At 57.0% G+C, this 141,888-nt stretch overlaps 1 protein-coding gene across 2 annotated transcripts; it reads right to left on the bottom strand.

The window, feature by feature from the left end:
* Positions 1-10,571: 10,571 nt before the first annotated feature.
* PDZRN3 (PDZ domain containing ring finger 3) lies at positions 10,572-111,439 on the bottom strand. 2 transcript variants are annotated; one of them, XM_080673198.1, is made up of 10 exons: positions 110,630-111,439; positions 101,838-101,924; positions 94,701-94,808; positions 21,883-22,130; positions 21,395-21,482; positions 17,615-17,713; positions 16,216-16,278; positions 14,952-15,053; positions 13,671-13,787; positions 10,572-12,868 (listed from the first exon to the last, which is right to left on the bottom strand). In XM_080673198.1, the coding sequence occupies exons 1-10, from the start codon at positions 111,350-111,352 to the stop codon at positions 11,417-11,419; spliced, it is 3,087 nt and encodes a 1,028-aa protein (XP_080529324.1). In that variant the 5' UTR covers positions 111,353-111,439; the 3' UTR covers positions 10,572-11,416. The 2 variants fall into 2 exon arrangements, with proteins under 2 accessions (XP_080529324.1, XP_080529325.1); XM_080673199.1 differs by lacking the exon at positions 94,701-94,808.
* Between the last annotated feature and the right edge of the window lie 30,449 nt (positions 111,440-141,888).

The raw sequence follows: 141,888 nt of genomic DNA on the forward strand, positions 1-141,888 counted from the left end.
CTTTACTCTCGCCTTAAATTCTATGGCGTCTTAAAAACTATCCGGAGGACCGAGCAATGACATAGGGTCCCCCTGCACCAGTGGTCGGCAAACTCATTAGTCAACAGAGCCGCGGTTTGCCGACCACTGCCCTGCGCTAGGAAGCGAATGAACATATTGGCACCAGTCAGCGTAGCGTCAGTGCACCAGGTTAGGGAGACAGGGTAACGGTAGATTCCAGGTGAAAACTGTTGGTGCCCAATAAAGGCCCACATGAGCCCTGGGCCCCTGTGGGGCAGAGGTCGCCTGGTCGTGAGCAGAGCACGGCTGAGGGATGGAGTGGCCGGCTCAGGGCCGAGAGCCACCCACTGACCCTCGCACTCAGAGCTCGGTTCAATTTCAGCAAAACAGTGCGGCCTCACCTTCCCGTGAAACGGCTCCTTTTAATTCCCTTGGTCTGACGGTGTGATGTGAACGCGGTTTGTAAAGTTGTGTTGACTTTACAGTGCGTTGTAAGCAGACGTGAACGTTCACACCCGGAGCGGGGCTTGCCATCCTGGCCCACGCGTGAGGCTGTCCCGGCCTCGTGGGGGCTGAGCAGCAGATCTGGTCTCTGCCCAGCAGATCCCAATAGCAGCTCCCCAAGAGTTGGAAGTTCACGGCCAGTATCAGACATGACCCTCCTGTCTACTGGGGAGCCCACGATGGGCATGAATGGAAAGGGAACGCCCCGACGTCATGCCCCCGAGGACAGGGTCACACCATAACCGCGATGCCAGGGGCTCCGTCCACGCGGCTCCTGCAGGCCCTACGGTGTCTCTGCCCCTGTGTCTGGGGTTAGCGGCTGCCGCCTTGAACACCGTGGCCGGGTGCCTCTCTGTCCTCCTATTCCCATGGCGTCCCCCTCCCTGGTCCCTGGAATAGGACAGCAGCACATGAGCTCCCCCAGCGCCTGCAGCCGCCACCCCTGTGACTGAGAGGGGCCATGTGGCCTGGGGCTGGGCCGCTGCTGGGACAGGACAGCATGGGCCACCTCCTCTGTCACACACCGCCTGTGAGGTCCAGGTGTGCTCGTGGTGGGCAGGGATGGGAGGAGTCTCCTTATCCCTCCAAGCTCAGCTCTGTGGGAGGGACAGCCTAGCGCGGGTGGAGAAGCACTGTTCCCGTGGGACATGTTCTCTGCTCGCTGAGGCCAGCGAGGAGCCGTGACCTGGATGCGACAGGGATCAGGACGCTGTCGGGCCACCGAGCCCCTCACTTCATCAGGACCCACTGTCCCCCAGGAGGGCCTCAGCCGCAGGCCGATTGGCCTCCCAGGGCTCCCCTCCATCAGCACAGACAAGGGCAGTCCTTCTGATCTCTGATTCCATCGAGAAGCCCTGCCCCATCGGTGAAATGGTGGAGAATTCTGACGCTCCCAGGTTGTCCCTGTAACACAGGGACCCGGAGTCAGAATCTAAATATGGGTTCCCATAGAAAGCTGACCGCAGCTTCTCTGCAGAGTCAGCAGCTCCAATGGCTCCAGGCGGGGGTGAGAGTCCCAATACTTAACAGCTGGTCCCGCCGGGCACCAGTGGGTTCCGAGGAGGCCCCGGCCGCACAGACCAGGCAGGCGAGGGCGGGGGGGCAGCTCGTGCTTCCTGGTGGGGTCAGAGCTGTCCACTGCAGACCATGGGGCCTGGGGACATGAGCCCAGGAGAGGGGATGCAGTGGAGAAACAGTTAGACCAGTGGTCGGCAAACCACGGCTCGCGAGCCACATGTGGCTCTTTGGCCCCTTGAGTGTTCTAACACCGCTTTTTCAAAATAGACTCGCCCAGGCCGAAAACCGACTTCTGCGCATGGGCCTCGAAGTTTCAATCGCACTGTACATGCGCACCCGCACGTGGTATTTTGTGGAAGAGCCACACTCAAGGGGCCAAAGAGCCGCATGTGGCTCGCGAGCCGCGGTTTGCCGACCACTGAGTTAGACGATGAACAATGCTGATGGATACGAGAGAAAGCTGCTCTGATGAATATAGTAAAATGGCTCCAGAAAACACACAGGGGCAGTATGCTAAGAAACTATAAAAACAAGACCTAAGACCGAAAGGGGAAAAGCCATCGTGAAGAGAGATGGTTACACCCTTTGTTACCAACAACGCCTTCCTTCTTGGAAATCCATAAAAAAGCCAGATGACCTCGTAGGAAAATGCTAGGTCCATAAGGACACGAAAGATGTTTAAATGGAATAACGTGTCACCACTAATGATCCAAGAAAGACAAATTGATCCAACACATGTCAGTGATCCGCCTACAGGTGTCCTCAAACTACGGCCTGAGGGCCACATGCGGCCTGCCGAGGACATGTATCCGGCCCGCCGGGTGCCGCTGCCTGTCCTGCTTAGCAGCCGACTCGTCCTGGGCCCGCAGTGCGCATAGGAATTTGTTCATAGTTTTTTTTTAAAACTATAGTCCGGCCCTCCAATGGTCTGAGGGACAGTGACCTGGCCCCCTGTTTAAAAAGTTGAGGACCCCTGGCCCTAGCAGGTGTGAAAGGCCGGGCTGGAAGGAAGTGAGTGTGGGCCATGTGTGGGAAAGACAGAACAGTTAACCTGATTAACCTCATTGGTTCAAATAGATCGATTAGTTTTACCCATTTTTAAACATGGATAACCTGCAAGCCTCGTGCACGGGCATTGACGGCCGACTTGCTGATGGCGCCCACATGTGAAACCACTTGCATGTGTCCCGTTGGAGACTGAATTGCGGCCCGCAGAGGCCTATGCTGAAGCTCTGCCTCCACTGTCTCCGTGTCTGGAGGTGGGGCAGGAGGTGATCAAGGTTAAGTGAGGTCACACGGAGGGCCCTCAGCCCCCTTGGACGGTGTCCTGGCTGGAAGAGGAAGAGACTCGAGGGTTCTGCCTGCCCACGGGCACCAAGGGAAGGCCGGGTGAGAACGCAGGGAGAAGGCTGCCAGCTGTCCGCAGCCAGGAAGAGGGCTCACCGCCCCCAGGTCTGCCGGCACCTGCATCTCAGACTTCCGGCCTCCAGAACGGGGAGCAGTAACTGTGTTTTCAGCACCCCTTGCCCCCCCCCCATGCTGTTGTGTTATGGCAGCAGAAGCAGCCTAAGGCATCTATCAGCCAATATTTGGTTTCATAAATGACAACAGATGCATGAAACTGGAGAGCTAGGGAGACTTGAAGAAAAAACGGGGGAAGATCCACGCGTGGTGATGTGGAAAGATGTCCCAAATTTATTGTGAGATAAAAAATAAACAAACCGAGTGGTCAGTGCTCATACAGCGAGATCTGAAGAGATCACGGTGACCGTGAGGGGAAGGTGGATCATTGGAAGAAAGAGTTACGTACTAGGCCCTAGCACAGTGGTCGACAAACTCATTCGTCAACAGTACAACGATTGAAATTTCCTTTGAGAGCCACATTTTTTAAACTTAAACTTCTTCTAATGCCACTTCTTCAAAATAGACTCGCCCAGGCCGTGGTATTTTGTGGAAGAGCCACACTCAAGGGGCTAAAGAGCCGCATGTGGCTCGCGAGCCGCAGTTTGCCGACCACGGCCCTAGTAACGAGGGGAAGTTTCTTTTTCCTTTTTTTTTCTAAAAGTTGTGCATGTATCTAATTTTTATGTTTTAAGAAAAAGCAGGGCTTTCAGATTTGTAAACATACAAATTGAAGACCCAAGAAAAACAAATCCATGCTTACTGGGACTTCCCCAGTCTTCAGAGGTAATTAGCACCCCGACTTTGCCTGCACATCAGGACTTTTATAGCCTGGGTTTCATCTGAGTAAGGAACCTACGGGACAGAGACCTGCTCTTTCCCCTCCCCGTATTTCACTGTAAACATCCTCAGACACACACGAAAGCGAATCTCTGAATGCCCGCTATGTTGCGTGCACGATTAACATCTTGCTGTTCTTGCTTTATCACAGGTGTACCCACTGCTCTCCTCATCTACTGATTTATTTTTATATATTTCAATGTAAATTGCTGGCATGAGTCTACTTCCCCCCTAAGTATTTCCATTCGCATCACATGCAAACTGCTTTTGAATATACACAGAATGAAAAAACTTTCACAACTAGAAGAGACCACACACTTCATGTTAGACAAGGAAAGGTGGTGGGGGGCGGGCCTTAGAAAGAACTGGGGTTTGGGGGAACTTCAAAAGGGCTAATTAGATTTTGTTTGCCGCCTCGGTCCAGACTTCACGGAGAAAGAACGGGGAAGCACCCGCACCTCAGAACCAAACATCAATATGTTTGTCATTAATCAAAACTGCAGTTTAAAAAAAATAAAATCAAAGTGAAAGCAGTACCTGGAGCGTTCGCGGCTGTGAGCGTTTTCCAGGCGTCCTGAGATGGGCGCCGCAGACGGGGCGGTGCTGGCCTGGGGCTCCACGCCTCTGCCTTCTGGGAAGGGAACCCAGCCACGCATCCTTTCAAGTCTCCAGGTACAGCCGTGGCTGTTTTCCTGCAAATATTTGCTTGTGGGTTTCCTTGAACGGTCTCGTGTTTTTCTCAAGCGCGGTTTTAACTACAGACACGTCTCCCCGAGCAAGGCTTTCATGTCGCTTCCAGTGTAGCAACGTGTCCACCGGCCTGAGAGGGCTGGTTCTTCCTCTCCAAGGACGTCCAAGGTCGTCCTGATAGGGTTAGGAAGCCCTGCCAACCCCTTCCCCCGGGCAGATGGGCCCGCCCGCCAGCTGGTTTATGGGAAAGTGGAGCGTTTTTCTCAGAAACCAGGGAGAACAGGTGCCCCCTCTTGGATGACGGTGCCCAGCGGGCCCTGCCCGGATCGCACGGAACCCGACAAGCCCAGGTTCTTTGCTGTGGAGGCCCCATTCCAGGGTCCCACCGAAATGCAGCTGCGGGGTGCCTGGTCCTCACTCGGGAGCGTGGTGCTGACACAAACCTCCACAGAGCTCGTGTTCCCACGGGAGTGGGTGCTGTCTGTGGTCCTGGGAACATCCCAACTTCTAAAGGTTAAAACTGCCCAAGAATTCTGGAATAAATTACTATGGCGCAGGAGTCCTCAAACTTTTTAAACAGGGGGCCAGGTCACTGTCCCTCAGACCATTGGAGGGCCGGACTATAGTTTAAAAAAAAAACTATGAACAAATTCCTATGCGCACTGCGGGCCCGGGACGTCGGCTGCTAAGCAGGACAGGCAGCGGCACCCGGCGGGCCGGATCAATGTCCTCGGCGGGCCGCATGTGGCCCGCGGGCCGTAGTTTGAGGACCCCTGGTATAGAGTAAAAAACAAACAAACAAAAAATCATTACAACATCTGCCACAAAGATGAGAAGATGGTTAGATTTCGTTATTTTCCCACCTGGCCAGGATGTCCCCGCCCCCACCGGAAGCTACAGGAGGTACCTGGGTGCTGCAGGTGGGGCATAGTTAAGAAAAATGAGCATCAAAGAGGAAAAGCAGCCTGTATGTCTTTTAAAGCACATCTGCTCTAACTCCCACGCTCGTATTTTTTCCTATTTAAGTGAAAACCTAAATCCACTTAGACACCAGAGCTGGCAGGGTCATGGATGGAGTCCCCGCACTGGGCATGGGATAAATCTCTCCATCCCCAGCCTTCCAACCCCTCCTCGCCATTCATCAGTTTAAATGGCGAAGGAGTCAGCTTTCCCGAGTAAGTTCAGAATTACCGCCACGTCAGCCTCTCAGGAGAGGGGCTGTGCAGAACCCAGGAGCCTGCACCCCGGGCACCGCTCACCTGGCATCGCTTGCATCTGGATACCAGTCGGAGGTCATCGGGTCACAGCACCTCAGCTCTCAGGCTGCATTAGCCCTGGAGGACCAGTAAAAGGCCCCGCAGGGGGAGCTGGGTGATTCTCTGCTTAATTCTGTTTCCAGGTGAAACTCCCTCCCAGCCCAATTTTAAAATAAAAGTAGCAGGAATTCTTAATCTAAGACCGTAACAGGCAGGCTTTTTCCAGCAAACAAATAAACAAACAGAAAATATGTATATCCTTCTGAGCAGATTCTCAAAGATTCCTGATCCCCAAGGTTCTGCATCTTTGTTCTGGAGGCTGTGCCCTGGGTGGTCCTGAGGCTGCCCCCCCCCCCCCCAGGGCACCTGCAGCAGCACTTCCTTAAGCCGCACATCCTACCCTGCGGACCCTTCCCCCCGAATATCTGCAGGCAACGCCTTGGCATCGCCCTGGGAGACAGTGTGCGTGCCCAGCTGGCCCACGTCTGAGTCTCGGTCAGGAGCAGCAAGCGCCCAGGTGCTTTCCGTGTCCCAGCTACCGTGAATAACGCAGCAGTGTTGCGAGATGGGCAAACCAAAGGTGGTTTACACACACGATGGCAAAGGGTTCCGTCTTCACAAGGAAGGAGGTCCTGTCATTTGAAACAACATGGATGAACGCTGAGGACGTGATGCTGAGTGAAATAAGCCAGACACAGGAAGGTGAATACAGTATGATGTTGTTCCTATGTGGAATCTGAAAAAAAGTTCAAATCATAGAAGCAGAGAGTAGAATGGAGGCTGCCAGGGGCGGGAGGGTGGGGTGGAGGGCGTTGGTCAGAGGCTCAGTTATGTGATGTGAGTACGTTGCGAGGGTCTGATGTACAGTGTGGTGACTCGAGTTAATCATGCTGAGCTGTTTATTTGAAATTTGCTAAGAGAGTAGATCCTGAGTGTTATTCTCTCTCTCTCTCTCTCTCTCTCTCTCTCTCTCTCTCTCTCTCTCTCACACACACACACACACACACACACAGTGGGACCGATGTGAGGTGAAGGATGTGTTAATTCGATTGTGTGATCATTTCACAATGTATATGGATAGCAAATCATCATGTTGTACACCTTGAATATATACAATTTGTATCGGTCAAGTACACCTCAATACTGCTGGGAAATAAAATTAAAGAGGAAAAAGAAGAAATGTTCAGAAACCACAGCATTTTCTGCAGGTAAACTATTTATAGTCTCTTTAGAAAACTCCTGTGGTGGGAATGGGGGTGAAGAATGAAACGAAAGTCTCCCAAGAAGGGAACAAAGAAACTGTTTGTTTTGAAACGTTTCTCTCCTAAACATCAGTGTCTGGAGTCAAGTTTATATAACACCACAATTGTAATAGTAATTGTAATTTTAAGCGTCATATTCCAAGGGTGGCCGTATTCTCTAACTTTATCCACCCTTATTTGAAAACCATGCCTGACATGTATAAAGATTAAAAGGAAGTCTGATTTCTGTTTATTGATCACTCACTTAATTACTGTTATACAGTAAGTTTAAACCCAGGTCTCCAGAGAAGTGTAACAGTTTGCATTCTCATTTATTAAGAATGTAAACCTAATACCAGCTCATGTCCAACCCGATACCACGACACCTTCATGTTATGCTGTTTTCCCAGCTCTTTTAATTCCAACAACACGTCTCCTGATCGAACCTCCTCATTTGAGCCAGAGGGTTCCCCCCCAAGTTTCCTCTCACGGCTAAAGATCTGTCCACGTGAATTCCTTTTATGTCGTTGTTTTAATCGAACACTAAAAAAGTAACAGTTCGTGGAATACAAGATTTAGTGTGGCACATAAAAACATAAAATGACAATAATAAAAAAATCCCTCACTCACATAAATTAAGCCAAAGCCCTAAAAATTCAGCTTATGAAGATCATATATTCTGCAGTTGATTTTCCATTTTCAGCCCCAAAAATGCAATAAATTACAAAGTATGAGCCTGGGCATGGTGCCGCTCAGACACATTCATTCTCCCCCTGAAACATCTCGGCCGTTTCTTATCGTATTTGTCTTTCCAAATCTTTATTAACTCCACCAAAAGAGCTTATTGAAGGCCTACCTTCGCTGTGACCCCAGGGGCTTGCAGCCAGTAAAAAAAAACAAAACAAATTAGAACTCTGCTATTCACATACATTCGGGGAAAATCAATAGTTTTAATTTTCACATTGAGGCCCACAATTTTCCACTGACGGCCTCAGCAGGTTTTAATGGACACAAACAATTTACTTTTACTGTTTTAATTGTTCTTAGTCAATCGCTTTTTATTGCCCTTTACATCTGACTAAACAAATGAATCGAGCTGGATTCATAAATGATGACTTGGTAACATGGCCGGTCCTGTGTATTTTACTATATTTGAGTCTCAATGGCAGGCGGCGTTAGCAAAGAGCGGGCCCAAGAGGTAGTGCTGGGCATGAAAGCAGAAAACGGAACCAGTCCGGAGGGAAATGGCAGAACAGTGGCTCGGAAGGTGAGGGAGGTGGCAGGGGGGTCCCCTTCTCCTACCTGAATGCCAAGTGCCACCCAGCGGTCCCCTGGGGAGAGGTGAGAGCTTCTGGTTGCTGGGAGCCTGGAGGAGGTGAGGTGAGCTAACTAGGTGCACAGGCTGCTGGGATGTGACCCGCCGTGTCTTGAATCAGGAAGACCCTCTCCAGTGGCAAGCTGGCACCGCCAACGGGCACTTGGGGCACCTCTATGTCTAGCAGATCCGCCTGCGGAAGCCCCTTCTCCCTGAGCTGCCCCCCCAACGTGCCTTCTCTCTGTGAAAAGTCACAGCTTCCTGGTGTCTCACGCGAGTCTGGCTGGATCCCAGGGGGTTTGACTTTTGCAAATTCAATTCCATGCAACGGAAATAAACAAGAGGGAGGATGGACGGGTGGGAAGGGGACTCAGCCCGGATGGCTGTGCCTGTGTCCCCGGGGTGAGCACGTGTCCTCCAGGGACCGAGAGAGACTGGAAATGGGACGCAGCTGCCCCCACAGTGGCTCTGAGCCTGAACGGACTCGCAACCACGCCAGGAGCTCAGGGAAGCAGCACAGGCCACAGCGGAATTAGATTAAGGGAAGGGTCCTGCTGTCGCAGGTGAAAGAAGTGACTTTTCTTCTCTGGAGACCTGGGTTTCAACCTCCCTGAGGCCACAAGAGAAACAGGAGTTGTGGCTGAGTCCCCACTCCAGCCCCCCTCCACCCCATTGTCAACATCGGCAGGAGTGGGATGCTTAAGGCCATTAACCAAAGACAGTGGTTAATCACAGCCAAGGACTGATGGGAGGCGGGGAGGCGAGGCTGCAGGTGATACTCATTAGGAGCGGATTTCTCTCCAATCCTGGGGGCTCATTAATGAGCCACGTTTCTTACATTTCTTGTCTCCTTGAGTTTCCTGCTATTCATAAAATGATGATTTCTGAGGTCTCTTCCAATTTCTTTCAGGAGTTGATTTGCTAAATTAGATTCGGGGAAACCCTCACATTGCATTGCAAATTACACCCACACGTTAGTTACATGACAAAGTGATTTACAAACAGGTCGGTGTGGGAGGATCTGGCATTGGACAGACATGTATGTTGGCTTTCTCTCCCTCCACCCTGTCATGAGCGGCACGGGTGACCCCCTAATCCAGAGGCTCACGGGGAGCGCTGGTGAGCAGTTCCTCTGCTTGACCCTGAAGCTGCGTGCTCAGTGAGGTGGGAACTGTGTTCTTCCCGCCGGGGTGTGCCCCTCCCCCATCTTTAATGAGCGCACGAGGGGAGCAAAGCTATTTCCCTAAAGACATCGACCCGCTCTGTGCCCATCAGCGCTTTATAGTTCATCCGAGGGGTGTCTGTTCCCTGGGAGACAGGGCATGCGCTGGGAGGCTGGGAGGGCGCTGCTGCTGGAGGCTCACCTGGAGACGCGGAAACCAGGGCCGGCACTCCACCTGCGGGAGCTTCTCTCCGGAGGGCTGAGCAGAATGGATTCTCTCTGCCGGGCCGGTTCTGAAAGAAGTGATGGGCAGACGGCTTCATTGTGAGCGTGAGTATTCCAGTGTCTTGTCTTCATCAAGTGGTTCTATTGCAAGTGTGACTACGAGGCTCACTGGCCCCAAAGGAGAGGAGTTTGGGTTGGACTAGGTTCTGTGAGAGGAATCTATGCCCGAGATGCATGGCATCATGGCAAAGGATGCCCGTGGTGAACATTAGGGTCCTGAAAGATAGCGGTGCTGACGCCCACCCACTTCGGTGACCCTGGCCCTTCTATGGACGTGTTGTGTGATTTTCAGACGCACCTTAGAAATGGGAGGGTGGGTCTCCTCACCGCCGACGTTAATGACCACCGCCAGGCAGGGTTGGTGGCAGTCCACCAGAGATTTCATCGTGAGCATGACCCTGACCCAGCCGTGGGCAAACTATGGCCCGCGGGCTGGATCCGGCTGTTGTATCCGGTTCTCTTGCTCTCCCCTCCGCTCCTTTGAATTTATATTAGTTCACACCAACACTCCATCCATGCTTTTGTTCCGGCCCAGTTTAAGAACCCATTGAGGCCCTCGAGTCAAAAAGTTTGCCCACCCCTAAACGTGCATAGTTATTCCTCTTTGTAGGAGATGGGGTCATGTGGAGGCTTTCTGCATGAGACTGCTGGCAAGCAGGGTGACACGGTGAGTTTGATTCCTTACTTTCCGCCGACAGACCTTGGTTTTATATCGGCCTTTAGGTTCCAGGCAGAAGGAAGGGTTTAATGATCCGAGAAGCAGCAGGTAAAACAATGAAGGAAAAAAAAAAATCAACACGGCAAAGGGCTTTTATTTTAGAGGCACCACTTCAAAAAATGAGAAATCACTTCAAAACATATCAAATAGAAAATAATTTATTTTAACTTCATTTTCCTTAATGTTTGTGAGTAATCATGACTTTGTGAACTTGCCTGTAAAAAGAGTCTGTCCCTTCCAATCTACACAGAAAGCGGTCTGCGAGGAGAGCACTTAAAAAGTCCACACACCATCTCCATCCGCAACGCCCCGGTGCTCGCACCTTCTCCCCACCGGCTGCGCTATTTGCCAACGTGCTCAACACTTCCGTAAAGCTGCACCCTACTTAGCTTTCTGCTTAAACCTTGACGCTCGCTTGGGAACTTTAACCAGAAACATGTTTACAGTTGAAACATACATTTAAACCCGGCTGGTTCGGTTATGTGCATTCAATCATTAACCGGTTGGGTGGTTTTGAGCTGAAGCCCTGACCTAAATAATATATTAATGGTCACTCATAGGAAACACATTCAGGAAAGTAACATTATAAAATAGGGTTCCATTAAAAATACATAATGGTAGTTGTATTCTCGGCAGGAAAAAAAAAAGCATGTGTAACTTTTTCCGTATGAATATAGTTTAAACACATTATCCTGTGAAAGTATGCTTAAAAAGACCTTTCTGAAATTTAAGCACTTTATGTAGACGCTGCTGGAAACCCATAGCAAGTAAAAAAGTACCCTTGCTATTGGAGCAAGGCCCTGTTTATCAATACTGCCTCCCAAGACAGTTCTGGGTGGCTTCTCTCCACTTTAAAATAGAGGCCTGCCCCGGAAGTGCAGAGGTGGGCTATAAACATGACCTTGTTATCTTACATACAGAGACTTGCCACATTGAACGAGGCAGGGTTTTCTACCCCAACGGTAGCGCTGTCTATATACATGACGCCTAGACAGTAGTCACTGAGAGGAAGGAATTGTACACTCTAGTGCCATCTGGGGACTTGGTGCCATGGGTCAGGAGCTCCTGGATCGTCATCCAGTTATCCAGAATCTTCTTGTTCCTCTTCTTCATCATCTTCTTGTGGCTCAGCTCAAGGATGCTCACCTCCCTCCTGTCCTCGTCGGCGGGCTGCTCCCGGGGGCCGTCCAGCCGGCTCTGCAGCAGGAGCGCGCGCCGCCGCCTCTGCTCCCTGGCGCGCGCCACGTGCTGCTTGCGCTCCTCGCGGCTCCAGTAGCGGCCCAGCTTCATGTCGCTGGCTGCGTCGTCGTCCGTGGTGACCCCACTGCGCTCCTCGCGGATCCGCAGCGCGCGCTCCCGCAGCAGGCGGTCACGCACTGGCCTTTTGGTGATGTAGCGAGAGCCATCGCTGCGCACCTTCACCTTCCACTCTGTGCGGGGCTCGGGCGGGCCGGCGGGGCCCAGGTCCTTGCACACCCCCAGCAGGCTCACTTGGCTGTGCGCGTACTCCACGGCCGACTTCTGCTGCACCAGCTGCATGTAGCTGCGGTAGCGCCGCGCGTGCGCCGGGATGTGGGCCAGCTTGTGGGGCGCGTGCATGGGGGGTGCGGGGCTGGGGCCATCCCCTGGGCTGCGCTCAGGGCTCTGCTGGGCTCCGCGCAGGTCTGCCTCCTCCGTGATGCAGAGTGGACTCTCAGGGGATGGCCCGCAGGCCCCTGTGGTCGCCTCGGCCCCTCTCCTTAGGGAGCTGTCGGGGGACATGTCCAGGGCGAGTGGGGTGCTCCGGCAGCTCTCCCCGGTGTTGTAGGCGCTTGAACTGTCCTTGTCCGACTTCTCGGGGAGCTCGGTGATGTCGGAGAGCTCATGACGGCGTCCATCCGCCTCCGTGTCGCAGCCGCGGAAGCCACCGGGGTGCAGCGTCCAGGCCTCACGCAGCTGCCGAGCCCGGTGCGCGCGCACGACGCTCAGACATTCGAGCTCGATGCTGCGCAGCTCGGCGTTGAGCAGCTCCAGCTCCCTGTCCACGCTCTCGGGGGCGCCCCTACCCGCGCCCCGCCCCGGGCACCTGAGCTCCAGCAGCTCCGCGTCCAGCAGCCCCAGCTCCCCGTCTGTGCTCTCGGGGGCGCCGCGCCCCGGGCACTTGAGCTCCAGCAGCTGGCGGAAGCTCTCACACTCCGCATCATCCGCGCAGTCGGCCCAGAGCAAGGACTCTCCGCTGAAGGGCAGGTCGCCGCTGCCCAGCGTGTCCTGGCTGCCCGTGCGTGTCCTCTGCCCGGCCAGCGGGGCCGACCCGGGCGCCTCGTCGCCGTTGTTCTCCTGCTCCGAGCTCTCGTCGTTGCGTGTGCTCTCATCCGTGCGGCCCACGCCACTGTCCTTCTCGTGCTGGGTGGACAGGATGGTGGCGGTGTCCGTGGTCCCCCCGTCTTCCTCATGCTTCTTCTGCACAAAACAAGAACCACCGGTCACGGCGAGGGGCCTGGGGGCAGCTACCTGTGACCTTTTCCTGCAGGACAAGGCTCTGCAGTGGGGCGGGCCTCCACCACTCCGCACCGGTGAGGACTAGGACGGGGCCTGGGCATTAGCCAGACCTACCTGGGCGACCACTGATGCCGCCGGAAAAGTGAGGTGACAGTCGCCTGGCCTGGATGAATGACCCAGAGCACAGGGCCACCTCTAGCTCCCGGTCAGCGGGGTGTGGAGGACAGTGGTGGTGGCATAGACGGGACAGGGGCAGCTCAGCTTAAACAGGGAAGGGCTTCACTTTTGGAAACGCGGCCATGTCTCTGCTCTACATCAATGCCGCCCCCACAGGTGTTTTCTCCGCAAACGTGGAAAGTCAGCGGTCCCTTCCCAGTTCTCTGAGTGCAGGGCAGCGCTTCCCTCGGGGCCAGAAGGGCAAGCACGGCTTTTCTGCTGCCTTCCAGGTGGGGTCTCCCATGGTCCTTAGTTAGCTTCTAAGGGAGACAGGGAGCGGTGTCCTGCAGCTGGGCTGCCCACAAGCCTGGCGAGGGCTGGGCTAGGTTGGGGGTGGCCTGGCGAGGGCTGGGCGTGGCCGGGTGAGGGCTGGGCGTGGCCTGGCAAGGGCTGTGCTACTGTGCTAGGTTGGGCGTGGCCTGGCGAGGGCTGGGCGTGGCCGGGTGAGAGCTGGGCGTGGCCGGGCGAGGGTTGGGCGTGGCCTGGCGAGGGCTGGGCGTGGCCGGGCGAGGGCTGGGAGTGGCCTAGCGAGGGCAGCGTGCCTTACCTGCTGCAGTGCGCTGGCTGTGAACTGCATGGCCTGGTGGTGCTGCTCCTCCAGCATGTCCATGTGCAGGTCGTCCAGAAAGTCGTTCCGGTCGTCGTCCATCCAGCCCTCGTCCAGCTGGGGAAAAGCAGCAGCCAACACACGCCTCAGAGGAGAGTCCTCTTGCTCTCATTTAATTCATTCATATTTTTAAAGAAAAGACATTTCCTTGGGGAAAAACATTTCCAGGGCAGTCTGCCTGTTGTTTGCTATATTCCAGGAAACGCCCTGCCTCACCCCATGTCTGAGGGGGGGGGGAGCGGTCTCCAGTGTCTGCTGTTTCATTTTGCAGGATGGAACCCTTTCTCTCACATCAGCTATTTTCAGGCCTTGGTGCAGGGCCGGGTACAGCAAGCCCTGCATCCTGCCTGCCGGCCCCACACAAGCAGCAGGGCCCCCCTCTTCCTTGTCCAGGAAAGAGCAGACTCTTCAGGGGCCCTTGATCAGCAGCCCAGGTGCCAAATCTGGCCTTTTATATTTGTTTTAATAAAAAGTTTGTTGACCCATGTTCCTCTCTCTCTCTCTCTCTCTCTTACAAGTAGGCAGCCAAAGGAAGGCCAAGGAATTGAAGCTTCACCTTCTCCGCTGACACCCTGAAGCCAGAGTTTATTCCAATTTGCTCCTTTCCTGAAGAGGCCACAGTAAGCCCCTTGGACAAGGAATCACCTTGGTGTCTTTCATTAAAAAATACAATAAAAATTGTTCTATGTTTAAGGTAGACATCATGATTTCATAAACGTAGTGAGATCATTACAGTGGTCAAGCTAATTAGCGGCCCCTCACAGTCACTGTGTTGTGTGAGAAGGGCACCTGCCATCTACCCTCTCGGCAGAGTCCCAGGCGTCAGGGCAATATCGTAAATCCAGGCACACGCTGTGCTCCCCCTGCAGTTGTGATGAGACACAGCTCCAAGCGGGGACCTCGGCCAGGTCTTGACCTCTAACATCTTGCAGGCCGTGACCCTGGTGTCTTCCACTCCACGTTTTCCTCTTCTCCCTCTTTCCAATCCCTGCGTTAAGGCGCCTGCTGGGCCCGCAGGGTAACTGCCAGCGTGGCTGCCAGCACCCTCCTTCAACGGTGGACACGTCACTGTGATTCTGAGTCTCACAGTAAGATTACCTTTCCAGGGCACAGGGTCTTCACATTCGGGCCCAATTCCGGGGCCGTGTTCTGCAGGGACAGGGACTCCGGTTTTTGGTTTAGAAATACAGGCCCAGCCTTGCGCTCAGGAAGCGGACTCACCTGGAGCTCGGGCCTTGCGATGAGCAAGGAGAAGTTCTTGTTTTCTTCACTGGTTAGAAGGGCCACGGCCTCTTCGCGGTTCCGTACCTCTAGCCCGTTAATCTGGAAAAAAAGAGAAAGAAAAAAGAGGGTGGACAAACGCAGAAGTAGATCACGCAGAACCACGCTGCACTACTCCATCTGTTACCCACTTGGGGCTAGGACATGGAAGGTCCTCGGAGCTCGGAGAGAATGCTCATTCTCAGGGGGCCCTGCCTGGACGGATGCAGCGGCTGGCCCAGGACGGAGCCCCGGTGTCCAAGGCCAGGGCACCGTGGAGGCCATGTGAACGGAGCGCGTGGAGAGGAACACGTGAGCAACTGACCAGACGTGAGACTCGGGCAGGAGTACAAGGGGAAGTATGAAGGGTTATTACAGGTGTTTTAGGGTAACACGGGAGAAGCAGCAGTGGCAGGTCTGATGGGAACGTTATGGAAGCTGAGGGCAGAGAAGGAAATGGGGTTATAAAGGGGGTCTGGGTCCCAGCCTCAGGCAGGGCAGACGGTCATGGGGAGGGGCTCTCTCACCATCACCCCTGGGAACCCTCCCGCAGGAGTTCGGCTTCTGGTCCTGAGAATCTGGGGCTCTGCTGGTCTGGCGGTTTCAGCCCCAGGGTGGGCGATTCCTCCAGGGGACCTGGCTGGTCCCACTGAGCTGGCTGGTCCCACCAACTCCTTACGCCTGTGCCCAACAGGCCCGCGGAGGGCTGACTCCACGGCTGGAGTGATGGATCTCGGTTACCAGGGAGAAATGGGGTGGCTGAGACCATGGAGGCCATGCCGAGTGGTAGACGCTGCTGGAAACCCACAGCAACCACAGGAAGGCTGCGCTGACCTGAAGGTTTGGGGGCACTCCACCAGATGGGGGTCCCTGAGGAGCCGAGGTTTGGGTTGAGGTCTGAGGAATGTCGAATAAGCAGTGGAAAATGACAAAACTCACTCACGGTGAGGAATGTCACGGCAGATATAAACACAGTAGCTCAGAGCACCAGGTGAGCTAGCTCCTGCTGGCGTGCGGGGCGCCGCCCCCTCGATGGGGTGCCCTGTCCCCACTGTCTCTGTCCTCACCACTCGCGTGCATCTCCTGTCGAAGGCTGGGCTTCACCCACTAAGCTAGCTCGTCTGGCCTCCCTACACCCCTGGTTTGTGGCCCTCGCTCTTTAACCCTGAGCTGTTACCACAACCAGTTTGATCTTCGCGGACAGGCAGGGGCGAGACCGACCTACCTGGATGATGCGGTCGCCTTCTCGGATGCGCCCGTCCTGGGCCGCGATGCTGTTGGGGTCGATCTGGAAAAAACAGTGACCGTGTCAGCACCAGGCGGATAGTTCAATGGGCAGAGACACAACGGCCTCGCCCAAAGGCAGGCGCTAACACGGCCAGGCTCGTGCCTAAACAGGACCCACGTGACGCAAGGGAGCAAACATGGGTCGATCCACGTCTCCAAGCACTTTCCAGGGCGTGTCCTCCGGTCCCTGCCTGGCAACCCTGTCCCACAGCCCTGTGTCCTGGCCCTGCCGGCCTCGGGGACGTGAGGCCCAGCGGACTCTTGCTGCATAGAAATGAAACTCGCTACGGTGACTAGCAACCGCGCCTCGATTACTTTACCAAATGTTTCTAATAAACTTTGGAAAATAACTTTAAAACCAAAGTGGTTTGGCTCAGTGGATAGAGCGTCGGCCTGTGGACCGAAGGGTCGCGGGTTCAATTCCAGTCAAGGGCACATGCCCGGGTTGTGGGTTCCATCCCTGGTGGGAGGCGTGCAGTAGGCAGCCAATCAATGATTCTCTCTCATCATTGATGTTTCTATCTCTCCCTCTCCCTCTCCCCTCCTCTCTGAAATCAATAAAAATATATTAAAAACAAAACTAAGAAAAACTCCACAAAAAACCAAAGTATACTAGTACTTGAGACACTGACTGGGAAAGAGACCCTGACGGCAGTGCCGACGGACCCCCTGGAGCTGGTGGATGGAGAACATTCATTCAGAGGGAAGGTTACTGAGCCGGACCGACACACCCATGTTCATGCCATTAAGACAGGCTCCGTTTCCAACAGGACCGTTCCCACCGGCCCATCCGATGAACACGAGACTGGAAATGAGAGGCGGCCGCCCCCTCGGGGTTGAGCACACACAACCATGTTATGGCCGGTCTGTAGGCTTCCCCGGGGCCATGTCGCCATCTGTGCTGACATTGGAACATAACCCCAGGGAAGATGAGACTCCATGGAGTGTGATGAAGGGGACAGAGAAATGTGTCTGTGTCTTTCGAAGGGATTCTCAGTGAGGCAGAGTTAGGGTTGGTTACCACATAAAAGAAAGAAAAACCCTGCCCTGACCGGTTTGGCTCAGTGGATAGAGCATCAGCCTGTGGACTCAAGAGTCCCAGGTCCCAGGTTCGATTCCAGTCAGGGGCATGTACCTTGGTTGCGGGCACATCCCCAGTGGGGGGTGTACAGGAGGCAGCTGATCGATGTTTCTCTCTCATCGATGTTTCTAACTCTCTCTCCCTCTCCCTTCCTCTCTGTAAAAAAATCAATAAAATATATTTAAAAAAAAAAGACAGAAAGAAAACCCCCCTCTCTTGGTCCCCATGTGGTCGCTGTGAAGAGCTGCCCTCCTACCTCACTTATATAGATGCCAAGGTCGTCCTCGTCATCTGTGCGGTAGCACACCGTGAGGCCCAGCTTGTCCTGGCTGTTGGCTCGGTACAGATCCACCTCCTGCAGAGAGAGAGGCCCCGTGAGACCCCCGCACGCGGGGCGGCGGCCGGGGCCTCAGGTGCTTTAAAAATATTTCGTTTAAATGATGAACTGAATTTCTTTGCAGCCGACTATGAGAGGGGTTAACTTACCAAACCCAAAGCGATGATGGACTCAGGATCAATGCACAGGGCATTTCTGACCTTTCAGTCAATAGAAAGTCATTTTGGAAATAGTTATTCTATTGATTCCCCCCAAAAGAAAAATTACCCATATTTCACTCAACATCCAGACGTCGGGGGCAGGGTTTTAAAAAGCACTCCTTCCACGTCTGCCACAAACAAGAGTATTTCCATGCCCCTAACCGTCCGGCCGTTTCTCGATGAACGTTTCAATGCGTTTGGTGAGATGACGCCAGGTCGCGTTGCCTGACTATGCACGGTAACAGAACTTGCGAACAGATCCAAGAAAGGGGGGTGATGTGATTGCAGCTACGACTGCTCCCCACGGCAGCTGTCATAGTCAGAGTCCAGAAATTACTTTCAGCCGCTAGTACTGCAAATTAAATAAGACGAGAGCCCCACGGTGAGACACTCGAGCACAGGGGACGCTGCCGTGTCTGCCAGTTAGTCCTGCCGCCGAGCGAAGTCAGCTCTGGTGACTGTTGGGGCCCGGGAGGAAGTGCTGGGGCCCTGAGCGAGATGACCAGGCGGCCTCGCTGCCCTCTCCTGGGTGCAGCCGCACCAGGACGATTCTGCAGCCGCAGCTGCCGCCGCCCATGGAAGGACTGCTGGGGTGCTCCTGGCGGCAGGTCCCTGGGTCTGGATTTAGTGTTATCTGCTCAACAACCCGGCGAGGAGGGACTCTGCGTCGGGGTCTCTGAGCTACTGTCTTTGGGGACAACTTCTTCCCTCCAGTCTCTTGGTGGAGGGGGGTGAGGAGGGTCTGTCTTTGGGGTGAAGCTCAAAGTGGTTGTGTAGCAGCTACATCCTAACCCTCCCTGGAAAAGGCAGGGTGCCCACCGCCACGGACGCCGTGAGGCAGAACAGCAGGGACTGAGGTCCTGGCCCAGGGGGGCCGATGCTCGGTGTGCCAGGACCAGGGGCGGGCTGGGCTGCGTGTGGCGGGCGGTAAGGCTGGACCAGCGAGGGCCCCGCGCCCAGCGTGAGAACTCACGTTTTCTTTGGGCGTCGTGGGAAACCGTGACAAGTTCTATGAGCACCGCCACGCCCTGACTATTCCCAGCGCCCCCGCCTTTCCGCTGCCCGGTGGAGTGTAATGTGGGGAACAGCCGGGGCTGTGACGACCTCCGATCCCAGCTCTGCCTCTTTCTAGCGGCTTCCTCGGAGCGCATCACGGCGTCCCAGCCCGTGTCCTCACTGCGGTGCTGGCCAGGGGAATGAAGGCGGCTATCGGGCAGTTTCTAACCAGACGCGGTATCTGGGGGCTCGGGGGAAATGACAATTTATCGGGAGTTTTGTACATTCTCAACATTTCCTCCTGGTAGCTGAGCACACCGCCACAGGCACGGAGGTGGCCACACATCTGTCCGTGACGCTGGAGATACGCTTTCCAAGACCGTGAATCAAACGGGATGAATAATGCACGGCGTCCTCCGGGTTACCGCCCTCCCCCCACGGGGTCCTGTTGCTTCTCGGTCTAGATGGATCCCTGGATAACAAGGAGCGGCTCCCGCCTGACATTTCAGATGCGACCGAAACGCTAGTCCAATTAAGAGAGAGAAGAGGGCCCTTCCCCCACGGGAGCCACACTTTCCTCCAGGGCCCCAAGGACCGACATGACAGCTGATCTACCTGTAGGAAGACGGGTCACTGAGGCACAACGCTTCCCTCATTGGCCCAGGACGCTGCTGTGCACATTTCTTTAAATTATCTCAACACTTCCTCTCGCCAGTGGGATGTAGAGCTGCCTCTAAAAGGCTGCATTTTGCCCTAACTGGTTTGGCTCTGGCTAGAGCATCGGCCTGCAGACTCAAGGGTCCCAGGTTTGATTCCGGTCAAGGGCATGTACCTTGGTTGCGGGCACGTCCCCAGTGGGGGTTGTGCAGGAGGCAGCTGATCGATATTTCTCTCTCATTGATGTTTCTAACTCTCTCTCCCTCTCCGTTCCTCTCTGTAAAAATCAATAAAATATATTAAAAAAAAAATAATAAAAGACTGCATTTTCCTTCACCTCAATTGACCTTCGATTGACCTTCAATGGACCTTCCATTCGGGATAGGGTGCCACAGCCCTGACGTCTTCACTCAGCAAGTACTTGCTGGTGCCCATGCCAGGCCAGCTCGGCCCAGGCAGGAGGAGTGTGAGCGAGTCAGACCAGAACCCAGCTCTCGTGGGCCTGGATCCTGGGGGAGCCAGACAGCCGGCAGGAGGTGGTGCCGTGGGGTCCGGGAAGGGGGATGTGCTAGAGGGGTCGCCTCCTCGGGGGATGTGCTGTGCAGGCTGTGCAGCAGCTGGGAGGGCTTGGGGCAGGTGGTGGTACCAAGTCCCCATGACACTGGGAGGGCGCGGAGGAGGTGACGGGGTGTGTGTGTGTGTGGGGGGGGGGGGGGCAGGGCTGACCAGGGAAGGATCTGGAGGAGCCCAGGCTGTGCCTGAGAGGCTAAGGCTGGGCATCCTGTGTTCCCCAGGACACCCCAGTCCCTGGTCACCTACTCTAGGGACCGGTGAGGAGCGCACCCCAGGCCGTGGGGGAAGCGGGGCCCCCCTCGCTGCTGTCAGAATCACGTCAGTGGAACACAGGTGACTGGGGCGGAGCCACTGATGCACCAAGTGGGAAATTAAAACAGCAGACGAAGGACAAAGCCCCTTCAGACGCCTGCTTTCTCTCGGAACTGCCGACCGGAATGTCCAGAGCGGGTGCTCGGCCGTGAACACTTACGGGTGAGTTTGGCGGCTCGACCCTGGGGGGTGCGCGAGCATCGCCCTTTCACCCGGACGCGGTTTCCCAAGAGCAGGGACCTGACACTGACGTGAATGGGACCATCCTGCGTGCTTTCCGAGAGAGCACCCGCCCTCCGTGTGCGCCTGCCCCCAGGTCATCCCCACGCGCTCCGCATGGCCCTCCCGTGGGACCTCCGTGGGGCTGGTTCCCGCTGAGACGCCGGGCGTGGAGCCTGGCTTTTCTTCCTCCACGACGGAGCCCGACGCCCAGGCCCCAGAGCAACGTTGACGTGTGTGTTTTTTAATTATTTGAAGTATCCAAAAGGTAAGGTAGCCAGTCCCGTTCCGGGCGCGGGGGTGACATAATTGCCCCGCCAGGCTCCCGCGCACCCTCGGGGCTCCGCCGTGAGCACCTCCCCTCGCTCCTTAGTCGCTGCGCTCACGCTCACCTCACGCACAGGTGACCAGGGAAGGGGCCCGCCACGCCCCACAACAGGGCTGCCCCCGAACTCCCGGGCCGGAGGTTTCTAACACAGATCTCGCAGAAATTCAGCGGGTCCATAACTCTACCCTTACGTGTTATCTGAGGCCAAAGAGGACGGAAGGTACTAGACGCCGTGCAATGCCAACTGGCTCTGTGTTGCAGGTACTGAGAGGACCCCAGGCCACGGGGTCTGCCTCTCAGATGCCTTTGGAGCAGCGGGCCATTGTCCTTCGGGAAGAAATTCGCCGGGAGCCCCGTTCTGTGTGTCTAGAGAACTGACTTGTGTTCTCCGGGCCCCCAAACCAGCGCTCTCACCTCCAGCTCCAGCTCCTCCCTGTCCAGGTCCTGGTGGGCGCCGCCCAGGTAGTCGCTGGGGTCGTAGTACTCGTGGGCCGAGGGGTGCCTGCAAGGAGAGGAGCAGCTATGAGGTGCCCCTGCGGTCACAGACCGCTCCCCCACATCCCCCTCCCTGGCACAGGCCCGCGGGGCAGGCAGCAGGTCCGCCCGTCACCCACACCTCCCGCTGTGTTTCCCAGCTTGGAGGGCGCGCGGGTACGCCTCTGGGGCCCCTCGCGTTGTGTCTATTACGAAGCAGCGCCCGCATCCCCTCCCGCCGCCACTTGCGGTGATTAAATTTTATCCCGAAACAACTTTTACGACATTAGTAGGTAATTTTGCTCTTAGAATATAATTTGAATAACTCTGCTCCAGGGTTATGATAAAAGTAATTAATATGTCACAGGATTCGATTTATCGCCTCCATCAACATGGGAACCCTGGAGGGAGGCACGGGTGCGACTTACTCCTCGGGCAGGAGGTAGGGCCCCAGCGCGGGCGGGCTGGGTGGGGACAGCTTGGAGAGGGCCATGATGTGCTCGAAGGTGATGTCGGTCTGGGTGCCCGCGTCCACCAGCTGCGCCTCCGACGGCACTGGGAAGGCCCTGGCCCGTGGCGTCCGCCGCAGCACCTGCACCACGATCGGCTCCTTGGCCGTCCTGAACGCCTCCACGGCCTGGTCATGCGTCGCCCGGGATAAGTCTTTGCCGTTGACCTGTCGAAATATTTAGGGGTGGGGGGGACACGATGCTCATGAAGCAGAATCCGGAAAGACCGTTTTGACGTGCAAGCGGGCAGCGGGAAGGCAGCGTGGGGATGTCCTGTCCCCCACGCTCTCTCCCCATCTCAGGTCCCCGGGGAAGGCCTGGTGGGAGGGGCGAGTTGGCAGGTCTGCGATGTGGCATCAATACCAAACCCACAGCGGGACGTCCTGGCTTCCCGCTGGAAAGTCTTTAACACCAGCGCGTCATCTCGCCTGGGAGGGGAGCGCGGCCGCAGGCTCGGCGCCGCTGTCAGGGCTAATAAGCGAACTGGAAATTAATCACACTGTCACGCGGTAATGGCGCGCATTTCCCCAGCTCATGCAGGTGGCGTGACTGTCCCTGTCCTGTGAGTGACAGAAAGCTTCCTTTTGAAATGAATCCCTTCTGCTTTTCCTTAAAAGGCCAGCTGGAACTATGAAGGGACTCACAGGCCACAGGTGGGTACAGCGGGTAACTCCAAGGAGCTCGGATGGCCCACGTGCTGGCCGCCGCTTGGGAAACCCAGCAGGAGCGTAGTTGCTGGGTGTTTCCGAGTGTGCGCAGCCCTTGCATCTGCCCTTCTCGTCCCAGTCCTCACCTCTCTCCCCCAAGAGCGTCCAGTAACCACAGGAGGCCACCCGGGTGGTTAGAATGTTGGTGCTACACCCCGGATTCTCTCCAGTGGCACCCTCAGAACACACTCACCCCCGGCTCCGTCCGGAACAACTCACACGAGGGGACACACAGCCGGACGGTTTCTAGAAAATGAAGTCGCTCCCAGCACCGTGGAAGCCCAGCTGCTTACTTTCCCCCCTCGCATCCCCCGCAGCTGAGAAACACGACATCATGTCCCCGTAGTTTGGTTACATCTAGTGACGGCACCGCACCGACACCATCAGGCCCCGATCTACTTCCATATCTTCCCCGAGTGGTTGGTTTGCTTCTTAAAGGCAAGTATAGGATCGTGGTCTAGGGACCGTGCTGCGGAATAGAGACCTCCCCAAGTCCCCACCCCGCTTCTCAAACCTTCCCTGCGGAGAAACTGGCAAATTCATGTCACTCGCACAGCAACTTAATCCTGAGTTTAAACCAGCCGTGGGCAAACTACGGCCCGAGGGCCGGATCTGGCTGTTCTATCCGGTTCTCTCGCTCTCCCCTCCGCTCCTTTACTTTGAATTTATATTAGTTCACACAAACACTCCATCCATGCTTTTGTTCCGGCCCTCCGGTCCAGTTTAAGAACCCATGGTGGCCCTCGAGTCAAAAAGTTTGCCCACCCCTGGTAAACCATCGATGTATACTACCTTCTTCCCGTAGGCATGCTGTTAGCGTCTACTCATAAAATGCCAGGACGAACACCGACCCGTTTCCTGTCTGGCACGCACATCTCCCCGCTCAGTATCTCCGACTGCAAGGCACACACACTAGGTCCCTCCTCCACGGGACAGACAACTTCCGCTTCTCTTGGTCCGAGCAGAACCCGACCACGGATACCGATTCTGCAGCTCGTGCCCCACTTTTTCCTAAGCCCTGCCAGCTCCCTCCGGGCACAAGGACTCCGAGGCCCGGCCGCCTTGTAAACAGCCTTGGGGTGAGGAACGAGGAACAGACGTGGGGTTCGTTCCCTGTAGCGAAGCCCAGATGAATCAGGCCGGCGGGATCATGGATGATTCGGATTCAATCTATTTAAGTAATTTACTTACGTCACTAGGGAGTTACTCGGGCCACACAAAGACTCGGGGCACCGGTGAATAGGAGAATGGCGGAGCCAGCGCCTCCTAAGGCCTCCACCCTGGAGGGTGGGAATATAGGGTTTAACACACAACTGTCTTCTCGGTTCCTCCTTGGAGAAAAGAATAAAAGGACGCAAAGGAATTCTTCCCAGTTTTCTAAACCAATGGACCATCCTGACCCCGTCCCTGCTAGGGCTGAATCCTTTAGCTGAATCCTCAGAATCCCGTTTCTGACCGCTGTGCCTCGGGAACAACGCCAGCAGCCGGATGCCACACACCTGCTCACCTCACCCATTCCGATAAGCCCCTCCACACACAGGTGACCCCCTCCTTCCTCCCGGCTCGGGTGGCTGCACAGAGACCCACCTCTGGGGTTGGGCCACGGCCGGCGCCCTCATGGGGGCTTTGGGCAATGTAACGGCCCTCTCTCTGTCTCACTGTCCTCGTCGACAACATGAATGTAACTGAAGGGTTGGGGGTTTTATGAAGCTTCATGAGAGTATCTGGGTATAACGTCTAAGGGATAAGGATTTACTCAGAAACCAGGGGGCTAATGGGACCCGATACCAGGATATCACATTTTCCCAGGAGACAATAATCTATAAATCAAAGGAGCAAAATGCAGCCTCGTCCGGGGGCCTGAATAGCTTCTGTAACACGGAAAGGCTCACTCCCTGCCCATCTCACGTCTCCGGCCACCGACACCCACATTAATGCCTTCAGTCCTCCAATTTCTAGGGCCTCGTTAGGGGGGCGACAGATAAATTGTCCCGGACTCGCCGCTTGCCGCCCAAGCTCTTGACAAGCGTCGCGGGATCATTACGCTCTCCTAACAGCCGATGAGACGAGGCGGGAGTCACTCACCCAGACGATCCGTTCATTCTTGCAGCCAAATTTGTTTTGAATTACCTTGTGCACATAACACTTATTACACTGTCATCTCAGAATCGCATCCCCGAGAGACTCGGCGAGGTGATGACTCACGCCGCCAGCCAACCGAGAACGACAGCCGCTCCTCCCGGGATGAGCACCGGGTCCTCCATCGCAGGAGGAATGCTCGGCGGGCCGGCGGGTGCAGTATCGCCCCATTGAGCAGACGGCTTTTACAACCGTTTACGCGGCTCTACAACCTAGTCAACGGAATGTTCTGGAACAAGAAGTGCTGACTGCAAAGTTTATCTTTATTATAAATTAAATGCTTAAGTTATGCACCGCAGGCTCTGGTACGTAGGTGCCATTACGGTAGAAATCCAATCAGCCTGTCTCTGGGCACACATCACAGCCGCAAATACGAGGTGACACTAAGGGACTCAAGTGTCCTTTCGCGGAAGGTCTCCCGAGACGAGACGAGCGTGCTGAGTGCGTGGGGCGATTCCTTCCTGGGTCACGTGCCCGCCGCCCCGTGCCCGAGGTGCTCACGACCGGTGTTCCCACATGCTGAGGACTAACGCAGAGCTGGGAGCTTGTCCATTGGGGGGTAAATTTTACTGACAGCCCACCTGTCCACCTGTCCATCACTCACTCACAGAAAGCACCTGCTGTGGTTCCTGGGACGTGTCCCCTCCTGGCGTGCCACTCGGGAGAGTTCCTTGGGCAGAAGTGAGGCCGCAGCGCGTGCGAGGTACTTTAAAGCGGCCCGACAGCAGGCACTGGATACTTGGAAAAGACGGTCTACTCTCTCCAAATTAAAAAATAAGCGTCTTTATATGGGAAGACATTGTTTCTGAGGACCCGCGCCCCGGGGTCACCTCTGTTTCTATCACACGTGCTAATGACCCAGGGTAAGTGCTAATGCAACTGCAAATCCAGCCTATTGTCAATTACGCCCCTGGATGAAACCCAACTTTTATGGGGTTCATTTAATTAAATACAGGGGCAGCGATTTCATTCTGTAAAATATCATACCTATGTTTCCAAGCTAATTAAAACGTAGATTCCACTGGAAGCGAGAGATGACAATAAACCATACACTGAAAAGTGAAACGTTTTAAGCCCGGATCTAGCTTGGGTTACAAAGGTTCTTGGAGTGATAGCACCCCTGTGGTGACATAGGAAGTTACAGGACAGGGCACCACGGGGAGAACTCGGGGTGAGCCTGGAACTCGGGGTGAGCCTGGAGCGCCCCCTGCACAGATAGCTGCACTGGGCAGGCGGGCGAGAGAAGTGCTGACCTAGACCGCACTGCCCCTCCCCCGGCGCGAGATGTACCGCGGGGGCCGGGTGTCCCCTGAGCCCCCGGTTCCTCCTTTGGGGAAAGAGAACCCGGGGGGACAACCAGCACCCCCAGCACTGAGGGTCCCTTGGTGGGAGCCCCCGCTCTGATTTCAAGCCACAGGGAGTCCGTGGGCTCAGCGGCTGGGAATCTGACCGGGGAGAAGGTGAAGGGACCTGCAGCGACCACACGGGGACCTCGCAGACGGAGTGCACGCCCACAGCACCAGGCAGAAACCCCAACCCGAGGCTCTGCTCACCAGCAGGGCCAGGTGGGGGGACCTCTGACCAGGGCCCTTGGGAGGTGCAGACCTGCCTAGTTCAGAGCCTCAAACGAGCCCTGATCCCGGGGGGTCCTGCCCACAGGGAGCCGAGGCCCAGCTCCACCTGTCGCGGGGAGCGCCCCGGTCCCCTCTGAACAGAAAGGCTGCTGATCACTTGAGACCCCAGAATAAGATAGGACACTCTTGTCAGAAGAAACCACGGATCCTTTCTGGGCATCAGTTTCCTCATCTGTAAATTGGGGGAGCAGGTACCGAGAGCAGGCACCCCGAGAGCAGGCACCCCGAGAGCTGGCACCCCGAGAGCAGGCACCCTGAGAGAAGGCACCCTGAGAGCAGGCACCCTGAGATCCGGAGGGGAGAGAGCACCCAAGACGGAAGCTTAGAATCTTATACCCTTGCCCAGGGGTGGGCAAACTTTTTGACTCGAGGGCCACAATGGGTTCTTAAACTGGACCGGAGGGCCGGAACAAAAGCATGGATGGAGTGTTTGTGTGAACTAATATAAATTCAAAGTAAAGGAGCGGAGGGGAGAGCAAGAGAACCGGATAGAACAGCCAGATCTGGCCCGTGGGCCGTAGTTTGCCCACGGCTGGGATAGACAATGATGATGGATGATGACTTTTAACGTAGGACTGTCACCGCGCTGGTTCCCGGGACCTTTCACCCCCTTTGGAGACCCAGGTTAAAACATCTCGACTTCAGTTTCCGGCCCTCCGTTTAGTTACCTGAGAGCATCACATTGGGCAGTGGGTCCTGCAGACAATCCCCCGCCCCCCCCAGTCTCAGTCCAGCAGCCGACAGACAGCCTCTGGCCACCTGGAGACACTTTGTTTCTGTACCTGAGTGCGTGCCAGCACGCTGGGCCACAGGACACCCCGGCGGAAGGCTGGCCAGCGCCCAATTCTGAACTCTCTTGCTGCTGGCTTGTCAGGGAGGCTCAGTAAGGAAGCTAAAGGGACTGCTCTGCTGTGGGCAGGGGCCCGGGAATTGGCGGGTGGACTCCAGTCCCTGTGATGGAGAAGGACCGGCAGCGTTTCCTAAGATGATTTATGAGACGTGGGTAGGATTTGCTAGAAACCAACCAGAAGCCAGTCCTCTGGGAAGGAATTAATGGGCCAAAGACTTGGGGGGTAAATTTTAAAGAGGAAAGTGTTCGGAGGGGAGGGAGCTGACCCTGGTGCTGTTCATGGGCGATGCTTCTGGAGATGGGCCGCTGGGGGGATGGGCACTGGCGGCCGTGTTTCCGCTAACCGTGTGGGTCTGAGACAAGGAACCAGGTCCCCGGCGGCAAAACCATACTTAACAAACAAAGTCAGACTCCGGCCTCACGTCCTATACTAAAAAACAGCTGTGAAAGGCGACATTCCTATCACACTTTTAGAACAAATCAAGGCCGGGAGCGTGAGTCCTCACAGTAGGAGCAGACACTGTGAGAAAAGATGGGTATGTCAGACTCCATTCAGTGACGGGATTCGGGTCCATGGGAGACGTGATGAAGACAAAGCAAACACAAGCCACGGACGGGGAGGGGATGTTTGCCACTCAGATCTGACGGACGACGAGTGTCCAGGCTGGGTCTTTTAAGGTCCTGCACACCAAGAGGAGGAGGTGAAAACCCCAACGGAGAACCGGTGGAGCCTGAGCCTGTTCAAGAAACTCAGAGCCGGCCGACATACCGCTAGGTCACCGTGGTCGGCAAACTGCGGCTCGCGAGCCACATGCAGCTCTTTGGCCTCTAGAGTGTGGCTCTTCCACAAAATACCACGGCCTGGGAGAGTCTATTTTGAAGAAGTGGCGTTAGAAGAAGTTTAAGTTTAAAAAATGTGGCTCTCCAAAGAAATTTCAACCGTTGTACTGCTGATATTTGGCTCTGTTGACCAGTGAGTTTGCCGGCCACTGGAAAACACGCACCTTCGTGAGCAATCGGGGTAAAGCCAGTGTGAGCGACGTGAGCCATCTCTTCGTAGTCACTGCCCTGGAAGAGTGAAGAGCCGAAGATTCCCAGCAGTGGCAGGAGACGCAGCCATAGAACCGTTCTACCAGGGCGATGAGGGAGTCGGCATGAGGAAGGCCGAAGCAGCATGTACTCTAGTGCCCTCCCGTCCTCTCTCCGCCCTCCCGCCTGTCTTTCCTCCATCCACCCCTGTGCACAGACAGGTAACCATCCCTGTGTTTCCTAGAGCAGAGGGTGGTGCCCGGACCAGCCGCACCAGAAATCCTTGTGGAGCACAGGCTCGGGTACGAACAAGCCCTCCAGGGGACTGCGATGTGTGTGCACGTTGGAGAACGGCTGCCCTGGAGGCATTTCTGTGCCTTGAGACAGAACGCAAGTAAAAATGAGATTCCGTCCCTCCACCCCCTTTTGCAATGAAATAGGGGGGAAACGTGAGAATACCCTCAAGGCCCAGGGACTCTGGGAGTGGGGGTGAAGAGAGGCGAGGTGGAGACTCATACACGGGTGAGCGCCTAGGGCATCAAGGGAGGGCTCAGAGCCCAGACACAGCAGCATCTAGGGCACCATGGGAGGGCTCAGTGCTGGGATAGGAGTGCATGGGGCATCATGGGAGGGCTCAGTGCTGGGATAGGAGTGCATGGGGCACCATGGGAGGGCTCGGTGCTGGGATAGGAGTGCATGGGGCACCATGGGAGGGCTCAGTGCTGGGATAGGAGTGCATGGGGCACCATGGGAGAGCTCAGTGCTGGGATAGGAGTGCATGGGGCATCATGGGAGGGCTCAGTGCTGGGATAGGAGTGCATGGGGCACCATGGGAGGGCTCAGTGCTGGGATAGGAGTGCATGGGGCATCATGGGAGGGCTCAGTGCTGGGATAGGAGTGCATGGGGCATCATGGGAGGGCTCAGTGCTGGGATAGAAGTGCATGGGGCACCATGGGAGGGCTCAGTGCTGGGATAGGAGTGCATGGGGCACCATGGGAGGGCTCAGTGCTGGGATAGGAGTGCATGGGGCATCATGGGAGGGCTCAGTGCTGGGATAGGAGTGCATGGGGCATCATGGGAGGGCTCAGTGCTGGGATAGGAGTGCATGGGGCATCATGGGAGGGCTCGGTGCTGGGATAGGAGCGCAGGGGGCACCATGGGAGGGCTCGGTGCTGGGATAGGAGTGCATGGGGCACCATGGGAGGGCTCAGTGCTGGGATAGGGTGCATGGGGCACCATGGGAGGGCTCAGTGCTGGGATAGGGTGCATGGGGCATCATGGGAGGGCTCAGAAGGGCTCCTAAGCTGGCATGGTGGCTCACCAGCCTTCATCTTAAGAGAAAAGCAGAACTCCTTTTGGTCTCCAAAACTTTCTACCTGAAGAAGAGACAGGTAGACAGAGGGCAGCAAGCCTGGCCTAACCCTTCCTCAGCGTAAGAGTGGCCTGTCTCCCATTGTTCACCGAAGAGCAAGCAATAGTGGTGACAGGTAAGCGCCCACATTGAAAACAGCAACTTTCTCAGCCACAGACGGGACTTTCTCAGCCACAGACGGGCGCCAGGCTCATGAATAAGGGCCCCCAGGTTGTCATGGCGGGAGGAGGCGATTTTCCTCTGCCACACCTGCTTGGCCTAACCTAATTCGGGATGTAAAGTGGTTCTAAAACAAAGCTTTCAGAATGGATAGGTTGTTTGCACAAACACACCCCTACTTGCAAGAAAACTAAACCAGGTTTGACACTGCTGTTTGGAGGTCAAGTTTAGGTTCATCCAATTACCCACCATCCCTCTGCCCTTGCGAACCGTGCCACACGCCGCTGCATCTGAGCAGACGCACAGCCGCCCTGCTCTCAAGCAGACACGCATCTAGCATTGCATGGAGCTAATTGAATAGGAAAATAGGATTGTATACAGTCAGGCTTCCAGAATCTTCCTTAAACTTGATTACCATTTCCTTTAGAAAGCTGTGTTTTTTCCGACCCAACTGGCTAACTGATAAAGGGTCACAGATACATACATCTACAGTTTTCTGGCAAGTTACCGTTATTGGGCAAAGTTTTTGTTTCTTTAAAACCAACATTAAGTGGCATGCGAGACACAAATTACTCTTAGCTGATACTCGAGTTACTGTTCATCGGCAGAAGAATGTGAGCTCTCTCAGATCATCTGGTCTTCACACTGGGCGGCCAGCGGGAACCCCTCTCATTGGTCGGGGAACAGACCCAGGTCCTCTCAGGCTGATGGAGGTGCCAGAAAAAATTTTAAAAAATTTTTAATCCGTGTTCCCCATAATCTTGGTGATCTATTCACTGGCTTTGATGGAAATGAAGAATTCTCAAGACACTGGCATCCTAGCACAGAGAGCATCCCAGCCCCATTTATCATTCCTTTGCGCCTCAGTTTCTTCATCTTTGAAATGGGGATAACACCACCTCCCTCTTGGTGCTACTGTGAGGGGAAGCGTGTGTAGGCACCGAACACAGTGCAACACACAGCCTTGTTCTCCAAGAGTCTCTGGGTGGCCTAGAGGAGGTGGAGGGGATGAATGATACTGACCAGTGTGTCCTTCTTTCCCCCACCCAGGCCTCCACCTGAAGACCCTCCTCAAAGCCGCCACAGATCGGCCTTGTCCTTGTTCTGCAAGGGCACGGCGGGAGGGAGGGCTGGAGAGCTGGGCCTGCATCGAGGCACCAAGCCAACGGAGCCACAGCCACCCCCATCCCTGCAAACCCTCCCTCCCTCCCCTCCCCACAGCCAGGTGACCAGCCTTAGCCGGGTTCCAGCCCAGCCCTGGAGCCTCACAGCTCTCCCTGGCCCCCGAACACGAGGTCCGGGCCAGCTAACTTATCCAAGCGGGAGACGCACCCCTCGATGGCCTCAAAGCATCGTCCTTCCTACTTCCTTGTCCTTTTGCGTTAACAGAGCTGAGCCAAGTCACAAGACAGTCTGGAGCTCAAAGCAAGAAGCCGCTGCTCACTTAAAGTTTAAATTTCCAATGGGCACAGACCCTGTCTCAATGTCTCCCAGGACCCCCCAAACCGCCCGCCCCCCCGCAGTTCCCATAAAAGCACAAACAACGGCTATAGCTCCACTGACCTCCCAACCCCCCGGGTAGGCAGGAGGCGAATGCCCCCAAACCCTCCGGGCATTGTTCGCCTGGCGCAGGTCACTGGTATGCCTGCACTCTTTGCAGCGCCCTCTAAGCGCTGGGCGACTTCACGTGCTGTTGTTTTTCTAATGTGATTAAAGGTACAATAAGGTGTGTGCGCAGCGGAGGCACAGCCATTGTTCGGCATCATTAGGCTCACAGCAGCCCCCCAAAGAAGCGGCGGGCAGCTTGCCAGCGGCCCTAATGAAGAGCGTCTCTTTGAATTATCTCGGGATGCGGAAAGGATCAAGCCTGAGCCCCAGAATATTTGATCCTCTTTGTGCTGCGTGAGGAGGGCGTACGGGAGGGAGGCAGACACGCCGGACCTTCTGGAACTGTCATTTATGGAAACCTCTGTTTCTCTGCTCTAATAAGGCTTCGCGTAACAAGAGCGGGGATGCGGTGATTAATTCCTGCAAGTGTTTTGGTGGATTCTATGCTACGGTTCAGGACCCCCAAACAATAGCAGACGGGGACTCTACTTAGCTGGCACAAGGGTAACGGGCCCGGAAAGCAGCTTGAATTTCCCGTAAAGTCAATCTGGACGGCTTCCTACATTGCTGACACACCGTGCACTCCACATGGAAGTCATTTATCAGCCGTTCGCGGCGCGATGCTTGGGCCAGAGCTATTTCCACATCCATTCACCCCGGGGAAAACAAACAAACAGAATCCAGACCCCCTCTCTTTGGGGCTGGGCAGCAGGAGGCCCACAGAACACAGGAATAAGCCGCCAGCTAGCACGGCTTGGCAGGGGGTGTGCTAGGGGGACCCCCTTGGAGGCGGCCAGTGCGACGGCTGGTGACGAATGTTTCTGTGCATCGATGGTTAAAAGGAAAAAGCCGAGTTAGGAAAACTACCTTCTGTGCGTTGTATTCGTCCTACATTCGTGGTTGTAAGTCTGCAACATATTGGGGATGTGTTCCTCTTGCTTCACTCCTGAGTGACCGGCTCACAGGGCACTGGGCTCACTGCTCACTGCACAGGAGAGCTCGGCAAATTTAGGATTTCAGCATCGCCGCCGGGCGGGCGCAGAGGGACGGGGAAGCCTCTCACGTGCCCCAGACTGAAGTCCTGAGATGAAGTGTGTGTCCAAAGCTTGTTTAAGATGCCCGTGTTTGGTCAGATATGGCGGGGGGGGGGGGGCGGGGAGGAGTCAAGCCCCAAATGGTCTGTGTTGGCCGTCTATGTGCCTCGCTGTGGACGCACAAACACCCCTTTATTCCCCTAGGGTGAGAGCATCATTAGGCAGCGGCAGCCAGCTGGGTCTCAGGGTCTTTTTAACGCCACGCGCCCTCTGGTGGCACTTGCAAAAAATGACACCCGGTGGACCGCTAATCAGATTATGTTTTCCACTCAAGAATATATCAATATACTACTGATCGTGATGAATGAAGAAACAAGAACATTTTTCTTCTCACTATCACAACCTTATTCTAACGTTCTCACGTCGAAAAACCTTTTTAACAGGATTATGATTTTTGGAAGGCTGAAGAGAAATTCGCAGGTGTTAGAAGAGTTTATAAGTACCAAGTTAGGTTACCAGTAAGCCGTATGGAAACCTCCCAGCCCAGGATACGACTTGAATGTGTACAAAGAAAACACTCGGAGGGGAATGAAGGGTGATGGAAGGAGACTTGACTTGGGGTGGTGAACGTACAGTACAATATACAGATCATGTTTTCATAGAGCCGTACACCTGACACCTATGTAATTTAATTACCCAATGTCACCCCCAATACATCGAATAAAAAAAACAAAAGATAAGAAGAAAACACTCAACCCGAATGCCAGATAAGGGATCTGGGTTATACTTTAAGTATCCCTGTCACTCTCCGCTGCAATTTCATGTTGTTAGTAATGACCCAGAAGTCACCGGCTGTGAATGACAGCCCCAAGACCAGCCGCCAGCTAGGGAAGTTGCTAACATTCTCCCGGAGGGAGGGGCAGCCGTGGCGGGTGCGGAGCGTGGGTCTGAGCCACAGGTCCCGCGTCCCGCCTGGGGCTCGGAGCACGGGCAGGTGTGAGGCGCTTTGGGGCATGACTCGGTGCCATCTGCTTACTATGCAGATGTCTGTGTGGGAAGCACGGGCCAAATAACCACATCCCGTGATCCCAGCTCGTCCCAGCTCCCGGCGACAGACACCGGAGTACCAGCGCCACGGAAAGTAAGAGACTCAATAGGAAATACGCAGAAAAGTCAGGCTGTCTCGTTCAGAACACAAACGTACACCGGGATCTCCGATTCCTTCCCCAGAAGGTGCCCTCTGCCCGGTGAGCGCCCATCCACCGCCCAGGGGGAAGCCACGGTTACCTGGCAAACTTCGTAGAGCAGCCGGTACTGCTTCTCCGGCTTCCGCAGGCTGCACAGGCTGCATCCCATGTTGAGAGACGCAGCCGCGGCCGGCTCTGACGCCGGCCCCCGGGAGGGAGAGCAGCCCTCCGTGCCCAGGGCCTCAGGCAGCTGCCGCGCTGGACACGGGCCGCGAGCACCCTCCCCGCCCTCCCCTCCCTCGCAGCCTGCACAGACGCGCACTCCACTCCCTCCTCCGACTCTGGCAGCTGCATTGTGCTCCGGCGCCCACGTGTATATATAGGGCTGCTCATGCATATTAATCAGCTCTCATTGACTATTCATAACAGACACCGCCACAGAAGCTGTAATTGCCAACGAGGACCAGTTGAAATTTCTCTAATTAACAAGCAAGCGCTCCAGTGGTGGGGAATAATAAAGGACACTGACAGTTGCGCAAGCCCTTTGCTGGAGCGACAGACAAACAGGACTGCGTTCCCAAGCGAGGTCTCTTAGGAGAAGCCCCAAGGCACCGGTGCTAAGTACAGATTCCTTTTAAATACATCATAAAACGTACTTAATGCTGCAGGTAATGAGGGCGGGTCCACGGGTTTTACGGAATGGACACGTTTGGAATAATGTTCATATCATGCTCAGTGCTTTCCTCAGTGGCAGGAAAGACCCTCCACGTGTGAATGCCGTGTGAAACTGAGACACCCCTGTGCACATGCAGAGTGACCAGGGGGTAAGGACCGAGGGGACCAAGCAGGTGATTCAGGTCCCAGGGCTGAACATCACCTGCTAACCATCCCCACGGCCACGCAGCCCAGCTAACCATCCCCACGGCCACACAGGTGCTGCCTGGTCTCAAAGCCACGGCGCCGAGGGCACTGTGGCGGGCACCAGGCCTGGGGGTCTCAGGGTGCCGGCGCGGCGGCTGGTCTCCGCGGCTGTGTCCGCATGCGGGGCCAGGAAAGCAGGCGGAGGTGGCACGGGTCCCCCACGCTCACGCCTCTGCCCGCTGCGTTCCACGGTTTAAAAAAACACCTTTTGTTTCTTGAGCGCAGAGGTGAGGGTTTATTCTCCACGAGGAGCTGGCGCTGAAGGTGGAGGACACCTCTCCCATAGATGTTCGCCCCACTGCCTGCAGGACACGGATGCCAGGCACCCCGTCCTCGAGCAGCGGCTGGCGTTCGAAACTCTCACGCTGCTTCCACCGCCTTCGCCCCTTCCCTGCACAAGGAGCGAACTGTCTCCCGAGGCCGCCCACGTCCCCGCAGGAGGCGTCGCGGGGCCTGGGGAAGAAAGCCACCTTTCAGTCGGAGGCTGGGCCCCGCGGACGTGACCAAACCGGCCCCAATAAACCGCGTGGGCTGGCGGCCAGCGGACACACCTGGTCCCGATTCTACGGCCCCGACGTTGAGGCGAGGACACTGGGCCGGGTCAGCGGGAGGGGAGGGGGGCCGGGCCAGGTCCGGCTGTCACCTGCGGTCAGCTGGACGGCAGCAGAGGGCGCAGGCTGTGCAAGGGAGGCGGCCAGGCCACGGTCGGGCAGCGGCGCTGACTCTGTTTGCTGGACGCTGCGAAGGGCCCTGTGGGACCAGGAGCAGGTCACCGGCTCTCAGCGTCCCAGGATCCAAGGAGGGGTCATGCTGGCTCCCAGGCTGCACCGTGACCCTGGGCCCCGCAGCTGCTCAGGCCCCGGGAGCCAGGCTGCTCCCCGCCGCCTCAGCCACAGCCCGTCCCCGGAACGTCCGCGCGGCTCCGGGCCCCCAACATCTCCGACCTGTCACCCGAGGACGTGGCTGCTGCCCCGGGGGTGCCCCTGCCCAGCTCCCTCCACGCACCGGCCCGGCCGGTTGGCACAAGAAACACGCTCCCTTCCTTCCTCCTTAACCTCCCCCCGCCAAGGACGTCTCATCGCCGAATCGAAATGGAATTCTCCATCAGGATCTCTGGCTCCAGCCGTCAGCTTCTGCTCAGGCCTGTCCTTGTGCCTTGTCCTCACGCAGGTCCGTCTGCCCTGCCAGGCCCGTCCTGGGCTCACTGAGTCCCCCTGTGGGACCGTCCCCTTCTCCTGACCACGCAGCCCCCACCTCCGCGCAGCGAGCCTCCTGAGAAAGCCTCTGCCGGGCCCCTGTGCGAAGATCGTTCTCCACCCTCGGACGCTCGGCGTCACGCCCCCCCCCCCCCCCCCCCCCGTGCACTTCAGGATGAGTGGTGCCGGTCCCTGCAGAGGGACCCCGCTCCCTGAGGGCGGGGCTGGGCCTGGCCGTCACCTGTCCAGCCCGGGGCGGGGCCAGGAGACACGTGGCCGAGTGGACAGCAGAGGGGGCCCAGGGCCTCACAAACCCGTCCCCGCCTTCTCCACATCCTGTGACCCCAGCTCGTTCCAGCTCCCGGTGGCAGAACACGGGACGGGAGGACTCAGGATGGGGTCACCTGCCCCGCCTCCTGCCAACCTCCTGGAAGCTCACACTGTTCCCTCACATTACTGCCCCCCCCCCGGACCCCCTGCACAGGCGCCTGCGTTGGGGGGACACAGGTGCGCACCGCCTGCGGGGCGAAGGCCAATCCCCCGCAGGCGTCTGACCAGCAGCACTTGGACAGTGAACCCCGGTCTGAACCCCGCTTCCCTCCGGGGAATTACACGGCTCTGCGGACCCACAAAAGGGAACTTTGCAGAGAGCACTATCATGGCAAGACCCCCCCCCCCCAAAATACTTAGAACAGAATTACTCAGGCTTTGGGGGCATCAGAATCCCCCAAAGAAGAGACCATCAGTCCCCCAGCACCCGCTTTGCACGCAGTGGTCCGCGCGTTGGAGGGTGAGCTCCCGGGAGAGCAGTGGGCAGCGTGGCGACAGGAACCGCGAAGGCTCGTCCCCCCCGCGGTGACCTGCGGCTCGGGCTGCGCACAGGCTTTTGGCTTCGGCAGGAAAGGGACGTCAGGGTTTGGTAAACAGTCACCTGCTTTGACGGTTCTCCCCACAGAACGGTGTGGGGTGTCGGAGTAGAGGCTGCCTGGTCCCTGGGAAAGCAGTTCATGCTTCCCTGCTTAGTCAGGAGCCAGTGGAGGGCGGGAAGCACAGACAAAACAACCTCGGGGCACCCCCTGCGGGCACCCCCACACCCGCGGGTCGGGACGGCCCTGCAAACACCGGGGGGCAGGCCCACACCTGCGGCTCCAGGTGGGCACAGGTGCCTTCAGGTTTAAAGCGGTCACCATGACGACCAGCCGCCACGCTATGAAGATCCTGCGTTCTTGCCGTGTGTGTGTGTGTGTGTGTGTGGGGGGGGGGGGGTCAGAGGCTGCTTTCCACGGGCCTTTGAACCTCTAGGTCTTGCGTTCTGTTTGAAGCTTGGTCTTTGAGAAGCAGGGAAGGCCTCGCAGGAGGAGAGCTGAGACACGCCCACTTCCTGGCGGGGCTAACGAGGGAAACTGCAAGTAATGATGTCATCCGACTTGTCCATCGGACACGGGACGCAAGACAGACGGCGGCCAGGGCCTCGGGACCGCGTGCCAAGTCATCTCCTAATTAACCAACGGTCCTTTCAACCGTCAGGCTCGGGAGGACGCCCGGCCGGGCGTCTGATGAAAATTCACATCTGGGCACTGGGCGCTGAGGCTGAGCTCCGGGGCTGTGGTTGAATATCGTCTTTAAAAATCAGAGAAATAACCACCCGCCCCACAGCCCGCGTCTCGGGAGCTCCATGCCAGGGAGGTGCGGGCGGGCGGCCGCCCCGAGGCCCGCGGTCCACACGAGACACGGCCTCCGCGGAGCCCCTGATTCGCATCAGGACGAGGGCTTCTCATGGGGACCAGGGCTTCTCATGGGGACCAGGGCTTCTCATCGGGACGAGGGCTTCTCATCGGGACCAGGGCTTCTCATCGGGACCAGGGCTTCGCATCGGGACGAGGGCTTCTCATCGGGACCAGGGCTTCTCATCGGGACCAGGGCTTCTCATCGGGACCAGGGCTTCTCATCGGGACCAGGGCTTCTCATCGGGACCAGGGCAATCTCATCGGGACGAGGGCTTCTCATCGGGACCAGGGCTTCTCATCGGGACCAGGGCTTCTCATCGGTCCCAGGGCTTCTCATCGGGACCAGGGCAATCTCATCGGGACCAGGGCAATCTCATCGGGACCAGGGCTTCTCATCGGGACCAGGGCTTCTCATCGGGACCAGGGCTTCTCATCGGTCCCAGGGCTTCTCATCGGGACCAGGGCTTCTCATCGGGACCAGGGCCTCTCATCGGGACCAGGGCTTCTCATCGGGACCAGGGCTTCTCATCGGGACGAGGGCTTCTCATCGGGACCAGGGCTTCTCATCGGGACCAGGGCTTCTCATCGGGACCAGGGCAATCTCATCGGGACGAGGGCTTCTCATCGGGACGAGGGCTTCTCATCGGGACCAGGGCTTCTCATCGGGACGAGGGCTTCTCATCGGGACCAGGGCTTCTCATCGGGACGAGGGCTTCTCATCGGGACCAGGGCTTCTCATCGGGACGAGGGCTCGTACAGTGGAAGGCGATTCTTTTCCTTCTTCCTGCCGCAGCCGCCCCGGCCGCACTTCACAGACGAGAACAGCGCCTCAAAAGCAAGTGACTACGTTCCTCCTGACAGCACGCGGGGCTGGACCCCTCGGCGAAGGCTACGTGGGAACCCCAACTTTCATTGCTGGGCACAGGCTGCGGAGACACTCCCCGCCCACCCCTTCCCTGAGGGAAACCGGTCGGTCCAGGTGAAGGAGGCGCCCGCTCTTACTACACTCACTTTGGCTCACTTTGTGGAAAAGGCCGTGGCCAAACAAACCAAAAGCAGCCTGCCTCCTCCCCCCCCCACCCCCCGCCCCCACGGGCACCCAACACCAACGCGGCCGACACCGTGGCTGCTCCTGAAGGGGGGATGTGAGGGAGGGTCCCTCAGAGGCAGGGATGGAAGGACAGACCACGCCGTCTCCTTCACCCCGGTGTGTGTCTTACTAAGACAGCACCTTAAAGGAAGAGGCTGACGCAGCCCAGCTCCCCCTCGAGTCCCAACGGCCTTGGATTCAGGAAACCTTCCACCAGAGACCCCTCGGCCTTGGCTCTCGGGGTGGGGTCCCCCACAAAACTCTCTGCTGGACCCGCCGAGGGCCCCCCAGTCCTTCTCCCAGCACTTCCTCCACATCCTGTGGAGCAAGGGAACCTTCTCAAGCCCTTGCTCAACGTACGCCTAAGCTATTTCGACCAATCCTGGAAACAGGTGACCGTTTAATGACGCCGCGTTTGGGGTCCCAGCTCACACGCCTGCTGAGCAGAAACCGGGGGGACAGGGTCTCTGGCTGAGGGTTCAACAGCAGCTGGGGGGCCTGCCAGGTGTCAGACGCCAGGCACGCAGCTCACGTTGCTCTGGGGGAGCGGGGCGAGGACATGCCACACGCACGGCCTGTGCATTTTAATAAAGGCGTAGCCAGCCCACTCCCGACCCATCACTAGGTACCTTCCACGTGACTGTCGAGATTCCCAGCCCGAGAAGGGACGCACAGCCAAGCTGGCTCGGCTTGAATTCCAGAAGGCGTTTCTGCACTTCTAACAACCGGAAGGGTGAAAACCATCCAGACCAGGGGTCCTCAAACTTTTTTTTTTTTTTCTTTTTTTTTTAAATATATATTTTATTGATTTTTTACAGAGAGGAAGGGAAAGGGATAGAGAGTTAGAAACATCGATGAGAGAGAAACATCGATCAGCTGCCTCCTGCACACTCCCCACTGGGGATGTGCCCGCAACCCAGGTACATGCCCTTGACCGGAATCGAACCTGGGACCCTTCAGTCCGCAGGCCGACGCTCTATCCACTGAGCCAAACCAGTTAGGGCCGGGGTCCTCAAACTTTTTAAACAGGGGGCCAGGTCACTGTCCCTCAGACCGTTGGAGGGCCGGACTATAGTTTAAAAAAAAACAAACAATGAACAAATTCCTGTGCGCACTGCGGGCCCGGGACGCGTCGGCTGCTAAGCAGGACAGGCAGCGGCACCCGGCGGGCCGGATCAATGTCCTCGGCGGGCCGCATGTGGCCCGCGGGCCGTAGTTTGAGGACGCCTGATCCAGACTGTCCTGTGGAAGACAGGGACGCAGCACGTAAAGAGGGAAGCTGGGGGACGCCCCTCAGTTCCTTCAGCCCCTGGGGGAGACTGTCACCGTTAGTGGCCAGATGTGTCCCCTGATGACGTGGAACATTCCTCACACTCTCTGAAAAAGAGCGGACACACTCCAAGTTCACAAGGGTCCACCTGACTCGGGAGCTGAGCCCGGAACCTGCCTGGAACCCACCGTCACGGCCAAGCCCGGCCTGGCTTCCCCACGTCAGGAGGAGGCCAGGCCCACAGCCGGGGAGGCTTGGCGTCCCACGGCACTCTCCACCCTGTGCCGTCCCCGAGCCGCAAACGCTTCGGGCTCCCGGGTCACCGAAACCAGCTCCGACCCACAAGCAGTGAAGTAACCGATGGTGTCTTTCAGGGCAAGCGCAGTAAAAGTATAATTGCTCCCAAATTTTTATGGGTAACGCATGACGGGGACAGTCAATATTTGTGTTGTTGGGAGTGGATACGTGTGTGTGAGAGAGAGAGAGAGAGTGTTGTTGGGAGTGGATATATGTGAGAGAGAGAGAGTGTTGGTGGGAGTGGATACGAGAGAGAGAGAGAGAGAGAGAGAGAGAGAGAGAGAGAGAGAGAGAGAGAGAGAGAGAGAGAGAGAGTTGTTGGGAGTGGATATATGTGAGAGAGAGAGAGTGTTGGTGGGAGTGGATACGTGTGAGAGAGAGAGAGAGAGAGAGAGTGTTGTTGGGAGTGGATATGTGTGTGTGTGAGAGAGAGAGAGTGTTGTTGGGAGTGGATACGTGTGAGAGAGAGAGAGAGAGAGAGAGTGTTGTTGGGAGTGGATATGTGTGTGTGAGAGAGAGAGAGAGTGTTGTTGGGAGTGGATATGTGTGTGTGAGAGAGAGAGAGAGTGTTGTTGGGAGTGGATACGTGTGTGAGAGAGGAAGAGAGAGAGAGTGTTGGTGGGAGTGGATACGTGTGTGAGAGAGGAAGAGAGAGAGAGTGTTGTTGGGAGTGGATATGTGTGTGTGAGAGAGAGAGAGAGTGTTGTTGGGAGTGGATACGTGTGTGAGAGAGGAAGAGAGAGAGAGTGTTGGTGGGAGTGGATACGTGTGTGAGAGAGGAAGAGAGAGAGAGTGTTGTTGGGAGTGGATACGTGTGTGAGAGAGGAAGAGAGAGAGAGTGTTGTTGGGAGTGGATATGTGTGTGAGAGAGAGAGAGTGTTGGTGGGAGTGGATATATGTGAGAGAGAGAGAGTGTTGGTGGGAGTGGATACGTGTGTGAGAGAGAAAGAGAGAGAGAGTGTTGGTGGGAGTGGATACGTGTGTGTGAGAGAGAGAGAGAGAGAGAGAGAGAGAGAGAGAGAGAGAGAGAGAGTGTTGTTGGGAGTGGATACGTGTGTGTGAGAGAGAGAAAGAGAGAGAGAGTGTTGTTGGGAGTGGATACGTGTGTGAGAGAGAAAGAGAGAGAGAGTGTTGGTGGGAGTGGATACGTGTGTGAGAGAGAAAGAGAGAGAGAGTGTTGGTGGAAGTGGATACGTGTGTGAGAGAGAAAGAGAGAGAGAGTGTTGGTGGGAGTGGATACGTGTGTGAGAGAGGAAGAGAGAAAGAGAGAGAGAGAGAGAGAAAGAGAGAGGGGGGAGAGAGAGAGAGAGAGAGAGAGAGAGAGAGAGAGCAGTCTTTGGGATGCAAATACCCAAACCCGTCCATCAGGCCGGTTAACAACGCTGAACCACTGACCACAAACGAATGCGTTGACTTTAAATGTCTGCGGGGAGCATGCGTCGTGGATCAGAGAGCACACTGATTAACCCAGCAGAGACCGGAGCCTGTCACTTCGCTCAGGGTGCGGGCCTGGGCCACACAGGTCAGGAAGGAGAGAAAGTTCGTGGGAGGGGAATACCAAAGCAAAACAGTGTCCGAGGGGGGCCGAGCGGCCGCTCCCCGTCCGGATGCGACCTGTTAGGTGTGTGTCTTCCTTCCCCAAACCACCAGCTTGCTGACGCCGGGTAATCTCGCTGACACATCATCACGTCATGTAGCATGAGGTCATCAGCTCCCCCACTGAGTCCCACAGACCCCCCGCTCCGGTCACACAGGCCCTAACGTAGCACAGATGGAGAGAGAGAGATAAGCCGCTCAGGTTGTCGGCTGGGAAGTCAGTTCTCATGTAAGGAACAGGACTCCTGCTGGCAGGACCCGTGAGCACAGGCAGGGCCAGGCGGCCGGACAACCGGCTCCAACGTGCACGGGCGAGAAATAAGCTGCCGGGTTGTCCAGCTGGTGAGCGGGCAGATGGACGTAGCTGAGGCCCCGGCCGGAGCTCCGTGCCCATGCAGGGAGGGCAAGTGGCCGCATGGCTACAGAGCGAACCCTGATCCTCGCCCACTGTTCCACAAAGGCGGCCTCCAGGTGGTGGAGGGCACAGGACTAGACAAACACGGTCAATAGGGCAGGTGAGCGGGCGAGTCCAGGTGAGCGGGCGAGTGGAGGGTCGCAAGTGGAGGTGAGTGTGTGTGGGCGAGTTTGCACTTGAGCAACAAACACTGTTCTCTGGCACCAACAGGACCACCATCATTTGTTATTCCCCCCAAGAAACCACGAGCTACCTGCCACACGGACTCCCCGTAGGGGAACCCCCTCGGGTGATTCTATTCAACTGTCTCCTCTCATTTCACTGAAGCCATTAGCCTGCGCTGGGCACGCCCGGCTCACAGGGAACCAACGTCCGGGCCAGTCCTTCCAGTCCGCCCCCCACCGGCCCGTGTTGCCCAACACGCCCACGTACGATGGGAATTCCAGGCACCGCACATCCCGTGGGCCCTGCAGGGAACCACGTCGCACGAGGCTGAGTTCTAGCGACTCCAGTGTACCCCCGCCCGACGCGCTAACACGTTCCTAGGACGATGCGCCTGGAACCTTTTAAGCTGTTCATGAGCTGACAGTGCTGCCCACAAGGCCAGCACCCCTGCCCCCCAACTCTCACTGGCTGCACTTCCATCTCTCAACGTCCCATGCACTGTCCTCCTCCTTCCACGGATTTGCTGGACGGCTGTCAGACACGCACCTGCCCCCGTCTCGTCTGTGACATCTGTGCAGCGAGAAATGACCTGGGAAACGGACTATGAACAATGGACACTGAGGCTGAATAAAGGACGGGGTGCTGTGGGGAGGGGACAGCTGGGGGAGGGGGTCCCCATTCCCTGCAGGCTCGGGTGACGCGCCAGGTCCGGCAGCGTCCACAGGAATGGACTCCTTCAGGGACACATACTTCACAGCCCGACCCTATTGTACTTTCTTTCAAATCAGTACAATGACCTCAACACACAGTCGCATTCTTAATGCGTTTGTTACATAGAAGTCCATGTGTAATTTTAAGTATGTTTCATTTATTTTATTTTATTTTTAGAGAGAAAGGGAGAGGGAGAGAGAGATAGAAACATCAATGATGAGAGAGAATCATCCATCGGCTGCCTCCTGCACACCCCACACTGGGGATCAAGCCCCAAACCCTGACTGGGAATCGAACCCTGGACCGCTTGGTTCACGGGTTGATGCTCAACCACGGAGCCACCCTGGCTGGGCTGCATGTAATTTTATAGAATCTACAACGACTTTATGAAGTCGACCATATTGCTATGATATTAAGAACACATACTTTGAAAAACCCTCTGATATGTACCTGAAGAGAGTGCCTAATTCCCGCAAGTGGGCCGAGCGAACCTGGCCCTTCTGCGAACCTCGAACCTGGCCCTTCTGCGAACCTCGAACCTGGCCCTTCTGCGAACCTCGAACCTGGCCCTTCTGCGAACCTCGAACCTGGCCCTTCTGCGAACCTCGAACCTGGCACTTCTGCGAACCTCGCCGGCGACATGGGCCTGCAGGCGAGCCCGCCCGCGGACTCTGCTCCTGAAGCAAACGCGGCCTTTCTCGCTGACCTCATCCCACTTCCTGCACTGAGCGGCGCCTCTCATCCCCGGCCAACACCAACAGGTCCCCCTCGGAGGGTCCGTGCGGCCAACGTCAATAACCGTTATGAAGCCTCCAGCATGTTCTACATCAACAACCCAAGTGGCCTCCACCGTTTGAAGAATAAATCCCAAATGCGTTCATGGCAGCGGGCAGGCGAGGCCTGGGGGAGGCACGGGTACAGATCCCCATTCAATCATCGGACCCCTGGGAGCGGCTCTGGCGCAGGGCTCCCTCCTCGGAAACCAGCTCGAACACAAGCCAAGAGGCAGCGCCTGGGGCAGGGCAGCGGGCCGGCTTCGCACCTCAGGCCGGTACGTCTCAGGAGAGTGTCATGCCCGCGGCGGAAACCACCACCACACGGACACACACCAGGGGCCTCGGCAAATCCACAGGAGCCGGAGAATCGGAGGGAGCTGCTCGGAGCAGGAGGAGCGAGCCAGAGACCCTCTTGGTTCTGTTGCACCCCCACCCTGCGGCCCATTAACAATGACCCCCGACCCTCACCTGAGCAGGGCGACGCATCCCAGCATCTCCGTGTCTCCGAACAGAGGTCCCCTGGGAGGAGGGCATGGAAGGGGCCACGTGACACCCCCCGGCGTCGCTGATACGGAGCTCTGAGAAGGTCTGCGTGGACCCGACTCCAGATGCACCTGTTGGGTTTGCTTTGCCAGGTCGCTATTGGAATTAATCTGCATAACCGAGAGGGCTGTCATTAAGCTGGGCGGGGTGGTATCTACCTATAAATGCCGAGGACCAAGCGGCCAAGAATAACACTGCCCAGGACCGGGGTGGAGCTCTGCAGTCACTGCGGGCAGAGGCGGCTGGAGCGTGGCACCATCTCACAGACAACCACACAGGTGGGCACATGCACGAATAAACACACGAACACGTAACACCCGTGGCTGTTCACTAGAATCGCACCTCTGATCCCGGGGTGTCAGCCGCTTCTGGTCCCTTCATCGTTAGCGTTAGTAAGTGTGGTTATTATTACTTTTTCGTGTGGATGTTTAGTTCTGAGTGAGGGACGTATGTCTTGAACGTCTACCCTCCCGGTGCCCTGGCTGATTTCTGCTAGAGGTCCATCCACGTGGGCGCCTCCCGTTCCAAACTGTTCAGGAAACCCACATCTCATCTCCTGCCGAGCCGAACCCCGTCATCGGGATTCCCACTCCTCATCTTCACGATAGGCTTACGCTGTTACCGTGGGGACAGAAGCTGTTGTCGTGCTGGAGACAGAATCACCATGAGTGATGCCCAACGACCACGCCCGGACCTCCCCGCCTAAGCCCTGAGCGGCACCCTGCACCGTGGAGTATATCCCTCAATCCTGGCGGTGACCCCGGGAGGGACCACCTCTTGCCTCATCTTCCCAGGGTGTAGGCGAGAAAGGTGAGGCCGGGGAGGTTGGGTAAACCACCGAGACGCACACAGTAGGTGCTGGAAACAGGATTCAACCTCGGCTCCTAGGGGTGACGCGATGCTGTGAGGACACGAGAAACGGCCACACCACTGCCCCACCCTCGCCAGGGCAGACGGACCCAGGGCCTCGGGACACTGGCCCTGCGGGCCCCACAGACACCCCTCCCAGCTGCCAGGCACGGCGTCTCTGAGCCTCCCCGTCTCTCCCCTACGACACGCATCTAATAAACCTGGTTTTGAGGATAAAAAAAAACCCGTTTGCTTCCAAACTCCTCCGAGAGGCCGGGATGGAACAAGCCCGTGGAAACGACGCGATCTCTTTTCTCCAGTGCAGAGCGGAGAACAAGCATTAGCCTGCACTCAGGTTCTCCAAACCCAGAATCAGAGAAGTCCAAGGTACGACTTCTTCACTCCCTTCGCCAGGCCTACGGTGCACCCGACCCTGCGAATTTCCCCGACGGTGGCTCCTCAGAACACGCTGCTCCGGGGAATCCCGGGCCAGGCTCAGAAATCACCGGTGACATCAGCACAGTCGTGGGAATTAGACTCATTAGTTAATTACGGAGCCAGAAGAGGGAGCACAAGCCCCGCTGAAACAGCCATGTCTCCGGGTCTCCCAGAGAACAGTGATGGCCGGAGGGCCGGACTCACGAAACCTGAGTCACCAGCCGTCAGCAGACAGTGTCTTTGACTTTGGGGACCGGTGTTAGGATAAACATACAATACTGGGCATGGTCCTTACCAGAGTCTAAGCATAAATGTGGGCTTCCTGGGTGGCCAAGGGACCGACAGCTGTGTGTGTGTGCACGTGTGTGTGTGCATGTGTGTGTATACATGCATGTATGTGCACACATGTATTTCCCTTGGTATCGTGGCGACACCTCCCGCTGGTGGGATAACCGAGCTCAGATGGCGAGACCGGCCTGGAGTGAGCCTTCTGACTCGTTCAGGAACAAGACACACATTAGCAATGCATTTTCACTCAGCAAATGAACTTAGCCGAGCGCGCGTGGGGAACAGGCACGGATGCAGGGAATCGGGTTATGTTTATGATTACTCATTATAATTTGTGTCGGCTGCTCTCAGGATGAACGCATCGACAAAGACCAGCCCTGGGTCTCGCCTGGCCACGCCGGGAAGCGGCTGAACGCTGAAACCCTCTCATTTGTCTCCGTGAAAACGGGCACCGTTCCGCAGGCCGCGTTACATGTATGTTTTTACTCTCAGCATCTCACGGCCCTGCTTAGCCAACTGTGTAGGTAAGACAGGAAGCTGTATAATCTTAGGGTAGATGGTGTGAACTTGGGAGACCCCGTTTCACTGAATAAACATCGGGAAGATGCGTGTTAGAGGGTGTCACGGTGTTGAGAGGAAGCCAAGCCCTTGTGTGGCCTCCTGCCCCGTTCTCTCAGGGGCAAAGCAGCGACGCAGCCACGAGGACCAGGTACCACGCTGAGCACCCGGCACAGGCTGTCACGTGTAACTTTTCGGCACCGTTTGCATCACTGCTCGCGTGTTACAGTGAGAAGGAGAGGTTCGGAGGGACTAACGTTTCATCCACAGTCAGGGTTCACACCGGGTCTCTTCCGAGCTCAGCTCTCCACGACCCGAATGTGCCGCCTTTAGCTGCCTGCTGTTTTGTGGCTGCTTCCTGTGGGACCACCAGGGAGGGAGAGGGAGAGGGAAGTGGGGTGGAGTGGCAGCCCTGCAGGAGGGGTGCAGAGGCAACTCCAGAAAGAGGCTGTCACCTCAGGCAGCAGTGACCCGGGGCAGCAGTGACCCGGGGCAGCAGTGACCCCGGACAGCAGTGATCAGGGGCAGCAGTGACCCCGGGCAGCAGTGACCCCGTACAGCAGTGACCCCGTACAGCAGTGACCCCGGGCAGCAGTGATCAGGGGCAGCAGTGACCCGGGGCAGCAGTGATCAGGGGCAGAAGTGACCCGGGGGAGCAGTGACCCGGGGCAGCAGTGACCCCGGACAGCAGTGACCCCGGGCAGCAGTGACCAGGAACAGCAGTGACCCGGGGCAGCAGTGACCCCGGACAGCAGTGACCCCGGGCAGCAGTGAGCCGGGGCAGCAGTGAGCGGGGCAGCAGTGATCAGGAACAGCAGTGACCCCGGACAGCAGTGACCCCGGGCAGCAGTGACCCCGGACAGCAGTGACCCCGGGCAGCAGTGACCGGGGGCAGCAGTGACCGGGGGCAGCAGTGACCGGGGGCAGCAGTGATCAGGGGCAGCAGTGACCCCGGACAGCAGTGACCGGGGGCTGCAGTGACCAGGAACAGCAGTGACCCGGGGCAGCAGTGATCAGGGGCAGCAGTGACCCCGGACAGCAGTGACCCGGGGCAGCAGTGACCAGGAACAGCAGTGACCCGGGGCAGCAGTGATCAGGGGCAGCAGTGACCCCGGGCAGCAGTGTCCCGGGGAAGCAGTGACCAGGGGCAGCAGTGACGCGGGGCAGCAGTGACGCGGGGCAGCAGTGACCCGGGGCAGCAGTGACCCTGGGCAGCAGTGACCCTGGGCTGCAGTGAGCCAGGGCTGCAGTGAGCCGGGGCTGCAGTGAGCTGGGGCTGCAGTGACACGGGGCAGCAGTGACCCTAGGCTGCAGTGAGCCAGGGCTGCAGTGACCTTGGGCAGCAGTGACCCGGGGCTGCAGTTACCCGGGGCAGCAGTGACCCGGGGCAGCAGTGACCCGGGGCAGCAGTGACCCGGGGCAGCAGTGACGCGGGGCAGCAGTGACCCGGGGCAGCAGTGACCCGGGGCAGCAGTGACGCGGGGCAGCAGTGACCCGGGGCAGCAGTGACCGGGAGCAGCAGTGACCCGGGGCTGCAGTGACCCGGGGCTGCAGTGACCCCGGGACAGCAGTGACCCGGGGCAGCAGTGACGCGGGGCAGCAGTGACCCGGGGCAGCAGTGACCCGGGGCAGCAGTGACCCGGGGCAGCAGTGACCCGGGGCAGCAGTGACCCGGGGCTGCAGTGACCTGGGGCAGCAGTGACCCGGGGCAGCAGTGACCGGTGGCAGCAGTGACCTGGGGCAGCAGTGACCCGGGGCAGCAGTGACCTCCAGCAGGGCCCTCCTCACTCTGTCACTCGTGGGAAAGAGTTCTAGCAAACCCGAGGCAGACCCGAGACTCTGGCGGAAGGGCTGGTCTCTGTGGTCCAGGATTGGGAGCTGCCCGGTTACTTGGTGTCAAGAGGCTTTGTCCCCACGATGAAACCCCGGCAGCAGGAGGAGGAGCAGCATCATCCTTCCCACGCGGTCCTCATCACAGGCCTCCTGTTCGCCGGACGCAGCAAACACAGAGGCTCACTGCAGGGGGCTTACACCTTAGAAAAGGGCACATTTTTTTTTGTTAATCCTCACCCGAGGTTATTTTTTTTGTTGATTTTTAGGGAGAGTGGAAGAGAGAGAGAGAAACATTGATGTGAGAGAAACACATCGATTAGTTGCCCCCTGCACGAGCCCCGACCAGGTCCCCAAACTGGAGAGGAGCCTGCAACCGAGGTACATGCCCTTGACTGGAATCGAACCCGGGACCCTTCGGTCAACAGGCCGATACTCTATCCACTGAGCCACACTGTCGCAGGCAAGGGTGCATTAAAAAAAAAAAAATCTGGAATCTGGATTCTCCTCTGCTAGGTGTCAGACACCCAGGCTGAGTGTGTTCTGAGTGTTAACTCCGTGGCCGAGATGCACCCCCCTCCGCAGCAGAGAGCACAGGCTCACAGGTTGGGGGGCCAGGGGGGGGTGGGGTCGGCACGTACCAGGCTCACTGGGGACCTGGTGAGTGATGGGCGTGTCTTTGTGTGTTTCAGTGCAGCCTTCCCGGTTTCTAAGGAAACTCCCCGAAGGGACCGGGTAATGAGGACACACGATGACACGCGGCCGGTCCGCGGGTCACGGCGGCTGGGACCTCACGATTATTGCTGCCCATTACTTGTGTTTAGTGCCTGAGAAACGATCTCCTTCTGCAATCTCTTGTCCCAATAAAATGAAGAGCTCGGAGTAGGACCCAAACCGCCCCCCCCCCCTGCCCCCAAAGGAGTCGGCTTTAAAAACGCGGTAGTTTTCCTGCCACGGGGATTTATGGGTCTCTGTGACCGTCACCACCAGACACCGGCGTTTCCGAGGTCGCCAGGCATCCTCGCTGGCCTCCCATCAACTGAACTTCACACCAGGGCAAGGATTGTAAACGCTTTGGGGATATGTCCCCCAACAAGACGACTCTAAAATAAAACTCACGCCGAAGACTGTCTTTTCCTGATTGCCAGGCGGGCTAATTGCGCTTTGCCCGACACTGCCTGTCAGGCTGGGACGGGGACGTGACACGTTTAGCCGCAGCAGGAGGTGGCGGTAATTGGCAGCTCCGTTTTCCCTCCTGGAGGGCAATTCTCCGCGAAGAAAACACAACGTTAACAAGATTTTACAAATCTGACATATGGCATCCTCTCTGAAATGACCGACAAAACGCCTCTCTCCCCAAGCACTTATCCCCGGAAAGGACCTGGCGAGAGCGAGGTAAAAGCAGGCAATGGGGGCCCCAGACTGCTCTGAGGGGAAGTCAATCTGCCATCACGTCACAAAAGGGAAGACACTCGGGGGGAGAGGGAGTGTCCCGGAGAGTGAAGAGGTGACAACAGAACCTCACCCAGAACCTGGCTTCGTGCGTGACACCTGATCACGCCCAGGCCTGCGCGGGAGGGAGGGTGCCCACCCCGGGGAGGGTCCTGTGAGGCCACGCGTCCAGGTGGGGCCCAGGGTGAGGGAAGGCGGGGCCATCGCAGACACCGAGGACCTAGAAGTGCCGGTCCCATGCACAGACACTCCCGAATCAATTGTCGGGAATGGTGACATTGCTTTGATGTGAATCCTAGAACTTCATCACAGCATCATTCTTGTTTAAGACCAGATACCCCCAGCCCAGCCAGCGTGGCTCAGTGGCTGAGTGTCGACCTATGAACCAGGAGGTCACGGTTCAATTCCCGGTCAGGGCACGTGCCTGGGTTGCAGGGTGGGGCGTGCAGGAGGCAGCCAATCCATGATTCTCTCTCATCATTGATGCTTCTCTCTCTGCCTCTCCCTTCCCCTGTGAAATCAATAAAAATATTTTTAAACAATAAACAAAATAAAACCAGACACCCCCGGCGAGGTCTCTGGATTCTGTGTTAACCAACAAAGGAAGGGAAGAAGGACTATGGTAGCACATAAAATACCAGATCCTCCGGGAACAGAACAACACGGATCCCCCTTCCGCCTACCGGGTGGGGGTGCTCCCTTCACCCTGCCTCCATGAGCACTGTGCAGACAGACGCCGAGGAGAGCAGAATGGGTGCCCAGGAACCTACCCGGGACTTGCTGAGACACCCACCGTTTATGGTCCCCGGCTTAACCGGGACTGTCCCCCAGCCCCCAACGGCCGTCTCATCGATCCCAGCTGCCTGCCAGAAGGCGCGCCAGGCTGAAGTTCACGTTAAGGCTGTGTTCGCCAGGGGGTTATTGGGCGGGTTACCAGCAGCTTCCAAACACCAGGTCCTCACGGGAAAGGCGGGGTCAGGTCACACCCTATTTTCATGGGGAATGAAAATAGCCTTTGGTTACCACCTGGCGACACATAATTGAGGGCCACCGGGAACCTGCCGGGGGAAGGAGCGAGGGTGGGATGTGCATGTATCCATGAACCCAGTGGCACAGACACCCCACTTTCCTCAGCGACAGGGCCTGCTTCTCCCCAAGACGAGCTGCTGCTTCGCTGTCCCGCCCGCCCGCTCAGCAGTGCCGACGCCCGGGGCACCTGGCCAGCTCAGGCAGACGGGACAGGCCTTGCATCAACCTGGAGCCACCGCGGAGACTCTGCTCCCGTGGACGTCTCTCTGTCCTCAGACCGTGAGAAAGCGAGTCTCGGCTGGCCGGATGGTGAGCGAGAGTATCTGCTAACCTCGGAGGGAGGTGAGAACCCCACGCCCAGCAGACGAGAGACCCCGGCTAGCCTTGGACAAAGGCTGTTTTCACGGCATTCTTTTGACGGTTATTCCTTCTTTAATGACAGACATTTCTGATTTTCCGTTTCCGGGGGCTGGAGAACGTTTTAATTTAAAGTATAGTTAAGTGAAAGAAGCCAGTCCCCAAAATGCAAATACTGTATGATCCCACTTACATGAGGTGTCTGGAGTATTCAAATTCACATACAAACAGAACACAGAGGGTGGGTCCCCGGGGGCTGGGGGAGGGGAGGAGGTTGATGTTGAATGGAGACAGAGTTAGAGATTGGGGAGATGGGGATGATGGTGGTGATGGCTGCACAGCAATGTGAATGTACTCAATGTCACTGAATTGTGTACAGTTAAAAAATGGCTGGGATGGCCCTGGCCAGTGTGGCTCAGTGGGTGGGGTGTTGCCCTGTGCACCAAAAGGTCGCTGGATCGACTCCCCATCAGGGCACATGCCCAGATTATGGGATCGCAGCCGATGGATGTTTTGCTCTCACATCAATGTTTCTCTCTCTCTCCCTTCCTGTCTCTCTAAAAATTAATTAAAGATCTTTAAAAAACGGTTACGGTGGTGAATTTTGTGTTCTGCATCTATGCTTGGAACCAAAGAACAGGGGGAGAGAGCAGTGGAGGAGGTGACATGGAGAGAGACGGGCTTGCAGGCTTTAAGGTGACAAAAGGAAGCACCTCAAGAAGCTGGAAAAGGCCAGAAAACGGACCTGGGGCCTCAGGATGGAGCCGCCCTGCCAACACCTCGACTCTCACCCGCAGGACACACGGGGCTGCTGGCTCCGAGTGTAAGACAATAGACCTGCATTGTTTTAAGGGCCCCGTCTCTCCCCTCACCCCCAAAACAGTCCGTTAAAACATATTCGGAAGTGATGGTGACGAGGCACTGCTATGGCAAACCTGTGGGGATGCCTGTGCACACCTGAGGTCTGGCAAGCACACAGCCCGTCTCCTGGGCTGTGGAAGGCAGACCCGGTTTCCCAGGACGTGTTACACCGAAGAGGCACCACGGCCACAGGACAGACGGCAAGCCGGTGTCCGGCACGCTCTGCCTCCGCTCAGCTGCAGGCCGCTCTCTTTAATGATGAGAACAGCCCTCTCCCGATCTCTGTCTCTGTGTTGCAAATATGGTCCCGGAGTTACGCTGGGATCCGGAGGCAGCGTCCTGGATCTAACCCTGGCCCTGCCAGAGCCAGGTGCACCCACGCAGGCTTCTCACGCACTCTCCGAGCCTCGGTTTCTGCAGCTGTGAAATGGGATGACGGACACGCCTCTCCCACGAGCCGCTGTGGGAACCGGGTGAGGAGAGCATTCCCGCTGTGGCTCAGGCCCGACTCCTGCTGTTAGGATTTTGCCTAATAGTCCCAGGGGCCTCGAATCCCCCCGCCGCGCAGGGCAGGCGTGCTCGTGGGGTGGCCTTGCAATTCGGCGGGCTCCGAGTGACATCACGGGGGGCTGTGTGCCCTCACTGTGCCGCCGCCCAGGCTGCGGGCGCCACAGCCTGCCTTTTATCAGCAACACGACCCCGGAGACGCGAATTCATCAAACGCTTATTGACTTGAGCTACAGGGTGGTTGGTTTTTTCTCCTTTCATAACATTAGAAAATATTGCTTCTGATTTAAATCGTTCTCTCTGCAGGATGGAAATAAAAACCAAAGTGCTATTTAAGGCGCCCATTTTCCGATGGGATGCATTGATCAAAGGGGAGCACTTATGAAAATGCCCGGGGACTTGAGGCAGGTTTCCCGGGCTCGGCCGTGCTGGCGTCCTGCGCGTAGGGCGGCTGTGGCTTTGGACGATGTAGGGGGCCTCTCTGTCTTCTATACGTGGTGTCAGGTATACACCCCAACCCGGCGGAGACAACCAAAAAGTCTTACCACATCTTAATATTTTTAATAGCATCCGTCCATCCAATAAACGTAAGTTAAATATAACAGTAAGTAACTGTAAATGTACGAAGTTAATGACTTAAAATTATGCCACACTCTGGGGCCGGGCAGAGCGTGGGGTGCGTGGGGGTACCTGGGCCTCGCTGTGTGCTCGAGTCTGTGTTCGCCACCTCGTCTGAGCGTCACCCTCTGGTTTTCACGTTGAGGGATGAAGGCTCAGGAAAGCTGAGTGTGGGGTCAAGGTCAGTACCAGCACAGCACAAAGGTCACCCTGAGGCGGTGGTAGCAGGAACTGAATCGGGGTCTGTGACTCCCCACCTGTGTGGACGCCACGCTGCAGCGGGCAGGGGACGCACAGCTGCTCCTGGCCGAGCCTTTCGGAAACAAGGCTCAGATGCCCAGGGCAGCGGCCGGCCGCAGTGAGGTCCTCGCCGGGTGCCTTGAGCCTAAATCAGGACCCGAGAGCCACCGGCCAGTCACTCAAACCAACAGGCCACAGACTGACATGCCTGGGTCGCGGGTAAGTGCCGGCTACTCCTCCTTCTCAATGCCCAGGAAATGGGCTTCCATGGAAATACCTGGGGGGACACGCTCCACCCTGCCCTCGGTAACAAAAAGGAATTTAGATTCTGTTTTGCAATTTTAAACTTAGTCTCGGAAATGGGTTGAAAAGACTGTGTTTAAGTCCTAGACCCAGGTCCCTTGGAATGTGGGCTCATTTGAAAACAGGGTCTCCCCAGAGGGAGGTACGTTAGGATGAGGTCATCGGCGTGGGCCCGAGCGCGGTCTTACTGCTGTGGGCGCAGAGGGAAGGCGACGTGGAGACAAGGGGATGCCACGTGACGTCAGAGGGCTGCGTCCACACGCCACGCGACGCCAAGATTGCGGGGCAACCACCAGAAACTGGGGAGGCAGGGAGGGTCGCCACAGCTCAGAGGGACCACTTGATCCCTGATCTCCAGCCCACAGAACTCTGAGACAATAAATTCTATTTTTAAAAAAATATATTTTTATTGATTTCAGAGAGGAAGGAAGAGGGAGAGAGAGAGAGAGAGAAACAGCAATAAGAGAGAATCATTGATCAGCTGCCTCCTGCGCTGCGGATCAAGCCTGTATCCCTACCACATGCCCCAACCAAGAATCAAACCGTGACCTCCAGGTTCATAGGTTGTTGCTCAACCACTGAGCCACGCCAGCCGGGCAATAAATCCTACTTTTAAATTCCTCTGCCGGAGGGACTCCACCGCTGTGGCAGCCCCAGGGAGCTCACACGGTATCTGTGCCCCACAAGAGGACCTGGGGACACGCATGTGGTGTTTCCAGGGTTTCTAGAACGCCGTGTCCAAGTGTGCAGCCGACGGCTTCCTGAGGAGTATGTCCTGGCCCAGGGCCTCGCCCGTCCCCGGCAGCTGGGCCGTCAGCCTGCCCACTGTCCTACCCTGGGTGCCGGGGCATCTCGCTGTCTGCCATGGTCCCTTCCACTCCGGACGCTTCTGTCCTCACCCCCAGGAACTGCCTCTCTAGGTCCCAGGCAGAATGGCCCGGCTTTGCACAAATTCATTCACACAAACCCTGGTGGATGTGTAAAGATGACATCTTAGGTTAAATGTCTATCATGTGACAGCTCTATTCAGAAGTTCCGGAAAAAAGGAAGACTACTGATTAAGCAGAGATCCACAGCGGCTTGGCGGCCACCCGGGGACGGTGGGCAAAGATGGGACAGACCGGTGGGCCACCGGGAAATGGACAGCAAATCTTCTCTCAACACTGTTCAAACGGAAGTGTAGCTGATCTACCGTCTTTAAGGTACTGTTGTGGAGAAAAGCCTACGTGGGAGCTTAAAAAGCCTACGTGGCAGTGAGGACGGATGTCACCTGCGGACTTCGGTTCTGACTGTCGTTCTCAGACATCCTTTCCGCAATCGGCCCACAGGGACTCACCCCGCCACCTGTCAGGGGCGACACAGCCCCAGGCCAAGGAGACCTCCCCTCGCAGAACCCTCACTCCCCTAAGAAGGTCTCGGGGTTTCGCCCGACCGCTCTGCGACAGGACCAGCTCTGCGTGTTTCTTTTAATCCACTCACTGCGACCTCACTGCTCCAAACCGCTGTAACCTGCACGTGCCCTCGGCCCGGAGCTCCCGTGACCTTTCCCCGGCCCTCGACACATGTGGCTGAGACAGTGCAAACATCATTTGGAAGATGAGTAAATTCAGTAACTCAATTACAGCTGCTCCGAAGCCCCATTCGTCAAGCCGGGACCGGGTACTTGTCTCTCCGAGGCCCCTGTTTTCCACGGCCAGGCACTGGGGGAGAGCCGCTAATCCACTTAGGAATGATTAAATTGGAATTTGTAACACTTCCCATTATTAAACCTTCAATCTTCATTACGGCAACTTAATGATTACATCATGGCCAAGGAAAACAGACTACGGGTCACTGTGCCGCTCCGAAAGCTGGAGTCCAGGTAAATCGTCAAAACACCACAAGCCTCGTGCCTGCGGCTCAGGGATGGCTGGTGTGCCCACAGGGACACGAAATCGCTACCCCTTCAGAGAAAAATGTGCAGTGAGACGTGGCCTTTACTGCATTCCTGCCTCTTATGTGGCTGGAGGTGAGTGGATGGGAGCTTGGACCCTTGCACAATCTGAGCAAACCTGGAGGGAGCACCTGAGCTCTGACCTGGAGGCAGGTTCCAAGTCTAAGCACTTCCTTACAGGAAGTGGAGTGGGGGCGGGGCCAGGGCGGAGTCGCTGCCAGGGTGGGGCGGGGCCAGGGCGGGGCGGAGCGAGGGTTGGGGCGGGGCCAGGGCGGGGCGGAGCGAGGGTTGGGGCGGGGCCAGGGCGGGGCGGAGCGAGGGTTGGGGCGGGGCCAGGGCGGGGCGGAGTGAGGGTTGGGGCGGGGCCAGGGGCCAGCTGGTCCCTGCAGAGAAGGCCCTTCTCCTGGTGCCCTGGTCCTTTCTCTCTGAGAGGAAATCCCTTTTGCAGAGACCTTTTCCTACTTAGTGGCATAACCCACGTGCAGGTTCTCCACAAACCCTGCCCTCGGCCATCTCCCGGCTCCTGGCAGCGGAGCCAGGCCAGGGCTCCATCCTCTCCTGCTGATACTCTTACGGTTCTCACTGAGCGCAGCCAAGAAAGAAGGAGAAGTTCAAGGAGGCCGGAGGGATGTCCCGCAAAGGGAGAACAATGGGACTTGGAGACATACCAACAGGAAAGTAGACGGTGGTGATGACAATGACCCTAACTCCCCACGGACATTCACGAAGACCAGGCTTCCCCAGAACCCCTGAAGTGAGCGAGTTCCCCTCACTGTTCACATGGAGAAATGGGGGCGCAGAGACGTTACCTAACGTGTCTGGCTAGGGCAGCCGTGGGCAAACTACGGCCCGCGGGCCGGATCCGGCTGTTCTATCCAGTTCTCTTGCTCTCCCCTCCGCTCCTTTACTTTGAATTTATATTGGTTCACACAAACACTCCATCCATGCTTTTGTTCCGGCCCTCCGGTCCAGTTTAAGAACCCATTGTGGCCCTCGAGTCAAAAAGTTTGCCCACCCCTGGGCAAGGGTATAAGATTCTAAGCTTCCGTCTTGGGTGCTCTCTCTCCTCCGGATCTCAGGGTGCCTGCTCTCGGGGTGCCTGCTCTCGGGGTGCCTGCTCTCGGGGTGCCTGCTCTCGGGGTGCCTGCTCTCGGTGCCTGCTCTCGGGGTGCCTGCTCTCGGGGTGCCTACTCTCGGTGCCTGCTCTCGGGGTGCCTGCTCTCGGGGTGCCTGCTCTCGGTGCCTGCTCTCGAGGTGCCTGCTCTCGGGGTGCCAGCTCTCAGGTGCCTGCTCTCGGGGTGCCTACTCTCGGGGTGCCTGCTCTCGGTGCCTGCTCTCGGGGTGCCTGCTCTCAGGGTGCCTGCTCTCGGTGCCTGCTCTCGGGGTGCCTGCTCTCGGTGTGCCTGCTCTCGGGGTGCCTGCTCTCGGTGCCTGGTCTCAGGGTGCCTGCTCCGGGGTGCCTGCTCCGGGGTGCCTGCTCTCGGGGTGCCTGCTCTCGGGGTGCCTGCTCTCGGTGCCTGCTCTCGGGGTGCCTGCTCTCGGGGTGCCTGCTCTCGGGGTGCCTGCTCTCGGTGCCTGCTCTCGGGGTGCCTGCTCTCGGTGCCTGCTCTCGGGGTGCCTGCTCTCGGGGTGCCTGCTCTCGGGGTGCCTGCTCTCGGTGCCTGCTCTCGGGGTGCCTGCTCTCGGGGTGCCTGCTCTCGGGGTGCCTGCTCTCGGGGTGCCTGTTCTCGGTGCCTGGTCTCAGGGTGCCTGCTCTCGGGGTGCCTGCTCTCGGTGCCTGCTCTCGGGGTGCCTGCTCTCGGTGCCTGGTCTCAGGGTGCCTGCTCCGGGGCCGCTGGCTGTAAGGTTGGAGCAGGCCCACACGGTGAGGACACCTGCGCAGGACCGGGGGGGACGCGGAGCGGGACCTCCAGCCCCCCTGATGCTGAGCAGAGCCATTGTTTCCAGCTCCAGGGTTTGGGGCTGTAGCAGGTGATTCCGTAGCTATGGTAACTGATGACTCGTCACCCAGCATCTGTGCAGTGGGGCCTGGCCTGGAACCCACTGGGCCTGGCTCTGGACGGTCCGGACCCCTCTGGATCCGTGTCCCAGGGTTTGTACATCGCTCCTCCATGCAGCCAGGACCTGGTTCAGGGGAAAAACGTCACTTCTGCCCCCACTGCCACGTTGGTGCACTTTTTCAGAAGCCGCTGTGGCCTCCCTGCCTGCCAGTCACCGAACAGAAAGGTCAAAGGCACAGGCCCTCACGCAGGCCCAGGGACCGGTCCCCGAGCTTCGGAGTGGCCCTGTCCTGGAGGCTCGCTTCGCGCGGGACTTCGGAAGCCGCCATCCTCCCGGCGGCGTACAGAGAACGGGATCACCTCTCCTAACCGCCTCGCTTTTCCAGCTCACCGGGTGGCTCCTCCCACCTCGGGCTCACCTGCGAGAGCAAATTTACGGAACGAGGTCTCCCTCTGTTCTATCTTCACTGAGAAACTGACTTGGTGAGAAGAATGGGGACGTTCAAACACCGCAGGTCCACGGTGCCCCCCCAGAACCTCCTTCCCAGGGGAGCAGGGCCGAGGCTGGGGACCAGAGGCTTAGACACCGGGGCGGGCCGAGGCCCGTCCATGCCCATCCGGGCCCAGGAAGGTCCTCTGCCAAGCGAAGGGGAATGAGGGTGAGAAGGGGGCCAGTTGTGAGGTGCCGAGGGCAGGGGCGGTTCATGACCCACAGTCTCGGGGTCCCCACTACAAGGGGCGGGGGGCAAGGGCGGAGATGGGAGGGAGCTGGTGATGCTGCCAGTCTCTCTGCTCCGAGCGGGCAGGGGGTGGTGAGGCCCCGCTTCACTGAGTGAGTCCTTCACCATGATGTCATCAGAGCGAGCCAACCCAGGCCCGGCCCCAGGGTTCTCCCTTCCCAAACCAGAAGGGAGCTCGGGAGCAGGGGAGGGAATGAGACAGACCTGCCGGGCGACTCCAGGCTCAGGGCTCTGAGCAGACAGAGGCCTCCAATTTCTTCTGTTTTAATGCAAAAGGCCCCTCATGCCAAGCGGACCCTGTGAAGCCCGATGCCTCACAAACAGACGTCCATGGCCAACACGGACGGCGCCCCAAGCCGCCGCCTGGGAATGGCTTCCGCTCCGTCTGCGAATTGAGGCCCGAAACCTCTCTGCCCTCCCCTGTGCCACGGTCCTTCTCCCACAAATGAAAACGAATGATACCGCCGCCTGGCAGCCGATTCCAGACCCACAGGGTCCCCCCTCTCTGAACCCATCTTATTCGGTTGCATAAAACTCATCTCATCACATCAACCTCTCCCAAGTTGTAAATTAAAAAATAAACATTCTTGAGAAAATGTCAAATGCAGGCCCGAGAGAAAGGCCACGAAATCCATTTAAGGGAGATTGCAGCGAATCTGGGCCCAGGAGATTGGGAGACGCCGGGTGGCGACTGAATATAAATTCCCTGCCTCCGGCCGGTGCGGGGTGAGGCGAGCTTTCCGCCGGGGGTGTGCGCACCTTCCCCACCCAGGGATGCTCTGCTGGCGGGCAAGTCCTCACTGCAGGGACCTCCTCTGGGTCCCGGGCAGCTTCCCGCCTCCGCATGGTCGTCTCTCCCCCGCAGATCCGTTCTGAGACCCCCCCGTGGAAGCCCGAGACCTCAGAGCCACCGAACCCTGCACCCAGGGCGTTGCTCCGAACAGACACACCTATGATACAGTTTAGCTTATCGATTAGCATCGTGAGTTATTACAGTAACTAATCACACAGTAGAAACATTGTAACAGTACGCTGTAATAAGTTACGTGAGCCCACCCGGCATGGCTCAGTGGTTGAGCATCGACTTAGGAACCAGGAGGTCACGGTTCGATCCCCAGTCGGGGCCCATGCCCAAGGTTTTGGGCTCAATCCCCAGTGGGGGGCGTGCAGGAGGTAGCCGATCAATGATTCTCTCTCATCATTGATGTTTCTCTTCCTCCCTCTCTGAAATCAATAAAAAAATATTTTTTAAAAAATTACGTGAATGCCCTGACCGGTTTGGCTCAGTGGATAGAGCGTCAAGCCTGCGGACTGAAGGGTCCCGGGTTCGATTCCGGTCAAGGGCATGTACCTGGGTTGCAGGCACATCCCCAGTGGGAGGTGTGCAGGAGGCAGCTGATCGATGTTTCTCTCTCATCGATGTTTCTAACTATCTATCCTCTCCCTTTCCTCTCTGTAAGAAATCAATAAAATAAAAATAAAAATTATGTGAAGGTGACCTCTCCCCCACCCCCTCTCTCAAAATATCTGGAATTTTCCATTTGGTATTTTTGGACCCCGGTGATCTTGCAAAAGCTCGGTAATACTTTTGAACTTCTTTGGGGCAGAAAGCACCACAGACCGAAAGAAAAACCCTACAATTAAAGCTTTTATACGAAATTCTTGGGGCTTCTGTGTTAGAGGTGCAGCCCCAAGCACTTGGCCTTGGCCTCCACGTGCCCAGGTCCCCACAGAGCTGTTCCGTGTGACTAACCGGGACGGAAGGGAGGGTGTGTTCTGTCTTTGGCTCCCGTACCTGTTCCCGCCCACCTGATCCGCGCTCTGGGGAACCTGGTGGCACCTGCTGAGTGCCCTTCGGAGAGGCCGTGTGGCGTAAAGACCTGAGGAGGCCTTGCCCGTTGTCTCTGGAAAAACCCACAGGCAGGGCAAGGGTGATAAAAACCTATAGTTACAACCCAAAGGCGGCCGCAGCATCTCCATCCAGGCATTAGCGGCACGTCCTGCAGCGACGGCATGTGGCTCACGGTTTCCAAGTTCTCTAAGTGAATTTAAGGCTGTTACCAACATCCGTGCCCACAGAGTGTGGTCACGGCCAAGGAATTTACCTTCATCACGGGCGGTAAGTGGGTCAGGCTGAGGGGAGTGGGAGGAGCAGGAACTGTGGGCCAGGAGGTGCCATGGCCTGGAGATGCCATGGGCTGGGGACGCCGTGGGCCGGGGATGCCGGTGGTCGGGGATGCCGTGGGCCAGGGATGCTGTGGGCCAGGGATGACGTGAACCAGGGATGCCGGTGGCTGGGGATGCCGTGGGCCGGGGATGCCGTGGGCCAGGGATGCCGTGGGCCGGGGATGCCGTGGGCCGGGGATGCCGGTGGCTGGGGATGCCGTGGGCCGGGGATGCCGTGGGCCGGGGATGCCGTGGGCCGGGAATGCTGTGGGCCGGGAATGCCGTGGGCTGGGAATGCTGTGGGCCGGGGATGCCGTGGGCTGGGAATGCCGTGGGCCGGGGATGCCGTGGGCTGGGAATGCTGTGGGCCGGGAATGCCGTGGGCCAGGGATGCCGTGGGCCGGGGATGCCAGTGGCTGGGGATGCTGTGGGCCGGGATGCCAGTGGCTGGGGATGCCGTGGGCCAGGGATGCCGTGGGCCAGGGATGCCAGTGGCTGGGGATGCTGTGGGCCAGGGATGCCGTGGGCCGGGGATGCTGTGGGCCGGGGATGCCGTGGGCCGGGGATGCCGTGGGCCGGGGATGCCAGTGGCTGGGGATGCCGTGGACCGGGGATGCCGGTGGCTGGGAATGCCGTGGGCCAGGGATGACATGGACCAGGGATCCCAGTGGCCGGGGATGCTGTGGGCCGGGGATGCCGTGGGCTGGAGATGTCGTGGGCCGGGGATGCCGTGGGCTGGAGATGCCGTGGGCCGGAGATGCCGTGGGCCGGAAATGCTGTAGGCCAGGGATGCTGTGGGCCAGGGATGCTGTGGGACAGGAATGCCATGGGCCGGAGATGCCGTGGGCCAGGGATGCTGTGGGCCAGGGATGCTGTGGGCTGGAGATGCTGTGGGCCGGGAATGCCATGGGTTGGGGGTACCGGTGGCTGGGCGGCTGCTTTCAGTCAGCAGCTTTGAGTCCGAGTCCACAGGGCAATCACCCCGAGTCCTCGGCCTGTGCAGGAGCCCAGGATGGACGGGTCGGGGGACAATCCAGGTGTAGGGGTGCAGTAGGCACTTGAACTGCAGCGGGGCAGCAGTGGAAGGATTTTTAGAAAACTCAAACCCACAGGAAGCCAGACATTTTGCACAGTGGCTAGAGCTCCTGTTTGGGGTGACGAGGGCTTTGGAAATAGGTGATGACCTTGCCTAGCACCGTGAATATAAAATCGTGAAAGTGTAAATGTTACAGATTTTGCCACAATAAAAGAAGGAAGGCAGAGAGCCATCCGCGTAGCTGGTGCGGCGCAGGCACAACGGGTCTCCGCAGGGGGAGCTCGGGGTGGGCCGGCTGTGATTATCTGTGAGGCTGCCGCAGGCGGTCGCACCTGATCATCCGGCAGGTCACAGGTCAGGAGTTTTATTTCATTTCGGGTAAATTCTGAAGGTCTTGGAAAGATACGAATAAATCAACCTGAGAAACAGCCTTGGTCCCCCGTCTCTTAGCAGCTGGCGCGCTTCTCTCGTTAATATCTTCTGCCCCGAAGCTGACGTGGCCGCATGTTATCCGACCCCCGACCCCAATCACCCCGCGAAAGCACACCCATACCCCAAATGCCCCGTCTGCACCGGAATCAGCCTCGACGTCTCCAAGTTTGGAGAGGTGTTTCCTGAAGTGACAGCTCCGGGTTTTGAGATTCAAGGCATTTTCTCCAAAACAGTTGTTACTGAATTCAAGGAGCATTTGACTCTGTATCTTATTATCAGAACATCATGTTCTTCAAAAAGAAAACGAAGAATTTTCCCACTGGGAAAGGCCACCCATAGAATAGGTACGTACCTAACACACGGAGCACAGGGCCCTCGCCCGCGCTCGGCTCTGCCCGCACGACCCCGGAAGCCTGTCCCCTCCCTGCGTTTTCCGAGGGACTGGTCAGCCCATCACGACACGCAGATGAAGACGTCACCGTTACCTGCTCGCAGCTGATTACCGCTGAGGCCAGACGGCCAGGGCGGCGGGAGCTTTGGCGATGACAGAGTAACGACAGAGTAACGATCGGTCTCGTGGGTCGCTTCGGAAATCAGCCCCCTTCCTCCCGATCCCGTCTCCACACGCGTGAGCCTGCGGGTCCGCTGACCCCCTTTGAGGACCTGATTTTAATGGCGTTGCCCGCTCTGCAGAACACGACACACAGCATTTCCCCTAAACAACGGACTCCGCACCCAGGCCCCGGTGCACCCAGGCCCCGGGGGACCCTCCTTGGGTCACAGGGAGGCCCTGCCGCCAGCACCGCCCGACGGTGTCAGGTCCAGCCCGTGTCACCACCCGCTGCGGGTGTGGGTCCCCTCCTGCGCCAGCCCCGGGCATGTCCTCAGAGGGAACTGCGGGCCGAACCCTGGCAGGCTTGTCCCAATGGCCACAACGGCCCTGCGAAGGGCTTTCCTTCCCCGAGTCTCTAGCTATAGAGTCAAACGGAGCAAAGTCGGCAGATGAGGTTACTCTTCTTTACACTTGATCAGCATGAAATCCCACGTAGCGGGGCAAAGGCCCACGTTCAGACCCAAATGACGGCCCGGTTCCGTGGCCCATCCATCCCGCCTCCAACGCCGCTGTCATTTCCAGGGACCGGCCCCGTCACCTCGCCTGTGGCTGGAGAAGCCCCAGCCTCTCCCGCTAAGCACCGAGCAGCGACCCCCTCAACAAGCACTCCGGGCTCCTACCACGTGCAAAGGCTAACCAACCACCCTGGGCCTGGAGGGGGCGGCCGCCGAGGCTCTCGGGGTCCAAGGGAAACCTCCTTCCGTTCCGCCCTCTGGCTCCGCGCTTCCAGGGAACAGGTGGGCGGCTGTGCCCTGCGTTCGGAGGGAGCCGTCGGAAGACGGGCCTCTGCGAACTGCCTCCGCTTTTACCTGAAGGAGACCCTGTCTTTCCTTGGCGTCGTCCTGAGGCCGAGAGGAAACCGACAGCACAGCACGAGCGAGAGCCGGAGCCGCCGGGCGTGCCGGACGCAACGCAGGTGGACCGCCATGCGCGGCCAGGTGTCGCTAACGCCCTTTGTCTGAGGTTATGATCGTGTTTTCAGCCAAATTATAACTTGGTCGCAGCCCCAGTGGCAGGTTGTTAGAGGGAGGCACCCACTTCTCAATGGAGTTCGTTAGCGTCTAAGCAAACGGCTTCTCCTATCGGGGACTGACGGCAGGTGGATGCGAGAAAGGAGGGGGACGGACTGTTTTCCAAGCGATTGGGCCACTAACAAGTAAAATCATTTTCTTCAATATCTGTTCACTCTATCTGACGTTCCTCTTATTATAGCGCCCTTCCCCCCAACACACATGCACAGGTGGGCGGTTTTGTGGGTTGTTAGGTCTGGAATTAGCCTCAGGGAACCCCAGGCGACAACCCCACAGCCAGCCCACTCAGCTCTAAGGAGTGACAGACACGTGTGATGCCGGAGCGCCACCTGCTGGCAGAGCTGTGTATTACACACAACACCTTTTTCTATTGGAGTCATGTTGATGCTGTTTAAATAAACGTGAAAAATGAAATTCTCCCCATGCGCAAAGATACAAACGCACTACTGGATGGTTCTGAACTGTTGGGGCTGGTGTGGGGGCCAGTGGCCAGAGGACATCACACTGCCAGGTTCGGCGTGCCCCTGTTTTAGATTTGGCAATTTTATCTCCGTGTTTTCTTGATCTCAACTTTAAAACTATAATTTTTTTTTAATAAACATAAAAAAACGCTTCACCAAGTATTTTGATAACTCGGTCTTTTTAGGAGAAACCTACCAAGTTTTAGAGAGCTGTGTTGCCTTTGTTGGCTAAATCTAGGCTTATTTTAATGGTTCCCTCAGAGGTGTTTCTATCTGGGGCTACTTTCACAAGTGAAAGTGGTCCTTTATTCACCCAGAAGATTCTACTGAGGTCATGAATCCGTGAGAGTTCCAGTCTCAAATGACAGGCAGGTTACACATGTGGGGATGTGTGACCAAGTCCTGACATCTCACATGAACAACTCTTTATGTTTAGTCTTTAAGGACATAGGATTTCATAGTTTAAAAAAAAATAATAAATTTTTCAGGCTTCAAAAAAAAATAAATTCTTCATTTTAAAATCAATTCTTTACCCATTATGCTTTATTTCAAACATCATTCCCATTGCTGTGTACTCAGCCTCAGCTAATGAACAATGGGGAAAAAAAAAACACCCTTCTTTTGCTTCGTTTGGCAGTTTTTGATTACAGACATCATCATCTAATGCTGCTCCCCGTCCGCTTTGCAAAAGCCTTAAAGGACAGAATACAAGTCCGTTTCCAAAAACATAACACCGCATTTATTGTGTCTGAGCTCAACTGTCTCAGCGAAACCGTGAATGGGTCTCGAGAAACTCGGTAATGCTTTTTGAACTTCTTTGGGGCAGAAGGCACCACAGACTGAAAGGAAAAACCTACAATTAAAGCTTGTATACGGAACTCATACACAGATCAAGCGCTGCTCCCTGACACACAGGCAGGGGGAGCAGGGGCAGGGAGAGGCCAGGGACAGACGCCGCTCGAAGCAGGAGACAGACCTCCAGGCCTGAACACAGCCCGGCGAGATGGACATCGGCTAGCTAGTCCTTTCCAGACCGGAACGGAGAGGTGGCTATAGCAACCGGAAGTTGTGGGGCACACGCAGACGTCTTGACTCGTACTCCCGGCTTCTGTGCTACGCGGGAGCTAAGTGACACCTTTGGCTGTGTGTGTGACATTATTACTCTCCCCAGACGACCACCCAAGGCACCCCGTTCGCACCCTTAATTAAAACGGTATATGGTTAAACACACAGGGATAGAGGCTCAGTTGGCGAGGGCTGTATACCTTGTGGTTTAACTGGCTGATAATGGGTCCTTAGCCGAGGGACGAAAGAGAGGAAACGTAGTCTTCTGTGCACAGAAAGGCGTCTTTCGGGAAGAACAAATTTGTTCTGCCTCAGCCCTTCCTGCTGGAACCACCTGAACAAACACGGCGCCATCTGATGACAAGCAGGGGTTTGTGGCACCAGGGAGGTTTCCATCTCCATGACAACGGTCCCAGCTCCAAACAGCGGAGGAGGCTGGTTTCCTGGGGTCAGCCTCTCGGCCACCAGCAGACGCACGCCGGCCTGGGCTGCCTCTGCGTGCTCTTTCTTGGCTGTTTCTCCCAAATCGTCGGCGGCTGGGGATCACAGACCGGACCCGGGTTCCAGGGCCTCCACCTCCCAGGGCTTCATCTTCCGGGAACGAAGCACATCACGTTCTGACTCAACTCCCTGCAGCCGCCAAGCGCGCCCCCGGCCCCAGGTGGACACCGTGGAAGTCACTGGATCTCACACCTGAAGATCACCGCTTCAGGGTGACTTACGGGCACGCGTGCCATCTAACGCTTCAGATGTGAACAGCAGGACGGATGAATGTGTGGGGAAACACAGCAAGAGGCTTTCTGGGGACTTCTCTCAAAATGAATAAGGACCAAACACAGCAGCAGCCGACGTATGTGATGACAGCAGCGTCACTAACAGGTGCTCCTGGCCCTTTGGGACGAGGTTCTATCAGGGTTTTTATTTGCAGCAAATCCCTTGTTTTTATTTATTTTTAATAAGGACAAAGGCTGCTGTTCCCGGTGCTGCTGAGTAAAACAGGCCACAGCACACCAGGAAAAAGATGTGTCTTCTACAAATCCCGTGTGCGCGTGTGCGCGCGCATGTGTGTGTGTGCGCGTGTGCGCGCGCATGTGTGTGTGTGCGCGTGTGCGTGCGTGCATGTGTGTGCGTGCGCGCATGTGTGTGCGTGTGCATGTGTGTGTACATGCATTTTCATTCTCATCTTCTCTAATGCCCTCATTCACACTCACGCATGCATATACACACATGCACACACAAATGCCACACACATACCCCCCCACACACACCTACACACACACACCCGGTAAAGCACACAGAGGGACGCACTAATAGGTGTTGTCTGCATTGTGTGATGGAGGTGACTTCTCCCTCTGGGTGTTCGGCGCATTTAGACCGCGTGCTCGGGCACCGGCACTCAAGGTCAGACTCCCGAAATGTGGTGGCAGACGCAGCTACTGCCGGCCTGCTGTCTGTCCCATCCTCGGGATGGGCTCGGCTCCCCACTGGGAACTTGCTTGGAAAACGCCCCCCACATTGGCTGAGCTGCAGACACCTGCACGAGCCCCCACCAAGCCGCCCGGGCGGGGTGGCAGCCATCAGAGTCCCGAGCACAAAACCCGTCCTGAGTCACCTCTGGAACTCAGGACACAGCAGAGGAGCAAAAAACCAAGATAGGAAGTAAGAAAAGCCAAGCAAGGTGCCTCCGCTCAGATTCCAGGGTCCTTATCCCACTGACCTCTGAGCAACCGGAGGCCCAGGAGGTGCTTCCCAGAGACCGCAGTGTCCCGCACGGCCACCAGGGGGCGCTGCAGGCACAAAGTTTTCCATCCTTAAGCCCAGAGGCCAGACTAGATTCCCCACCCGAGTCACTGGGGGGCCAGCTCCCAGGTAAGGCCTGGTGTACATGGTAACTGTAACATATAAATGTCACTTCTCTGGACATTTTGGTGTACGGAAGCATAAAGGGCTCTCTGCCAGAGACTGGAGAAGGGGAGGGCCTGGCCCACAGAACTGGTAAGCTCCCTACCCATAACCAGGGCTTCCTCCCCCAAAGACTAAATAAATGAAAACTGTGGGCAACAGAGGCGCCCGTGTCCCTTTGAGGCTCTGTTTATCTGTGAGCCTCAGGCCTGAACCCCGGCAGCAGCAGCAGACGACCTCGGCGCCCGGAGCCGCACAGGCAGGCCGCTCCTGGCTGCCTCCCCCCTAAGCCGCCGCAAATCCTTTGTGGAAGGAGGCAAGATATAAACAACAATTTTAAAAACACGAGGCTTCCTCTGCTGTTTATATTTCCCACGTGCTCGGCTTTTCCCTTCTTATTTTCCAAGACCCCTCGAGGAAGTGACTTAGCCTTCACAGTCATGCTGGCAACTGGCCACCTGGGGGCGGATGAGCGAGAGTAACCCACCGGGGGGCTGGCACCCGTAGGTGCTGGGGTGGATCCAGGCTTGGTCTCTGCCTGGACGGCGGACCAAGCGACCTCTGCCTTCTGTCTGTCCCTCCCGTCTCCACCGAGCATGAACTAGGCTGCTCACCTCATTCCCTGCCTCAGTTTCCTCATCGATAAAAGACGAGGCCTCGGCGGCCGAGATGAGGGCTCCCAGCCCGGAGCCCCCCCTCCCCTCCCCCGGCGCCACAGCTCAGGGGCCAGTCTGTCAGGATCCACTAACTCCCTACCCTGGGCCTTTGAGTGTCTCATCGGGAAAGTCACACACAGATTTCATTTTAAACTGGGGTCTCGGGCCTCTTCCCTGACTGCCTAAAGCAAGGCTGAGCTCTGTGTGAATAATCAATTCAATTCTGGGCAGAAAACTCGGGAGCAAATACCAAGCAGACAACTTCCTGCGGGAGTCCTGGCGTGGGCGTGCCTCTGAAAACCCGGGGATGGGCCGGGGCCTCCTGCCACCTTTCCTTGAAAGCAAGCGTTGCAAGTGTTTTGAAAACAACAGATTATCTTTGAAGCAGCAGCAACAACAAAGGGCCATTTGTCTCTCCCCAGCCCGGCTCCCTTCGAGCTGTACCGTGGGGGTGGGTGGGGACAGGCCCTGGGACAAACGTTTCCTACTGGGCGGGCGAGCATTGTGACAGGCAGGGAAACCCCACACCCCGGCAACTGGCTCCATAAAGGCTCAGCCGCTGCAGCAGGGGGGCCCTGCTGCCTCCTCCCTGTCCTGTCTCCTCTGCCCCTTTCCCTGGCGATGGATCCACTGGCCGGAAACCAAGCACCATGGTCACACACGTGGCCGGTGGGTCCCTGTGGGAAGTGGGGGCTCACACACAGCCCAGGAAGTTCCATCCCTGGGTCTCTCCTGGAGAGGAAACGCTAGCACGGACGCACACGGGAAAGCGTGCAAGGTCGCTCATTTGACTGGAAAGGCAAAACAGAATTCAAACAGCCTAAATATGCAAACGATGGGGACTGGACAGCGTGCTCTGTGCCGGAGAGGAGGCCAGACCACACAGAGAAAATGCACACAGAAAGGACATATCGAATTCACAGTAGGAGCTGACCTCTGCAGTGGGAGGCATTGAGCTTGTGGGTGTGTGTGTGTGTGTGTGTGTGTGTGTGTGTGTGTGTGATATCCAAAGAGCGTGTTAGCGGTGTGGACTCTGAGAAAGAAGACACCTAACAAGAAGGGCACCTGGAGGCACCCTGGGCTCAAATAAGAAATCAGAGCTTAGCAGCCATTTCTGCACAGGGGCCTTGCAAGCAAACAGCTCTTCAGGGAGAAGGCTGACACTGAACTGCCTGCCGGCACTTGTTCCTGCCTCCAAGCAGCCCTTATAAAGGGGTCCCTGGAATCCTGTTTCAACCAATAGGACTGAGGCTTTCCCGTCCAATCAGAGCAGCACAGCCATACCAGGAATCTTTATTTGCACGAGGATGGACCAATCAGGGATGAGGGGCGGGGACTTCTGTTGATATAAGCCAGCTCCCCTCAGCTCCATAGGCCCATTTTCCTTTCTACCAAAGCCTGTTCCCAGGTTGGAGCCAGAGCTGGAGCCGGAGCCGGAGCTGGAGCTGGGGACAGAGGCAGAAACACCAAAGACACGTCGGCCCAGGGCCACCTCACCTCCGAGCTGTCCCACAGCCATCCCCGGTCACAACGGATAGAGTTTCCGTCCTCACCATCCCCAGATTGGGGATTCCTGTTGCGTGGGTTGGTGCCAGGGACCATCGGTTGGCAGTTATATATGTAACGCTCCACAAATCTAACGTCAAAATACGAAGGGAACTGTGTTCAGATGCCACTTTTCAATAGATAAACGGCGCTCGAAACGTGCGCAGTGGCCGTGGCTGCTTTGAAGCGGCAGGTGGGTGAGCGAGGTTCTCGTCTGTGCTTTCTCTCGGTGTCTCACCATCCCTCCCCCCAGGGAGAAAGCACATGGGCCGCCGTTCTCCTATGGGGTCTCCCGGATGCCCACTTTTGGGGAGAACATAGCTCTAGCCGACGCCAAAAAGGAGGGGCCCGAGCAGGAAGTGGGGTGACGCTCAAGGTCCTCCTTCCCAAACCTGCCATCCAGCCTGGGGCCTCGCCCCTTCCCCAGCCAGTCCCTCCCCCCGAGCTGGCGTGCAGGTGAATGCAAGCGGTGGCCTGGCTTGTGCCCTCGGACGTCCCCGGGGGGCCAGCTTCTCCGTGCCGGTGGGCCCCAGGGCTCCTGGAGGAAGCGGCGTCTCTGCAGGTCTCACCCGAAACCATCGGGGCGTGGACCAGGGCGGGTCCGGGGACGGAGGCGGAAACGGAGACGGCTCCCGGCCCTGCGGTCGCTCGGCCCGGCAGACAAAGCGGGGCGTGTGGAGAGGCAGTTCCGCTGGCAAACAGAACACAGCCCCTGTGTTGGGACCAGGCTCTGGGGCCACAAGGGAACAGACACCTCATTGTGCCGGCTCTGAAGGAAGCCCGTCCAAGGCAAGGCCCGCGGCTGCCGGGTAAGTCACAGGGGCTGGTGTTTACACGAGCGGCCTCCGCCGTCGGGACGAACACACGAGGTCTGTTCCAGAGAAACCAGGCTGGGGGCGGGCGGGAGCGAGCGGGAGGCCGGGGAGCCCGGGAGGACGGGGTGCTGAGGCCGCCGCCGCAGCCCCTGGGGGGATCATCACTCACACTGTAAGCACGTTTGCTTTTGCGAATTTAGCAACAATGTAATCGGTCAGAACACAATGTGTCTCGTGGGTCAGGTGTGTCCCTGTGGGCCTGGCCGGAGTCCACGGCAGAGGAGCACCTGGGGCACCTCGGACGCCCCTCACATTCAAACACAGGATTCGGAATTGTTTGTACCTATTTGTCTTATTTCAACAAAACACTCTTTCACCGGTTCCATACCCCTTGGTTCAGAAGGGAACACACAGGCCACGGGCCCACATGCACACACGTGCACGACGTGAAAAACGTCCCAGAAACACCCCCCCCCCAAAGGGAGGCATTCCATAGCATCGTGAGGGGAGGTCCCTTTCTTGGGGGGGTTAACTCTCTCCCTCCACAAATAAAGCCAGAAACATGCTTGTTTTGTAAAAGAAAAATTTAAAAATACTGAACTGCAGTATAAAGGAAGCCCAAGATCCTCTAACATGCCAAGTTCAGTGAACAAGACCCAGACGAGCCCTCCTGGAGAAAGAGTCCCCGGGACGGACGATCAAACCTCCAGCCACAGGGCCAGTCACCCCAGAGCAGGGGTCCTCAAACTTTTTAAACAGGGGGCCAGTTCCCTGTCCCTCAGACCGTTGGAGGGCCGGACTATAGTTTAAAAAAAACAAAACTATGAACAAATTCCTATGCGCACTGCGGGCCCGGGACGCGTCGGCTGCTAAGCAGGACAGGCAGCGGCACCCGGTGGGCCGGATCAATGTCCGCGGCGGGCCGCATGTGGCCCGCGGGCCTTAGTTTGAGGACGCCTGCATAAGAAAGCTACTTGAGTCCTGCTCATCAGCCCCTCTTTCCGGCATGGTAACAAGCCATGCTAGATCGCCAGGTGAGGTGAAGGAAGCCGCATTGAAATCTAGTCTCTGGTTGCAAAGCAAAGTCCCTCCCTGCTTCCCAGCGTGAAAGCCGCCCCTGACACGGGAGTCCACCCTTCCACTGACGGCTCCCAAGACACACAAGCCCGGGTGCTCCTTTCTGACACGGGCCAGCCTCCCGTCCCCACACCTGCCTGCTGAGCACCAGCACCCAACGTGCCCCTCCCCCCAGTCCTGTGAGCAAGGGCGTGAGCTCACCCACGCGTTCGAGTCCACCCGAGTCCTGTGCCCCTCCCCCGAGTCCTGTGAGCAAGGGCGTGAGCTCACCCACGCATTCGAGTCCACCCGAGTCCTGTGCCCCTCCCCCGAGTCCTGTGAGCAAGGGCGTGAGCTCACCCACGCGTTCGAGTCCACCTGAGACTTTAAAAGATGGATTTCCGCAGGTATTTCCACAGAGCCCAGGTCACACGTGACCCGTCACTCTGGCGAGCAGCTCTCAGCCATGACACTGAGCCCCGGGCCCTCCCTTCCAAAGGGAAGGGCAGCTCAGGACAGCGGCTCGGCCAGATCGGGACTCAGAGCTAAACCTCAGTTGGCAACGCTCAGAACCGCCTCCTAGTAGACTGTAGTCACCCTTCAATTATTTTAAATAAACTGAATGCATGGGGGGAACGTTGTTTAAAAAAAAACAACACAACTTTTTTAATAAAATAGCCCAGCCGGTATGGCTCAGTGGTTGAGTGTCAACCTAGGAACCAGGAGGTCACCAGTTCAATTCCCAGTCAGGGCACACGCCCGGGTTGTGGGCTCGATCTCCGGTAGGGGGCGTGCAGGAGGCAGATGATCAATGATTCTCTCTCATCCATGCTTCTCTCTCTCTTCCTCTCCCTCCCTCTCTCTCTAAAATCAATAACAACATATATTTTTTAAAAAAGTATAGAGTAAAAACCCCAAAGCTTCTCCACATCCCTGAACAGTAGTCCCCAAACAGTAGACTCACCACCTCCGGGGAACCCACTTGCTGTTCCCACAAGGAGGCCTGAGCTCCGACCCCCGAGGCCGGCAGCCCCGCTTCATTCCCTCCATTCCGAGGCACCGGGCTTGCGTCTGACTTGGGGGAAGGGCGACCTGTGGCTGGGCTCGCACCGCACAGGGGAGAGCAGCATCGGCCTCGTGGGCACACGCCTGCCCTGGCATCCACGGGCGGATGCCGAACCATGGAATGTGTGAGCCAGACAGAACGCGCGTCTTCACAGCCATCGCCAGCAGCTGCACCGACGTACACTCCCACCAATCGCTTACGGGGGCGCGGATGTCAACACGCTCATCAATGCTGCGTGTTATCAGGCGGGCGCACCTCTGCCAACCCCATCTCGTTCTGCGTGCCCTTAATTACGGCCCAGGCCGAGCACGTTTTATACGTCTGCGGATGGCATTCTTGGCTCGCTTTCTACTGGGTAGTGTGTCTTTTTCCCTGACGCGTGGGAGCACATTCGGAATGCAGGGAATCGGCCCTCTGTCCGCTCCTGCCAGCTTTTTATTTTATTATATCTGTGCCGCCATGTTAAGGTCTGAGCTTTACATCTGTAGGCAGACGATCAATCCTTTCCTGATGGCTTCTGGGCAGACGGGGTGAAAACACAGATAGGGTCAGACCTATAAATAGGTCCCCGTGAAAAATGTGAAACTGGCCTGGCCCCAGTGACCCCGAGCTCCGACGTGAAACAAACTTTGGAGAGAGAGAGAGAGGTCTGCCCTCGCCAGGGTACCGAGGGCCAGGCGGCTGCCCACACCTCCAGAGCGAGCCACGGGCCATGTACAGTTGGTAGGGGCAGAAACAGAATATTGGGGACCAGTTATAATTGTAAGAAATATGAATCCTGCCGAAACCGGTTTGGCTCAGTGGATAGAGCGTCGGCCTGCGGACTGAAAGGTCCCGGGTTCGATTCCGGTCAAGGGCATGTACCTTGGTTGCGGGCACATCCTCAGTGGGAGGTGTGCAGGAGGCAGCTGATGGATGTTTCTTTCTCATCGATGTTTCTGGCTCTCTATCTCTCTCCCTTCCTCTCTGTGAAATATCAATAAAATATATTTAAAAAAAAAAAAAGAAATATGAGTCCTGCTCTGTTATCTGTGGTGGTTTTGTTCTGATTAAAGAAGGCGCATTCTCACCTGGCTGGCAGGGACCTGGGAGCTCACCTGGAAATGCAGCCCGTCCTCCCCATCAGGGCGCTGCCTGTTATCATGGAAAGATTAACAACCTCGTTGCAGAAACCAGAGCCGCCAGCTCTTTGAAGATTCCCCAGCCTTTGCACACCCACAGGCCTTTGCAAATTCCCAGCCCCCATTACCTGTAAACTGCCCATTGGCCTACCCTTTGCCTACTTCCCCGTGTCATCTCTGTCCTTCTACCCAATATAAGCAGCTGGCTTATGGGGGTGCAGAGCAGATTTTTGTGGATGACCCGCTGCTCTCCCATGCTGCCCGCAGGATTGGAATAAATGCTCATGTATGATTCAGCCCTGTCTCTGCTTCACCGGCTCCAGGACTGGCAGGCAGCCGGGACCCCTTGGTGGTCTGGTTACACCGTGGTGATCAGCGGCCCGCTAGGCTCTCTGGCTCAGGATTCTTTCAGGTCAACGCAAACTCTACAAGCAACGCACACCGTTCCCGGGGCTGAGCTGGGCTGGGCCGTTACCGCAGCTGCCGCGTCCTGGTGGGTCTTCCATCCAGGCTGGTTCCCCAAATTCTACGTCCACGGGGAGAAGACAAGGAGCTTATTTTATCTCGTTTCTGAGGCGTGTGCACTGGCCAGCACAGAGCTGGCGCTGACGCCCAGATGTCCGAACGAGGGGGCGTGTTCGTCCCATCACCGGTGGTTCCACGGGGGACGTGGAGAGACCAGGGCTTAACCCTGTACGTCCACGCGCAGCTCGGTGAGCTCGGGGAACTGACGCCCCTCTCTGCATCTCCATTCCCCATCCGGCAAAGAAGATGGCGATTTTATTACCTTCCAGAAAGGAATAGGGCCAAACGTAGACCTCACTGCTAAGTGCTTGGGCTATATAAGTACGTCATAAACGTTACTTGTGCTTATGTTAAATGATTCACACATGACTCACTATTAGGAAAGTTTTAAGACAATGCCAAACACATGACAGTTTCTTTTAAATTTATAATCCTGGGTTTTCCAGTCTCCTTCCAGCATGACAATGTGACCGCAGTATAACCTGCTGTTGCTTTAGGCGCCTGGAATCCAGTCACAGAAGAAGGTAAGTCATTAGATAAACACCCCAGCCCCCACATGTAACATCACTAAGTCATTAGATAAACACCCCAGCCCCCACATGTAACATCACTAAGTCATTAGATAAACACCCCAGCCCCCACATGTAACATCACTAAGTCATTAAACACCCAGCCCCCACACGTAACATCACTAAGTCATTAGATAAACACCCCAGCCCCCACATGTAACATCACTAAGTCATTAGATAAACACCTCAAGCCCCCACACGTAACATCACTAAGTCATTAGATAAACACCCCAAGCCCCCACACGTAACATCACTGCTAGTTCAGACCCCAAAGGACGCTCAGGGCAGCTGCAGTGTCCAACAGCGACAGGAGGAGACTCGGGGAGCACATGGGGTCTTGGGAAAGGTGCACCTGACAAGTCACATGGCCGATGGCAGCGCGGACCCAGCCTCGTTCCCGCGGGTCCACAATCGGAGCAGTTGCGCCTCACACCTGCGTTCCCTCCGCGGCCGTTCTCACCATCTGTGGCGACTTGGAGAGAGGCCGTGTAAGGAACATGCACTCGGGGGGGGGGGGGGGGACAGCGTGTACCCAGTACCCACACAGGACATGCAGCCACGTGGGACATGCAGCCACACGGGACACCCACCCACGTGACACCCACCCACGTGTGACACAAATACACAGCACATGTAACCACGTGGCACATGTGCCCACATGGGACACCACCACACGGGACACACAACCACACGTTACACCCAACCACACGTTACATACAACCACAAGTTACATACAACATGTATTGCATGTAACCACGTGGCACATGTGCCCACGCGGGGCATGTAACCACATGGGACATACAGCCACGTAGGACACATAACCATGTAGCACATGCGCCCACATGGGGCATGCATCCAAATGGGACACACAATCACACAGGACACGTAACCACATGGGACATGCACCCACACGGGACACACACACGGGCACGCACCACCGGGGACACACGCCCCCCAGTCGCAGATGCCAGCCATGCCCCCGCACCCCGCTGAGGGCTCCCTGCAGGGGCGGGAGAGGCAGGGCTGAGGCCTGGGGCTGGGGGTAATGACAGGCCGTGGAGCTTCAAGGTAAACAGTGCGACACCATCTGGACAGGCACCTTAAGCACACATTTAATAAAGGCACTGAGAGAGGGAGGCCACGGCTGTCTGATGCTCCACGGGGTCCAAACAACGCCACCCCGTGTTCCTGTCATTTCCTTCTCTGGCCTGAACGCTGCACCGAGGCCGCCACCCGCCACAGCCCCCGTTCCTGACAGACGTGGCACCTGCGCCCGAGCCTCACAGGTGGGAGGGCACATCCGGGACCCGGTGCATCGCCTCGAACCCGCTGACGAGGCCCGGGTTCCTGCTCCACGTGGCGTCTCCCGCGTCCTCTCGACTCGCGGGGGGCCGCCAGACGGGAACAGAGGAGGGGTTCCACAGCTAGATCCCCGGCAGGAGACGCGGGGGGGGGGGGGGGGCTGGGCCACCCAAACCGCCAGCAGACACGGATGCTGTGGCTCGGCCGGCACGCCAGGTATGCGTGTCATTCGGGAGCATCTGCCGCGGCCGCCGGAGACGCACAGACGCAGACGCACATCTGAAACCTCTGCCCGTCCCCAGACGTCCAGCTGCTTCCAATGCTGAGCGCTGAGAACTTATTTTAAGACAAAGGTTTCTTTAAACCAACACCCATCACTCAGGGGCGGAGGGGTCCCCTCGTGAACACCACATGTGTGCCTCGGCGACCGCCATCCTTGGCTCCCCGCGCAGGTTCCACCCGGGACGCCTCTCCCACGCTCACTGCCTCAGAGGTGAGAGGGAAAAGGGACCCGACAGACCGGGGCTCAAGTCTCCACTCTGCCAGGGCAGTGGGCTGGGTCCAGGCGGCCCAGGAGGCGCCTCAGGCTCCGGGAGAACCTGTCCTGCAGCCCAGGAGTGGCTCTGACTGCCATCCCCGCCACCCCCCGCCCCCAGGGACCGGAGACGCCGCCCGCCCGGGTCGGTGCCGCATGGGCTGGGACGTAGGAGCCCGGGTGCATCCCTGCCCTGTCTGTCCCTCAATAGAAACCGAGGGCGCTCACTGCGCTCGCCGGCCGTGTCTGTGTCTGGTTTCTGCGGTTCAGAGGTCAAAGCCGCGCGGCCTTATGGGCAGTCGCTACTTTTCCTTGGAGCTCACCAGCCTTTTTTTTTTTTTTTTAATATATTTTATTGATTTTTTACAGAGAGGAAAGGAGAAGGATAGAAAGTTAGAAACATCGATGAGAGAGAGACATCAATCAGCTGCCTCCTGCACGCCCCCTACTGGGGATGTGCCCGCAACCCAGGTCTACATGCCCTTGACGGGAATCGAACCTGGGACCCTTCAGTCCGCAGGCCGACGCTCTATCCACTGAGCCAAACCGGTTAGGGCACACCAGCCTTTGTGATGAAGGAAGAGTCATCACCCACAGGTCATGAACTGATGGCCAAGCCTGGCCCCGAGCCCTGGGCGCCCCTGGCACCGTCCAGCAGACAGACAGTTGTCACTGGGCAAAGGAGGGCCCCTGGTAGAGTCAGGAGGGTCTCAGAGAGGGAACCAGTGACGTGACGGGGTGGGGGTGGTGGGAGGGACCCCTCAGGCCGGAGGGGGCAGTGTGTGGAGCAGCGGCTGTGCCCTGGCTGCCCTGGGTGAAGGGCGTCAGTGCCCCGCCCACGGAGCCATGGCCGGTGGGAGCACACAGAGTGGCCCCAACCTTGATTTCATTTTCTCTTGGCAAGTCCCGGGTTCCTGGTTGGGGGGCGGGGTGGGTGGGTGGTGGTTAAAAGTCTCATAAAAAGGCTCCAACTGCTGCTTGGACACCAAAGAGCTCTTACAAAACTGCATTTTGATGGGCTACATGCAAATGAATTAGAAACACATGGACCTCACTTCCTTTGTGATCCACGGGGCCGGGAACGCAGAGGCGGGCGCCGGCCTGGAGGGCTGGGCTCGCGAGAACACTGCGGGCCTCCGACGCGTGCTCCGCCGGAATGCAGGCTGGCACGCACCCCCCTGCCCCGCCGGGGTCTCCCATAGCCACCCGCGCCTTAGATGCTAGTGAGAGAGAGAATTTTACCCCAAACTGACAACGGCGGGCGTGGGCTTTCTCTGAGGTTGGGGACTTGAGCCAAAAAAAAAAAAAAAAGAAAAAAAAAAAAGGATATTTTGGAGCTCCTGGGCCTCATGAAGCATAATATACAAAACTTGTACGTCCCCAGGACCCCACCCTAGCGGCTCTGTTAGAGGTGGGTCCCCAACGGGCCGCAGCGTAAGGGGCTCACTCAGCAGCGATCTCGATGTGCGGACCCATCAGGAGCTGGACCCCCCTCCCCAGCCCTGGGGGCCAGGGGTGCAGAGCCCGTCCCGCAGAGCCCCCGACACGTGCTCTCATTCAGAGGATGATGAGGGTCCTAAAGCAGCGAGGAGTCGATGAGGATGGGACAGAGTCGACCACACAATGCCTGTTGTGGCTAAAAATTAAACAGACTTTTAATTTCACGTGTCAGGAAGCCAGTGTGTCCGAGTCCAGGAAAGCAATTCTCACCGAAGAAGGAAAAAAAAAACACGAAACCAGGGAAGCGGATGCTGGTGGAGGGAAACTCAGGAGACGTGGCCACAGGGAAATGCTCAAACCAGCGGGAAAGGGAGCGGCCAGAGATGCACCCCCCTTTCCCCCACCCCCTCCCCCCAGCCGCTGCCCAGGACACCCCCGCGGAGCCCGCCTCCGGCTGGCTGGCAGGGCCTGTGGCACAAATGCGTCCCATTTGCCGACCATGAGGTTCGCCAGATCGCAGGGGCCGCCCGCCCTCGACAGCTCCGTCCCCAGCCCTGAAGGGAGCCATTGTTTCCATTTCGCCGCAGGAGCAGGGGCACGGAGTGCGGGACGCCAGGGCTGCGGGAGGACAATGGTGAATGCCGCCGCCATGCTCGACGCCCGTTTCCGTAATTGCTATTAACTGAGGGATTGTCTACAGACAGAATGGGCGCCTTTCTTCTCGGTCCCAGCACAGGGCATGTCCCCCGAGAGATGTCACACGGCAGGAAGGCCGAGTGGCTCGGGTTCAAAGCCCAACCCCGAAGCCGGAGTCGGGCGAGGGCAGCTATTTGTCCAAGTTCAGGCTTCCCTGCACGTCAGGAGGGACCAGGGGTGGTGGGTGCCCGGACGTGGCTGAGCTTGCGCCCAGGACGCCCACCTCAGGGTGGTGTTGCTGACACACACACGCATGCACGCACACAAACACACACAGGTGCATGCACACACATAGAGGCATGCGTGTACATGTAAATACATATACAGAGATACACACACACATGCACGTACACAAACACACAGGTGCATGCACACACATAGAGGCATGTGTGTACATGCAAATACATATACAGAGATACAGATACACATGTGCATGCACACGGAGAGAGACACGTATGTGTGCGCTCTGCAATTCACATTTTTCCCAGGGAAGAAGCCCCCAGTGCACAGGCCATGAGGAACACCTGAGATAATCGCATGCACTGCCCGGCGCGCCTGCTGCGCGGACCCAGTTACTACCCACTTCCAGCCGGGCACCGAGGCGCTTCCCCCGCAGAGTTTGGGGCGTGAGAAGGAACTGGGGTGGAGCGTGATGACGATTATCAGTGCGGCCCTTCCCATGTGTGTCCAGGGACAGTGCTGAGTCTGCGGGCTTCCACGCACCGTCACCCCCGGGTCCCCACAGGAAATCGGGGGGCGATGTTAACGGGGGTCAGGAGACGCGTGCCCCAGGACGAGGAAGAGGAGGAGGGCTCGAGGAGGAAGTCAGATGGGGAATGTGCTGCAGGCGACCGGGCACCCCCTTTGTAGGACTGAGCAGGAGGGTGAAGTGGGGGGACAGAAGCGGACTGACCTCGGAGTCGCTCGGGCAGGGCAGGCACTTCAGCTCAGCCACCGTGTGGCCTTCAGCGGGTGGCCAGCCCGCTCTGGGCTCAGGCGCCTCACTGGCTCAGCGGGGGAGGATGACGGTGTTCCGTTGCCACAGCAAAGAAATACAGTAACGGGCAGGGGAAGGCTCAGCCGCCTGCTGCTTCAAGGTGGGAGTGCCCCACAAGTGCCCCTTCACCACGGTCAGGGTTTCTCTGGGGCCTCTGCTATTAGCGTTAGGAGAACCACGAGGCGCGTTTCCGACGTGGCCACAGGGACACGGACTGCCTGCAGCCATTCCTGCGTCCACAGGGACCTGACTTCTACTGCACGTGTCTCTCTGCCTGTATATGTGTGTGCACATGTGTATGTGTATCTGTGCTTGTGTCTATGTGTGTATATGCTTGTGTATGGGTGCACACCATCTGCAGGCATGTGTGCAGGTATTGTGCATGTATGTACATCTCTGTGTACACATATGCATCTGTTTACATGTATGTGTGCATCTCCCTGTATATGTGTGTGCATGTGTGTCTATGCATGTGCATTGTGTATCTGTGCTTGTGTGCATGCACCTGTCTCTATGGGCGTGCATGCATGTGTGCATCTCTGTTTGTATGCATATGTGCATGTGTGCGTGTCCCTGTGGTAGTTTTCAGAAGGACAGTTTCTACCGGCCAGACTCTGCAGTGAACTAGAGAAAGCATGTTGCTGCTACGACATCACTGTCCATGTTATTAGGCACGTCCATCGCGCTGGAGTCTGCTCACGGAGCAGCCGCCCCGGGAGTGTAGGTGCCATCGCGTGGAAGGCGGGATGGATAAGCTGATTGGAATGGGACGATACTCCAGTGTGGTGCTGGCATTGAGGTACATGTTTCCATTCGGGGATACACAGAGCCCCGTCCCACAGCCGACTCCCCGCTCTGGGCAGCACGTCCCGGACACACACAGACTGTGCGCCCACCCCCGCACTTCGTCTCGGATGCTCCGGCCCCGACAAACCGAAGAGGCAACGTTACCGTGTGAAACGGAACGATTAGGTAACACTGGGGACCGCTGAGCAGGAGTAAAAGATACCCAACATCCTCCACGCTCCTCTCGTTTACCGTCACGTCCCTCTGAAGTAGGACTGGCCCACGTGACAGGCGAGGATGCAAAGGTCGGCCACGCGGGGGCCCTGGGCGGGGGCCCAGGACGGCGCAGAGGAGCGGCAGCACATGACTGCGGAGAAGGACATGGACGGGTGGGCACCGAGGCTGAAACACGCGTGGCACACACGTGACATCCTGATGGGGACACGGGGCGGAAGGGAAACATGGGTGGGAAAGAACAGGGTTGGGGAGCAAGAAGCCGACACCCCTGGCAGCCGCCTCGCTGGCAGAGCCTGGAGCTTGGGACCCCCTGCCCCCCCTCCCGACCCCGCACAGGGCGCTGGCAGAGGGGTGCAAGGCCCGAGCCCGAGACACGGCCTCCACGAGGGCCCCAGATGGAGCGGGAAGAGGAGCGCGTGTGGTCACAGGTGCAGACCCACAGGTTCTCTCTGGACTCAAGTCCCAGCTGTCTCACGGGACCGCTGTGAGTAATCTCTCCCTCTCTCTCTCTCTCTCTCTCTCTCTCTCTTCCTCTCTCTCTCTCTCACACACACACACACACACACACACACACACAGTAAGGACACTGCCAGGCACGTGGCATGAGCTCTGTGTCTGTGACTGTTGTCACCATCAGCAGCGGCATCACCATCCCCAGCGCAGGGTTTGTAACAGTAACAAACTCAGAAACGCCCTGAACGCAGCCTCGGAGACAGGCGGTCCCACAGAACGCCAGCCCGACCCACCTGGAAAAGCCTCGGAGAAATGGGCCCCCACCCACCGCACTCCCTGTGACACGGCCGTGTCTGGTGCCTGGGACACCTCGAGGCCCCACAACATCCCTGGTTGCCTGGGAGACCAGCTCCCAGCACATGCCTGCCTGGCTGTGCCTGCTTTAACCACTGGGCGAAGCCGATAGGTGCCGGTAAGAAAAATTAAACATGCCGGTTTCTGCATTTCAGAGCAATCAGGGCTCCCAGCGGAGGGCTGTTGGTCGCCCAGGAAGACATCGTTCGGGAACATTTGGAGCCACCGCTCGTCCCCTGGAAGGAGCCCTCGTGACTCAAAGGGGCAGGAAGAGAGTGCACCGTGGGCCTGAGCGGAGACCCAACAGCCAGCTCCGCCCCCGCCGCCCTGAGGACCAGCCCTGCAGACACCCGCAGCTCAGGACGTTCAGAAACAACTCCGTCCTGGGGGTCACCGAGGATTCCCGTCTTGGGATGGGTGGCCGTCCTTAAAGCCAGGGCGGCTTCGGACCGGCTGCGGCTGAGCCTCCAGCTCCGGGCACGCGGCCTGGGTCAGGGCGCGTCTCAAAGCCCTAAACTCAGCAAAGCCCTGACGGCTCTGGGCACGAGGAGAGAAACGGGGAGAAAACAACGTCCCGGAGGTGGAGAGGGGGCGGGCGGGCCGAGGGGAACCGGGGTTCTCTTTCTGAATGTCTGGCAACTGTTTTTTTTGTGTGTTTTTTTTTAAATATATTTTATTGATTTTTTACAGAGAGGAAGGGAGAGTGATAGAGAGTTAGAAACATCGATGAGAGAGAAACATCGACCAGCTGCCTCCTGCACACCCCCTACTGGGGATGTGCCTGCAACCAAGGTACGTGCCCTTGACCGGAATCGAACCTGGGACCTCTCAGTCCGCAGGCTGATGCTCTAGCCCAGCCGTGGGCAAACTACGGCCTGCTGTTCTATCCGGCCCGTTCGGCTGTTCTATCCGGCCCGCGGAGCCGAAAGAGCGGAGGGTTCTCTTGCTCTCCCCTCCGCTCCTTTACTTTGAATTTATATTAGTTCACACAAACACTCCATCCATGCTTTTGTTCCGGCCCTCCGGTCCAGTTTAAGAACCCATTGTGGCCCTCGAGTCAAAAAGTTTGCCCACCCCTGCTCTAGCCACTGAGCCAAACCAGTCAGGGCCAGGGAACTGTTGTTTAAAACGTATAATAATGAAAAGGCCATGCGTAACCACAGGGCTGCTGACAGCTGGACGCACGTGCTCCTTCCAGGTCCTCACGCATAGCTAAGCGCTCACGTAAACGCAGCCGCGGGCCGGCAGGTCATACACGCAGGGTGTGCCCAGCTCCTCGGGGAGGCCGCAGGGGATTCAGAGAAGGCCGTCGGTAGGAACACGCCCAAGGACCGGGAGGAAGCACCTCCTGACAATGCCCCCACCAGCCCGCCCCGGGCCGAGGACTCCTCGCCACGTCCCAGGTCCTCATGGTGTGACACGCGCACTCTCGCGTCGCTGAAATCTGGAGAGTGGCTGAACACCAAGGAAATCTCAAAGACGAGCTATCAGCACGCGTACGCGATGGATGTTTTCACTTAAGGAAAGAATCTGAGCAAAAAGCGAAGACGTTGCCAACAATGGGTTCAGACACTAATGCTACAGAAACGGACATAAAATGACCTATTTTAATACTATAAAAACGTCGTAAATAGGCAACATGAAGAATACCGTCCCTGCGCCCTTTTCCTTTTGGCAAAGGACGTGAATGTTTTTACCAGGAGGTGTTGGGTCCCTAAATAAAGCCGAGCGATGGAGCCCTGCCGTGCTTAGGGACCGTTTCCTGAGGCTTCCTGTGGGGAGGGAGGCAGGCGCCTGGTGCCGGGCACAGACAGGGAGGCACAGACATTCATCAATCACGTGACCTACGGACAGTGACAGCAGGGAAGATGCAGCAGTGGGCACAGCTCCGCCCCGGGAACCCGAGGGAACCCTCAGCAAAGCCACCCGAGGATGCGGGTCTCACGGGGACTCTGCAGAAACAGCCCAGGGCCTGGGTGCCTTCTGCCCCCAGGGTCTCCCTGTTCCCACAGAGACAGCGGGGCTGGTGTTGGGGTTTCCTGTCCCGGCCCCTGCACCCCCACACCGGGCTGGGCCTGCACAGGACGGGCCAGGGCTGCCTCTCCTTCCCCCTCCGGCCCCTGCACAGGGAAAACCTCCAGAGCCTGTTTTGGAACCAAAAAAAAATCAGCTCAAGGATGCAAAGCCAGCTGCTTTCAAAAAGAAACAACACAGGCATTCTTCACGAGACCTTTTCCATTTCCGGGGGAAAAAGGGCCGCATTCAAGGCAACAGCTGCTTCAGCCGCACAAAATGAGTTATCTGTGCTTGGAAGCTGGTCACTGGCCTTCAGTTAGGAAGCTGGGTTCCTGGGGCTGTTCCTCATCTGGTGATCGGAATCTTTCGTTTTTGTGGTGATTAACAAAAAAACAAAAAAAAAAAAGAAAAAACAGTGTGTGGCTCTTCTTTATTCCTAATTTAGGTTAACAGCGATACATGTGAAATCCAAGGCCTCCCATTAGAAACGATGTAATCACACGAGTGGCTGCAAAGAGAAGTCGTAAGTCTAGAATGTTTCTCCCTCCCCTTCTAACCAATTAACGTCCTTATCTTCCATTTAAGATGTCAGTGTCTTATGCCTGAGGAGGAACAGTGCACTGGGAAGAATACGGAAAGATAGGGGAGACCATGTTGTCATCATGTCTCAGAAAGGCAGGCGATTCAGTAAGGTCTGAAAACACTGTTTCAAACCATGGAATTGACGCTAACCAGTGAGCTATAGAACAGTGGGTGCCCTGTAGTTGTATTTGTGTCTCACCGACAAGGAGAGAAAAGCAGAAATGAGAACATTCACAGAGTAAGTGCAACGGCTGACTCTCAGCATTTTTTTTTTTTTTTCTGTGTATGAAAATGAAAAGCAGGAGAAACACCAAAGTATTCGGTGGTTTTCTCTCGTTGGTGGGAGACTTCACTGTCACGGGCTTTTCTGTATTTTTTTTTTTTCCCTATAAAAACCAAAAATGCATTACTTTAAGTCTGGAAAAAAAACTGCCCTTCTTTCGTGTGTGTGTTTTTCTGAAATGTGAAAAAAAAAGAAAAGAGAAATAGAAAACTGTTGCCAAAATTAGACCTCTGGAGTGGAACCAGTGTTTTTTATAAAATGAAACTGAGTCCCAGCCTCGCTCTGTGCTGGCGGGAAGCTGCCTGGGGTGGGGGGGGGGGGGGGGGGGTGTGCCCGGGGCTCATCGGGAAGCTGGTGGGCAGATAATTTTTTTAAAAAGTACTAAAGGTTAATTAAAAAAACAAAAGGTAGAGGAGCTGGCCAAATCAAAAGCATCGTTTGGGCCCTAGCCAGCGTGCTCAGCGGTTAGAGTGTCGGCCCGCACTTCGAAGGTTCGCGGGTTCGATTCCCAGCCAAGGGCACGAACCTCAGTTGCAGGTTCGATCACCAGCCCAGTTGGGGCGTGCAGGAGGCAACCCATCGATGTGTCTCACATTGATCTCTCTCTGTCTCTCTCCCCTCCCTCCTTCTCTTCCACTCTCTTTAGAAATCAATGGAAAAAAATAGCCTCAGGTGAGGATTTAACAAAAAAATATAAAAAAAAAGCAGTGTTTGGGAGAAAGAACATGCCTCTTCCCATCACACTTACACACACTCTAACCCTGTCTTTAAAAAAAGTTCCCTATGCTTTGCATTTGGCTGTGTTCGCAACTTGGCGTCCCAAGTCTAACAGCTACCTTTCGTGCACTTTCGTTTAGAAGCCAGCGGCCACTCACCTACGTGGGCTTGTCGGCCGATTCTCAACGACAAACCGTAATTGTCAAATGCCCGGATTTCCCCCCACGGGGCAGCCGAGTGGAACCGCCCGAACAAAGACCACATGGCCCCAAGTGCCCACAACACCTACCGGCTGGCCCGTTACAGACGAGGTGAGCGGCCTGCTCTCCGTGCCTGCTGAACTGTGACATCATCCTGAGGCGCTATCGCCATCCCACCTGCGCAGAGAAGGCAATGGAGGCCTCCCCTCCTCTCCGCCCCCCCCCCCCCCCCCCCCGCCGCCCCGAGAGGGAGGGCAAGCCGCTGGAGGCCACACGGCAGGACGAGGCAGGAGCCTGGGCCTGAAGGGGCAGAGTCGGCCCGGGGAAAAGCAGAAGGGAAGCAGCATCTACCAGGGGTCCTCAAACTTTTTACACAGGGGGCCAGGTCACTGTCCCTCAGACGGTTGGAGGGCCGGACTATAGTTTTAAAAAAAAACTATGAACAAATTCCTCTACGCACTGCGGGCCCGGGACAGGTCGGCTGCTAAGCAGGACAGGCAGCGGCACCCGGCGGGCCGGATACATGTCCTCGGCGGGCCGCATGTGGCCCACGGGCCGTAGTTTGAGGACCCCTGATTAGTCGATCATCAGACACGCCCTGGAGGGGACGTCCAGAACCGGGTGTGCGCCTCGTCGGGCGGCAGGACATCGGGGACCCAGCTCTCAGAACCTGGCAGGTGAGCCGCAGGGACACGGGTCACCCAGGGAGCTCTTCCCGCTCACCCGGTGGGCGACACCTTTGTCCTCCACAATCTGTAAAATGGGGACTGAGCCTCCTAACCCACACACGGATGTGCCAACGATCGAAGAAAGCAGGGCCCGCAGAATCTCCAAACTAAAGAAACGGGAGCTCAAAGCCACGGCCTGGGTTCCCGAGGGTCAAAGCTTCCTCGAGGGCTCAGAGCAACATCGATGATTAACAGATTTTATCAGCTCGACGCGGTGGAGCAAGCAGGGAGCCTGCTTCTCATTCCACATCCACGGCACCGAAGCGCACCCCACCCCACCACCCGGGAGCCGTGCTTCCCCACCAGGCATTCAGGAAACTGCGCCCACCCAAGGCCAAGCCGGCGGGTTTCGGAGAAACGTGTTTTCATGGCAGCCTTCACACCTCAGTCCCTTCTCCTCTCTGCCCTCCGCCTTCCTCAGTCCCTTCTCCTCTCTGCCCTCCGCCTTCCTCAGTCCCTTCTCCTCTCTGCCCTCCGCCTTCCTCAGTCCCTTCTCCTCTCTGCCCTCCGCCTTCCTCAGTCCCTTCTCCTCTCTGCCCTCCGCCTCTGAACACAAACATTCGTGCGCACCTGCGCCTTTAAAGCTCCATCTCCCACGCCCTCACCCACACATTAACGAAGGGCCCGGGGGTTTCGGGGACCACACAGGGAGGGGGACAGGCCTTCGTGGAGGGGACGTGCTGACGGTGCAGACAGACCAGTAAGTAAAAGGGAATAATAAATGCCCTTAATGAACACAATAGAAGTAGAGCTTGTGACCAAGACCCTGGGTCACCTTGGCTGCCTCTTCAACAGCGCACCCCCGTTTCCTCGTCTGTCACCGGGCTGCTGTCAGGGTAACAGGCCCAGCGGCCCTGCCTCGGCCTCCGCCCCGTCCTGCCCCCCACCCGCTTCCTTCTCCCCCGCCCCCCGACACTTGCTCTCCACATGACACGGGACCCAGGATACACCCGTCTCGCTCACGGCCGGCTCTGCCCTCCCTCCGAGCCACAGACCCTTGTCCTCTCTCGGCTCTGGCCTGGCAGTGAGGACGGGAATCGGCAGGTAGAGGGCTCGGGCACCTCTCCAATGAATGAGTGAGCGAACGCACAGCGGGATGAACGGGTACAGAAGCGAGTACTGACGGCCAGCTCGGGGCACAGAGTCCCGGAGCCGGGCGATGGGCATTGCGAGATGGGAGACGTGAACTGTAGGTGATGACAGTAATTACAGGGGCCCTTCGTCTTTACATGAGTCACAAGGTAAATCTCGTCTTTACATGATTCTCAGGATGAACTCACCTGGTGGCATGGGAGTCCTCGCCTGCCCTCACCCGCCCCGCACCTGCCCCCTCGCCCACCCCGCACCTGCCCCTCGCCGGCCCCAGCCTCTCCCTGTGAGCTCAGTGATGGGACGGTGGGTCCCAGAGCCCTCTAGAAAGTGAGGTGTCCCCTGTGAGGAGCTGGGCCACTCCAGCCGGCTGGCTGCCGAGCGTCGGGCTGGTCCCAGAGGCCAGAGCAGCCTCCAGCTGTCACGTGTGACGCCTCCAGTCCCCAGGGCATGAGGAGGAGGGGGGGGGGTGCCCAGGAGAGAGGACCCCGAGCTCCAGCTGGTGGTCCCAGGGTCACCCTTAGCGTCCCGTCCTTGAACTTGCCCGTGCCTCTTCCTGGTTACCTGGCTGTGGGCCCGAACCCCTGTGTGGCTGCCCTACAAAGGCGCTGGTCTTTGTCGTCACCGTCACCTGCTTCAGCGAGCAAGCGAACCCTCAAGAAAAAAGCCCCATTTCACTCCATCCCGTGTGTGGACTGTGCCCTGAGGATCCCGTTTCACAAACGTCCATCTTACCCATGACGTTCCTCAGGAAGAAACGAAAACATCCCTTCAACAACACGCACACGCACCGCCCCCTCCAGCCCCCCATGAACCCCTGAGGGAGTCGGCTCCAAAGGGAGAGGCCCCGGGGGCCCGTGCTTCTCCCTTTAAAGGGTCTCTACCCCTTTCTTCTCCACACGCAGGGGTGGGCAGGTCTACCATCTGCCCCCAGCTGTTCCACCGTAAACCCTGCCTTCGTGGCAAAACCCTGACCTGGGAAAACAGCATCGGCCACCATTGCTCTGACATCACCGCCTTTCATGTCAGAAGGGCTCTGTTCGGTCATAAATCCTTAAACATCTGAAGCATTCTCGCTGGAGGGCAGAATTCCTAGGTCAAAGGTCTGGGCCCAGGGACGCTTTTCAAAGGCCATGGCATGGGGGTGAAGTCGGCTCCAGGCCACATACCTTTCCATCAAAGCCCCAGCTGCCTGAGGCGCAGCCCCGAGAGTCACCTGGTCCCTCCTCAGGGCCCGCTCAGAGCCAGAGAGCAGAGCCGGGAGAGCCGGTGTCTGAATGCGCTGCCCCCCACCCCCTGCAGGGCCGGCGTCCTCGGGCTGGAACAGGGCAGGACAGAGACGGAGACGGCTTAGATTTGGGGATAAACGTCTCAATTTCAGACTTCAGTGGAGTGAGGGACAACAGGATAGCTTTCTGGAAATCAATTAGGTTGTGTCCATGGAATTTGACTCACACAGAAAACAAGGTTAAAAATCACTCATTTAGCACCTTCCTTCTGCGGATACACAAGCTGGAGTGAACAGCTAGCATTCGGCTGTCTAAAGCCTTTCTTTCATTTCAAAGCCAGTAATAATAATAATAATAATAATAATAAATTAGGCCTGGTCAGTGTGGCTCAGTGGTTGAGCGTCGACCTATGAACCAGGAGGTCACGGTTCGATTCCTGGTCAGGGCACATGCCCGGGTTGCAGGGTTGATCCCCAGTGTGGGGCGTGCAGGAGGCAGCCAATCAATGATTCTCTCTCATCAGTGATGTTCTATCTCTCTCCCCTTCTCCCTTCCTCTCTGAAATCAATAAAAATATCTTAAAAATCCTATATAATAAAAGGCTAACATGCAAATCAACCGAATGGCGGAACAACCAGTCGCTATGACGCGCACTGACCACCAGGGGGCAGATGCTTAACGCAGGAGCTGCCCCCAGGTGGTCAGTGCACTCCCCCAGGGGGAGCGCGGCTCAGCCAGAAGCCCTGAGCTGGGCTCACAGCTGGCAGGAGCCTCTCCCGCCTCCGCAGCAGTCGGACATCCCCCAAGAGCTCCCGGACTGCGAGAGGGCGCAGGCCAGGCTGAGGCAACCCCCACCCCCAACTGAGTGCACAAATTCCGTGCACCGGGCCTCTAGTAAATAAATAAATCTCAGCAGATCCTGATGCGTGTTCCTGCCCCGAGGACAGACTGTTCCGTCTCAGCCACAGCACAGGTTTCCTGGCTCCTGGCTCCTGGCTCCTGGCACGAGGAAGGCCATCAGCACGTCCTCGGACACAAAGCCGGGAGGCTGACATTAACGGGGCAAACGCCCTTTATTCCAACATCACAGAGCAGGAACAGTTGTCAGGATTAACGAGTCGGTCGGGCCCTCCGATATTTGACACTGGTCTCGAAAGGAAAAAACGTCCAACATGAAGTACCTCCCGGGGCTGAAGCTGCCGCTAAGCACACGCTAACCCCTCTCTCGGAGCCTCTCGACCGCTAATCCCTCAGCACCGAGACCACGGCCCGGACAGATGTGTCTTCTTGGCTGAGACTGTGGGAGTACTGGACCAGGCCGATGAGGGGGCCCCTGCTTGGCCTCCCCAACACGTCCGAGAAAACAGAAGTCGCTAGTTCAGTCCCACAAGCACATTTATTCCCGCAAAACAGCCGAAGGCCGTGGCCCATATGGACTCAACCCAGAAGACACGAAGGTCATCTTTCAACCGAATCCACGTTTCCCCCTCGTCACGCCCATTTCTGTCCAGTCCTGTGCTAAACAATCACCACGACACAATCCCAACAGCAGTGTGAGGCCGAGTGCGACCGGTCCACACCCCCAGCTCTCCTGAGGCTGCGAGGAGATGAGGAGACGTCGCTGCCCTGAAGTGTGATCCTAAAAACGTTAGCTCCTTAACGCACAGAAACCTCCAAGCTGGGCAGGGTTCCATCCTTGTTGCAAACACTCGGACTTGTGTAACTTGATAGGATGGCCTTAAAGACTGAACACACTGGATCATTTTTAGTTCCTTTCCTGTGGGCCAGGAGGGACAGCCACGAAAACATTCGCGAGAGCCGAAACCGGTTTGGCTCAGTGGATAGAGCGTCGGCCTGCGGACTCAAGGGTCCCGGGTTCGATTCCGGTCAAGGGCATGTACCTTGGTTGCGGGCACATCCCCGGTGGGAGGTGTGCAGGAGGCAGCTGATCGATGTTTCTCTCGCATCGATGTTTCTAGCTCTCTATCCCTCTCCCTTCCTCTCTGTAAAAAATCAATAAATTTAAAAAAAAAAAAAAAAAAGAAAGAAAACATTCGCGAGAGAACTGTCAGTGACGTCACTGCCTGTGATGTCTTCTAGGACTTCTATGGTTTCGGGATCGACGAACGGGGCCACGTCAGACTATGACGTTTCTGCTCAGCCGAGGAAACCATCAACTAACAAAAAGACGACCCGCTGAATGGGAGAAAATGTTCACGGATGATACAGCTGATCCAGGGTGAATATCCAAAACATACAGAGAACTCATACAACTCAACACCAAAAAAAACAAACACTCCCATAAAAAGCAGGCAAGGGCCTGAAGGGACGCTGCTCTGAAGAGGACATGCAGGTGGCCCAGAGACATACGAAAAGATGCTCAATGTCACTGATCAGCAGAGATGCAAATTAAAGCCACCACAAGCTATAGCCCCTCACCCCTGCCAGAAGGGCTGCCATCAACAAGTCCACAGACAACAAGTGCTGGCGAGGGTGTGGAGGACAGGGAGCCCTCGTGCCGGGCTGGCGGGAATGCAGACGGGGCGCAGCCGCGGTGGAGAGCAGGGTGGCGTTTCCTCAAAACATTAAAAAATGGAACTCCCGTTTGACCCTCGTCACATCCCCTCCGGAGAGGCCCTCCCGGGTCCGCCGGGGTCAGCGCTTCCCGGACAACCTGCCTGGATGAAGCCACTGTTTCCTGGGAGGTGTGAGAAAATTCCATGGCAGAAAATGGCACGTTCAAAACACAAGGGGGAGAAGGAACCTTCCGGAACTCAGCTACACTGATGACACCCAAGCCACGGAGACGGCGGAGCACAGGGGACCCACGCCAAATATTTCCCACCTCTGCTCGGCTGCAGGAGCAGCAGGTGCACCTGCCGGGGCAAACACGCTGGGGGGAGGGGGGAGGGGAACGCGTGAACCCCGGAGCCGCGTGCAGGAAGCGTGTCTTCACGGAGACACGAAGCCTGGGCGTCAGAAGTGCAGCCGCTTGTCCCGGTTCGTTCATAAAACCCAGAGCGAGCGGCATCTCCAATACTGATGGCCCTCATCTTCGCATCACACCTTTAGATTTGTCAAAGAAAGAAAAGGAAGGAAGGAAGGAAGGAAGAAAGAGAAAGAAAGGAAGAAAGAAAGAAAGAAAGAAAGAGAGAGAAAGAAAGAGAAAGAAAGGAAGAAAGAAAGAAAGAAAGAAAGAAAGAAAAAGAAAGAAAGAGAAAGAGAGAAAGAGAGAAAGAGAGAAAGAGAGAAAGAAAGAAAGAAAGAAAGAAAGAAAGAAAGAAAGAAAGAAAGAAAGAAAGAAAGAAAGAGAAAGCAAGCAAGCACAGCCTGGCCAGCATGGCTCAGTGGTTGAGCATCGACCTATGAACCAGGAGGTCAGGGTCTAGGGCAGGGGTGGGCAAACTTTCTGACTCGAGGGCCACAATGGGTTCTTAAACTGGACCGGAGGGCCGGAACAAAAGCATGGATGGAGTGTTTGTGTGAACTAATATAAATTCAAAGTAAAGGAGCGGAGGGGAGAGCAAGAGAACCTTCCGCTCTTTCAGCTCCGCGGGCCGGATAGAACAGCCGAACGGGCCGGATCCGGCCCGCGGGCCGTAGTTTGCCCACGGCTGGTCTAGGGCATGTGCCTGGACTGCAGGCTCAATCCCCAGTTGGGGCGTGCGGGAGGCGCCCAATCAGTGATTCTCTCTCCTCACGGACGTTTCTCTCTCTCTCCCTCTCCCTTCCCTCTCCGAAATCAATTCTAAAAACTCTTCAAAAGATAAAAAGCAGCAACGGCTTCCACACCCCTCCTCTCCGGCAGCTACAGTCACTCACTTGCTTCCAAATAAAGCAGCTGCCTGCTCCTGACCCCCCACCCCCACCCCCACCCCCTGCCCCCCCTGCCCAGCACCGGAGACCAGGCTATTTAAAGCCGCCGCTATTCCCGTGTGGACAGCTGGCAGACTCCACCTGTCGCTGTCAGAGGTCCGATGTCCCGAGACCTCGGGACACACGGTCACCTGCCTCTCCTGCGCTAACGTCTGACCTCCTGCAGTGTTACCCTCAGAAGCTGGCTGTGTGACCTGGAAATCTATGGCCAAGTCAGGCGACCGATGTTGGGCCCAGGCGAATCCTCTGCACCAGGCGGGATGCTGGGTCCTGGGGACATGGCAGACACAGAGCTCGGTCACGTGACCTGCTCCGGTGCATCCCGCCTCGGCCCCACCCCACCGACCTGCCAACCTCAGGGACACCCCTGCCCGCCGGGCCCAGGGGTGCAGGGTGCAGAGGCCGGATTATATTCCCGTATCAGAGCTGACTGCTGTCTGGCAGCAGGCGAGGACCCAGATGGGCCACCGGCAGGTGTGAGACTCGGGGGTAAGTGTCAGAAAGGACGTCGGGGGTCAGCACGGAAGGTACAGCTCGGCCTCCACAGCAGGGTCTCAGCCCGCGGACCCTGCCCCTTAGGGCGCCAGGAGAGCACTGGGTGGCACTCGGAGCAGCGGGGCCCAGGGTCACCGGTCATCACAGAGGCACCTGAGCGCCGCAGCGCCCCCCCATGTCGTCGGCCCCAGGAACGGGCATCCCTGCAGGTCAGGGCTCGCCGCTGCCAGTCGGCCATCGTGTCCGCCCCCCATTCCCAGCGCCAGCCTTTGACCTCACCGCCCGGCACCTGGTGGACAGCCCGGCTGTCCCTCTCCCTTCCAGCCCCTCGTCCACGCGCCCCTCCAGAAAGCGCGTTTACGGTGCGCGTGGGACCAGCCCACACACACCTTCCAAACACGATGCACAAGCAGCCAGCTCCTTCTGACTCTTAGCAACGGGCAGAAAGTAAAAATTATAATTAAAAAAATAAGACACGGTGACTGTTCTCCAGGCCCCGTAACTCCCAGCTGAGTGTCTCGCGGCCACGAGTGACGTCATGTGAAGTGTACCTTCCCCAGGGCTTCACGCTCTGTCTGGTCCTCGGAAAAGTACCAAGATCTCCCTTTTAACCTAATCTTTGTTCGAAAATCTCAGTGGGACACCCGTCGCTCCTGATTTATTCTTCTTTGCCAAGTGCTTGCTCCGAAGGGGTGACTGTGAGCCACGGACTTAAGACTCCTGTGGAGCCAGAACTCCATGGAAGCAGGGAGTCCACGGGAGGGGCACGTGCCCCCATGTGGGCAGAGCGGGGCTTGGCAGCAACGGGTTCCGGGCCCCACCCCAGCCCCCACCCCTGGGCCGAGTGCTGGGCCCGCGGCTGACGTCACAGTCAGACGTCAGGGCGCCAGGGTCAGGTGTTACCCCTTCGTGGACAATTCCACGGAGCCCTTCACCCCCATCAGGCACGGTCAGGGGTGGGGGTCAGGCATGGCAGAGACGCGGAGCCCCCCTCGGGGACGGGACGCGGTCGGTGTTCTGCAAAACGCCGAATCCACGCTGCAGGGAGCTGGCTGCCCCCCGCCCCTCGGCTACAGGAGCTGCTCGTATCTTCCCGAACAGGACTCTTCCGAAGGTGCCTGTTCTCTCGGGAATGAGACAGCCCGCGCCCACACACACTCCCCATCACAGCACGAGGAGCCCCAGGTTTAAGAACCCTCCAAAAGCCACAGGCTGTGGCGATACTAACGGTGTCGCTGACACAAAACCCGGCCTCCGCCTCACAGCCAGTGAGCCCCGCGCCCCTGCCTGCTGTCTCCTGGCGGGAGGCGCAGACTCGGGGAGACGGGAGAGCAGCTCGTCCGGCCCCAAGTGTCCCTCTGGCTCGGCTCACGGCTCGGCCCAAGCGTGGGAGACGGGCCGGGAAAGCACCCGAGAAACCCAGAGGCCGCGTGCACGTGCGCAGAATGCGAGCACCCAGGCGGCTGCGCTGTTGGCCGGTGTCCCCTGAACGCACGAGCTGCTGCGGGCCCCACACAGCACCGTGGGCCCACAGTCCACGCGGCCGCCAGCAGAGCTCACGGACGGAGCCCATGTGTCCACGCACCGGAAGCGCCATCCAACGTCAGAAACTCCTGCCGAAATGCTGCTCTGTACAAACTTGGCGACAAGAGCGCGAGCAAGGGGGGCGAGCGGTCCGCCCCCTCGGCCGGGACACCACGTGCTGTGGGGCGAGGCCCCCGCCGTGTCAACGCACGAGCCTGGTCCACGGCGAGGAAAGCAGGAAGCTGGCAGGTGGGGACGGCGTGACATCCTGAACACCAGCCGCCTGCACGTCCCCGACCACCAGCCTCTACAACCAACAGGCGGCGGAGACAAACAGGAGAGAACACTCGGAAACGCCCGAGCTGGGAGCCCGGGGACAGCAGAACCATGCCGTGCTGACACAGCTGTTCCCGGGGACTGACGTGGACAGTCCCGCGTGCACCCGGGGCCACGCAGCGCGCCCAGGGCTCCTGCAGAGCTCCAAGCAGCACAGAACCCACGCACGGCCGCGAGCAAAGACCTCGCGGGGACCACAGCACCCCCGATCGGCTCCTCGGTAAGGCACGCACACAGGACCGGCACCGCGCGGCCGACGCCCCCGTCCCACACGGCCGGACACGGTGCCTGCGCGCACCCACCGCCAGGCCCCCGCGGCCGAGGAGCGGACGCCGCGGCATCAGCCGGGCCATCGCTGGCCGAGCCCACGTACCTCCACGATGCGGTCGTGGATCTGCAGGCCCCCGTCCTTGGCCGCTGGCCCGCTGTCCACGATCCTGGACACGAAGATTCCTTCACTGGACGAGCCATCCTGGTGGTCCTGGGAGTGAAAACACACATTCGGTGAGCACAGGCGCCCGGGGCCGGCAACGCAGCTCACACTCCGGAACCGGCCCAACAGCAGCGCACGCGGCCTGTCCCCCGTTTCTGTTCTAAACCCAAAGGAACACAGACGATGGGGAAACAACTCAAACCACACCACGGGGTACAGAATGAGCCCGGGCAGCCTCGGTCAGCGGTCACACTTCCTTTACACACCAGGCATGTGCCACCGCTCCGCCCTGTCTGCCCCTCTCCACCCTGTCTGCCCCTCTCCACCCTGTCTGCCCCTCTATGTCCATGTCTGCCCCTCTCCTCCCTGTCTGCCCCCCTCTGCCCTGTCTGCCCCTCTATGACCGTGTCTGCCCCTCTCCACCCGTGTCTGCCCCTCTCTACCTGTGTCTGCCCCTCTCCACCCTGTCTGCCCCTCTATGTCCATGTCTGCCCCTCTCCTCCCTGTCTGCCCCCCTCTGCCCTGTCTGCCCCTCTATGACCGTGTCTGCCCCTCTCCACCCTGTCTGCCCCTCTATGTCCGTGTCTGCCCCTCTCCGCCCCGTCTGCCCCTCTCCCCCGTCTGCCCCTCTATGTCCATGTCTGCCCCTCTCCTCCCTGTCTGCCCCCCTCTGCCCTATCTGCCCCTCTATGACCGTGTCTGCCCCTCTCCGCCTGTGTCTGCCCCTCTCCGCCCTGTCTGCCCCTCTCCGCCTGTGTCTGCCCCTCTCCACCCTGTCTGCCCCTCTATGTCCGTGTCTGCCCCTCTCCCCCGTCTGCCCCTCTCCCCCGTCTGCCCCTCTCCCCCGTCTGCCCCTCTCCGCCCTGTCTGCCCCTCTCCACCCTGTCTGCCCCTCTATGTCCATGTCTGCCCCTCTCCTCCCTGTCTGCCCACCTCTGCCCTGTCTGCCCCTCTATGACCGTGTCTGCCCCTCTCTACCTGTGTCTGCCCCTCTCCGCCCTGTCTGCCCCTGTCCTCCGTGTCTGCCCCTCTCCACCCGTGTCTGCCCCTCTCTACCTGTGTCTGCCCCTCTCCACCCTGTCTGCCCCTCTCCGCCCCGTCTGCCCCTCTCCGCCCTGCCTGCCCCTCTATGTCCATGTCTGCCCCTCTCCTCCCTATCTGCCCCCCTCTGCCCTGTCTGCCCCTCTATGACCGTGTCTGCCCCTCTCCGCCTGTGTCTGCCCCTCTCCGCCCTGTCTGCCCCTCTCTACCTGTGTCTGCCCCTCTCCACCTGTGTCTGCCCCTCTCCACCCTGTCTGCCCCTCTCCGCCTGTGTCTGCCCCTCTCCGCCCTGTCTGCCCCTCTCTACCTGTGTCTGCCCCTCTCCACCCTGTCTGCCCCTCTCCACCCTGTCTGCCCCTCTCCTCCTGTGTCTGCCCCTCTCCGCCCTGTCTGCCCCTCTCCTCCTGTGTCTGCTCCTCTCCGCCCTGTCTGCCCCCTCCTCCTGTCTGCCCCTCTCTACCTGTGTCTGCCCCTCTATGTCTGTGTCTGCCCCTCTCTGCCCTGTCTGCCCCTCTCCTCCTGTGTCTGCCCCTCTCTGCCGTCTGCCCCTCTATGTCTGTGTCTGCCCCTCTCCGCCCTGTCTGCCCCTCTCCCCCCTGTCTGCCCCTCTCCTCCTGTGTCTGCCCCTCTCCGCCCTGTCTGCCCCTCTCCGCCCTGTCTGCCCCTCTCCGCCCTGTCTGCCCCTCTCCGCCCTGTCTGCCCCTCTATGTCCGTGTCTGCCCCTCTCCGCCCTGTCTGCCCCTCTCCGCCCTGTCTGCCCCTCTCCGCCCTGTCTGCCCCTCTCCACATTGCTGCCTTCACCTGAAAAACCATGCGGAGTTTCCCTCAGTCCCACTGTCGGCCTGACTCGCTCAGGGGCCGAACAGCACCCAACAGGGAGACATAAGCCCTGCTCCAGGTGTGGCCGCGAAAGACAGGCTGTGCTAACACCACGCTCCTGCATTTTTAAAATTGTTTTTTAATCCTCCCAAGGATATGTTTATTGAATATTTAGAAATAGGAAGGGGGAGAGAGAGAGACACACACACACACACACACATCAGTGTAAGAGAGAAACATTGATCAGTTGCCTCCTGTGCACACCCCACCCGGGGGTGGGACCTGCATCCTGGGGATGTGCCCAGGCTGGGAATTGAACCCGACACCTCTGGATGTACAGGACGACGCTCCAACCGACCGAGCCACACGGGCCAGGTCTCCCTCCTGCATTCTCAAACAGCTTTGCTGGTATGACTGTGGGGCAAACCCCAGCCCTGGGAGCGTCGGGGCAAAGGGCACGCACATTTGGCCACTTTTGACCACTTGCCCCCCAGACAGTTTACGGGATGGGCCCCAGACAGGCGTTTCCCACACTGTCACCGGCACAGAGCTTCCAGTAATACCGACTAGCTTTTAAATTACTTTAACAGTGCTTTTACTTAATTTAGTGATACCCAATAGCTTTCCAATGTGTAATCATCTCACGGTGACAACAGTGCTTTATTTTTGCTCTGGTTTGCATCAGAAAAGCCATCACCACCCCCGCCCCCCCATCCTAATAATTTCTGATCCCCCCGCTCCTCCAATCCCTGTAGATCTTCCAGCACCCGGACAGAAACTTTCCGGGACAGGAGCGAGCTCCCGGCCCACACGCCTTCCTTTCCTCTAAGTCGAAATGCTCCCCCACGCTCCTACAACGTGTGCTCCCAGCCTGGTCACGGCCGTCTTCCCAAGCGGCACCGCGATGGGTGCTCCCAAGACTGGCACCGAGCGCCAGCGGCTTGTCCACCCAACGCCCAGCACGTGTCACTTCCAGACACACCACCACGAGGGCCCAGGCCGCTCCACACCAACGCCGCCGAGTCCGCGTGGCAGAGACGTCCTGCCAGCTTCCACAGACCCACCTCCCTGCCAACCTGCACGCACACTCGGAACTCCGCTGGTTACAAACAACGATGGCCCTCGCCGGCGTGGCTCAGTGGCTGAGCATCGGCCCGCAGACTGAAGGGTCCCAGGTTCGAGTCCCAGTCAGGGCACAGGCCCGAGTTACGGGCTCCATCCTGGTGTGGGTGAGCAGGAGGCAGCCGATCGGTGATTCTTTCTCATCGTTGATGTGTCTCTATCTCTCCCTCTCCCTTCCTCTCTGACATGAATAAAAATATATATATTTTAAAAAATAACTATGAAAAGACCACCTTTTCCTCTTGGGACAGCCATAAAGCCCTGTATTCCCCAGCGGAGGGAGGACTCTGAAGGTGGTCCCAGCACCTGTCCAAGTGCCACAGCGGAAACTAAGGGGAACCGCCCACCTGCCCGGCCTCTCACGGACACACGGAGCTATAACTGCGATTCACAGACACCTACCCCCCGGGACAAAGCCGGTCTCTAACTGCCCCCTGGATCCTACCAGGCTCTCCCAGGAGGGGAGGGTCAGCGTGACGGTGGGTGCCAGGCCGGCCTGCTGTCCCCAGACCTCCTGCTCCCCCCCACCCCCCGAACCCCGCGTGGCCTGCTGCAGGGTCACCTGCACTGCCTGAGCTTCCACGCGCCTCTGCCTCCTGCAGCCGCCTCACCTATGCCCTGGCCCTGTCGTTCCTGTCGCTGCCTACGTGCAACTCTCAGGTGTAAGTGAGGGTCTCTGAGGCAGCACCGGCCAGGCACCAGGTTGGCCGGGAGCTCCATGCCCACCCTGTAATGCACACGACGGCCACAAGCGGCACTATGCGTTTGCATTCCCTACACGGAAAACCTGGGACAGAGAGGTTAAGTAACTCACTCAAGGTCACACAGCTAAAAGGTAGCATAGGTCAGGTTCAGACTCAGGATCGTTTGAACGCGCCACTGTTGGAGCACGCACTCTGAGGGCAATACTGTCTCCCCCTGAGAAACGTCTAAAACACACGCACGGATACAGAAGACCAGCATTCCAGGGGGCGGAACATTCCACCAGAGACGCTGGGATGTCTCCGTGGACCACAAAGGATTTATGGACAAGCCTGAGCTCCCTCGGAGGTGATGTCAACGGAGCGAGTGAAAGAGGTCTGTGTTCACTCTGCTTTAACGGCTGCGCATTTCTTGGCTGGAAGGAAGAGGGAGATGGGATGGGGTTTTGGCTTGGGCTCTCTCTCTCCCTCTCCCTTCCTATTTGAAATTAATAAAAATGTTTTTTAAAAAAAAGGCCATGAGAACAGAAGTCAAAGAAAACCATCAAGTCCACCCCCCATAGCTACATTTTTCTTTTAAAAGGTGTCTCCTGTTTGGCTCCTCTCCTAAGGCTCTTAAAGTCAGCTGTTGTCAAGGTGGAGGGACCTGGTTGGGTGGTGAAATGTCGGGAGGGTCTGACCACGGCCTGCGGTTCTCAGGGGCGGGGGTGATGCTCCGAGCGGTGGCCGCTTCCTCAGGATGAGACCTCACAAAGAACACTGCAGGCATGCGGAGCGTGGCCCACATGATGGACAGATGGACAGCCTACGTCAGGGCCCCGTGATGGACAGATGGACAGCCTACACCAGGGCCCACATGATGGACAGATGGACAGCCTACATCAGGGCCCCGTGATGGACAGATGGACAGCCTACGTCAGGGCCCCGTGATGGACAGATGGACAGCCTACGTCAGGGCCCCGTGATGGACAGATGGACAGCCTACGTCAGGGCCCCCGTGATGGACAGATGGACAGCCTACGTCAGGGCCCCGTGATGGACAGATGGACAGCCTACGTCAGGGCCCCGTGATGGACAGATGGACAGCCTACATCAGGGCCCACATGATGGACTGATGGACAGCCTACATTAGGTCCCCCGTGATGGACAGATGGACAGCCTACGTCCGGCCCCTCGTGATGTACGGCCTACGTTAGGGCCCCCGTGATGGAGAGCCTAGATCAGGCCCTGGCGTGAGCACTACTGCCCACCTGGCCTCTCCGCTGGCTCTCAATGACCCTCCAGGTCTCCAGGTAACGGTGCAGAATGCACGTAGGTCTTACTGTGCGATCTCTGCTCATCAGGACACGTTCTGAGAAACACTACGGCAACTGGTACACATGGAATCCAGTCTTCCTCTGGGGCCGGCCTGGAGCGCTCCCAGAAAGACCACATACACTGAGAACATTCAAGACGCTACACAATTCAGTCTGGGTTGTACTTACATCACTTTTCTTAAAAACTGATTTTAGAGAGAGGGGAAGGGAGAGGGAGCGAGAGATACCAACATCAGTGATAACAGAGAAGCATGGATCGGCTGCCCCTGCACGCCCCCTACTGGGGATTGAGCCCGCAACCCCGGCATGTGCCCTTTACCGGAATCAACGGTGGCCTCCTGGTTCATAGGTCGACACTCCACTACTGAGCCACGCCGGCCGGGCTTCAATTACTTTTTTAAAGGGAAAAGAAAATAACCTAAAACGTGTTCTTTGATAAGCACAAGAACGAACCAAAGAACCTCACTCCAGAGTCTGCGTGTGCTCTCGCCCCGGAGAGGTGTAGGCTCCACCCTCACCTGCTTTCACAGTGAAGGTGTCCCCACAGCCGCCGAGTCCCAGGCACGCGTCTCCACGCCACGCGGTTCTCGGGCACGGGGCTCCCTTCTGCTCCCCAGGGAACCTCGTGCTCTTGCACTTCGCAGATAACGTGTCTCTGACAAACTGAAGGTTTGCCGCGACCCTGCGTCAGCTCGTCTGCCGGCACCGTTTTCCCGACAGCGTTTGCTCGCTGCGTGTCTGTGTCACACGTGGTAACTCTCTCATCATTTCACACATTTTCATTATTATTACGTGTGTCACCTGATCTGAGGTGAGTCACCTCTGATGCGTCTATTGTAACTGTTTGGGCACCACACACGCCAGGCCCAGAAGAGACGGGGAACTTAACGGGTAAATGTTGTGTGTGTTCTGACTGCTCCGCCGACGATACAGCCCCAAGTGGGGAGAAGACGTTACCCGGAAAGGAGACGTCAGCACCGGTGTCAAAGCCCCCAGGACAGGCCGACTGTCCTGTGAGGGGCTCGTGCAGCTGTGACTTCAAGTTGAAGCCAATGCTCAATCCGAAGTCCTAGGAACCATGTTTCTCTCTCTCCTTCTCCCTCCCTCCCTTCCATTCTCTCTGAAAAGCAATGGGAAGCCGAAACCGGTTTGGCTCAGTGGATAGAGCGTCAGCCTGTGGACTGAAAGGTCCCAGGTTCGATTCCGGTCAAGGGCATGTACCTTGGTTGCGGGCACATCCCCAGTGGGAGGTGTGCAGGAGGCAGCTGATTGATGTTTCTCTCTCATCGATGTTTCTAACACTCTATCCCTCTCCCTTCCTCTCTGTAAAAAATCAATAAAATATATATATATATATTTTAAAAAGCAATGGGAAAAATATCCTCAGGTGAGGATTAAAAAGAAAGAAGAAAAAAGAGAGAGAGAGAGGGAGGGAGAGAGAGAAAGAGAGAGAAAATTATGCCAAATCTGCCTGTGCTCTATAAATGCAACAAGCCAGCTGGGAGACAGCAGCTCTGTGCACAACACGGTTTATAAATAAATGAGGAAACGGCCGGCCAACGAGCCAGTGATGACTCCATTCAGGTGACCCCGCCTGGAGTTGACACCCTGACCGCAGTTTTGCCTCCTCCCCGGAGCCCGGCACAGACACACCCTGGCCATTACCCTGATGGATGGGACCTGGGCCCCTTCTCTCCAGACAAGGGCGAGGACCAGGCCGTGGGGGGAGGGCAGAAGCTCACAGCCCCACACCAAGGACCCATCCCCGACGCGTGGCGATGACCCAGAGCCGAGCTCACCCTCCAGTTCAGTGCCACCTGCACACGCCCCGCCACCTCGGCAGCTTGACTGCCCCACACGCAGACGTCACCCCCAATCCGAGTAACGTGGGCAAGCCGCGTATTACCGGGACGATGCCACCGTGGGAGACAGCCAAACAGAGTCCCCGCCGTAAAGAACGCAGTCTCCAACTACAGGAGTGAGCGAAGGACGCGACAGAGGTTCCGCCCTCCCTCCCCAAGCCCGTCCCTCTCCCAGCCGCCCAGGGAAGGAAAACCGCTGAGGAAGCAGGGACCTACCGCACACGGCCGGCCCCCGATGATGTTGAAGCCGAGGGAGCCCGCGTCGCGGTGCAGGACCAGGGTCAGGCTTTTGGTCTCTTCGCCCTGCAGGGAACAGAGGAGGTCACAATTACTCACCAGCTAAAGCAGGGGGCAGGGACTCGCCCCGTCTACGTGGCCTCACGGGTCACCCCGCTGACCATCGAACATTCTATGCCTCTTGGGGAGCGTACGCAAGGGAACACCTTGCGGCCCTGGTGTGACCGTGGAAGACTCCCGGCGAGCGCCTTCCGTCAGACCCTGGTCTGTAAGTGTGTCTTCCCACGATGCACCCGGGGACGCGGGCTGTCAGCACGACTGTCTGTCCGCTCCCCGCTGAGCACCCCCACTAAGTCATGGACAGCACCGATGACAACCTGCCGGGCTGTCTGAGCCCATGTGCAGCCAGCCGTGCACAGTCCTCTCTGCTGGGCGACGTTGGGGACGGCACATGGAAAGTCAGGTGCAGCCCCGCCAGTGTGGCTCAGCGGTTGAGCAGCGACCTATGAACCAGGAAGTCATGGTTCAATTCCCGGTCAGGGCACATGCCCAGGTTGCGGGCTCGAGCCCCAGGAGGGGGCGTGCAGGAGGCAGCTGATCAATGATTCTCTGTCATCACGGATGTTTCTATCTCTCTCTCCCTCTCCCTTCCTCTCTGAAATCAATAAAAATATTAAAACAAAACGAAACAAAACAAAAGTCAGGTGCAAGCCCGAGGGAACCTGAGGAATCCTGATCTACGGAAAGGGGGAGCGTGGTCACCGGTGACACCGCGACCACAGGAGGTGCAGCACGGAGTGACTGACAGCACTCGGCTTAAGGTGGGCGGATCGACACGAAACCTCACAACAAACACACAGAGTCGCCGGCGGGTCTCACGGCTGTGGGTGCCTGTCCTGGGGACGGAGAAGCCAGGGCTGCCGAGCAAACCCTCACGGAACAGACAGATGAACACAGATGAGCCCGCATGCGAACCGTGACCCGACAGGCGTGGCGTTAACCCCAAGCTTGCTGACACACAGCTGACGTGTTGCCGTTTTGCACAACATCACGTGTGTGTACTGACTGTAAGCTCGCAACTGCTTTGCTCACGTTTTCTGTTTCAACACAGAATTATTTACATGAAGCATTTTAAAATATGAAACACTTCATTATAAACTTTCTTGGAAACACTGACAGCTTATCGCACAAGAGACTTTATCCTGATATTTATGGTTTCCTGATCAAACCTTTGCCTCCTGCTCTTTGTGGGAATAAATGCAGCACCTGCGTGGCCTGGGCTCAGCTCTGACTGACCACTCTGCCCTGGCCTGGGGTCTGGATGGGGCTCCATCACCCATGCTGTGCACAGCCCGCTTCACACTGGCCGGACAGCTGTGCCAGAGGAGCCAAACACACAGAACACACACACACACACACTCTCACAGACACACTCACACATGCACAGATCCTCTCCCACACACAAAGCACACACACATTGCCCTCCACACACACACCCTTTCCCACACACATACACACACAGATCCTCTCCCATACACATCACACACACACACACACACACACACACACACACACACACAGGCACAAACAGACACACACATAAAATGAATTGGCCCCGATGTGTAGAATTATCTCCAAGTTTCAAGTCCTCAGTGACCATGCTGTTTCTCAGGACTAGTTAATATACAGCAGGATGCAAATATTTTAAAAGGTTTCATGTAAGCCTAAGCATCAATTACTAAAACCTGGTAAAAATGAGAATTCCTCACTAGAAAAAGGCAGTTTCTGATGAAAGGACGAGGCAGTCTATAAAAGGCTCATTTCGGCAGGGGCCCTTACTGGACATTGGAGTATCCATATACATAAAAGCCTAAGCTACTGTTACAACCAAATGACCAGAATGACTGGAATGACCTGTCAACCAGTTGCTATGATGCGTACTGACCACCAGGGGGTAGATGCTCACCGCAGGAGCTGCCCCTGGTGGTCAGTGCACTCCCACAGCCAACCTCCCGCAGCCCCTCCCTCTGCCGGACAGCCTCCCGCGGCCTCGATCAGCCCCGATAGCCGGCCAGGCTGAGGGACCCCACCCCGGCATGAATTTGTGCACCAGGCCTCTAGTCCTATATAATAAAAGGGTAATATGCTAATTGACCCTAATGGCAGAATGACTGCTGGACCAATCACTCTGAGGCGCACTGACCACCTCTTGGTCCCGTTCCCCAGCCGGCAGGTTCCGGTGGCCTGATGGCCACCCGCAGCAGGGGCGGGGCCGGCGAGTGGGCAGGAACAGCTTACCTCTCGGTCCCTTCCCACAGCCGTCAGGCACCGATCACCCGATGGCAAACGGGGAACCAGGGGTGGGGAGCGGGGCCGGCTGTGGGCAGCTGGGGAAGATGGCCCTGATTGCAGGCCAGGCCTCGGGACCGTACCCGTGCACAAATCACGAATTTCACGCGCTGGGCCTCTAGTTTCAATATAAAAGAGAAGCCCGTTTCCATCAACCTGCTGCACTTGCAGAAGCAGAGCCTCTGACGCCCATCGACTGGTTTTAAATGCCCCCCCGCCGCCAGCACCCACGGAAGCACCCATCATTGCTACAATCTTTGTAATTGAGTGGAGCTGCCACAAGTGAACAGGCAACAACGCCGCTGCTATAACAGACTAAACTTCAACCTAACGGTCCAACAATGTAAAACGGTGATTGGCACACTGAAACCGTTTATCCTTCTGCCTCAGAAACAGAAACACTCGCCAAGTCCAGGTCTAGCCTGGCCTCTGTGGAGGGCTGAAAACCCGAGAAACACGCCGGAATGTGAGTGCGTTGTCTTACGCGCCTTACGTTTCTGGCTGCGTGACCAGTCAGTGTTGGAAACTGAGCGGTAACGCGAGACGCAGCAGGAAGGAGAATGTGCGACCACATCGCTGAAAACATCCGTTTCCAATCTCTCTTCCCAGATGGCACCTGTCGTCCCCGGGAGCCAGATCCCCGGGGAGCAAGGAGCTCCCATCGAGAGCCTGGGGTCGCTGGAAAAGAAAGACGCCTGCCATCCTGGGGTCCAGCCACATCCCTGTCTCCTTGTGGGGAGGGGCAGGGGGCTCTAACAGATTCTCAGTGCCCCAGCGTCCAGCCAGGACCCCGCCCAGGGGCAGTCGGGCCCCCAGAACACTGCACGGTCTCATTGGACGGTCACATCATGTCCGCCCGGAAGTGCCAGCAGGAATAGAAGCTTGGCGTGCACGGCCTCACGGTGATTCTCTAAGAAGATGACACCCTAGAGCAGGGGTGGGGAACGTCCGGCCCGCGGGCCATAGCAGGCCGGCGAAATCATGTGGTCTGGCCTGGCCAAGGCAGGAGGGGTGAGTGAATTAAATGTTTGACCGAATAGAGCAGGCTACTTTTTTTTTTTTTTAAGTTGAATCTTGTCTGGGCCGGGAACGATGTTATAAATATCCAAACGGCCCCTGCACTACATCAATGTTAAGACCGCCCAGATCACAGTCTGCCCAGCTTTCAACTCAAAGTCTAACTGGGTAAGAATTGTGGGGGGGACACAAGTCACAGGGAACAAGGAAAATCGAATGTCCTTTGTCAGAGGACACCTTGTGGCGGCTGTTTATTTTTATAGAATGCAAACTGCCTTCTACGGGCAAAGTCCCTCTTCTCTGTCACTGCGCTCCAAAAAGCCCAGCTGGGACGCTTGGACGCACGCCACCTCCTGTGGGTGTGGCGGTCCCCGGAGGCCACCCACGCCTGTCCGTGCAGACTTTCCTCCCCACGACGGGTGTCCCTGTTTCCCGCGGTTGTGGGATTCGCCACCCGGCGGCGCGGGCAGGCTGAGGGCGGCCGGGCGGGTTCTGAGACCTGTAATTGACTGACCGCCGGTCTGTGTTATCTGGGGGACGCGACACCTCAGCCTCGGATTATGCGAAGCTCCCAGAGACTGCACAGCTGGGACATGGCTCCGTCTGCGGCCCGGTGACGAGAAAGCGCAAAAATGTGCAGGGCGGGGGCGGGGGTGGGGGGCGCGGAGCTGGTGCCAGACATTCCATCCAAAGAAGGCGGGGTCTCACTCCCTACACAGGACGTCTGTGTCCCGTCCTTCAAACTGATCCTAATGGTCAGCGGCGTGGACCAGTCCCACCCCCTGCCACGCGCCTCCCTTCCAGGGAAAGCATTCTCGGAGGAAGGACAGAGAGGAAGCGCTCAGGCCTGAGGGTGAGTCACTGGGATGATGCTCAGAAGTGAATTCAGCCCTAACCGGTTTGGCTCAGTGGATAGAGCGTTGGGCCTGCGGACTGAAGGGTCCCAGGTTCGATTCCGGTCAAGGGCATGTACCTTGGTTGTGGGCACATCCCCAGTGGGGGGTGTGCAGGAGGCAGCTGATCGATGTTTCTCTCTCATCATGGATGTTTCTAACTCTCTATCCCTCTCCCTTCCTCTCTGTAAAAAACCAATAAAATATATTTAAAAAAGAAGTGAATTCAAAGAGCCCTGGCCGGTGTGGCTCGGTGGATAGAGCGTCGGCCTGAGGACTGAAGGGTCCCAAGTTCTATTCCAGTCAAGGGTATGTACCTGGGTCGCAGGTTCCCCGGTCCTGGTCAAGGTGCATGCGGTAGGCAATCAATTGATGTGTCTTTCTCACATCGGTGTTTCTCTCCCTCTCCCTTCCACTCTCTCTAAAAATCAAAGGAAAAATATCCTAGGTGAGGATGAACAAAAAGAAAAAAACCAAACAACACAAAACAACAAAGCGGATGGGAGTCAGGGGAACTGTTATCGACTCATATCTGTCCCCAAAGACAGTGCGGAGAGGGGGAGAGAGACACGGGGACAGGGGACATGGACGGGGAACAGAAATCGCTTTTTCAGACACAAAATGGTCATCCATGAGCCAAACAGATTAAAAAAAAATAATGTGAGAGAAACATATGAAGAGTTTTAGTGCTTCCCTGGCCCAATACACATATCCACCTGCTTTTCTAGTGAGATAACCTGCAGATCCCTGAACATCCGCGTCCCTGTCCCCCGAGTCTGCCCTCAGGGTGCACCCCTGGTCTCACGCGGAGCTCGCCCGTGTTCCTGGTGAAGTCCAGGCGTCTGGCCAGGCGTCCTGGGAACCAACGCCCCTGTCCAAGGCTCCACCGCCTCTCACGCTCCCACACAGTGGACGGCACACAGGGGCTCTGTGCCTGAAGGGTAGCCCCCCAGCTCCCCATCCTGAAGCACTCCTTCCCCAAATCAGAGGATGGCCCAGGCTGCCCAGGGTGACAGGCCTCTCACAGGACGGCAGGGGCCGTGTGGGCGGACCTCCCCAGCTGTGATTCCGCAGGACGAAGACGTCACACGACACCCTGTGGCCTCACCTGGTCACCAGCCTCCCCTCCTTCACGTCTCAGCCCGGAGCAGGGGCTAGGGATGCTGCTCAACAGCCTTCAGGGTCCTGAACTCTCACCCCCGACACACAGGCCATGTGTGTGCAGGGCCGAGGTCCAGAGGCCCTGATGTGGGCAAAGGCGGGCATCCGATGGGGCTGAGACCAGTGCCCACCTTCAAGGCACAGCATGTGTGGGGGTAAACTCAACAGGGTTTAAGGACAGACGGTGTGGGGGGAGCAGAGCAGAGAGGTCAGGAGGAGCCCCACGTTAACAATTCCGGGGACGTCATGCCCAGAAATCCCAAGATGCCTTGCTGTGGAATGCCTGTTCTCAGAACCAGGTGGGTACGTCAGGGAGGGAAACCGAGGCTGGGAACGGAGCCCTTTCACTCGCTCAAGCCCAGCATCGCCAAGGCTGTGGCAGCCCACACGGGGCTTCACGTCGGTTAAAGCGAGGCCGCCTAACGGACCACATCATGCAAGCTGTCTGGGTTCCGGAACTCGCCCTGGTGTTCCTCAGAGCGTTAAGGAAGGGCCGTGTAGACAACGACAGGAAATAATACCGTGCAAAGGAGCCCAATGCATGCTTATCCGCACTGGGCCGAACCTCTGTCGAGCGGAGAAGCTACAAGTGTGACAGGTGGCCCGCCTGGCTCGGCGTGTGTCATCACCGTGAACCCCACGTGGGTCAGAACCTCGGAGTCAGACGCGGGAATCTGAACCAGCTCTTCCTGTGATTCCGATCGTGCGTGGGGTGTTCGAGAAGCGAACCTGAGAACAGCACCAGCAAACCCTGAACACTCAGCCTGCAAAGACACATTAGACGACGCCAGAGCGTTTTATGGGACAAGGGCGAGGCCCTGAAGCGCTGGTGCCGAAACCTCCTGGCTGTGACCGTCTCCTGCAGCTGCCGCAGACGCAAACATCAGGACGCGTGAAAAAGCAACGCTGCTATGCAGGAGCTTCTAGGGACACTGGCCCGCCTGCCCTTGGGTGGGGGGCAGAGTTCAGTGTCCGGCGGGGCAGAGTTCACCCAATGCAATAAGCCAGTTCTTACACAACCTGTGTAGCAGCAAGGGCCCCGAGGGGGCACCTGGGGCCGGAGGAGCTGCCGGGAGGGGGAGGCCTGGCTGAGGCGGGGGCTGGGGCCCGAGAAGAACCAGCACAGCTCTCCGGCCCCCCGAGTCTTGGGGCTCAGCTGACCCGGGGAGCAGTCGGGGCTCCGACGCCAGGAGACTTGCTCTGTAAACTCCACAGGCAACATCTGGGCCCCCAGCTGAAGGCCCCCGGTTACCCTCCCACTCAGAGCTTCACCAGCATCCAGGGTTCGTCCAAGTTCCGTATTTTGGATTCTGAGAGAATTTACCCCAACACTCCAGAAAGAAAACAGAAAGGCAAGAGAAATAATAAACTCGCCTAACAATGAATGACGTGCCAACCCTGGGGAGCGAAGGGCTTATTTATAAACAAGTATCACTTTACGCAGGGCGTCCAGAGGACAGCCCGACCGGCAGGAACCCAAGCCCCTCCGCCCCGGCGCCTGCCTGGGACCAGCCTGGGCCCCGCTCGGGTGACTCCTGGGCCTTCCAGGCCTTTGTAGCCGGTGCGGCCCCGGTGAGCTCCGAGCTGTAAATATTTGCCCTGAGCTCAGAGAGGCCAGCTGCTCAGACTGAAGCTGACAGGCCGGCGGGGGCCAGGCGGAGGGGGGTCGGAAGACTTGCGGCCTGGTGTGCACTGGGAGGAGGGGGCTGGGCCAGCAGGAGGGAAAGCAGACACAGGCCTGGGGCCCTGGGGCCCTGGGGCCCTGGGGCAGGTTCTGTCTCCTCCTTGGAGCCATATGGACAGGCAACTAGAGGGGCAGCGGCGGGAGTCCCGCCCCCTGTAGTTGAAAACAGGGGCCCTTTGCAACCAGGAAACCCCAGTTCTCAGGGGGTGATTTCCCCGCCCCCTCTCCTAGCCCCTCCCCCATCCCAGAGAACACTGGACAGTATCTGGAGACATTTTGGGTTGTGGAAACACCGGGGCTGGTGCTTCCCCGTGGGTAACTAGGATGTCGTGGGTCGAATCAGGGATGCGGCCAGCCATCCCACAACAGAAAATCACGGGCCACCATGCCCGTGGGTCCCGAGGCTGAGCTGAGGCAGAACCCGATTCCCGCTCTGTCCCGAGGTGCTGCCTGACCCTGTGCGGCTCTGGGACCTCTCTGAGCCTGCCCGCTCCCCTCAGCGGACTAAGCTGATGATGCATAGAAAGCACGGCGCTGGGTGCTGGCGCACAGTCCACACTCAGTCAACGGCACCAGCGGCCACACAGCAGGCGTCAGGAGTTCGGGCTGGAGACATGGGCGCATGTGGGTGCAGAACCCAACCGCCCACCTCACAGCTGGGACCCAGGCCCACGACTGCCCGTCCCACGGCCTCCATTCCTTCATCTACAAACGACAGACAGGGAAACAGCTGAGAAGTGCTCAGCGCTGGGCCCAGGGCAAAGTCGCCCTCAGAAGGTGTGAGACAACACCTCCCAGCAAGCACCAGGGAGGCCTGGGGCCTTAAGATAATTGCAGACACAGACAGGCACTTACCCCCATCCCCACCCCCACCCCCACCCCAGGCACATCGCCAGGGCCTCCTCACAGAGCCTGCGCTCCTTGAGGGCTGACAGCAACCACTTCACATTTAGAGGCACCGGAGCAACTGGGTCACGTCACGAGGTCACCCAGCTGGTCAGCAAAGCGCCCAGATTCTGAAACAGCTCACATTCACGGGACTCGGTGTCAGTGACTACTTCACGCTTGGTGTCGGTTCCTTTAATTCCTTCCGGGATCCCCGGTGAAAGGGACAGAGGGTGCCCGGCTGTGTTCATCCCTGTCCGGGTGGCTCGCTCAAGGTCAGCAGCTGCTGCCAGCATGTCCGGCCCGAGCCTGCCCTCCCGGAGGCGGCCTCTCTGGCCTCCTTCTTCCTCACCCTGGACTGGCCCTGGGCCCCGGGGAAGCCTGGACATACCTCACCCCACATGCCAACATCTTCCTCTGTGTCACTACGTAGGGACCACGGTTTCCTACCAAGATACCCCAGCGGGTCTGAGCAGTGAAACTAGAAGCCGGTTCTGGCTCTCCCCAGACTGCGGGTTCCTCTCTCTCTCTCTCTCTCCAGGCCCTGAAGCTTCCAGGCCCTGAAGCTGCCAGACCCTATTCCACCCTGTGCGCCTGGTCCTCTGTGGGGACCAGAGTTCCCAAGCTTGGGTTGACTCAGCACCCAGCTCCTGGCGATCCGGCTGGCAGGCAGCGGAAAGAGGAGGGGCAGGGATGCTCCCAGGGAGCCCAAGGCATCCCAGTGCCCTGGGAGTTGGAGGTGCCCTGCGTACTGGGCCTGGCAGGGGTTGGCCGGCGCCTACCTTGCCGCCAGCTGGCGCGGCCACGCAGCGACTGAGAGAGTCCAGGCGCGCGCTGTACTCCGTGAACTTCTTCTGGTAGCGCAGGGCGGTCATCTGCAGCTCCAGCTGCGCCGCGGCCAGCTGCGCCACCAGGGACTTCTCCCGCTTGCCAGCGCGCAGCGCCTCCTTCTTGAGTGCCTTGTGCAGCGTGGCGAGCCGGGCCTGCAGCGCGCCGTTGTGCGCCCGCAGGGCCCGCGCACAGCAGTGGCCGCCCGCGCGCAGCTCCCCTCGCGTCAGGGGCAGCCCGCAGCCCTCCTGGCAGCGGCCCACGGGCCTCGCGTCGCACGCGTCCCGCATGTGCGCCTCCAGGTCTCGGCGCGGCAGCACCTGGGCGCACCCCGCATGGCGGCAGCGCGCGGGCGCGAAGTCGCAGCGCTCCAGGTGCGCGGGCAGTGCCTGCAGCTGGACCACCCGGCCGCAGCCCCGCGCCGCGTGCGTGCACTTGATATCCAGCTTGAGGATGAGACGCTTGAGTGGCAGCACGTGGTTGAGCTCCTTGGCCGACAGGCGGCCGCGGCAGCGCGCGGGGCAGCTACCCTCCTGCACCACCCAGGGCAGCACGCAGCCTGCGCAGAAGACGTGGCCGCACGGCGTGGTCAGCGGGTCCTCCAGCACCTTCCCGCACAGCGCGCACTTCAGGTCCGGGTCCACGTCGCCGTCGAAGCGGTCCAGCTCGAAGCCCATGGTGGGGCCGGGCCGGGGTCGCCGCCGGGGCGCGGCGCCCTCCCTCCCGCCCGCCCTGCGAGGAGCGCAGACCCGGCCGCGCGCGCGCTCGCCCCGGACTGAGCCCAACTCGGCCGACGTCTCGGAAAAGGCCCCGAGCTCCTCCGCCGTATTTGCGCGAGCGCGAGCGCACACACATCCCGCCCCGCCCGCCCAGCCCGCCCGCTGCTCCGGGGAGGCGGCGGGGAGCCCGAGGGGGCGGGGAGGCCTTGGGGTCGCCGAGAGGCCGGGCCCCCAGGACGCAGCCGCACCCTCCTCTCCGGGGACTCTTCGCCCTCTCTAGCAGTTTTTGCTTCTGAAGGCAAATTCCAGCCAAAAAAAGCTCCCTGAGTCTGGAGCTTAGGCTGCTGTGGCCCCGCCCGGGTCGCCGAACCCCTTCCGGGACCACCGCCCCCTGGGCAGTCCGGTCCCCGCCCCTCCACGCCCCCTTCCCGCCCCCTTCGCTTTTCTGGCTGCGCCGGTGGAAAGTGCTGGGCCGCTATGCCGGCACTTACGGCCGCTGCCGAATTCGTCCAGGACTGTGGGGAGCCTGGGCTCCCAGGCCGGCTCTGCGCCCGCGTGGGCGGCCGGGTCCCCCTGTCGCCTCCAGTGGGAAGCGCAGGCCGGGACAAGGCCAAGGTGTCCTGCAGGGCCGCGTGGAGCGGTGATTCCCAGATGTTAACGCGGATGCGGATTCTGATCCGGGGTCCGGAGAGCCCCCAGGTGACTGAGCTCCCAGGGGACACTAAAGCCCTGGTCCCCGTTACATCCAGATGGGAAGTGGCTGCCCATGAATCCAGGCCTTTCCCACCAGGACAGGGAGCCTCGGGCCGTTTTCAGCAGCGCCTCTGCGTGTGGAAGGAAGACCCGGGCATTCCCAGCATCACCCGTGGACTGGGGACTCTCTCCCGGGGCTGAGAATCGGCCAGTTTCTGAAGTTGGACCCCTGGGCTCAGGGCGGCTGTGGGCCTGGGAGGCCGGATGACAGCGTCCATTCGCCCATTGCTTTTGCTTCTCCTTCTCCCTCTGTGGCTGCTGCGACCTCTGACCTTCGCTATTTAAGGGCTTCATGGAGGGCAAGGATCGCCCTGGTGTCCAGAGGGGCTGCTTGCTGGAACTGACCTTTCAGAAGCAGCCACTGGGCAGTGACCTTTAATCGGGGTGTAAAGGGGCATCTGTGGCCCGTCTGAGGGCCTTTCCTCCAGTTGCTTTAACCGGTGCCCTTCTCTGGTGGCCGTGGGGCCGACTGGATGGGCTTCAGTCCAGGTGAGCGCGTGCTGCTCGCAGGTTCTCAGCGAATGGGCAAGAAACGGGTTCACTCAACAGAGGTGTGGGCTCCTCCTTGTCCCAGGGTGGGATCCTGTCAACAGGGTGATAATCTTCAAACCAAACTGGTTCTGAGGCCCGGGCCCAGCTCTCCGACACCGTAAACGGGAGATTAGTGCTTGCTCTGGGCGTAGCTTCTCTGAGACCCGCGCCCCCCTTCCCCCGTCGACCAGGGGCTGATGAAATGCTGCAGCTGAGGCCAGGGGTGGGGCGGGGTGGGGTGGGGTGGGGGCCTCGCCTCTTTAGGCAAAGGAGAGTCTGTGTGCACCAGCCGGCCTCAGGGTTAATTTTAGCATCAGGGAAAGAGACCCCCTGCATGTCAGGCTGGTGGCCAGGCACGTGTTTCATGGCTGAAGTGAACAGAGTGGGGAATCAGAAACTAGAGGAGCCCATTCCTGGGGTGGGGGTGGAGGGTGGGGGGTTCTGATGGGAGGGGTGTGAGCTGTCCCTTGAAGGGTGAGAAGGAGCCAGCGATGACAGCAGGATATTCTGGGCAGAGGGGCCAGGACTGCCGAGGTGCTGAGGGATTAAGATAGAGCTGGCCCAGAGCTGGAAGCGGGGGGGGGGGGGGGGGGGGCAGGGGAGAACAGAAGCAGGTAAAGGCAGAGAAGTGGGCAGGACCTAATCTCCGGGGGTCCGCAGGGCATATGTGGTGAGGACTCTGAACGGATTGGGGGGTGCTGGATTTGGGGGTGCTGGATTGGAGGGTGCTGGAGGGCAGGAGAGGGCTTTGGGCAGCCGAGGGCACGGTTGATCAGGTCTGGGTCCTTCAGAGTGGGGCATCGTGTCCAGGTGCCCCCTCATGTCGGACCAGGACGGGCTCCTTCTCCTGCTCCAGGTAAGCGCTGCTCTCGGACCTCCTCACAGGCGACGCCACCGCACAGGGAGCCGGATCACAGTGTGGCTGTTTGGGGCGCACACCCGCACTTACACACTGCTCCCATCACAAAATCCACCCTGCATTCTGAACAGCCAGCTCCCACGGGACCTGCTGGGTCACCGAGCTGCTGGGACGCGGCAGGCTTTCCGCAGGCATCGCTGCACACACCCCCTCGGCTGGAGAACGTCAGAAGGACAGACAGACGGTGAAAGGCAGGCAAGGACAGGGAGACCTCGGACCGCCCCACGTGGCTGGTGGGACGGCAGCCGGGGCAGCCTTCTTGCAAAACGGGCTGGACGTTCCTCAGAATGTCCCACGTGGAGTGACCGTGGGACCCAGCAATCCCACTCCTCAGCGTGGACCCACGAGGACAGAACGAACATCCACACAAATGCTCGGACTCGAGTGTTCACGGCAGCGTGGATGTTCACCGCAGAAGCTGAGACAGCCCACTGAGCCTGCTGGGCTCTCCTCTGGGGAGGGGGGCCTTCCCTGGAGGTCTCCATGGTGGCACACACAGCCCCTGCATCCCGCAGGCTCGCCACGCCCGGCCGAAGAGCATCCTTCTCCCGGTAGTTCCAATGAAGGCCACGCACACCAGTCGCCCTCCCGACCATCACCAGCACCCCTGCCTGGAAGCAGTCATCTGGGATGGGAGGTTGCATGTGAGAAGGCGATTTGATGCTCCTTTTAATAAATTCATCCAAAATGACGTACGCACCCACAGACCCTCCTCCTTCAGCTAAATCACATGACGGACCGGTTCCTAAAATCAAATTCAACTTTTAAAGTCTCGAAGAAAGCTGCCACGCTGGGCACTGGCTCACAGTGGACACGCACAGAACGCAACTTACCCAGATATTCCCGGATCCAGACGCATTATCCAGGTTCCTAAAACATCAGAGACCCTGGGTTATTCCTAAGAAGGAAAAAATAAATAAATGAGGAAATGGATTTGAAGAGTGAAGACCCGTGAGAACACGGTATCTCCCACCAAACCCCAATGGCCGGCCCTCCCCGATGTATAGGGAGGTATGACATAAACAAAACCTAGCAGCTTCCAGTCATAAATGAAAAACAGAATCCCAGCGCTAGTTTCATGAATAAATCGAACAGTTTTAATTCGGAAAGTCTGTTTTGCAATATTCAAGTTTCCCTTTACAGCATGCTTTTTTTTTTTTTTTTTTTTTAATAAGCAAGCTCTTTAAAGTCCTTGCAGCTCAGGCCTATGATCTAGGAACTCGTTAATTTTAATTTTTCTCCTGGCACCTCCACCACTCTCATTTTCTCTGTAAAATTATGATAATAACAACCCGCGCTCACCTAACATACGGTAATCATTGCTAATTGACTAATTTTTATGTGTAGAAACCCCTGAAGACTTCACACAGGTGCTCTGAGGTGTCATTTCGGGCGGGTGGGTGGGGCCCGCCGAGGCTGCCCCTCCGTGGGTAGAACGGGATTAACTGCTTCCCGGTGTCACCAGGCTGGCTGGTGTGACCAGCAGACCCTGAGCATGGCATCCGTTTCTTGTCCACTTGGGCCTCGGTAGCCAGAGGTGAGCTCAGTGGCTCATCCGAGGGTCTCTGCAGCTCAGTGAGGCCTCAGGCAGCACCACACACACACACACACACACACACATAGACGCACACGTCTGAGCTCAAACCTGGGGTTTCCCCGAGTGCCCCTCCCCCTGGCGTCTAACACACAATTATTTTCATTTAAGTACCATTTGACGGTCTTAAAGAAGAGGCTTGCCCATTGTTTTGTTTTCTTCCCTTTTTATCATTTTTATGACCAAAGAATACCGTTTTTTCTTCTGGGAGGGTTTTAGGCCAAACATTCTTTAAAATATATATATAACATTGATTTCAGAGAGGAAGGGAGAGAGAGCTAGAAACATCAATGATGAGAGAGAATCATCAATTGGCTGCCTCCTGCACGCCCCACACTGGGGATCAAGGCCACAACCAGGACATGTGCCCTGACTGGGAATCAAACCTTGACCTCCTGGTTCATAGGTTGACGCTCAACCCCTGAGCCATGCCAGCAGGGCTAGGGAAAGCCTTCTGGAGATGCCAGCCCATCAGGAGAACTGTGACATCACCTTTCTTTGGAATCTTGTCCTGAAACTGTGGCTTTGGTCCCCAGGTGGAGCGGACACACCATTACAGAAGAGAGTCCCAGAGTGGGGCGGGGTTCTCTTTCTCATGTAACCGTTGGTTGCAGGTTAAAGACCACAGCCGCCTGGGCCCTTCCTGCTGTTTCCTAGGCTGTGCAGGAACAGACGCGAAGCCCTTCTCCCTGCTGGCCCTGTCCCCTTCACAGGGCAGCGCAATCATGGAAAAACTTGGGCAGCAGCAACATTTTTCTGTGCAGGTCCAATGGAAAATGTGTCCAACTGCTGGCAGATGCGCTCTGGCAAACAGCAACCGCATCCCGACAGCGCCGAGGGCCTCGGAGTGGGATCCCACAGATGAAAGTGCCCGAGGCCTGAGAGCCGGTTGTCCCGGTGGGAATCGCTGTGTAACCTGTAATTTCTCTGGGGGCTGGGCCAGCGTGGAGTGCAGATAAAGCTGGAATCCAGTGCTCCTCCGGTGGGTTCTGTGCAGAACCACAAAGGCTCTGCTGGTCCTTTAACCTGCAGGGGTAAGTGAGCGTGTGGGGACCCTGTCCTCTGGGCTTTTTTTTTTTTTTTTTTAAATATATGTTTTCATTGATTTTTACAGAGAGAAAAAGGGAGAGGGAGAGAGAGACAGAAACATCAATGATGAGAGAGAATCATTGATCGGCTGCCTCCTGCACGGCCCCTACTGGGGATCAAGCTCGCAACCCAGGCGTGTGCCCTGACCAGGAATTGAACCATGACCTCTTGGTTCATTGGTCGATGCTCCACCTCTGAGCCATGCCAGCTGGGCTGTGCTTTGTTTTTGTTTCCCGGGCAACCATAACCCCCCATCCCAGTGGTCGGCAAACAGCCGCAGTTTGCCGCTCTGTTGACTAATGAGTTTGCCGACCACTGCACCAGCCAGTTTGTAAGTAGAATCAGGAAGCCTTATAGGAATTGAAGGTACCCAGGGGGTGGCAAAACCCAGGGATCCTCTGGGGAAAGTGACGGGTGGTCTCACAGGTCACATGTTACTTGGGGGAAGGCTGCCTCTTCTTCTCCATGCAGAAATCCCCCCTCCCCCATGGACTTCTGGCCTTTTTTGGGGTGGGGGGTGGTGTTTGATAAAAATGTATTGAATTGAACAAATGGACAGTTAACAGTGGAAATGACCCTGAGCCATCAATAATCACTAGAAAGAATTTCATCCCAGAAACAACGTGTGTGATTGTCCATATTAGGGTTTGGCAAACCTTTGTGCAAAGAACCAGACAGTCAACGTTTCTGGCTTTGAGGGCCATGCCGTCCCGGCCACAACTATTCCGCAGAAAGCTGCCGCAGACAACGCGTAAACGAACGGCTGAGGCTGCTCCCAAGAAAACTTTGGTGGCAGGAGGGCGAGATTTGGCCCGCCGCGGCCGCTGTTATAAGTGAATAATACACTGCAGTTTTTTAAAAACAAAATCAGCTCAACTTGAGACCGTTAAGACTGCCACAGTGACGCAGAGTGGCATGGACTTTTCAAGAGACAGATGCTCAGTAAAGGGCCGCATTTTGGACTCAGGGGACGTGGAATGTCATGAGCTTGGAGTCAGGACCGCCTCCCTGCACATCCTGGTTCTGGCTCGTCTTGGCCACAGGACATGTGCACGTCCTGCTTTTCACTGTTCACCGCAGTTTCTTTGTCTGTACAAGTGCTCAACCTCCCCTGCACTTTAAAAGTCTACACACACACACACTGCCCTGACCGGTTTGGCTCAGTGGATAGAGCATCAGCCTGCGGACTGAGGGGTCCCGGGTTCGATTCCGGTCAAGGACATGTACCTTGGTTGCGGGCACATCCCCAGTGGGGGGTGTGCAGGAGGCAGCTGATCGATGTTTCTCTCTCATTGATGTTTCTAACTCTCTATCCCTCTCCCTTCCTCTCTGTAAAATATCAATAAAATATATTTAAAAAAAATAAAAAAATAAAAGTCTACACACTGCATTTTAACGGGCTGAGAGTTCCCCTGGACATGCCCGAAACTGAAGCACCAGAGAATAAGCTTTGGTTGCTGAGGTCAGTGCCTGACGAGTCTCCCTGGAAGCCGTCTCCGCTCTCCCCGCCGATGTGCACCGTGTCCCTCAGTGGAGATGCCGACATGGCACCCAGGCCCCGTGGCTGGCTTTCTGCCTGTGACAGGCAGGGCAGGGACAATGGCTCATGCACAAACCCTAGGACTCTGTGCCCCTCATGAGCTGCACCGGGGCCCCTGTGTCAGCCAGACCGGGGCCCCTGTGTCAGCCAGACCGGGGCCCCTGTGTCAGCCAGACTGGGGCCCCTGTGTCAGCCAGACCGGGGCCCCTGTGTCAATCAGATTGGGGCCCCTGTGTCAATCAGATTGGGGCCCCTGTGTCAGACCGGGGCCCCTGTGTCAATCAGCTTGGGGCCCCTGTGTCAATCAGACCGGGGCCCCTGTGTCAATCAGATTGGGGCCCCTGTGTCAGCCAGACTGGGGCCCCTGTGTCAATCAGATTGGGGCCCCTGTGTCAGTCAGATTGGGGCCCCTGTGTCAGCCAGACCAGGGCCCCTGTGTCAATCAGACCGGGGCCCCTGTGTCAATCAGCTTGGGGCCCCTGTGTCAATCAGACCGGGGCCCCTGTGTCAATCAGATTGGGGCCCCTGTGTCAATCAGACCTGGGCCCCTGTGTCAATCAGATTGAGGCCCCTGTGTCAATCAGACCGGGGCCCCTGTGTCAATCAGCTTGGGGCCCCTGTGTCAACCAGAGCAGGGCCCCTGTGTCAATCAGATCGGGGCCCCTGTGTCAGTCAGACTGGGGCCCCTGTGTCAGCCAGACCAGAGACGTGGCTGCAGGGCTCAGGTGCTGGGAGAAGGAGAGGTTGAGAGTGGCCACCTCATCTCCCTCCCTTTCCAGGGCTTCTCGCTGTGACTCACGGAGGGAGAGCCGAGAGCTGGCAGGGTCGGATGACACGCGAACCATAAAAAGGTATATTTTCAAGGGCAAGAGGTTAAATAAAGGTGAGAGGTTCACTGGTTTTACAGCCACGAGTGGTTTCTCCTCTTCAGTGAGTCAGAGCCGGAGAAGACACGGCCGAGTGCGCAGGGGCCCCGGGGAGGTGCGGGCCTCGGCCGCTGCCGGAGTGGGGTGAAGCAGAAACGCTGGGCCTGCACAAGCTGTTCCCCCGTCATGAGCCCGGCGGGGCCGTTTCCTAGAACACGCCTCCCGGGATACGGTGTTGCTCTCACCGCGAAGCCTCCCGGCTGAGAGGCAGGGCCTCGCGGGGCTGAGGGTTCCTCTCCTTCCCTTTCCCTCCACGGGATCTCCAGCTTCTCCGTCATCCACGGACCCAGGGCTGCCACGGGCGGGGCGGCTGGCACCAGAGTGGCCCTGGCTTGTCCCGGCAGGGAACACGCAATGTCATTACATTAGGATAAAGTGTCAGAGGACACAGACACGACACAGCCACGCTTCACGCCCGGCCACTTCCCCGGGTGTGGGCATGGGCAGCATCGTTTTATACCGTTTCCTGTGCCACGACACACGTCCGTGTCCCCCCATGGGCCTGTCACATGGACGTGCCTGTTGACATGCTGTTCTGTCCAAAACGGGCATTTTCAGCCGTTACCAAGCTCAGGGCTCCCCAACCCAACCAGCAGAAGGCCTGCTGCGAGCCTTCGAGAGTGATTCCGGACCTGCGCCCCACCAGCCGCCGTCCGACAAGGACGGTTATGACATCACTGCACTTTGGTGGCAATGGCGGAGGGAACAGCTGGATGTGGGGGTGAGCGGGGGAGGCCATGGGGAGACGAGCGCTGGCCGTCATCAAACACTCCTCTCACCCGAGGGTCCCTGTTCCCTCTCTCCAGCTCTTCCCCAGTCCTGGCCCTGGAGGCTCTGGTCTCCTCTCTCCTCCTGGTCCCCATCCTCCTCGAGATCCGTGCTCAGCGGGATGCGAGCGTCCCCAGTGTAGACCGTGCGCCCCAGCACAGGGCCGGGCGGAGCGTGTCTGCAGAGCGTGGCAGCGAGGGACCCTGCAGAGGCCTGTGCGGGACTGTCCCCGGTCCCCGGTGGAGGGACGTGGTGGTTTCCACTCAGCCTCTGCTCCTCACACGTGGAGGACCCCGCATCTTCCCCAAACGCCCAGGCCCTGCCTGCTGATGATGTGGAAACCTGGCCACGTGTCTCTCTCTCTCTCTCTCTCTCTCTCTCTCTCTCTCTCTCTCTCTCTCTCTCTCTCTCTCATTGCATTTGCGTGAGCCCTGGCCTCGCACGACCATCATGCTCTCTGCTGTGAGTTCTCTCCATGGCATTGTTTCTGCTCCTTCCTCCATGTTACAGTTTGACATCCTGGGGCCAGATTCCATCATGCCATCTTTCTCTCCCCCCGTCACCAGGCGGACAGTGGTTCCGGTCAACTGGCCTGCAACTGCCCTTGCACTTTTTTACTAGTAGGAGGCAATCAAAACGTGGCCACAGCCGGGCCGGCATGGCTCAGTGTTTGAGCATCAACCTATGAACCTGGAGGTCACGGCTTGATTCCCAGTCAGGGCACATGCCCAGGTTGCGGGCTCAATCCTCAGTGTGGGGCGTGCAGGAGGCAGCTGATCAATGATTCTCTCTCGTCATTGATGTTTCTATCTCTCTCCCCCTCTCCCTTTCTCTCTGAAATCAATAAAATATATATATATATATATATATATATATATATATACATATATATATAAAAGCCTAAGCGACCATTACGACCAGTCGACCGGATGACAGGTTGACAGAAAGACCAGTCGACCGGTCGCTGTGATGCACACTGACCACCAGGGGGAAGATGCTCAATGCAGGAGCTGCCCCCTGGTGGTTAGTGCACTCCCACCACCAATCTCCCACAGTCCCTCCCCCTGGCTGCCCTGATCGGCCCCAATCAAGACAGGGCGAGATGGCCCCGATCTGTCCTGATAGCTGGCCAGGCCGAGGGACCCAACCTGTGCATGAATTCATGCACTGGGCCTCTAGTATTAAATAAAATAAATGGCGTGCACACGTTTCCCCAACGATGAGACGCGGTGTCCCTACAGGGCGGGTACCTAGCTATTGAAACAGGATGCAGCTCCTCTAACACCGGGTCCCCCTCCGTATGAGGAGAGTAAACATGGCTGGAATTCAGGACGAAGCCCGAATGAGGTGGCGGTCACGGCCAGGTCCACGGTGAGGCCTGTTGATGGTGGTTGATCAGCAGGGCCCTCGGCGTGGCAGCTCGGGACATAGACCAAGGACCTCTGACTTACGCTCTGAAGTGATGTGGATGGAGATGTTTTCTGCTGAGGAAGAGCAGGTCCTGGGTGAATGGAAGGAGCGTGAAAGCAAAAGGACTGGAGAGGCGGTCGCTTGCGTGTGCAGGTGAGGGGCGACAGTGGGTGCAGACGGGGGTGGGGGGAGAGGACAACCTCAGGCTTCCGGAGGGATGCTACTGAGATACCCTTTTGGTGGCAGAGCCAATGAGGCTAAAGTTTAACAGCCACACAATCGTGTGGGAGTTATATACTCTCATCGGCGAGATGGCATCGGGCTGAGCTGGGGGATGCTCAACCGACCAGTGCGAGTGACTCTACACAGCTTCCTGGCCACGACCCTGACGGCTTTCGGGTCTGGCGTCGCCTGGCCAGGCCGAGGGAGACCTCCACAGAGCGGGTTTCAGGCGGCCCGGGGTCACGCAGCTCCCACCTCGCGGACGGGGTCTGCGCGGAGCCTGGCTGGCAGCTGGGGCCCATGGCCGCCCCTGACAGCCGTTATGGATGGCTGTGCTTTGTCCCAACCTGGAGGCAGTTGGGTGACAAAGAGCATAAGCAGAAGACAGAGGCTCACTTTGGACTGGATACGGGAGTCCAAGCTCATTAAGAGAAAACAGCAGGAGAACAGCCCTCCCTCCCCCCATTCCTCCCTCCCCCCATCCCCCCCCCCCCCCCCCCCCCCCCCCCCCGCCCAACACACACACACAGGCTACAGGGATCTTTTGAGAGCCACTCCGAGGTCTGGACGAGAGAGGGCAACCCGCAGATATTTACAATGGTTCTTGTTTACATTTTCGTGTTTGGCCTTTGGAAAATCCGACAAAGACGAACGTCATGGTTGTTTCTGGTGATTAAATTCCGTAATTAATTTTAAACTCAGCATGACCTATTGCTGTTGCTTTAATCTAACTAATGAGCCTCCTTGAGATTCCCAGGAGCCAGTGAATCCGCCTGACTATGGGGGGGGGGGGGGCATGGGCGGGGGAGAGGGGAGCTCTTAGCAACCAACTCCACAGTCCTTGGGAACTGATGGCTTAGAGACCCACCTGATCCATCCCACCTGCCTGACTCCCATCACGTGTGTATGGGGCACTGGCTACGCTGTTGCTCTTTCATTTCTGCAGCTCTGGGCTGGTTCCGGAGTGGAGGGCATGGTCTGGAGGTGATGGCAGGCCTGTGGGAAACGGAAAAGGAGCACTCGGCTGGCTGTTCTGAAGTGAAAATGACTCTCCCATCCCGTGTCGAAATGAAAACGGAACCCTAAGAACGCTCACTGCCCACCCACCCCCGTTCTGTCCGGAATAATGCAAGCACAACGAGATGGTGTTCCAATCGCTTCTGCCTGGCTTTGCTGTGTTGGGTTTTGGGTCCTGTGAGTGTCACCGCTCAGGAAGTCAAGGTGGAAGGAAGGAGCGTAAGTTCCTGCCAAAGCGAGGCAACACGACCCGACGGGACGGTGGTTCCTCCGAAGTGGACCCCGAGCCTGTGTCGCCGTGTGAGGCAGAGCGGGGCCCCAGGAAGGCCCTGGTCGGGAGGCAGTGTGTTTGTTTTACTCTGTGTATCCAGTGGGTCTTAGAATCCACTTTAACAAAATATAAACATTTTCCTTGGGAATGCACACACTTCCTGCCTTTATGAAGGAAAAACAAAGGAAAGCTCTGTGTTTCTGGATGGCCACGTGGGGGGAGGAGAGGAACTGGCCGCCGGGCCCTCCATCCCCGCTGTGGCCTGGGGCACATCACGCTGTGCCGCCCCCCCCCCTCACCCTTCCCCCCCCCCCCAGTGTCAACGGTGAAATAGCAATGAAATGGTGACATAAATGCTAAGGGTTCGCCTAGTTCTACCATTTCTCACTACCAGGGGCCACTTCCTTTTCTCCTTTCGTTTCTCATTTTCAATAATTTAATGCGATTTTGGCACTCATTTGAAACTCTCCTCAGAATTTTTGCCATGCTGTCACTTTCTCCCACTGTGATATTGTGATTTATAAGAAATATATATATACACACACTGAGTGGCCAGATTATTATGATCTCTGAAAGCATAATAATCTGGTCACTCAATATATATATATATTAGAGGCCTGGTGCTTGAAATCGTGTATGTGTGGGGTCCAGTCAGCCTGGCCAGGGGGAGGGGACATGGGCGGTTGGCCGGCCTGCCTGCTGGTCGAACTCCTGTTCGAGGAGACAATTTGCATATTAGCTTTTTATTATATAGGATATACACTGAGTGGCCAGATTATTATGCGCTCAGAGATCATAATAATCTGGCCATTCAGTGTGTGTGTGTGTGTGTGTGTGTGTGTGTGTGTGTGTGTTTGTGTGTGTGTATATATGTATATATGTATATATCTGGCCTGGACAGTGTGGCTCAGTGGTTGAGTGTCAACCTATGAACCAGGAGGTTTCAATTTGATTTCCGTCAGGGCATATGCCTGAGTTACGTGCTCGATCCCCAGTAGGGGGCGTGCAGGAGGCAGCCGATTAATGATTCTCTCTCATCATTGATGTTTCTATCTCTCTCTCCCTCTCCCTTCCCCTCTGAAATCAATAAAAAATATTTTTTTTACAAAAGAAATATATATGTATCATCGTTCAGAGGACCTGAAGATATTGCTCTGGTATATTTGGTCTTCGTCCACAGGGGCCCCTTCCTGGTTAGTGATTGACAGCACCACAGTGTCCCTTGTGCTGATGAGATGGCTTTTGGACCCCACCCCAGGGGCCGCTGGTGGCCAGCGGTAGCCAACCCTCCTGTGGTTGGAGAGTTGTAATGTCCAGTCCCCTCTCTCACCCCAGATTTCTGGGGACTCCAGGGGGGCTGGAGGGTGACTCAGTCTCATGACTCAGACCAATGAGAGTGCAGCATGAGGCCCCCTAAAACACACAGGGACAGCTTCTTGTCCCTTTGCCAAGAGCTCCCCGTTGGCGAGCCCGGCCACTCTCCGGGGCCCCGGCGGGGCTCCCAGCTCCAGGAGGACAGAGCTCCTGCTTCAGGACCTCACCCTGTGTCTCTTCATGGAGCTGTCATTTCCTGTCCTTCGGTTTGTTGTTTTTTAATATATTTTTATTGATTCCAGAGAGGAAGGGAGAGGGAGAGAGAGATAGAAACATCAATGATGAGGGAGAATCATGGATTGGCTGCCTCCTGCAAGCCCCACACTGGGGATGGAGCCCACAACCCGGGCATGTGCCCTGACCGGGAATCGAACTCTGACCTCCTGGTTTAACCACTGAGCCATGCTGGCCAGGCGTTCCTTATCCTTTCACAGCCTTTGTAACAGGTGAGGAAGTAGGTTTCCCTTGGTCCTGTGAGCCGATCTCACACCCCCGGGGCCTGTGGCTGCCTCTGAGGTGCAGGAGGTCTGCGGGGCCGAGCCGAGGGCCTGAGTCCGTCTCCAGGTGGACGGTCAGGACAGAGCTGACTCCGCAGATACCTGCTCTCCGGAGAATTGCTTGCTGGTGGGAGGGGCCTCCAGGCACACGTTGGAGCGGGGTCTGAGTACCCCTTTCAGGAAACCCCACTTATAACATGCCTTCTCCCCGCTGGGAACCTCCATGGAGAGCCAGATGTCTGTCCAGAGGGATTTAATTAAGGGTTTATTGACTTTCCTCACATCGGTCCATTGTCCTTTCGATTTTCGGTTGTTTATAAACACACAACCTTGCATTGAAGTGTTTACAGGCACAAATCATGTAAACAATTATTGTAGCGTCAAGAAAACATATAATCACAGCATGCGTTGGTGGTTGAAACATTTTAAAATATTTGACTTTTCTCCTGGGGAAAAAAAAGGGTGAGGACATGTGAACAGCCGCCGCCTCCACATACAGTATGTAAATCCAGATGTAATTAATCTAAGCCGTCCACCGCCATCCCTCCTTCCAGCAGAAACCACAATGCAGGAGGCCCAAGGGCACCTTGAACTCCAGGTGCCGTGCCTGTCAGGGGCCAGTCCACGCGCTGAGGGAGGCCACTGTCCCCTCTCGGGCCAACGCACATGGCCCAACGCAGACCCGGCCGGGAAAGGCCAATAAGGGACGGGCTTTCGAGTTTTCCCGAGTCTCAGGAATGATTTCCTCAAGTCCCTCGCGGGTCACGTCCAGCTGAAATTCTTCTGCGACAAATATAGAAAGTTAAAAATATGCCCACGCATTTAATTTTAGAAGTTTGATGCGACATTTCTTAGTGAACTTGGAGGCGCTTTAAGACAAAACAGAGTACGAACTGGGCTGTGTCTCTTGTATCATACAACTCCCTGAAAGGTACAACGTACGTGCGAAGTTGGCAATGTTTGAATCCCTGGAGAGTTGGTGTGGTGAGAAAAGTTCTACATTCTATGTCGATTGTTTTCCGGCTCCATTGAGGACCCCCCACTCCCCCCCTTCCCCGGCCCATGGATTTTTGCCTTTCCTCATGATGTCCTAGCACAGTTTTCATAATGGATTACTTCCTTTACCGTGTCTCTGTCTTTGAAATCGCCTTCTTCTCTCGTGCAAGAACCCACGATGTTTATAACTGGCCCACATCGCAAGACCACATCCTGCTAGAAAACATTTTGAATTTGTTTGTTGGGTATTTCGTTTGGATTTCGGGTAACGTGGTTTATTCCCTTTTGACGTTTGAGCAGAAACGCATTACCGATATTATTGAATACTATTTTGTAATGGATGTTGGCAGAATGCACATTTAAATCTTAGACTTGATCATTCCCCCCCCCCTTTTTTTAAAAAAAATCCTCACCCAAGGATATTTTTCCATTGACTTTTAGAGAGAGGGAAAGACAGAGAGAAATATTGATGTGAGAGAAACACATCAATTGGTTGCGTCCTGCACGCACCAGGACCAGGGCCTGAGCCGGAGAGAAGCCTACAACCAAGGTACATGACCTTGACCTGAATCGGCCCTGGGACCCTTCAGTCCACAAGCCGGAGAGGTCAGCTACGCATGTGACCTGAGTACACATTCCTTACGTTTCCTGTGTCTCAAACTAAGGGCTCTACCTGTGAGAGGAGGGACTAACACAGCCCCACGGCCTGGCTGTCATCACTGTCGCTCTCCCAGTCTCCTCTTCTCAACTTGATGCAAATCCCTTCATCCACCAAGTGCCTTTCTCTGCTTTTTCAAACATTCTTCCCTTTACATCATGGTTTCTGCCGGCCATGGTGCCAGTTCTGTTTGTGGCACCATCTCTGTTCTTGCTACCGATTGCAATGGCTGGTGCTCACTGTGCTTCCAGTGGGTTCCCAGGAGCCATGAGGTGCCTGCCAGCTCAGCCTCGCTGAGCCCGTCACCAGCCAGTCTGTCGGGGGCAGATCCCCGCCCCAGAGCCTAGCAGGTGGGAGCCAGGTCCCCGGGAGGGATCAGGACCCTGGGGGCAGGAATGGCTCCACCCGTGGCGGCTACCTTAGACACAGGTACCGGCAGGCAGGCAGGAAGAAATCGACACCTGGAATACTCGGGATGGATGGCAGAGAAACTTGCTACAGCTCCTATTCTGACACGATGGAGACCAAATCCTCTGAAAAACTTCGAAGAATTTTCCAAGGAAGCAGAGAGATGTGTGAATTCCGAATCTCGATATCATAGAAGAAAACAAGGCTGTCCACACCCTCAAGCGGACGATGTGTACATTTGATCGGCCCCTCCGGCCATGTTCTGAGGCAGCACCTCTGTGTCCCCGTCTTCCCTGGGCAGGTTCCTGCTGGGGTGAGCTCCGCCCGGCCTTCCTGCAGCTGGCCCAGCCTCTGGGCTTGCTCCGTGCACGGGAAGAGCGTGTTCTTCTATGTAAACGTGATGCTTGGCTTGCTCTCCCCAGAACTCAGTCGTGACTTCTATTAATTCCGTTTGATACGTAAGCCCTGTGCTAGATGTCCTGGGACTCTCACCAGGAACGTCTACCCCGCCCTCACGGAGTGTCCAGTCTGGGAGTTTTGTCACCTACAACTATGATCTGTAATGCAAAGGAGAACAAGGTGTCCTAAGAGAGGTATGATATTTGAGAGAGAGAGAAAGAGAGAGAGAGAGAGACATTCAAAAGAAGACTAAAAGCCATTCTGTGCTGGTAAATACGTATAACACCCAACTCTGGGTCCTAGGCCTGGAAGAAGCCTGTACTTGTAGTGACTGCTGATTTCCATAAATTTAAATATTCCAATCATGGCCAAGTTCAAGCTGAAATCCCCCCGACACATAGTTAGAGAGAGATGTGCGGGAGCCACCATGACACAGTATTCTCATCATTCGGGTATTAGGACGTACCTAAATAGCCTCATAGAGAGTAATACAATATGGCCAAAGCATTAGGAAATGAATTCTCTTTTAAAAAATTCTAATTTGTTGAATTCCAAGTTAAAAGATTTGGGTTTTTTAAAATGACTGTGTTTAGCCCTAGCCGGTTTGGCTCAGTGGATAGAGCGTTGGCCTGGGGACTGAAGGGTCCCGGGTTCGATTCCGGTCAAGGGCATGTACCTTGGTTGCGGGCACATCCCCAATAGGGGGCGTGCAGGAGGCAGCTGATCAATGCTTCTCTCTCATCGATGTTTCCATCTCTCTATCCCTCTCCCTTCCTCTCTGTAAAAAATCAATAAAATATATTTAATAAATAAATAAATAAATAAATACCTTTAAAAAAAATAAAAAAATAAAATGACTGTGTTTAACAACTGGCTTAGAAAGTTCCTGAAAGTCTGACGATTGCTCCTCTCACTGGATGCTATTTGGGGGTCACAGGCCAGAAGGAGGCCTCGAGCTGAGCCTCAAAGCACAGGTAGGATTGGGCCTTGGGACCCTGCGGGGAGGGAGGCACCACCCTGAGAGAGGAATCTGAGGACAGAAAGCTTGAATGGAAAAAGGGAGTCAAGTGTTCCTTTACTCCCACTCAGTGGCTGACCCAGCTCTGCCCATTCATTCCCATCTCCAGCTCCACCCATGGGAGCCAGTGACAATAACACTGTGATAACGGCAGGTGCTGTTTGCTGAATGGTTGCCCGGTGCCAGGGGACGTTCTAACCAGGAGCAAAGCCTCCTGTTTCCTTATGTGCCTGGTTGCCGAGCAGCCTGTTCCTCGGGGCCAGCCAGGCTGCTCCATCCGCGCTCAGCTCAGCTCGGAGCCTGCCCGGGACTCTGCCTCTCCCCACGCCGGGGCCCCACTGCCGCGTGTCACCGTGCTCACGCAAACATGACGCGGAGAGAGCATTTCCTGTCCGTGACTCAGAGATGAGGGGACAACGTGCGGACGGCCACATCTTTCAAGAAAGGCAGAAAGAGCGTATGTCTTACCTGTTGAACGTGCTCCCGTGGGCATTGGGCGTTGAGGTCCTGTGTCTGTGGGCGAGACAGTCCACCAACAAACAGTGAAATAAAAGACGATCAGTTTCCAGATTCTTTGGGCCAGATTCTCGCACTGTCTCTCTCCCCGGAAGCAATCTGACCTCTCACAGCGTCAGGCTCAGAAAGCAGAGGCGCATCATACTGTGTCGCCACTCAGGTTCCAGGAATGCACGCCTCACCCTGGGCATGGAGCCTGCAAACTGGGCTGTGCCCTGACTGGGAATCGAAGCCTGACCTCCTGGTTCAAAGGTGGATGCTCAACCGCTGAGCCACTCTGGCCGGGCCTGGAAGTCTGTTCTCAAGGATGGAGGGAATGTGCAGGTGGAGGGAAGCGAGAGGACACCGGTTAGGATGCATCCAGGTCGTCACGGTGCCAAGCGGGGAGCTCCGCTCTGGACAGTCAGGGGCGGGAACTAGGCTTGTTGATGACAAAGCTGAAGAATGAGTGTGTGAGTGTGTTTGTGTGTGTGTGTGAGTGTGTGTGAGTGTGTGAGTGTGTGAGAGTGAGTGTGTGTGTGAGTGTGAGTGTGTGTGTGTGTTTGTGACTGTGTGTGAGTGTGTGAGTGTGAGTGAGTGTGTGTGTGAGTGAGTGTGTGTGTGTGAGTGTGTGTGTGAGTGTGTGAGTGTGAGTGAGTGTGTGTGTGTGACTGTGTGTGTGTGAGTGTGTGTGTGTGACTGTGAGTGTATGAGTGTGAGTGAGTGTGTGTGTGTGAGTGTGTGTGTTTGTGAGTGTGAGTAAGTGTGTGTGTGTGACTGTGTGTGTGTGTGTGTGACTGTGTGAGTGTATGAGTGTGAGTGAGTGTGTGTGTGTGTATGTGTGTGTGAGTGTGGAGTGTGTGTGTGTGCGAGTGTATGTGTGTGTGAGTGTGTGTGTGTGAGTGTGTGTGTGTGTTTGTGACTGTGTGTGAGTGAGTGAATGTGTGTGTGAGTGAATGTGTGTGTGTTTGTGACTGTGTGTGAGTGAGTGTGTGTGTGTGAGTGTGTGAGTGAACGTGTGTATGTGAGTGTGTATGAGTGAATGTGTGTGTGACTGTGTGACTGTGTGTGTGACTGTGTGTGTGAGTGTGTGTGTGAGTGAATGTGTGTGACTGTGTGTGTGACTGTATGTGTGAGTGTGTGTGTGTGAATGTGTGTGTATGTGAGTGTGAGTGTGTGTGTGAGTGACTGTGTGAGTGTGAGTGAGTGTGTATGTGACTGTGTGAGTGTGAGTGTGTGTGTGTGAGAGTGAGTGTGTGAGTGAGTGAGTGTGTGTGTGTGAGTGTGTGTGTGTGAGTGTGTGTGACTGTGTGTGTGAGTGAATGTGTGTGAGTGAATGTGTGTGTGTATGTGAGTGTGTGAGTGTGAGTGTGTGTGAGTGTGTGAGTGAATGTGTGTTTGTGACTGTGTGTGTGTGTGTATGTGAGTGTGAGTGTGTGTGCGTGTGAGTGAACGTGTGTATGTGTGTGTGAGTGAATGTGTGTGTGACTGTGTGTGTGAGTGTGTGTGTGAGTGTGTGTGTGTGTGACTGTGTGAGTGTATGAGTGTGTGTGTGTGTGAGTGTGTGAGTGTGTGTGAGTGTGTGTGTGTGAGTGTGTGTGTGTGTGAGCGTGAGTATGAGTGTATGTGTGTGTGAATGTGAGTGTGTATGTGTGTGAGTGTGTGTGTGAGTGTGTGTGTGAGTGTGTGTGTGTGTGAGTGTGTGTGTGTGTGTGAGCGTGTGAGTATGAGTGTATGTGTATGTGTGAATGTGAGTGTGTGAGTATGTGTGTGTGTGTGTGAGTGTGTAAGTGTGTGTGTGTGAGTGTGTGAGTGTGTGTGTGAGTGTGTGAGTGTGTGTGAGTGTGTGAATGTGTGTGTGCAGGTGCCACGTGGGAAATCAAGGTTAATTTGTTAGAATTCGTTACTTGCTTCTACAAGACACTGCAAAGGCGGGTAGTTTTTCTGTCCTCCAACATGACACACTGAATTCCAGCAACATCATCTTCACATTAAAGATCAGGCCAACCGTCCGCTGAGGGTAATGTGCGGGGTACGGCTTTAGAATTACCACCCCCACCTCACCCCCTTGCCGTTAAACAACTTTCATGGACTCAATTTTCTCTAATTTATTGTCAGCTGTTTACATCGCTGTTACTCGGACAGGATTATTTCACAGGGATTTAATTGTGCCCGTAAATTAAGTTTCTTTCAGGCGCGTCTCTTTATTTGCTTTCTGTCCCTCCCCCACGTCTCGTTTCACATGTGCTCCAAACATATCAGTAATTTACACCGCAATGCCCATGCATGCCTTCCTTATGACACGCATGTTCTGCATCGTGCAGTCATGTCAGAGGCCATGTGAACATTTGGAAAGGTCTGAATTTTTCATGAAAGTTGGTTGGGGCTAAATGGGAGAACAAAAAAACTATTTTTTGTTGTTGTTGTTAATCCTCACCTGAGGATATTTTTTTCCTTTGATTTTTTTTTTTGGGGGGGGGGGGACAGTGGACTGGAGCGGAGGAGGGAGAGTAAAACATCAATAAAAGAGAGACACATCGATTGGTTGTCTCCTGCATGCATCCAGACCAGGGCCAGGGATTGAGCCTGCAACCCAGATAGGTACCCTGGACCAGGAATCGAACCTGAGACCATTTGGTGCACGGGGTGGTGCTCTAACCACTCAGCGATACTGGCCAGGGCAACAATCCTATTTTTTGAAAGGTTTCCACACTGGTTAAAGGCAGTAACAGAATAAGCACTCACACAGATAGTGTTTGCTAGGCACGCATTTTTTTTCTCTTTATCATGAACAAATCTAAGCATTTACATGTGCTACCCATCCATATAACCACAGGGCAGGGAAGCTTTGTGATGTCCATTTTTCAGATCAGGAAACTGAGGCTCACAGGAAGTCACTGCTCAACGTGACAGCGAGGGCGTGATAGACGAGAGACGTTGGCTCTGGCCTTTAGGACTCAAAGCCCAAGGAATCTCATAAAACCAGGTAATTTTCTCATGTTTAGGTCATGGCATTGCTTTAGTTCTGGATCTAAACCCAGAGGGAGGACCCAGGTGGACTGTCTCCCTCCCCAGCTCTGGCTCCGGTGGGAACCTGAGGACAGGCCTTTGCTGTCCCCCTGCCCTGTCCCCGTCTCTCCGGGACTCGGACTTGGTTCTCCGAGTCTCATTTTCTATTTCCTAGTTCTGAGTCATCCGCAACCTTTGGATGCTTACTGAGCACTCAGTGTTGTGTGTGTTCTCGAACGCTGTCTTTGAACAATCTTGAGGAAGGCAGGAGTGTTTCTGAAGGAGGAGGCTGGGCACCCACAGGTGTAAGGGACGTGTCCAAGGTCCCGGGCATCTGTGTTTGGAGCCAGGACTCCAGTCAGGCCCGTTTGGCTCCAGAGCACAGCCCTCATTCCCCTCCTGTCTGTGGGAACTGACTTCCGCTCCCTTATTCCTTTGCTGTCCCACTTTGAGGTCCGGATCTTGTTACTTTAACATCCATCCCAGGGCTGAGCAAACCTTCTCTGTAAAGGGCCAGGCCGTAAATACTGCCAGCCTTGTGGGGCATTCGAGTTTGTCACAGCTGTGCCGCTCTGCCACCAATGAGGGCAGAGACAGACCACGGTTACTGTGGCCACGGACAATGGTAGCTGACAGGTGTGGGTCTGTTCAAACAAACCTGACTTGGGTGCTGAAATGTGAATTTTATATAATTTTCACAGGCAACTAATTCTTCTTTTCATCCTTAGTGTGTGAGCCACACAGAAGTGGGCAGTGGGCCACATTCTGCCCTGGGCCACAGTGTGCCAACTGCTGCTGGGTGCCACGCCATCGGGCATGGGGTTTGTGGTCTTCCTGAGCCTCACCATGAGCTACCATCCATGGTGAGCGTACTATACGCCAACGTTCTAAGTGTTTTTACATACGGGATGTCCCCTGAAAAATGTACACACCCTTAACAGCCGATAGCTCAGTTGATGCTTCTTTCTTTCCTGATTTAACCCATCAGAATGACTAATTATTCCAAGTGTGTATACATTGGGGGGGGGCACCCCACTTCTTAATGGATGTCATCTTCATAGTCACCTTGAGAGGGGGTGCTTTATCATCTCTGTTGCACAAAAGGAGAAAGTGAGCCGCGGAGCGATGAACTAATTTGCACCAGGTTGTACCTTTGGGGTCCCTTGTGGCGTTGGGGGAACCCAGCCGTCCACCCCAGCACCAGTGTATCACGCATGAAACTGCCTCCTCTCCAGTTCCTGTGAGACGATGGACTTGAACATGCTCTGATATTTACACTAATAAAAGAGAAATATGCAAATTGACCGTACCTCCGCGATGCCCATCAGCCAATCAGGTGTGAGTATGCAAATTAATCCAACAAAGATGGCGGGTTAATTTGCATATGCAGGTGCAGAGCAGCTGGGTGGGGCAGGACGCCTTCTATGAGGGGGAGGACGGGGGGCAGAGGGAGCTATAGGAGTGGTGCTCCAGCTGGGAGCGAGGACTTGCAGGCTCCCCAGCGGCCGGGAGCAAAGCCAGGGGAAGGAATCTTCGTGCAACGGGCCTCTAGTCCTATATAATAAAGAGCTAATATGCTAATTAGACCGAACAGCAGAAAGACTATATGGATGACTGTCCAGATGACCTTCCGGACAAAATTGGTCTGTGAGGGCCGGCCGTGGCTGCGAGGACTGATCCCTGTGTACAATTTTGTGCATTGGGCCTCTAGTTACATATATGTTCATAACCTCAATGCTTAGTGTTCTGTCCACCCAGGTGTCTGAAGGGTTGGGCAGGCACTAAACCCACGTCCATCAGGACAAAGGCGTGTCACGGGCGTTTCTTCCACATCCGCCTTCAACATGGTAAGTGTTTCCCGCTCACACGGGGGGTCGGGGACCTGCTTCGTGCCCGTGGCTGCTGTTTGCTCGTATCTCCCCGAACTGGCCAGTGCCTTGGTTCTGATGAAAACCCGGATGGAGCCTCAGGGACGGAGGGAGCCACATATCCACGGGTCTGGGAGACTGTGCGACTGTGCTGGGGTTTCCACTCTTCCAGGCTCTTCATTAGGGACCAGCGGAGACGGGGCTTAATTATTGCGAAGGCTCTGGAGCCAAGTGGGAAATTATCTGCTCCTGCCGCCGATGCCAGGTGATTAGAGCCAATTATGCCTCTCGCTGGGGGCTAATGAGTGAAGCTGGATCTTAGAAAGGGTGTGCCTGCGGTTGCTCTTACTGAGCCGGGAGCTCTGAGCAGCTGAATGGTCTCCCCTTTCGCTCATTGAAAACTCCAAACGAAGGCACCCCGGAATGTGTGTTTCAGAGCAGTTTCAGTCTCAGAATTCACACAGATGCGCAGCCTGGGCCGGAGCCACGTCCTGGGTGCGCCACGCTGCTCCTTCGTCCAGGAGGAGGTTCTGAACGTGGCTCCGGGACCCTGTTCCCGAGATGCGATCAGGCCGGGGTGGTCGGCACCGCTGCTCCGGGCTGGCCCTGCTGGGGCTGCCATCGCAGATTTGCTGGGCTGCCTCACATTTCTCCCGACTCGTGTGCCAGAGGCATCCAACATATTGTGCAAACCACATGTATGTTACTGTAAAAGTGTCACGAAAAGGGGCGTCTCCTTGATGGAAATTGTGGATTCCCTCCCTTCACGTGGTTGAGCACTCACATGTCTTCATTAAAAACAAAACATACCAAGAGCTTAAAAAATAGGAAATGACATGGTTTTGTTCCAACTCCGAGAAGCATGTCCGTGCAGGCAGAGGAGGAGGGGGGCAGGGCGACGCAGAGGTCAGACGGTAAGGTCAGCTCTGTCTCCACACCCCGGCCCTGGACACGCCCCAGCGTTTCAGCCTTCCTTGCCTCGTCACCAAAATGGGGACAGTTTCAGGTCACTCCCTGGCTGTGTTGCTCTGAGAATGCATGAGGCCTTGCAGGTCACGGGCGTGGCAGGACGCCTCCGCGTAGCACACTCAGTAACTGAGATCTGGTTATTATAAGACTGACGTGCTCACGTGTGGGGAACCCTGCTGACTGATGTTTCCTCAAAGGCACGGGAGGGGGCACACGGGGCTGGGGCAGAGGCTGGCAGGGGAGGGGGCACACGGGGCTGGGGCAGAGGCTGGCAGGGAGGGGGCACACGGGGCTGGGGCAGAGGCTGGCAGGGGAGGGGGCACACGGGGCTGGGGCAGAGGCTGGCAGGGGAGGGGGCACACGGGGCTGGGGCAGAGGCTGGCAGGGAGGGGGCACACGGGGCTGGGGCAGAGGCTGGCAGGGAAGGGGCACACGGGGCTGGGGCAGAGGCTGGCAGGGAGGGGGCACACGGGGCTGGGGCAGAGGCTGGCAGGGAGGGGGCACACGGGGCTGGGGCAGAGGCTGGCAGGGAGGGGGCACACGGGGCTGGGGCAGAGGCTGGCAGGGGAGGGGGCACACGGGGCTGGGGCAGAGGCAGGCAGGGAGGGGGCACACGGGGCTGGGGCAGAGGCTGGCACTGGCTGTTAATGAATTAGTCCAGCCAATGCTGCGGAACTTGCTACAAGGAGCCCACACAGGGCCCGTGAGCCACAGGGGTGAAAAGCAGCTGCCTGCCCCACGGAGCTTGCCTTCTCCGAGGGAAGCAGATAAACAGATAACAAATCAACATGGAACATGTGCCGTGACAAGTGGTGAATCCAGGCCCCGGTGGGGCTGGGACCAGGGGTTTGTGCACAGCAGGGTGAGCTCTGGGCGGGGGGGGGGGGGGGGGGGGGCTCTTCTGGGAACAAAGCCTGTGGGGCGTGGCTTTCCAGGAGGAGGACAGAGTGAGCAAAGGCCCTGGGGCAGGATGAGCATGGCCTCCGGAGGAGAGAGAGCGGGGACTGTGCTGGGCGGAGGCCGTGGCCAGGGAGGAGGCCAGGACGTGGAGCAGGCAGGGCTGTGGGCCTATCCAGGTTCACGCTTTGGAGTTTACTCTGGGCCTGGGGTGGAAGGCCTGTCCTGGGTGAGAAGCTGGAGAGACATCGGCCCGGTTTGCATTCTTCAAAGATCACTTTGCCTTCGGGGCGGGGGACAGATTCCCTGAGCAGAGAGGAAGCTGGGAGGATGGGTAGGAGGCCAAGTCAGCGTGCTGGGCATTCTCAAAGGTTTTCTGTTGGTGTTTTATCTTAGATCCAGAGTGCTCTGAGAAGTCGTCTGTCTGCCATGCCCTGGGGGTGGGGGGTGGGGGTTCCTGACGGTTCCCTTGCTGTTTACCCCGGGTGAGTCTCTAATTTATAGACTCCACAGCGCCGGTGAAAGCAGCAACCAGCCTAATAGAGTTTACGGCGCAGCTATGAATCGGGCTGTTTATGGAACAGGGTGACTTGCGAAATCTCCCCCAGTTTCATTCCTCAGGAAACACGTGTGCAGCTCGCCGTGGCTCCACACACGGCAGAAAAGCATTGAAAAATCTGATGGAGCTCGGATACGCGGACAGGGGTGCGAGCTGGGTCCTGGGTGGTGTATGGAAAGCCCGTTTTCTTACTGGAATGTCAGCTCGTGTCAAACAACAGGAGATGACTGGTTTGAAATTCTTGCTGAAAAGAACTCATCTTTGCTCTTTTGTTCTCAAAAAAAAAAGGGGGGGGGGCACCGTACTTAGGGAGGAATTTAGCAATTAGGTGATTGCTGTAAAATGCCAATTGACATCTGCCCTGGTTTTTTTTTCTAGCATCAAAGACGTCCAATTTGAATAAAAGCTTCCCCGCCCCCCATAGGACAGTCTCCCTGAGTTTTATCGGACTCCCAAGCCATTATCTTACAATTAGGTCTGAACTTAGGGGTAAAACAACACAGAAACGAAGCTGCCCACAGATCTCTCTGGGCCAAGCTGGGGCCTGATGCTATCTGGCTGAGCTGCTTTTCATCACCCTCGGGCTCAAGGGAGGGGTCCTGTCCCAGGGCCTCCCTCCCAACCTTGGCTTATTTTCCTTCTCAGCTGAACCTGCTGAGCGGTCCCAGGGCTGTGTGTGAGGACAAGACACCGGGGTTGTGAGAAGGAGCGTGGAGGCCATGCACTTAGCCTGGTCTCTGTCTCTCCTGCAAGATCCAGTGAAAGAAAGACAAACCAGAGACCAGCTGCTATGATCCAGCAAAGTCCAGATGGCGATGAAGCGTTTAGGGTGGGGCCTGGCCAGTGTGGCTCAGTGGCTAAGCATCGACCTATGAACCAGGAGGTCAGGGTTCGATAGGTCAGGGCACATGCCCAGGTTGTGGGCTTGATCTCTAGTAAGGGGGCATGAAGGAGGCGGCTGATCCATTCTCTCTCATCTTGGATGTTTCTATCTCTCTCTCCCCCTCTCCCTTCCTCTCTGAAATCAATAAAAAAAAAATTAAAAAAAATACTTTGGGGTGGGGAGCAAACAGAAAAGGAATGGGGCTCGGAACAAGCTTGGGAAGAGGTTCTGTCCCCCCGAGTCCTGAGACTAGCCCCACCGAAGGGACCCCACACAGGCCCCTGGGACTTCATCGGGGCACAGAAGCCGTGCAGCCTGGGAGACTTGGCAAAATGCAAATTCCTTCCACATTGCTGTGGCATTAGGGCCCAGAGGGCACAGGCTATAATGTGTGAGGTCTGGGGCGGACGGTGGGGTCTGAATCTCGCCTGCATCACTTGTTGGTTGTACATGGGTAAGAAGCATCGCTTCTTTAAGCCGCGGCGCCCAGCGTCCAATGGGGAGGAACAGCCGTCCATGCATCACGAATTTTCGGGGGCGCTGCCTCAGGTAGGAAGTTCATGCAAAGCTAGAAGCTTTGCCCGCCTCCCTCCCGTCCATCACGCCTCTGTGCTATGAACTCCGTGGGTTTGGACAAATGCAGAGCCTTGCAGAATCATACAGAATCGCTTCCCCATCCTTGACGTCCTGTCCCTCACCCTCCCAGCGCTGTGCCTCCCACCAGGGCCTGGTACCACGGGTCTCCTCACCCTCCCTCTGGATTTGCCTGTACCAGAACCTCATACCTGGAGTCACACAGCATCTACACACTGGCTCCCTTCTCTCAGCAGCATGCAACATGCCTTTACCATCCATCCTTTTTAAAAATGTATGTGTTTTTATTGATTTCAGAGATACAGGGAAAGAGAGAGAGATAGAAACAGCAATGATGAGAGAGAACCATTGATCGGCTGCCTCCTACACCCCCCTAACTGGGGATCGGGCCCGCAACCGGCCATGTGCCCTGACCGGGAATCGAACCATGACCTCCTGGTTTATAGGTCGACACTCAACCACTGAGCTATGCTGGCTGGGCAAGATCCACCCTTTTTTGGTGCCTTTAGAGTGTCTTGCTTCTTATCGCTGAGTAGTAGTCCATCCCTAGGGCATGCCAGGGTGAGTCTGCGTTACCTAAGTGCCACGTGGGGTACCTTCATTTGGGGCGGGTACGAACACGGCTGCCACAAACATCCACACGCAGACGCTGTGCGGACAGTTTTCAGGTCTGGTGGGTAAATCCTGGGAGCAAGGTTGCTGCACTGTAGGGTGAGACTACGTTCAGCTTCCTAAGACACTCTATCCACTGAGCCAAACCGGTTAGGGCCATCGGAGGGATTTTTTAATTTTTGTATTTTTTCCCCCATTCTTTGGGATTTCCCACACAGATAACCCTATCACCTGCAAACGGAGACGCGTTTCTTTCTTTCTTCCCAGCCTGTATTGCTGTATTTCCTTCCTGGGGTGAGCGGCTTGGCGGGTGGAGGAATGACCCACCAAATGTCTGTGAAGCCTCAGGCCAGGCTACGGGGTCGCTCGGCGGGCCGGCTCCCTACCTCCCTCACCTCGAGTCTGCGGAGACGGCGGTGGCTGTCATCACGAAAGAGACTGTAACTGCGGGACAGACAGCAGAAGCATAGCTGAGTGACCCAAGGCTTGACCGGGTCAGACACACTTTGGGGACCCCCTCGCCCCTCCTCTGCTCTTACTTTCACCTCTTTTTCTAGCCCATCCGAGATGACCACGCCCACTCAGGCTTTCACCAGCTCCACGCAGGTGCCGTCTGAGCGTTTCACCGCCAGAGTTCAATGCTGGTGTCGGCTGGGGCCGTGAGAGCTGGTGGCTGAGGACCCACACGTGCCTGGCCCCCAACGGGGAGCGTTTGGAGAGAGACAGAGCTGTGCAGAAACTCCCGCCTTCCCCAACACAGCCTCAGAACACTGACAGCTTCCTCCCCCCCGCCCTCAACGCATTACAAGTCACTGGGGTTGGCCCATAGGCCAGATGGGGCATCAGAGCCTACGTGTGACAGGTGGCATGTCAGAGAATTTATGGCATGCTCTAAATCACCATTGTCATGGGATTCCTGGCTTTCCTTGCTGGGACACGATTTTCATATAAATCACATGTGCCTCATGCTTGAGCGTATGCCCTAGAGCAGGGGTGGGCAAACTTTTTGACTCGAGGGCCACCATGGGTTCTTAAACTGAACCGGAGGGCCGGAACAAAAGCATGGATGGAGTGTTTGTGTGAACTAATATAAATTCAAAGTAAAGGAGCGGAGGGGAGAGCAAGAGAACCCTCCGCTCTTTCGGCTCCGCGGGCCGGATAGAACAGCCGAACGGGCCGGATCCGGCCCGTGGGCCGTAGTTTGCCCACGGCTGCCCTAGAGCCCCCCTGTCCTGCAGATCTCACTGTCATGGTGCAAATATCCTCTGTCTGCCCTGGTCAGCACAGGGTCAGTGGCCCGTGTGGCTACTGAGCACGTGCAATAGGGCGAATAATTCGGGATGTGGAATTGTATTTCATTTTAATGGAAGCAGGTGCCCGTGTCCAGCGCCTATGCTACTGGGCAGCTCAGTTCCGGAACAAGAGGGAGTCGAGTTGGAATTCTGGCAGCGACGTCCGGTTGGACATCATGTTGGCTTCTTCCTAGCGCAACCCCAGGGCGTTCGGCTCCGAGCAGAGGCCGTCCCGGCTGACGGGTGGGGTGCCAAGGTCAGCACGGAGATGCCGTGGCCTGGGAGGTCCCCGCGAGCAGCCGTTCCTAACGTGGGTGAGGGCAGGCAGGGGGGCCGGGGTGGGGAGCGTCGGCGCGGCAACTCGGGTGGGCAGGATGCGGCGTCGTCGAGACACGCAGACCCTTTCAACAGCCATCTCTTCACGCCCAGATGCTCGCCAACTGCTCCTGGCGCAGGTGGGAGCGCCCCCGGTTGGCTCCCGCAGACGCGGACGCCCCAGGTTCCTGTGCGTGCCTGCCTCCCGGGCCCACTGCGCCCCGTGCCCTCCGAACCCTCTTCCTTCCTGCTCTGGGGTCTTGACACGGGTCGTTGTGGATGTGGGGCTGCCGTGGTGAAAAAACATTGTGTCTGTCCCAGGGGAATAACGAGCCGTCCCCATCCAAAAAGATGTTTGATCAGCTACGCTACGCAGGCTCCACGCTGAGATGTGAGTAAGAGTGCCTCTCGACCGCAGAATGAATGCCATCATCCAGGAGGCGATGTTTACTAAACAGCTAACATTCATGGGGGGCTCGCTGTGCCAAATACCACACTAATAGTATTATGGCTATGATCTCATTTATCCTTTTAAAACCCTGTGACACCGAGACTCTGTTTTAAAGTATATTTTTGTTGGTTTTAGAGAGGAAGGGAGAGGGACAGAGAGATAGAAACATCCATGATGAGAGAGAAGCATGGATCAGCTGCCTCCTGCACAGCCCAGAGCACGCCTCACACCGGGTATCGAGCCCGCAGCCCGGGCATGTGCCCTGACTGGGAATCGAGCCGTGACCTCCTGGTTCATAGGTCAACGCTCAACCGCTGAGCCACACCAGTCGGGCCACACCGAGACTTCTTTTATTGATGCTTTACAGACAGAGAAACGGATGTGCAGAGGCTAGGAAAGTGCTGCCCACGTAAAGCACCCACTGGGTGCCCAGGCGAATTGGAGTGCTCACACTCGGCGGTGAGGCCTCCCTTTGCTCTGAACGACACCCTCCCCCCCCCCAACTTCTCTGGGGACTCGGGTTTGACAAAGCCAAGCCTACAGAGCTGGGAGGATGAGCGGAGTTCCCGAGGGGCCCAAGGCGCTGGCCTCAGACCACTCCAAAGAGCGAGGGTGGTAAAATCTACCATCTGCTCCAGGGACGTGACAATAGGTCGAGGAAAACGTTAGCAAGAGAGGCCGTGTGACAACTCCTTAGAACAAGAAGGCAACGGGGAGGACCACGTCATAAATGAGGGGCCCTTGGGAATCCCAGCCCTTCCACGGAAGGTCGAGTCCAGCCAGCTCACGCTACCCGGGCAGGAATGTTACGCTGCCGTGCGTGTTCCAACGGACCCAGCTCACGGGAAGGCCTCGAAACATTGCATTCAAGTGTCAGCATAGCCTCCTGAGCCGGGGAACAGATCTGTGTCTCCAGGAAACCCACCGTGCAGAGCTTTGATGAACTCTAGGGGGAGGGGACGGGAGAGCTCTTTGCTCGGGGCACATGGAAAGGTGAAGAATGCAGAGGACTGATTCTTTCACTGGATAGAGACGAATTGCTTGAGCCCTGGACTCAGACCCGGGTTTAGCCCCCAAGCCCTGTCTTTACCAGCTGGGCAACCCTGGACAACGCACCTAACTCCTTCCTAACCTCGTTAGGAAAGCAGGGCCACCAATAGGAAGAAACTTGCAGGTTAGTCGTGAGGATTAGGTGAAAGCGCTCGTGTCGAGAGCGTAGTGCGTTGCCTGGCACACAGCACACGCCCAGCAAACGGCAGCGGTCTTCGTGTCAAAGGTCAGAGATCAGATGGACTCAGGGGGGCCCACCACCTGGGGGCGACTCCCTGTCATTTGGTAACAAACCCATCGCTGCCGCAGGTGGTGACGTGTTGCCGACCACGAAGGACCACGCCTCTGCTTGGGGCCGGTGAACGATGTCACTGAGTGACGTGGGCCAAGAGTCCCTTGTGAGTAAAAGCGGTTTTCCTGAAGTCACCAGAACAGAGCCCTACGGTACCGATTTATTCCCGGCCTGCAAAGAGCCTCCCGAAGGCCAGATGAACAAGTTACATGAAACGGGAAGGAAGTCGGGGAGCCGAAGGCAGAGCTGCGGGCGGCCCGTGCTCAGCTCCCACAGCCGGTCTCGCACATTTCAGTGGCCCGCCCGCGTTAGCTCTGAATTCGTGGAGCCCGGGTGGGAGGGACACATGGTCCGTTAGAGGCATCACATCACGTGGACGGGCCTAAAGCCGCGGAGGTGTGACCTCGCCCAGGGGGCTCTCCATCCACCTCCTGCGCCTGGGGCTTGGTGAGTTTACGGAAAGGCCTGGACGGATGAGCGGAAACTCGCCTGGCGCCCGGTGTGGACGCCTCCGGGGAGGCCAGCCGGTCTGACCCCTGGTTCCTCGGAATTGTTCAGCGTCACAAAACCCCCCCAGCCAGGCCCCTCCTGAGCTCGGAAACGTTGTAAACACACAAATATTTGTGAGCACTTTCTGACCCAAACTGGAAAAAGAACCCTCTAACTTCCCCCCGTTTATGAGCGCGTTCTGTTGTGTGCAATGCGTGCTGTTTGCACGGCGGGTCCGGCCGACCCTCCCAAATGGTTTTTACGTCCCGGCGTTTACATGCTCCTGAGGTCCGCGCCGAGCCTTGCTCTCCTGTCCTGCGCTCAACTGG

Source organism: Plecotus auritus (assembly GCF_963455305.1).
Source record: "Plecotus auritus genome assembly, chromosome: 6".
In the NCBI taxonomy this organism is placed as follows: Eukaryota; Metazoa; Chordata; class Mammalia; order Chiroptera; family Vespertilionidae; genus Plecotus; species Plecotus auritus.

Bases quoted from the DNA above. Each gene is read 5' to 3' on its own strand.
- PDZRN3 (XM_080673198.1), bottom strand. From the start codon at position 111,352: ATGGGCTTCGAGCTGGACCGCTTCGACGGCGACGTGGACCCGGACCTG. The intron at 22,131-94,700 runs GTACGTGGGCTC...ATATTTCGACAG, and splicing joins TCCACGACCGCATCGTGGAG to GTCAACGGCAAAGACTTATC. The intron at 16,279-17,614 runs GTAGGAGGGCAG...TGTTTTTTCCAG, and splicing joins TTGGCATCTATATAAGTGAG to ATCGACCCCAACAGCATCGC.